The 144179-nt window shown below is 44.8% G+C and overlaps 2 protein-coding genes across 4 annotated transcripts in view; one reads left to right on the forward strand and one right to left on the reverse strand.

The window, feature by feature from the left end:
* The first annotated feature begins 23646 nt into the window (after positions 1-23646).
* On the forward strand, positions 23647-74791 carry LOC116466521 (sperm acrosome-associated protein 7). 3 transcript variants are annotated; one of them, XM_058437054.1, is made up of 8 exons: positions 23657-23771; positions 33183-33239; positions 38166-38255; positions 39183-39290; positions 41181-41276; positions 54967-55116; positions 72557-72637; positions 74587-74791. In XM_058437054.1, exons 1-8 carry the CDS (start codon positions 23678-23680, stop codon positions 74649-74651), a joined length of 741 nt encoding a protein of 246 aa, XP_058293037.1. In that variant the 5' UTR covers positions 23657-23677; the 3' UTR covers positions 74652-74791. The 3 variants fall into 3 exon arrangements, with proteins under 3 accessions (XP_032005095.1, XP_058293038.1, XP_058293037.1); XM_032149204.2 differs by lacking the exon at positions 54967-55116 and having other exon boundaries at positions 23647-23771; XM_058437055.1 differs by lacking the exons at positions 33183-33239; positions 38166-38255; positions 39183-39290 and having other exon boundaries at positions 23649-23771.
* A 50249-nt stretch (positions 74792-125040) lies between these two features.
* TUBGCP3 (tubulin gamma complex component 3) overlaps positions 125041-144179 on the reverse strand; it is a 96582-nt gene continuing 77443 nt past the window's right edge. Inside the window, exons 18-22 of the mRNA XM_032151344.2 lie at positions 142969-143057; positions 142352-142483; positions 137442-137582; positions 129143-129259; positions 125041-126211 (exon numbers count right to left, since the gene is read on the reverse strand). Of these exons, the coding sequence (XP_032007235.1) occupies positions 126053-126211; positions 129143-129259; positions 137442-137582; positions 142352-142483; positions 142969-143057 (638 nt within the window). The 3' untranslated portion in view covers positions 125041-126052. The remainder of the gene's footprint in view (positions 126212-129142; positions 129260-137441; positions 137583-142351; positions 142484-142968; positions 143058-144179) is intronic.

A 144179-nucleotide genomic window follows, 5' to 3' on the forward strand; every position in this document is an offset into this window, starting at 1 on the left:
AAATAAATAAATAATCCCTTTGATAAAGCAGGAAGGCGCTCTACAGCGTTCTCACTCTGCCACTGAAAAGCTGCTAGCTTAATAAAGCCATCAAAGTTTTCGCATTCTGACCCCACAAAGGCAGTGAATAGCTAGAACTTCGACTTTTAATCTAAGCTGCAGCATTTAAAGAACAAGGAGCTCTTGAAGGCCTCGAAGCCCAGCACCCCCGGCCGCTCTCGTCCTTGGGGCTACGCGCCCGCCAGAGGTTCATGATCACAGCACGAGGACGACTTGCTTTTTGAAAGGAGGCCTCAATCTTGTCGCTTAACCCCCAGAACATTCATTATTTTCAGCCAAAGGATAACAAAAGTTATTTCAGAAATTTTTTTCAGCCTTATCTCTGGAGCACACTTCACCTCCTAACTTCCATTGACTTCGTCTCTCCCAGACACTCAGGAGGAGCTGGAGGACCTGGCCCAGCGATCGGAGCCTCACTGGGAAACAAGGCACTGTCTGCTGAGTCTCAGCAGAAAAACATCTTAAAATGCTTTCAGATGTCAAATCGGTGGGCAGCAGGATTAAGAATGAGGGGGCAGGAAAGAATGGCAAGGGTGGCGAGGAAACAAGGCCTTCGGTGACAGGTGGATGGGACGGCGAGCTTAGAAAACATCAGCAGCTGCTAGAAGTCTCCCCGGAGGTGATGATTCCCAGGCCCACCGGAAGGCGGCACGAGGGTGCATTGTGAGCTGCGAGCAACCGAGGATCCGGGACCCTGGGACCTCCCTGGATGTGCACCCAGGAGCTGAGCCACCCAGAAAACACCCAGCCCGGACACCCAGGGAAGGCCGGACTCAGCAAAGGAGCCCCCCAGCCCCATCGAGGTGGGGTCCTGGAAAGTGGGGCCCCAAGAGAACTGCGTGGGGGGAAATGGTGGCGAATGGAGACTGGGCCCTGGCCCAAGAGCCCCAGAGACTGTGCCAGGCCTGCAGCCTCAGAGGAGCTTTGGGGAAGCAACTTTCACTCTCTGAGCTGCCAAAAAGGAGTCCAGTGATGTGACCGTGACCTCTGAGCCGCTGGACCCACCATTGGCCCTCTGTGGCCACCCCACGCCCCACCTGCCAACAGGGCCCCCACCCATGGCTAACCAGGGACAATCCTCTTGCGTCACCTTTAGGGACTCTCCAAGCTCAGCTTCCTCCGACCCGGCCTCCCTCCCTGGGGCCAGTGCAGAATTGTGGAGGGGCAGGGGGTGCTGAGTGCCCGCACCCCTGTCTCACCTCCATCTCCCCGAGGGGTTGCAGGCTCCTCACTAGCCGGGAGGGTTCAGATCCATCAGACGGGCCTGGCACGGGGTGAAGCTGTGAGGGCAGAAGCCAGAGTCCAGGGGCACAGGGTGACCCAACACCCAGCACTCGACGCAGAGCGCCACTCACCTGATCCTCCCCGCTTCCGGGGACCGCACTTTACAGACGAGGAAACGGAGGCTCTGGAGCTTAGGTGGCCTCTGAGGGCACAGGGATGCTGGGACCACCCCCTGCACCCCAAGGCAGGGCACTCTCCTGCCTCTCATGTGCAGGCAGACCCTGTGTGTGTGATTGTCCCAGCACCGCCATGCAGGAGCTCAAGCCCAGAGCAAGGCCTCAGGGGAGGGAAGGGAGACGGAAGGGGGAGGGCCAGCTGTCCGGTCATGGGGGTCACGTGTGGTGGGGCCCTCAGAAGCCGCAGGTGTTTTTATTCAAATCAAATCAATGTTGTATTTAAATTAACTTTAATCAGGTGTGTCATTCAAGGCTAAGCCGGCGATGGGGGAAGGGGGCGTCTGTGGAAAGGTCCAGGTGGAAGTGAGAAAGGGAAGCGGGCACCAGGCCCGTGGCCCCGGCTGGAACACCAGGTGTGAGCGGGGCCCACTGGGGGCTCTGCCTGCTGGAGACGGCCACTCACCCCTTTGGCCTCCATCTCAGTCCGTTTAGGCTGCTGTCACAGAATGCTATAAACTGGGTGGCTTGGAACAAAAATGTATTTCTCACAGTTTTGGAGGCTGCAAGTCTGACACAAAGGCGCCGGTGGATTTGGCGTCTGGAGAGAGCTTCCTGGTTTGTGGACGGGGCCTTCTCACTGGTTCCTCACATGGTGGAACGGGTGAGGGAACTCTCTGGGCCTCTTTTGTAAGGGCACAGATCACATTAGTGGGGACCCACCTTCATGACCATCTGAACTGATCCCTTCCCAAAGGCCCCACCTCCCAACACCGTCACCATGGGGCTGAGGATTTCGATACAGGAGTTTCCTGGGAGACATGAACTAAGAGCATGGTGCCCCCCCCCCACGCCCGCTGCGGCCCCCTGGGGGTCTCCTCCTCCCATCCTCAGCTTGCTCTATGCCCCTTGCCCTCCTGGAGCCCCTCCTGCCTCCTCTCCCTTTCTCTACTCTGCACGCACAGGCAGAGAAGAGCTAGCAGTGTGGAGATGGGGCGGGCACCCACGCAGGGGCACAGGAGCCCACCCCAAGCTGGGCACAGCAACGCCATGGTCCTGCAGAGCAGGCAGCCCTGGGAGGGTTCATGAGGGCCTAGCACACAGGGCACCTTAGAGCCTCCCCTAATGTGAAGTCCTTCCGTGAAGCTCACAGAGCAGGGAAATACATGTGAAAACAAAACCAAACTTGGATGAGACATCACCTCCAAGGTGAAACAAATTTGGAAAACTTTCCAATGAAAGTACCTTGAAGAGACTTTAGGTTTGTATTACTTTAGATATTGCATGATTACGCTGGTATCTCACCCCCAGGAGGGAGCAGCGGGGCCCCCTCCTGCTCCAGCAACGGCCTTTCTCCATCGCCGTCTCATTTCCGAGCCAGGCAACGGATGACCAGGGGCAGAGCGTCCCTGCTATGGGGGCCAGATCGGGGTTCACCTCCACTCCTAAACTGAGGAAACGACACCTTTTTTAAGGTCAAAATTAATTTTTAAATTGCATCAAATTATCTCAAATAAAAACATGTAGGGACATGCACATGGCCCCCTGGCTGTTTCTCAGTGCGTGTTAGAGAAGGAGGGCGTTTTCAGCCCAGCCACTGGGACGCCTGTTTCCTGCGGTCTCCAGAACGGTGCCTCCGTGTGCTGCATGGACAGAGACCCAGAGTGTGTTACCTGCTCACACCCCAAACGCCAGGCTTCTTATGCTGAAACGATGGCTCTGGCCTGTGCCCTGCTAAGCACTTGGCACGACTTCCATCTCGGAATAAAATTAGTCCTTGATTCTTCATCCCCATGGAAATTGCATGGCTCCAGCCTCTCCACTTTCTTAATGGTTTCTTCACTACAAAGGCTCAATTGAATGACCCTGTCAGCCATCTCCAAGGTTTGGAATTAAATGTACCTAAGTGTAAATCAATAGAAAGGGAATCAAAAACTAAAAGGCTGGATTATTTTTGCAGATCTCTTTGTGCAAAACAAGTTTGCATTGAACCCAGGACCACCTGCGACCCCAGAGAAGCTCCACCCTTAGCTTCCGGTACATGAATATAATGGAGGAGCTTTGATGAGCAAAGATTAATCACAAGATCTATTAAAATGGAATTATGATTTTGACCCACTCACCTCCAAGAGCTGCTGGACAGCAACATTAGAAAATTCGGAACTGTACGTGTTCCATTTTAAACTGCAAGAGATGCTGCACTCACAAGCATCTCCTCAGCCCCTCCTCATTCCAGACTCAGGTGACCCCAGTCCTTCATGCAGACATGGATTGTGAATGCATTGCATTCTCAAACAGTGGGATATGCAAGAAAGATCCACAGGCATATGTAGAACCCAGTGGAAGGCAGCTCTCGGCGCCACCAGCACCTCCCCCCTCCCTCTAAGGACAGTAGCTCCAAAAACTCTGGAGGTTCCTCTGGTTTCATACCTCTGGCAGGGACCAGCCACCTTTGCCAGTCTGTGCATGTGCTAAACCTCAGACTTGCCAACCCACTACTTTGTCTACAAAACCAGTTTTTAATTTCCTCTTAGACACCAATGCCTGGTAAATTATTAGCACATCGTTTCTTCCAAGAGTGTTTCATGTTTCAATGGTAGCCCCCATAACACAACACAAGGAAGAACTTTCTGACAGTAAAAATGCAGCCACCTGAGCTAATCAGAAGGCTTCTTTGTGCCTCAGGTTGTAAGGAGCTGCACCTGGATGGATACCTCTGGTTGGTTCTGTGGACCACTGCCAAATTTCCAGTGGTCAGCAGGAGCCCATAAAAGATGGCAGAACTAATATTCTGTTCCAAACATTCACAAATCAAAGTGCCAAAGCTGTAGGCTTTTATTCATTCTGCACTGCTGTAGGAAATATGAGTTTTGCCTTCAGCTTCAGTAAAGCTGAAGCCTGCGTGAGTGGGCGCTGGATGCTTAATTTCAGGGTTGAAGGAAACAGTAGCTCAGAAATTGTTTCAAGGCTACAGGTGGGCTGTTCAGAAAGTCAGCAAGTGAGAAAAAGTTTTCATTCATCCATCAAAAAATTTAAGAGTAGTCAGAGTGAACCTTTTTTGCTAAGTTGACCTTATCTGTAAAACATGTGAATGATAGAGATCTTTGAACATTAAAAAAACAACAACAAAAACAAACAAAAAACTGACACGTTCTACATCTTATCTGGAACCTCGGAGTTCTGGAATGCACCTGTCTAAATGAAGGCTAGAAAAGAGCTTGGGAGATGTGGGAGAGCGAAAGAAAGTAAATGGAGAATTTGGGGTCAAAAAGAAAAAAGTGTGTGTGTGTGTCTTGTGGGTGTGTCATGGTTTTGTGTATGTAAGTGTGTGTATGTGTATATGTATGTGGTGTGTGTATATTTTCTGTTTGTGGTGTGTGTATGTGTATGTGGGATGTGTATGCATGTTGTATGTGTGTGGTGAGTGTGTATGCATGTGTATGTGTGATTATGTATGTGTGTAGGATGTGCATGTGTGCGTGTTGTGTATAGTGAGTGTACATGCATATGTGCAATGTATATATGTGTGTATGTGTGTAGAATATGCATGTGTGTATTGTGTGTGTGGTGAGTGTGGATCTGTGTGTGTGATGTGTGTATGTATGTGGAATGTGCATGTGTGTTGTGGGGGAGTATACACACATGCATAAGTGTTGTGTGTGTATGTGTGTATGTGTATAGAATGTGCATGTGTGTTGTGGGGGAGTGTACATGCATGCATATGTGTGATGTGTGTATGTGTGGGTATGTGTGTATATGTGTGTTGACTGGGCATGTGGGTGTTGTGAGTGTACATGAGTCCATATGTGTTGTGTGTGTGTGTGTGTAGAATGTGCATGTGTCTTGGGGGAGTGTACATGCATGTGTCTGTGTGATGTGTGATGTATGTATGTATAGTGTGTATGTAGGGGAGGATGTTTATGTGTTGTGTGTGGTGTGTATATGCATGTGTATGTGTGATGTATGTGTGGGTGTATATGTGTGTATGTGTGTAGGATGTGCATGTGTGTTGGGGGAATGTGTGTGATGTGTGACGTGTGTGTGTGTGTGTGTGTGTAGTCCGTATGTTGGGGATGATGTTTATGTGTTGTGTGTGGTGTATATGCATGTGTATGTGTGACCTGTGTATGTGTGTAGGATGTGCATGTGTGTTGAGGGAATGTGTATGTGTGATGTGTGACGTGTGTGTGTGTAGTGTGTATGTAGGGGAGGATGTTTATGTGTTGTGTGTGGTGAGTATACGCATGTGTATGTGTGACCTGTGTATGTGTGTAGGATGTGCATGTGTGTTGTGGGGGGAGTGTATATGCATGTGTATGTGTGATGTGTGATGTGTGTGTAGTGTGTATGTAGGGGAGGCTGTTTATGTGTTGTGTGTGGTGTGTATATGCATGTGTATATGTACACGTGATGTGTATATGCATGTGTGTTGTGGTGTGTATGTGTGTATGGTCTGTGTGTGTCTATAACAAATAACCAAATGACTGGATCTCTATGTTTTGAAACAGAGCCCCTTAATTCTGTTTGGAAAATGATGTTCTTTCTGTGGACATCAGGATTTCTGTGCCCCAGGAAGAGTGATGGGTCTGCCACAACCTGATATTTCTCCAAGAATAATTTCAGGTTAAAAAACATCCATAGTAAGGTGAAGGTCTCAGCAAATGTGAAATAACATCTCACTGCCAGTTCCCACGTCCCAGGCAAAAATTCCTTTAAGTTAATTATACATTATCTGAACCAGTGTGTACATGTTCAGTCTCTTCATATCTGTACACATCTTCTAGCACTTTTGTTCTGATTTCTAAAGAACCTTGACTAAGTCACTTTAGCAAGAAGCTAATCCCGCACTGTAGGGCTAAGTATAAAACAAGTGACATTCTCAAATGGGTGACAGAAACGTGCAGGCGAGGGATCATTAAGTGCTCATTAGCCACGTGCCGTCACGTTAACCATGGGGTGTCGCACCAATTTTCTCTTCTTTGTCATGAGCCAGCACTATCCCCCTTTCATGGAGCAAACCACCAGGACGAATGGTGCCCACACCTCCCGCCTTCCACTCTGCTTGTCACACAGTGGTCCCTGAGCTGCACTTCCATGGCCACAGTCTTAGAAGTCCACGCAGAAGAGGCTGTTACCTGGGCCTGTTGGTAACAGTGGTGAGTAATTGAAATGGTCAAGTACCAGAAAAAATATATTTTTTCAGACTATTCAATATATACAACTGTTAGAGCCATGTGTGAACATAGTCATTTTATTTCAACTCATGATTTTAGAATCTTAAAGATGGCCATGTAACCCAGACATTTAGGATTCCCAGGTTTGTTTTTATTTCATTTTCATTTTTTAATAATTTCCATTTTATTTTAGATTTGGGGGTACAATGTGCAAGATTGTCACATGGGTATATGTGTGATGCACACAGACTGAGGATAGTACCCAACGGTTACTTTTTCAGCCCTTGCCCCACTTTCTGCCTCCCACTTCTAGTCCTCCCCAGTGTCTATTGTTGCCATCCTTATGTCTATGAGTACCCAAAGTTTAGCTCCCACTCATAAGTGAGAACACGTGGTACTCGATTTCCCGTTCCTGCATTAATTTGCTTAGGGTGATGACTCATAGCTGCATCCATGTTGCTGCAAAGACGTGATTTTGTATTTTTATGGCTGCATAGTATTCCATTATGTACATGTACCACATTTTCTTTATCCAGTCCACCACTGATGGGCATCTAGGTTGATTCCATGTCTTTGCCATGGTGAATAATGGTGCGATGCACGCATACACATGTTTCTTTGGTAGAATGATTGTTTTCCCTTGGATATATACCCAGTAATGGGATTGCTGGGTCAAATGGTAGTTCTGTTCTAAGTTAAGAAACGTCCAAACTGCCTTCCACAGTGGCTGAACAATTTATATTTCCACCAACAGTGCGTGAGCATTCCCTTTTCTCTGCATCCTCACCAACCTGTGGGGGGTTTTTTGTTTGTTTTTGTTGTTGTTGATTTTTGCTTTACTAATGGCCATTCTCAGGTCCACCCACACGAAAAATGGCCCTAAAATAAATCGGTTGAAGAAATTAGATCCCAAACATTCTTGATTTTTTCCTAGGTGAATTTTGAAGTCTTCATCAGTCTATCCATATTAAAAGGAGATGTCAGAAGCCAAAATAAAAGAATTATGGACTGACAGGACAACTGGATTAAAATAAGCATCAGTTTCATTAAAAAGGGCTAACTTGAAAATAAATCTTTTGAAGACAGATTTTTTACTCCAGCTCTCTAAAGTGACCTTGATGGACAGTGGAAGAAATCACACCATGGAATTCCTTGAATAAATTTATTGACTTTAAAAATAATAATAATCATAATAATGGCCATTCTGACTGGTATGCAATGGCATCTCATTGTGGTTTTGACTTGCATTTCTCCGATGATCAGTGATATTGAGCATTTTTTCACATGTTTATGGACCATTGGCGTGTCTTCTTTTGAGAAATGTCTATTCATATCTTTGTCCCACTTTTTTAATGGAGTTATTTGGTTTTTGCTTGTTTAATTCATTAAGTTTCTCATAGATTCTGGATATTAGACCTCTGTTGGATGAATAATTTGCAAATATTTTCTCCTGTTCTGTAGGCTATTTACACTGTTGATAATTTCTTTTTCTATGAAGAGGCTCTTCAGTTTAATTAGGTCTCACTTCTCAATTTTTGTTTCTGTTGCAATTGCTTTTGAGGACCTAGTCATAAATTATTTACCAAGGCCAATGTCCAGAATGGCGTTTCCTAGGTTTTTTTCTAGGATTCTTATGGTTTGTGGTCTTATATTTAAGTCTTTAATCTGTCTTGCATTGACTTTTGTATATAGTGAAAGGTAGGGGTCCAGTTGCACTCTTCTGCATGTAGATAGCCAGCTATCCTAGGACCATTTATTGAATGGGGTGTCCTTTCCCTGTTGCTTATTTTTGTCAACTTTGTTGAAGATCAGGTGGCTCTAGGTGTGCAGCTTTATTTCTGGGTTATCACTTCATTGTTTTGGTCCATATATCTGTTTTTGTACCAGTACTATGCTGTTTTGGTTACTGTAGCTTTATAGCATAGTTTGAAGCCAGGTTATGTGATGTTTCCAGCTTTGTTCTTTTTGCTTAGGATTGCTTTGGATGTTTGGGCTCTTTTTTTGTTCCATGTGAATTCTAGAATAGTTTTTTTTTCTAATTCTGTGAAAAATGACATTGCTAGTTTGATACGAATAGTGTTGAATCTGCACATTGCTTTGGGCATCATGGCCATTTTAATGATACTGATTCTTCCAAGCCATAAGCATATTTTTCCATTTGTTTGTGTTATCTATGATTTCCTTCAGCAGCATTTTATAGTTATCTTTGTGGAGATCCTTCACCTCCTTGGTCAGATGTATTCCTCAGTATTTTATTTCTTGTGGCTAATGTGAATGGGATTATGTTCTTAATTTGCTCTCAGTTCAAATGTTACTGGAAATGCTACTAAATTTTGTATATTGACTTTGTATCCTGAAACTTTTTACTGAGGCCATGTATGAGTTCTGGAGCCTTTTGACAGTCTTTGGGGTTTTCCAGGTATCAAATCGCATTAGTGAGGAGAGATAATTTGACTTCCCCTTTCCCTATTAGAATGCCTTTTATTTCTCTCTCTTGCCTGATTTCTCTGGTCAGGACTTCCGGGATTCCCAGTTTTAATTCTTAGTCACTCTTAGTTCCAACAGTTGTAGCACCGACAACTGTGAATTTATGACTATACTCCACAAAGAATGTCTAGGCATTTAACCATGCTGTCTTCATTCAGTAGCTATCGGGAATAACAGCTGTTAGACTTGAGCAAACGTATTGGTGGGAACATGGCTAGGAAACATCTTTAAAATTTCTTTAACCCTGTTTCCCTGTTTGTCCTGCCAGCTAATGATATTCTTTGAAAGAAAAGCTGAATTTAAACTCTGCTAACAGAGGCCTAACTCCATAGCAATGTGTTTTACTTTAAATATTAGGTCTTGGTAAACATTTCTAGCACAGTTTTACATCGAACTCATGATTAACACTTTTCTCCTAGTTTTCCAATTAATAATTCTATGTAAGCAAATTGTTTTCTTTCACTGTGATGTGACTCCATCCTCATACAATATATTTTATATTTGATTTTGCCAAAATTATTTCTTAAAGCAACATTGGATTCTTTATTTGAATTCAAGAAACTAATACAAAATGGAGCCTGAATATATGGAACGGGTCTCAGTGAACACACTTGCCTGGATTTTCCAGGCCAGTCTTGGCCAGCCTGGGAAACTCTGCCATTTTGTGCTACTGGTTTCACAGCCAATCATGGCCAATATACTGGATTTTATCACATATAGAAATCTACAGTTAATCTGATTCCATGTAACCTGATCCTCTCAGCAAACATACTCCATAAGAAGACAAGAAAAAGGAAGAAAAAGGAAGGGAAGGGAAGGGAAGGGAAGGGAAGATGGATAGATGGATGGATGGTTGGATGGATGGATGGAGGGATGGATGGATGGATGGTATAGAAAGCTTTTAGGAGATTTTCTTTCTCAGGTAAATTTTTGCTTTCCCAGAGGAGACAGCATTCCCCCTTGGCATTTCGCTTTTGTCACCAACACTTAGAATTTCTAGTAGAGGGACCTCTGGAATGCAGAGCTATTATGGACCATTGAGGTCAAGGTTGATGCATCCAAGAAGGTGCCCTGCATTTTCTTGCTAGTCTTCAAAGGCTCCTCCTGTGGACCCTTCCTGGGCAGGAAGTGCCATTGGCCACGATCCTGCTGTGACCCTCCATTCTGCGTCCAGGTTCTTTCTGCCTTTCAAAGCATCGGCATAATGTCTCTACAATTAATCTGTAAAGCAGCAGAACTTTGTGATTCTGACACAGTTAATCGTTCCCAGTATCTCTATTTAAAGCTTTCTAAAGACAAAAGTAAAGAAGACAATTATACAGATTGCAGAGACCAGAGTAAGATGAGCTTGGAGAGAAAGAGAAACTCAGAGAGCCAACAACAATATAACATAAACAGCTCAGCAAATAATAGTGCAATTTCCCAGCTAATAGAATGGTTTAACACCTGAATACATTCATATGCCTGATTAAGCACTAACAACATACACCCATAAAGGAAGATTATAAGTTGTAATATGCCTTTGCAAGAAGCAGCATATTAACCACTATTTGTATACTTCTCCAATTACATTCCTTTAATTCTTTCATTTAGAAAACAGTTTACATTATAATAGCCAGCATCACTTCTGTTTTTAAAACAATTGGTTATATGTATATTGCCAAATTACGGGTCTACGGGATATTTTCATGAGAGAAAACAATTGCCAACATGCCTGGAAAAGGATCTTTAACTGGGGAGTCTGGTGACATATGGATGCATGGCCATTCCTTCTCACTATGCCAACGCTTCCCAATGGGTTGAACAGCCCATTTTTTCTTCTCAAGTTTTCTGTGAGCAGAGGTTTGTCTTGCAGACATGAAACCTGGACAGTGTGGGCCTTTCCAGCTCCCTCCTTGCTCCCTGTGTGCTCCGTCCAGGAGCCCAGCCCTCCCAGGCCACCGCACCCACTGGGGTCTGCATGCTGGTTTGTCGCCAGCTATTCTGTGCCAAAGGCCTCCAACACATCTTCCCTACCCAAATCCCAGCACACTGCTGGTCCCACCCAGCTCAGTATCTGGCCTGCACAGGGTCACCCCTGGGGCCCAAACATATCAGAAACCAAGATGCAATCAGCAACAGCAACAGAGCCTTGGAGACAAAAGCCAAACAGCGAAAAGCACCACTGTTCGGACCAGAGCAAGCCAGGCACTGCCTCCTTGTGACGAGAACAGGAAACTCCAGGTGGAGGCAGGAGAAGCCTGAGCGGTGTCGGGGCTCAGAAGGCCACACCCCAGAGCCTGGCTGGGACCTGCTGAGAGGCCCAAGGAGCTGTCTCCGAATCAGGGCCCCCTGGCCTGGACGCCAGCTCCCCCAGGTGCTGGGAGGGGCTCTCTCTGGAATTCCTTGTCTGCCTACCAAAGCAGCTTCAATGCAGTTGTCTTACATCTCCCTCCCTGGGAATCTCATCAATGGCCAGGAAAGCTCAACCATCTGGGAAGGGAGGGAACAGGGGTTCCCCACACCCGGACTTCTGTTCCTCCAAGGGCAACTTCAAGGGAGGTTTTGGGGGACTTGATCCGCATAGTGAGGTGACCTTTATTCCCATGCAGCTCCATCCCCCACCTTCCTGCCTCCACCTCTTGGAGCCATTCGCTTTTCCCTGATAATTTATTGTCCCTCAGAAGAACTTCCCACCCTCGCCAACCCCCCGCTCCCCTGTGGAAAAGGACACATCAGCCTCTGCACTGTGCAACACATTTGGGAAATCACTGCAATTTCCCCCAGGCACAGTCATGAACTGCATGTGCATTTTCTCTGATCAATTCCCCTTTTATCAGTTGATTTTGGACCAAACCTTCAGAGGGCAGGTAAAGGGGAAGTGAGCACACAGAGAGGCGGGCACAGCCAGGGAGCCACCCTGGGCAGGTGCAGCCTAAGCTTTGGCTCTAAGTGGAGAAGCTGAGCCTGAGAAGTGAGCTCTGGCAGGGCAGGTTGAGTCAGCATGGACCTAGGGAGGGTCCTGCCCCATCGCCACACACCAGCAATGCTGCTACCAGGGAGGCCACAGAGGGGAGGCTGAGCCCAAAGAGGGTTGAAGGGTTGTGCTTTGAAAGCCAAGTTCGAGATCAGGGACCATTGGCACTGAGGGATCCCAGGGCTTCACAGACCTGCTCAAAGGAACACAATTTTTCCCAATGTCCTAGGAAAGTATGACAGCAGAGGGAGGGGCTTAGCCCCAGTCTAACGGCTTAGAAAGAATGCCAAGACAATAAACAAGCAAGCCACCCTTCCATGCATTAACTTACTGCTATCAACTGGATTCTGTGGCCCCAAACACGTGTGTTGACACACTAACCCCCAATGAGATGATATTTGGAGCTGGTACTTTAGGAGCTAATTAGGTTTAGATGAGGTCAGGAAGGTGGGCTCACCATGATGGGATTCCTGTCTCCGTAAGAAGAGGAACAGGTCCTCTCTCTGCCATGTGAGGACACAGCAAGGGGGCTGCTGTCTGCACATCAGAGAGAGAGCCCTCACCAGGAACTGAATCTCCCAGCACCTTGATCTTGCACTTCCAGCCTCCAGAATTATAGGAAATCAATGTCTATTGATTAAGACACACAGTCTGTGGTATTTTGTCCCACAGCCTGTGATGACTGAGACACTCACTTAACACCATAAACGGGTGTGGTAAGAACACAGCACGAAGGACCCAGCTCCACCCTCCCTGCTCCCACACCTGTGTCCTCCCACTTGGGGCTGGTGCCCAGCTCCACCCCTTAGCCCTGGCTGAGCCCCATGCACTGTGGTTTGTAAGCAAACAACACTCCATCAAAAGCTGGGAGGTACTTACGCCCAAGTCCTGATGGCCCCTGCTCCTTTTCCACCATGGTCATGAGAATGTGCCCTAGCCAGCCTGTGGGGAGAGGCACACGGTCTGCATCTCCACAACCCCAGCTGAGAGCCAACTGCCGTAAGTGAATGAGAATAGCTGAGTGAGCCCAGCCGAGACCTGAAGAACTGCCCAGCTCAGCCTGGCCAACATTGCTGGCCACAGACTTAAGCCACTGAGTTTTGGGGTGGTTTGCCATGCAGCATTATGGTGAAAACAAATGGCTTAGACCTGTGGGAGCTATCAGCTCAGAGGCTCAGAGGGGTATTTGACATGTCTGAGGTCATCAGCTAGTATGCCACTGACTAGGAATTAAATCGAGCTGGTGTGACCATGCTGAGCACTTAACCTAGTGCACACTGCCTCCCAGAGCCTAAACTGCCATGGACACATGTCCTGCAAGCATGCGCTCATAGAGTTGCATGGATTGGACTAGAGGAAAATACAAGCTGCCTCTGCTTCCCTGCTATTCCCACTGAGGACAACAGAAAGCCCCGAACGCTGCCCACAAGACAAATAGAAGAAGTCTTAGAGAGGTGGAGGGAAGGAGGCAGACCCATTGGGGAACTTGGATCAAGGAATTGCCCAGGAGGGAGTTCCCTGGGTTTTCCTTTTGCCTCTTGTCTCCGAAGTGGGTGCTGGAGAAGCTGGAAGCGCAGAGACAGCCATGGATTCAGACCAAAAAAGACTCTGGAAAAGCCTACCCTCTGCAGCCACAAGGCCAAGGAAGTAGCAGCCCTGCAGGACAAGGTAACTTCTCTCCTCCAGCCAAATACTACAGAGCTGTGGCCCTGTCCCCACTCCTCCAGCAGAAGTCAAGTGGGGAGCCTGGACTTCTGCCATCAGCACACTGTCATGAGATGCCCCAAACCCCTCTTTGGGTGGCACGGGAACAGGCTGATGGAGGGGGGCTTGGACTTCCACCCCCACCTGGTGGTAACAAGGCCCATTCCCCTCCCCACCAGGATGGTGACAAGGGAGGCAGCAGGAAGTGGGAACTCTCATCATCCCCCAGCAGTCATGAGGCCACCACCCCTGTAGCTTCACCTGGGGCCATGTGGGACCAGTAACAAGGCACTCCTGCTCCACCTGCTGCCAGCCATGCAGAGGAGCCCCACCATGCCAGTATCAATGAGGGCAGAGAGGGAAGCTGTACTTCCACTCCCAGCATGACAGTGACACGATGGCACCTGCCCTCACCCAGGGTCAGAGAAACCTGCTAAATGGCAAGATGTAGGTAAAATGCAGAGTCTCACAATATGACACACAAACTGCCCAGGTTTCCATCAAAAATCACTTGTCATATCAAGAACTAGGAAAATCTCAAATGGAACAAGAAAAGACAACTAACAGAGGCCAACACCAAAATAACACAGACATGAGAATTATCTGACAAGGGTGTTAAAGCAGTGATCATAAAAATGCTTCAACAAACATTTACAAACACTCTTGAAACAAATGAAGAACTAGAAAGTCTCAACAAATTAAAGGTTTCAGCAAATAGTAGAAAATAAAAAAAGAACCAAATGGATATTTTAAGTCTAAAAATATAATATCTGAAATTCTAAAAATCACTAGATGGGATCAATAGCAGCATAAAAAGACAGAAAATAATCAGTGATGCAAAGACAAAATAATATAAATTTCTCAATGTAATCCACTATATTAGCATGCTAAAGAAAAAAGAATTACATGATCATATACATACATGCAGGAAAAAAAATGACAATTCTTTCCAAAATGATACACAGGTTTAACACAATTTTCATCAAATTCCAGCTTTTCTTTTGCAGATATAGACAAGATTATCCTAATATGTAACATGGAAAGCCAAAGGAAGAGGAGTAAACAGTTTTGAAAAATAATACTAAAGTGGAAGCAATTGCCCTTCCTATTTCCCAGACTTTCATGTCGCTTCAGCAGTCAGGACAATGTGGCACTGGAGAGGCATAAACACGCAGATTAACCGAATAGCAGAGAGAGCCCAGAAATAGCCCCACACACGCATGGCCAGCTGGTTTTTAACAAAAAGCCGAAAGCAAGTCAACGGAAGAAAAACAGAGCACCAATTTAAATGTAAGTCTTATCACAGAAACATCCAGAATAATTTTTTTTGAGACAGTTTTGTTCTTGTCACCCAGGCTGGAGTGAAATGGCTCATCTTGGCTCACTGCAACCTCCACCTCCCAGGTTTAAGCGATTCTCGTGCCTCGGCCTCCAGAGTAGCTGGGATTACAGGTGTGTGCCACCACACCCAGTAAATTTTTGTATGTTTAGTAGAGATGAGGTTTCACCATGTTGGCCAGGCTGATCTCGAACTCCTGACCTCGGTGATCTACCCGTCTCAGCCTCCCAAAGTGCTGGGATTACAGGTGTGAGAATAATTTTTGACCAGTCCAGAATAATTTTTGACCAAATGTCTGGGTACCATGGCCCAGCCAAGCTGACATAAATTTAGTCATCGCAGAGCCCAATGGAATCACAAGGTCTTTATAAATCAAGAGAAAGGCAGAAGACAGAATTGGAGATGGGGAGACTTTGCTGCTGGAGAAATGTGGGCGGCCTCCGGATGGTGGAGGAGACAAGGAGCCAGATTTCCCGGATCCCCCAGAGGAAATGCAGCCACACAGCACCTGGCTTTAGCCTCGAGGCCCAATTTGGACTTCTGGCTTTCAGAACTGGTAAAATAATGAATCAATGTGGTTCTGAGGCACTGAATTTGCAGGAGTTTATTAGAGAAGCAATAAGAAACTAGTTCAGGTGTGAACAGACATGTTCCCGAGAGGGTGCACAGGTGGCAAGCACGCAAGAAGACGTGAGCATCGCCAGCTGTTGGGGAAATGCAAATTAAGGTCACAAGAGATTGCCACTACACTCCTATTAAACAACTAAAATGCAAATACAGCCACTAGCACATACAGGCAAGGACAGTGAGAAGCTGGATTTCGCATATGTTGCTGGTGGCCATGCAAAATGAAACAGGGACTCTGGAAATAGTTGGGCACTTTCCTGAAAAACTGAACCTACACATGCCACATGACCCAGCAATTACACTGCTAGGCATGCACGCCAGGGGAGTGAAAACTTACGTCCACACAAAACCCATACACAGTGGTCTATATTAGCTTTATTTGAAACAGCCTCAAACTGGAAAGGACCAAAGAGTTCTTCAATATAAGAACAGATAAGCAAAGCGTGGTGCAGCTGTGCCACGGAGTGCCTGCTGCTCAGCCATGAAAAGGAACTGTTGATGCAGCCAGTGACTTGGATCAATGTCGAGGGCATTATGCAGAATGAAAGAAAAGCCCATCTCAGAGAAATCACCCTTCTGTATAATATTCTCACACGACAAAATTACATACAAGGAAAACAGATGAGTGCTGGCTGGGGGAGGACGTAGGGGGCAGTGTGATGGAGATCTCATGGATGTAGAATAGTCCTGTGTCTCAAATGCAGCTGTGGTTGTGCAAATCTATACATGATAAAATCACAGAACCACACAAATGCATTTCACCAATAGAGGCAGTCCCTGATGTATATTCACCTTACAACTGTTTGACTTTATGACAAAACAAAAGCCATCCACATTCAGTAAGAAACTGCACTGTGAGTTTTGACCCTTTCCTCGGCTAGTGATACGTGCTCTGATATTCCCTTGCCCTGCGGGGCAGCAAGGTGCAGCCCCCAGTCAACCAGGGAATCACGAAAGTCAACAGCCCACTCTGTGTGTTGCTAGAGATTTTTGGATACTCTGTTTTGTGTTTTCACATCCCATCATGTCTACAAAATGCCCACCTGTGTACAGTATTCAACACTTTAGTATAAAACAGGCTTGATGTTAGATAATTCACCCAACCGTGGGCTAATATAAGTGTTCTGAGTAAGTTAGGCTAGGAATCTCTGGTTAATCTGTTATATTTAAATATATGTAATTATTTAAGCATATGTACTTATTACTTATTTATATGTAATTATTAAATATATTATATATTTAAATATATACTTATATATAAATAAGATATACTTATAAAGATATACTTATATAAATATATACTTATATATAAATAAGATATAAATATATATTTTTAGTGTGCAACAAAAAAACAGAAGGAACTATGACATATTAATCTATTTTGCCCATTTACACTTACATGGTTTTGTTACTGTACTAAGTTATGTAGAATGTAAACATGGGGTAAACTCAGCAAAGAACATGCAGGACCTTCTTGTACATTTCTTTGCAACTTCCTGTGACTCTGTCATCACTTCATAATCAAAAGGCTTTTAAAAGAATATGAATAATTAACCAGATGTGGTGGTGCGTGCCTGTGGTTCCAGCTACTCAGGAGGCTGAGGCAGGAGGATCTCTTTAATCCATCAAGGCTACAGTGAGCTGTGATCGCACCACTGCACTCTAGCCTGGGTGACAGAGTGAGACCCTGTATAAGAAAAAAACAAAAAGAGCATGAAGAAAGTTATCCAAATCCTACAAAACTGTAACTTGAAACTTGGGTCCTTTCTGAAAGAATAAAGGTTTAAAAAACTAGACTTGATAACATGAGCATTGGAATCTGGAACCACTTTGGGCCATAAAAGACTGATTCTGGTGAAGTTTGGCTCCAGGGTTGCACAGATTGAGGTACCACCCCACCCGACCCCACCCCCAAACAAGGAAACGGAGTGTAGCCCTCAGTCCGTGGCATGGACCTTGGTTCACTTCATTTAACAAAATCCCAGCAGAGGAAAGACAGGCCCAGCTATTCCTGCAGAGACTGTCCCGCTCCACACACATACTTGTTCCTCCTTCCCACCACTCATCCCAGCACCACCAAACTCAACCCTCAAACTCTTGCTTAGAGCAGGGTGTACAGGAGAATGAGGAGGAAACAAACTGGGCCTTAAAAAGTTGGAGGATGGACAAGTAGTCGCTCACCACCTTCCAGAGCAACTAGAACATCTGGGAACTTTCCAAACACAAGCGAGAGGAGAAGAAATACACGGCAATTCTGCAAGCATACCAGAACAGATCTCTATAAAATAAAAGAAGAACATCAAGCAAAAGACACATCAAAATAACAACACAAAAGAAAACCAACTTTAAAGGCAGAAAGCTATGGAATAACCGGTGAGCTATAGAAAAGCTCAAAGGTGGCCGGGCGCGGTGGCTCACGCTTGTAATCCCAGCACTTTGGGAGGCCGAGGCGGGCGGATCACGAGGTCAGGAGATCGAGACCACGGTGAAACCCCGTCTCTACTAAAAATACAAAAAATTAGCCGGGCGTGGTGGTGGGCGCCTGTAGTCCCAGCTACTCAGAGAGGCTGAGGCAGGAGAATGGCGTGAACCCGGGAGGCGGAGCTTGCAGTGAGCCGAGACTGCGCCACTGCACTCCAGCCTGGGCGACAGAGCAAGACTCCGTCTCAAAAAAATAAAAATAAAAAAAATAAAAGCTCAAAGGTGAGATTTTACACACACAAAATAGAATTGGATGAAAATGAAGTTACTGAAACACATTGAGGACCTAAAATGTTATAAACAGCAATGATATAATGACAGAAACAGCAAGAAACAAAATAAATACCTCTAGAAATTATTACCACAGATAAAAACACAGTGAATACAGATTTTTTTTTTGAAGACAAAAGGGTTACAGCAATTAAGGAAAAGCTAATGGTTAAGGAAGACAGATGGAGAAGGTCCAGTGTAAGGAAACAGGTGCCTGGGGGTGGAGAACCAGAGAGATGGATTGATGACATATTCAAAGACATGAGATTGAAAAGTGCCTGGAGTGAATATAGATTGGGTCTGCAGATCAAAAGGACATACCTTCTTCCTGGCGAGTTTAACAGAGAACAGAAACGCCAAGGCAAATCCTAATTCAGCTGCTTAATTTCAAGATAAAGAAAGAATAATTCGGGTCTTCACACAGCCAGAGCAGATCGTCTGCAAGAGGGGGTCCATCTCAGGTGGCCCACAGAGCGCTCCACATAGCACTCAGGATCTGCAACGGGAAAACTGTAACAACTTTTAGGGAAGGAGGGCTGACCCGTGAATCTTGTTCCCCCTCAAGTCACTGTTAGATTCTAAAGCCAACAACCTAAGTTCTCAGGTCTGAAGACGTCCTGGGATAGAACATCTCTGAGCTCTTCTTGGGGGAAATAAGAAGTTCATGGCCAATTAGCATTGAATCAAAAGAAAACACACACACAGTTGGGAGAAGGGAAGTGAGAGGAAGGGAGAGTGAAGCCGTCCTCGTATTTCAGATCAGGAAGTTGGCTGTTCCTGTGTAAAAGTGAAACTTGAACATGTTTAAAAAACAATGCATTGACTCCAAATACCTAAGTTTTTCCCCCAGAGCCTCCCCTCCTCTCCTGAGAAAGAGCTCTGAACAATGGCTCATAGTGAGGAAATACTGGACATTCATCAATTCCTTCAGTTGTGCTTCAGGTTTTTTTCCCTCCATTAAATATGAGTAAATTTGAAGAATTACTTTTGTTGCAGGAGTGAGGTGGTGTGTTCCCACCTTTATTACCTGATGTCTGTCCACCCCACAGGTGTTTGCGCCCACAGGAGAGCTCCTCACACCATGTCTATCTCTCCACCCACTCACCAGCCTGTGCACGTAAACATCAATGAAGAGGTGTCTGCCACGATGTTAACCTGATATTCATGGTGGTCATGGCTGTGGGGCAACCGGGGTCATTTTTAAATTTTCACCCTTTTATAGTTTCATTGCTTAAGTTCTCTATGGTGAGTATGTATTACTACAGTATTTATAAAAACAAAAACACTATTTTTCAAAAATTAAAAACATCAAAGGCAAATATTCTAAGATGCTAACAGTGTTAATTTTGGACAATGCAACTAAGTATGTTTGCATTTTTCTTGTTTTGTTTTGTTTTCTGAGATGGGGTCTCACTCTGTTGCCCGGGCTAGAGTGCAGTGGCACAATCACAGTTCACTACAGTCTCTGTCTCCCCAAGGTCAGGTGATCCTCCTACCTCAGCCTTCTAAGTAGCTGAGACTACAGGTGCATGCCACCACACCCAGCTAATTTTTGTATTTTTAGTAGACACAGGGTTTCACCATATTGGTCAGGCTGGTCTCGAACTCCTGACCTCAGGTGACCCACCTGCCTCAGCCTCCTACAGTGCTGGGATTACAGGCATGAACCACCTCACCCAGCTTTTTTTAAATGTTTTTATGAAATGGAGTCTCAATCTGTTACCCAGTCTAGAGTGCAGTGACACAATCACGGCTCACTACAGCCTCTGCCTCCCCAGGGTCAGGTGATCCTCCTACCTTAGCCTTCCGAGTAGCTGGGACTGCAGACATTTACCACCATGCCCGGCTAATTTTTGTATTCTTTGTAGAGATGACGTTTTGCTCTGTTGCCCAGGCTGGTCTCAAACTCCTAGGCTCAAGAGATCCACCCACCTTGGCCTCACAAAGTGCTGGGATAACAGGTATGAGCCACTGGACCCGGCCTTGCATTTTTCTTTTAATTTTTAAAATTTTTACATTTCCAAAAATTAAAACAATAAGGAAAGCCTGTTTATTTAAAAAGAGCCATAAAGAGTTCTTTCCTCTTTCCCCTGGAAAATGAAGGAAACAAATCTCTATTGGCATATGACAGAGACAATCTCAACTGAAATGCAACCATGGAGAAAAAAAACTTCTAGGAGTCATATGCTGCTGCTATGACAGTTATGCAAATGAATTAAAGTCCCCATTCAAAGAAACTGGTATAAATAGATTAATTTGTTAAATTCCCTTCTGGTTTTAATGTTGCATGCAAATACAAATGCAAAGGGAATTATGTGTAAAATTGTTGCTAAAAGACAGCAAAGAATAAGAAAAATAAATTTGCCATCAACCTCCCAAGGGTTGGTGAGAGATTCTTCAAACTAGAATCTCATAAAGCAACTGATTAAAAACACATACCAGACACTCTAGCCTCTTCTTTCCAATTAGCTAAGCAAATCTATGAAACGAGGGGGGCAGAGCTCTGTGAACTAAGCCAGTCTGACTACCATATATATGTGTGTGTGTATATATATATATTTTTTTTATTTTAGACAGAGTCTCGCTCTGTCGCCCAGGCTGGAGTGCAGTAGTACGATCTCCACTCACTGCAAGCTCCACCTCCCAGGTTCGCGCCATTCTCCTGCCTCAGCCTCCCGAGTAGCTGGGACTACTGGCGCCCGCCACCACGCCCAGCTAATTTTTCTGTACTTTTAGTAGAGACGGGGTTTCACCATGTTAGCCAGGATGATCTTGATCTCCTGACCTCATGATCCGCCCACCTCAGCCTCCCAAAGTGCTGAGATTACAGGCGTGAGCCACTGCGCCCGGCCTCTGACTACCATATTTTAATGCTCAAATCTGTCCCTCCACTCCTGCATCTGGGCTTAGTTTGACTCATTTGGCCAATGAGACATTAGCAAATACGGTGTAAGAAAAGGCTTGTTTGTATCGAGGCTTACTCTCCTTTCTGCTGTGACCAAGCCCAGGCTGCCTGCTAGAGGCCGAGAGACCACATGGAGGGAAGCCTCAGCCATCCCAAGCCCCAGCATCCTAGCTGAGGCCCCAGACATGTCCATGAGGCCACACTAGGCCAGCACTCCTCAGAGCCAACCCACGAAGTTGTGAGCAATCACACATGGGCTGTATTAAGTCACTGAGCTTCGGGCAGCCTTGACAATGACTCCTTCCTTGACCAAGCCAGCCAGGCTCCTCTGACCCCTATTCTCGGCGAGGCCTCGCCCCCAGCCCTGATCAAATTCCTCGTCCTCCGCCCTGAGGTGGAAGTCCCTGGCCTGCCTTAGCCAGACATCCCTCCTTGGTGCAGTGCGTGTCATTTGACAGGCAGCGGTGCAGGGTTCTGCTGTCATGGGAGCTCTGGCTGCTGTCCGTTTGTACATTCAGCCTCTTAGGCCCATGCTGCTGGCCCCAAAATGACACTCTGAGTAGCAAGAGCCTGGGTTATAGAAGCGAGCATCTCACTTTGACCATTCATTAACTCAGAGTGGGACTTGCAACCCACTGGGTTTCCGCAAATGTCAACCATGCTTAGTGTGTCTTTATGGACACACTGAAAATCTGCAATATCCTCCCCATGCCTTGAGGTAGATTGGCTACCACTGCATCTATCAAGAGGAAAACCTGAGCAAAAAGGTGCTGTGGGTTCCCATACCAGCAATAAAAATTAAAGAGCCAGAGATCCATGGTGGGCCAGCCATCCTAGGGGTCCTGACCAGGCCTCGGGGGGCATTGTTAGTCCTGTGCGTCCAGGACCCCAGTGATATGGTTTGGCTCTGTGTCCTCACCCAAGCATCATCTTGAATTATAATCCTCATAATCCCACGTGTTGAGGGAGGAACTTGGTGGGAGGCGATCTGATCATGGGAGTGGATTCCCACATGCTGTTCTCATGATAAGAAGTGAGTTCTCACTAGAGCTGATGGTTTCATAAGTGTTTGACAGCTCCTCCTTCATGTACTCTCTCTCTCTCCTGCCGCCTCGTGAAGAAAGTGCCTGCTTCCCCTTCCGTCATGATTGTAAGTTTCCTGAGGCCTCCCCAGCCATGCGGAACTGTGAGTCAATTAAATCTCTTTTCTTTATAAATTACCCAGTCTCAGGGAAGTTCTATATAGCAATGTGGGAACAGATAAACACACCAGCCCTCTCCACCACGGAGCTGGGATCTGAGGGCTGTTTATCCGGGACCCCACCACCGGCCGAGTCTAGACCAGATGCCCCGCTCTGAGCCCTGGACATAGGAGTCAGTCCGGGGTAAGATAGGATCCAGCGGAGTCAACCAGAGTGACTCCTTTGGGCTTTTGTCACTGCGCTGATGGAGAAAGCTCTAGAAAGTCTAGGAGATCGAGCTGGGAGGATGATAACATGGAAATGCAACCATGTTCTCCTCTTGTGATGAAAGTCTCACTGCCAGGGAGAGATTGGGGCAGATGCTGAGAAAGAAGGTTTGGGGGAAAGGATGCTGAAACCTGGGTCATCTGTCTCCTGTTCTTCAATACCCTGGAACTTTGAGGGTGGGAGAGAGTGGAAGGGGACATGGGGCCACAGTCCTCTGTTCTTCAAGGCTCTGTTCCTCAAGGGGCCTTTTAGAGGTGATTAGACCGTCTGGGTCTGTCGGTTCTGGCACTTGCTCTGTAATTCAACGACCTCTCCAGCATCCTTCAAATACGCTTCTTTCAATGGGAGCAGATTTTGTTGGCTTTTGGCCACTGGCCCTTAAGTCCTGATTAATATCTACCCCTTGAGTCCTCAGGGTGCTCAGGACAGAAGAAGTCACCAGAACAGGCAATAAGAAAGAGTGGAGAGGATCTCTGTTACCTTAAGACCCTAATGAGCCTCCTCCCTGCTTCCCAGTCACAGACTCTGGACAGAAACCCTGCCCCCCCCACCCAGGCAAGATGCCAGCTCCCTTCCTGGTCCTGATGTCACAAGTCCCTGGACATGACCTCCCCACCAGGGCAGGACCCCAGCTCCCTTCCTGGTCATGATGTCACAGGTCCCTGGACATGACCTCCCCACCAGGGCAGGACCCCAGCTCCCTTCCTGGTCACGATGTCACAAGTCCTGACATTCCACAGTGTCCTGGAGACCAAGGATGGGAAACTGCTGACCTTCAGAACGTCCTTCTCTTTCAGCTGGAGGGAGCATGGCAGTGAGCCAAGGAGATGGGACCCTCTGCTTTGTCCTCCTGCTGTGCTGCTGGCAAGAAACTGAGCTCCAGCCGAGAACCATGATTCCAGGTAGGGCCCCACAGGGATGGCTCAGCAGAAAGAGAACTGAACCAGGTGGGGAGCGGTGGCCTCTTCTGCCATGGCTTCCTCTTATTCCCAACCTACATGAATTTACCATTTATTCCTTGGGGAATGACTGTAGCTGAAAAGTCTATCTTTGAAGACCTTTTAAAATCTAGACATCCATAGGAAAGTTGCAAATGTTACTTATTTTAACTTTTTATTATGGAAAATTTCTAACTGGGAAGAATATCATGAACCTTCATGTATTCACCCTCAGGTTCAATTATTGTGCATATTTTGTTTTTTTCTACACACACACACACACACACACACACACACCCCATACCACATACACACACTTTTCTTGTTTGGGGAGTATTTTAGCACTCTCCCAGATGTCTTACGACCTCATGGAAAACATTTTCTTGCCAAGAGATAAAAGCATTATCTACAATGTCGTAATCACTAACACAATTACCAAAAGCCTTTATTGCAGCTCATACCCTTAAAAAATATTTGTGATGCTTGTTAAAGATGGGCAGGCAGATTTTATTCAAAGGGGGCTACTACCATGGTGTCTCATAATAGCGGAGAGTGGGCTCAACTCCAAATACAGGGAAAGTGGAGATTTGTAGCCAAGGATCAGGGTGGGTCAGTGGATGAACGTTGCTAAGAGGTAGGAGAATTCTTTGCTAAACTGATTCAGCAAAGGTCAAGAGGCCTTTTATAAACAAAAATGAAGCATTTATATTTTTTGTCCAACCTGATTACTCTAGAATTTGGATAATAAGATTTTCAGGACCATATAATTGTTTGCATATGTTTAATAAAAATTGATTCTCCTTGCAACAGGACACAAAGGTCTGCTATCTTTGAAGACCTTTTAAAATCTAGACGTCCATGGGAGAGTTGTATGTTACTTATTTTAAGTTTTTATTATGGAAAATTTCTAACTTGGAAGAATATCATGAACCTCCATGTATTCACCCTCAAGTTCAATTATTGTGCATATTGTGTTCAGCCAAACAGGAGGCCAGGCGTGAAAGGAAGCCAAGGCGATAAAATAATCAAAGATGGAGGGTGAGGAATTTGATCAGATATCAAGGGTGACCAGGCCAAGACTAGGGGATTTCCACTGAAAGACTTCACAGGATTCCTACTAAACATGGGGAAAAGCAGACAAAGACAGAAGCTAGGGTCAAGGCCTAGTCAAAGAGAAGACTCAGAGGAGCCTGGCATGAGGTAAGTCAAGGGGCGAGGCTTTCTCGTTCCCTCCTCTTGTTCAAGAAAGAAGAGACATTCCTTTTCCCTTTGAACAAGATAAGTCCATTTTTCATCTGATGGAGGATATTTGCTGGATGGTACAAGTAGTCAGGAATTTAATGAACGGAATGTAGTGAACGGAATGTCTACGAGAAAGGGAAGAAAAACAAAGATTTATAGTTGGAAACGCAGTTTCTGAATCCAGAGGGCAGTCTGTTGAGAAGATTTCCGGATTTTGGGCTCGAGGCATCTTCAGCCGATGGGGCAAGGATGGATTTCCTAGTTTGCAGGGGGTGTGTCCTTGGTGACATCATGACCATCAGAGCCACAGTCATGGTTATGCTGGGGGCAGAGCGTGGATGTGTCCAGCTTCAGCCTTTCCAGATGGTCCCACAGGAGGCCTGAGTTGTCAGGCTTTAGTACTCAGTAACACCCAGTCAGGAGGGCAGAAGAAAGACTGGAAATGTTAGCCTGGGGACATTGAAGGACTCTAGAAGACTTCAGGATCCAGTCCAGTTTACAGGTGGATAACAAAGTAGAAAGCAAGGTGGAGTTTATCAAAAGATTAGAAAAAGTAGAATACACAGGGTTATAACTCACAAGGGCATGCTACCATTTTTCATTAAAACATAAAATATGGCTCTATAGTCACCCCGTTTTTTTGATCAAGATAACCAAAGTAATGCTATTCTTGTCTCAAAAATATATCACATCTTACAAGATTTGGTCTGATTATTTACATAAGTGCAGCAAGAATGGTAATGGACCACATAAATTGAGTTTTCTTTGCTGGAGCTTTTTACAAGGAATCTCAGATTCGATTTTTTAAAAGCTTTTTGAGGCTAGGAAGCCCAGCCAAAAACTCACCTTCAGACTTCACGTGTGGTACCTAAAGACTTGGGTGAATTTCTCTCTTCTGAAGGTCTCGAGGTTCCCAAAGTTCCTGGATCTGCCAGAAAATGACCTTCTTCACTCACCTGTGGAATGGGGACCCGGTGAGCCAGGTAGCAGGTCAGTTTCTCCAGCTCCATCAAATCAACCGCAGTTTTTAAAAACTGTCTGGTCACATCTGATTCTGTGTATCAATCTCAAATATGACATTCCAGTCAAAGCCTTGGTAATATGACCAATGTTTCCAATCGTGTCCTGTTGCAAGGAGAATCAATTTTTATTAAACTTACGCAAACAATTACATCGTCCTGAAAATCATTGTAGCTGAATTCCAGAGTGGGACAAAAAATATAAATGCTTCATTTTTGTTTAGGGAAGTGTAATTATCAAATTGTTGTCCGTTATGCATAGCCTAAGAGAAACCAGAAGCAGAGAGTTCTTTACATCTGGAAAACAAAACATTAAAAAACCAGAAACATTTCCAAGAAAATTCAGAAAAATTATAATCGCCCCACATTGAGTCCCACATCATTAATTCTTGTTCTGTGATCTTGGGTTAGCAGGTTTACAAACCCGTCAATTTCTCCCTCAGTTCTGGAAAAGTCCAGTCTAATAGTGCAATCTTAGAGGCATCAGAAACCTTACTCCAGAGTACTTGGCAAGAGTCTTACCTAAAAGTCTCCTTGAAGACAAAGAATTTTTGGACTGTAGCTGATTGCAAAAGCTTTCAAAAAAGCATCAGAGTAAAACAATAATTGTCTTGAATGACAAAAGACATAAAATGCATAAAATGGCCATGGTTAAAAATCTGATGAGAGTTCATTAGGCTGCAATTGACAAGCAAATTTGGTTGTTTCTGTGACATACAATATTACAAGACAATAATGGAAATTAGGACTCATAACTTTATACCAGGACATATCATGGACAGTAAGGACAGTGAAAATTTCTAGGAATTTTATACCATTTCTGAAACACTTATAACATATATGCATACAAATATAAAGAAGGTTAAACATCCCTTATTTGACAATGCTTTTTAAGAATTTAATGTATCAAATAAAGCTAATTAGTTTAACATCTTTCCTTTCACCAAGTGAGAGAACAAACCCTTTGAGATTTTCTAGTGGCCGTCTGGGAAATCTCAAAATTAGTTTGAGGCCAAAATTCTTCATTTAGAACTTGGCTTGGATGAAGTTGTCAAAAATTACAAAAGGTTTGAATATTTGGTTAAATGGGATCATAAGTTACTACGAAATGGTAGTTATCCGTTTAAGTTAAATGACAGTAAAGAATTTTTAAAGAAAATATAGGAAGTAGCATGGTTTTTAAAACAATTTAGCTCTTTTAATATTGAGGAGACTCAGTTTTCTTAAGTAATCAAAAACATGATAAAGAAAATATGAAATACAGGAAATATTTGATAAGACACAGAATCTTTGTTTCCTAGTAAGACTACTCAACAGGTAAGAGACAAGTACCTCTTACAATGTCTTATTAAGAACAGACCAGGCCTGGCGTGGTGGCTCATGCCTGTAATCCCAGCACCTTGGGAGGCCAACGTGGGCGGATAATCTGAGGTCAGTATTTCAAGATCAGTCTGACCAACACGGTGAAACCCCATCTCTACAAAATTAGCCAGACGTGGTGGTGCATGCCTGTAATCCCAGCTACTTGGGAGGCTGAGGCAGGAGAATCACTTGGACCCAGGAAGTGGAGGTTGCAGTGAGCCAAGATCACGCCATTGCACTCCAGCCTAGGCAACAAGAGCAAAACTCCCGTCTCAAAAAAAAAAAGACCAATAATTCAAGAAAACTTTGGCCTTTTAGCAGAGAGAGAAAATCAAACTCCAGTATTGCATTGCTGCACTATTGATACTAAAGCTCATCTATAAAATCTTATAATAAAATTCATTTACTCTTAGTGTATCTTGACCACATAAGATTTTTCTCTCTCTCTTTTTTCTCAGGGACTCGTTACATCTTTCCATACTAATTTACGCATTTTGTCCGGTTTTTTCTCTTCCTGAAAAAACAAAGTTTAAACCACTTTAGGACAAAATTACTCACTTTTTTCTTCAACAAAAACACATTCTTCATATCACATACGCTTTCTTATCAAAAACAGATCTTACTTTCCTTTATACTTTGCACAGGAAGTTGTTTTTCTTCACCCTCATTATTTCCAGTAGTTTTAATTACACATGTTGAGTATGTTGATTACAATGTTCAACAGAGAAAACTAGGAGTAGACAGTTGTGAGTTGTGTCACATATAGCATTCTGTAACAAAGTAGCAAATTGTATGACTATACCATCTTACAATTTTTAGAGATACGTTTATCTACAGCATAATTTTTCAAGGTGGCAAAAAAAACTTTTGTTAACAGACTGAAATACATTTAGTCTCTCCATACCATATAAAATAAGAAGTCAAAAATACATAAACTTGTGCTTAGTAACGAGTGTTTCAATAGCTTATCCTATTTAAAAATTATTAATGAAACTCTTGTTTTACTGAACTGATCATAACGCCAGGGTTATGAGTCACCAAAAAGATGTTTAGAAACTGTTTTGAAAAGGCAAACACAGGTTGGGTGCAGTGGCTCATACCTCTAATCCCAGCACTTTGAGAGGTTAAAGCTGGTAGATCACTTCAGCCCAGGAATTTAAAACCAGCCTGGGAAATATGGTGAAACCCCATCTCTACAAAAAAAAAAAAAATGCAGAAATTAGCAGGATGTGGTGGCACATGTCTATAGTTCTGGCTGCTTGGGAGGCTCAGATGGGAGGATCACCTGAGCCCGGGAGGTCGAGGCTGCAGTGAGTCATGATCACGCCCCTGCACTCCAGCCTGGCTGACAGAATGAGACCCTGTCCCCCCCACAAAAAAAAAAAATGCAGACACACTATTGTAACTGCCCAAGGGGTTTACTTGCCCCCCTGCCCAGGCAGAGCCAATTCATCAAGACAGGGAACTGCAATAGAGAAAGAGTAATTCACGCAGAGCCAGCTGTGCGGGAGACCAGAGTTTTATTATTACTCAAATCAGTCTCCCCAAGCATTCGGGAAACAGAGTTTTTACGGATAACTTGGTGGGTGGGGGGAAGCCAGTGAGCCAGGAGTGCTGATTGGTCAGGGATGAAATCACAGCGAGTCAAAGCTGTCTTTTTGCACTGAGTCAGTTCCTGGGTGGGGGCCACAAGATCAGATGAGCCACTTTATCCATCTGTGTGGTGCCACCTGATCCATCAAGGGCAGTCTGCAAAATATCTCAAGCACTGATCTTAGGAGCAGTTTAGGGAGGGTCAGAATCTTGTAGCCTCCAGCTGCATGGCTCCTAAACCGTAATTTCTAATCTTGTGGCTAATGTTAGTCCTACGAAGGCAGTCTAGTCCCCAAGCAAGAAGAAGTTTGCTTTGGGAAAGGGCTGTTACCGTCTTTGTTTATACTATAAACTATAAACCTTCTCCCATGGTTAGTTCAGCCTACACCCAGGAATAAACAAGGACATCTTGGAGGTTAAAAGCAAGATGGAGCCGTTAAATCTCTTTCACTCTCTCAATCATAATTTTACAAAGGTGGTTTCACTATGACACCAAATAAAGCTACCATCGTCTCCAGTTATTTCCCTGTTAACTATTTTTAAGTTTATTTGGCTAGTAACCCAAGTAGAATAAAATTATGTCTGCGTTATATCTATAGCTGACAACTCCAAAGACATACTGTCTTTATTTAACAAACAATCTCAAACTAGCTTTATATATCAACCATCCTAGTAATGCAAACTTGAAAAACATTTGGGTTAGCTCCTCTGTTTCTGGGAGTCCTGGGAATATTTAATCAAGCACGTCTTTTTTCTCTAAGCCAATTTGAATAGAACTCCTTTAAGGAATTTTATAATTACTTTGGCATTACCATCCAGAGGTAGAAAAATATCACATATATGTAACATAGGTACGTACATGAAAGACACATGAAAACAGTGATTGTGTGGCTTCGTTCTTAAATTTTAGCCATGAGTCTGGCAACACAGTAACACAAAACTCACTGGTTTATCTCCACTCTATATTTTCATCTGAATTATGTTTCCGATAAAAACGGGATATGTTGAGGTTACCCATCAATAAGGGCTCAAGATTTTTCTTTCTTAACTAGCATTTATGAAGGGGAGTTTCAAGCCTTTCTTTTCCCCTGATATTATTTAATCTTACAGAGGCTGTGACTGAGGCAGCCATCTGGATGTGTCAAAGCCTTCAATGAGTAGATAAAATGTCCCATCTGTTTCCAGATGGTCTTTTTCCTTTTCAGCCTCAGATCAGGTAGTTGATCTGGGGTTGTCTGGGTCCATAAAGCTCCAGGGACTGTTGGTAGTCAAGGGGCTGAGTGGGAAGAGAAGGGTGTAACGGGGGTGGGGGGAGGAGTGGAGGCCCAGGGGGACACATCCAATGGTGCAAGGGGGCTAACGGAGATTAGATGGTGCAAAGAGAACTCGGGTGCAGAGACTACATCTAGGAGAGAACTCTGGGAGCCAGTTTGGGGAGATCTGGGCCATGGCCACTCTGTATGGTCCTCGCAAAGTCACGGCAAAAAGGAGAGGAGCAGAGCCAGTGCCGCAGTGAAGAGGGTCAGGAAAGTTTTAGAAGAGGTTTCAGTAAACAGAAGAACCTTGCCCATGTGCAGTTGAGCTCCATGCCTTTTCATGGGTACGTGTTCAAAAAGTGGCAGTGTTAGCAAGGCAGTGTTAGCACGATCCAAGAGCAGCATTTTTGGCCCTCTGTATTAGTCAGTTCTTGCACTGCTATAAAGACATACCTGAGACTGGGTAATTTATGAAGAAAAGAGGTTTAATTGGTTCACTGTTCTGTGAACTGTACAGACTTCTGCTTCTGGGGAGGCCTCAGGAAACTTACAATCATGGCAGAAGGCAAAGGAGAAGCAAGTACATCTTACACGGCCAGCAGGAGAAACAGAGAGAGTAGGCAGGTGCTACACACTTGTAAACAACCAAATCTCAGGAAAACTTACTATCATGAGAACAGCAAGGGGGACGTCAGCCCCCATGATTCAGTCACCTCCCACCAGGCTCCTCCTCCAACACTGGGAATTGCAATTCAACCTCAGATTTGAGTGGGGACATAAATCCAAACCATATCAGCCTCTGACATCCAAAGGTGAAGTAGAGGACAGGAAACCCTCACTGCATGTCCTACATGGACTGGCCAGAGCCATTCCATGGTCAGTGGTCTCTCATCAGGAAGGAGTGCTGGGGGCACTGCACTGTTTAAACCACAAAAGGGAGGAGAGTCTGGTCACAGACTTGGATGATTGGCTCAAGGAGACGAAGGAATGGGTCCTTCGTTTCTTGTTTTCCAGAGCTGGCTTCTTCTTCCTCCTTAGGAAAGCATTCTGGTCACAGTTGTGTAAGGAATACGTAAGAGAGAAAAAAGGTCAGAGTTTAGTCCTTACCTCCCAAGATCTGATTTCCTCATCCAGACAGTTGAAACAGGTGACCAAGGTCTTCCCCAGCTTGAAGACCAGTTAAGGGATCATTTCGAAATCACTTTCTCACGAGGAACATTGGGTTTCCTTACTCAGAAATTGAGTTGACCACGTTATGTGGCTTTCTTGAGATGTTGGACCTTGAGGGAGAGAGGAGACAGTCAACGTGGTCCTAGTGATGGAGAAGGGTGCAGTGCTGTTTTCCCCAAATTAACCAGAATGAAATCTCAGAACTCCACAAGGAACCTTTTCACAGAGGCCAGAGTGTGCACGATGTAAATATCGAGAAAGAGCAGTGGATTCTCACGATTACACGGCGTGCGGCACCTTAAAACCGTGAGGCTGAAGTCAGAGGTGACACAGGAAGAATATGGCAAAGCCACTCCACTTGACAATGCACTTTAAAAACCGCACGGATGTTATAAAACACAAATATTTTACTGCACATGCTTACTGGCTGACTTGCACAATACTTCCATTATAATTATGGGACAGACACAAAATGAAAAGAATATTTTTAACAAAGCACTTGCACGATGCAGCTGTACCCATTCTTAATGATCATTAATGTCTCATCCAAAGAGAACTGTACTTTGTTTGTTTCGTTTACCGAAGGTCAGCATACTGGGAAGCAATTGTCATCACATCTCAGACCTTTTTGCATATTTCCCCCCATTGTTCTGAGCCTGCATGTGCGCAGACGAGTCGATTGGTATGCAGATTGTCTGTCATTAAAGCCATTTGGAAATCAGCTTTGTCATTGGTTTAGTGTTGGAACTTCAGATCCTAGAAGCCACCACTGGAAAGCTCTGTGCACTCAGAAAGGGAAGGTGTGTGGCCCTGCTGAACCCAACCTCGGGGCTGGAGGAAGAGGCTGACATTGACCTTGAGCCTAAGCAATGCCCCAGGACGCTGAGACGCCACACCTCCAATAAAGAAAAACCGTGAATGGCAGAAGTGGGGAACTACTGGGTGGGAGCTTCCAAGGAGAAAGCAGTGCTCAGAACCACCATTCACTGTTGGGGTCACTCAGCACAGTCAGTTCCTGTCAGTCAGGCAGCCGAGGCCACAGGTCAGGAGGCCACGGGGCCTGTGGACAACCCACATCCCAGACCTCGGTATTTCACCCACATGACTCCACCTCTTATCTGCAAATGGGACCACCCTGAAATCACTTTGCTTATGAAGGAGGAGAAAGAGGGGTGGCCCATCTCTCTGAGTCCTGCCCCTCCTGAAACAGAGCCATGAAGCCAGGGCTTCATGATGCAGCCATAGCATTGCACACTGTTTCCCATTTCCCTAGAACATGTTTCTAAGCCTCCAGGTGCATGCATTGCAGGCGCCTTTCATGAAGGAGGTCAAAGTGTTGCTTTCGCAAGAGGAATGTGCCCTCTTACTCTGCTCACCTCAAAGCAGCTGGCTGAGCCCAGTCATCCTTGGGACTAGGACGTTGTCTTGACCTCTCATGGGGTGATTCCAGGGACCAGGAGGGCAGGCTTACCTCAGAGCTCCTGGGCAATTGTCCTCCATCCTCACAGCCACCCCGGAGGCAGCTGTTTCTCTGCATTTTCCGGACAAGAAACCCAAGTCCCAGAGAACTTTCCTGGGGCCATCTCTCATCACCCACAGGACAGACTGGAACTTGGGCAGGGCTCCTTCCTCTAGAGGGGGCTGGTGGGCACCCACAAAATCATATCCATTAAGATAAAAATATGCAAATTCAATGAATATTGTTAAACTATAGGGCTTTTATTTCCTCCTAGGTTCACCTACTGAAATACCATTCAGTTCAAAACGTGAGGATATGTCTGAATTATTAGGTAAGGAAGACCCTCCTATCGATCTCTGGCCTGTATGTGAAGTGGGCTGGATGGTTGTCTGTGGCTGTTTCCCAGATAACCTGGTACAAGCTGCAGACAGTGGAGGGAACTGATTGGTTTGGGGCTAGAATCATATTCCAATGGCCCATAGCTTTATTGCTGACATCTAAGAGTCAAACTCTCAAGAAATTAAGGAAGACAGAATTTTAGACCATTACACCTAAAAAGTGCCTGGGAGTGAGGTCCAAGGACCCTCAGCGTCTGCATCACGTGGTTTGGGGAGCTTGTTAGAAATGCCCAGCGGTAAGCCCGGCCCAGCCCCCCAGCGTGAGCACCGCAATCAACCTGATGCCACTGATTCCGGTGCACCTGAGAGGCCCCATGGCTGAGCCGTCCCCTCCTCCACCGCCTCAGCCCTGCCAGCCCCCTGGAAAGATGGTGCAAACTACGGACCCCCTGGCCTCACCCCGGGGATGCAGACCGTGCTAGTTTGGCTGAGCCTGGTGCCTCTGTGCTTCTCTAGAGCTCTGCAGGTGATGCTAAAATACAGCCGCCTGAGAACCGCTGCCCTGGGCCAGGGCCATCCAATAGAAACACAGTACAAGTCGCAGTTATGGTTTTCATCATCTAGTGGCCACATTAAAAAGACACAGATGAGGCCAAAGCGGGCAGATCACGAGGTCAAGAGACGGAGACCATCCTGGCCAACATGGTGAAACCCTGTCTCTACTAAAAATACAAAAATTAGCTGGGCGTGGTGATGTGTGCCTGTAGCCCCAACCACTTGAGAGGCTGAGACAGGAGAATCCCTTGAACCCTGGAGGCAGAGGTTGCAGTAAGCTGAGATCGCAGCATTGCCCTCCTGCCTGGCAACAGAGTGAGACTCTGTCTCAAAACAAAACAAAACAAAACAAAAAGACACAGATGAAACTCATTGTAATAACATTTTATTTCAACATGTGATCAGTGTCAAATTTTTAATGAGATGTTTCAGTTTTTCCATCACGCTGGATCTCCACAGTTCCATATGTCCTTTGCACTTCACAGCCATTTCCACGTGGACAGCCACGCTCCAGTGTGTGAACGTGTGGCCAGTGCCCACAGTTCTGCTCTGACCTCTCGTTTTACATGTAGGGAAACTGAGGCCTAGAACACTGGGACTCAGAGCACGCGGTCCTGACCCCCACTCACATCGATGCCCTTGGGAAGCAGTCACCTCCCAGGACCTCTCTGCCAGCGTTGCCTGTGGAGTGGGGTCAGGAGTAGAGGGTGGGGCCACCTTCCACCCGGCAGGGCCCAGGACTGCGGCTGCAGAGCCTGCACGGCCTCGAAGGCCTGGAACAGGGGCTCCTGTGGGAACGCAGGGGCCTTCAGATGCTGGGCCCTTTCCAGGAGCTGCCACTGTCAGAAGTCAGGCTTTGCTCCCTTTCCACATCTGGGTGGGAGAGGCCTGGGAAAAGCTCTGCCTGCCTGTGTGTTTGATGGGTTACGTGGATGGATGAGTGAGCGCTCCAGTGAATGAATAGATGTTCCCATTCTCGCTCCTGCCGCCCTGTCCACTTTCCGGGTACTCAAGGGAACTGCCCCAGGCAGGAGTTAGGCTCCCCAAGGTCAGGGAATGGCTGTGACTAGACTCACTTTCCTGGTGAATCTGGCGGTTGCCAGATTCTGAGAGTTTTAGTCCTGAGACCAGCACCTGCTCCAGCCAGTGTCTCAGCCACCCGCGGAGAAACAGCAGCCTCAGAAAAGGATTCAGGAAGAGGAAAGAGTGGCTGGCGTTTCTGATATTTCTCCTGGGTCCTGACCAACTAAACCTAGAAGGAGGCAGCAGCTCTTACCCCCATCCACACCTCCAAATTTCTTCTAGGTAGAAAGCTGAAAGCGTTGACAGTGAGAATTCAAATCCCTGTGGAGGTCAGCGAAGCCCACCCAGGCAGGCCAGGCCAAGACTGTCTGTCCAGAGCTTGCCGGCAGGGGAGTCGCTACCATCACGTACAATTTCAGAGCCTCCGAGTCAGGCAGGGGATGGGGCCTCACTAGAGCAAGGGAAGCCCAGGTCCTATGCAGGCTGCCGCTGGGTGTGCCGGGGGCGGCTCATCAGACGGGCGGCGAGGGGTTGGTGAGGGAGCGTGTGTGGCTTTCTCTGGTCGGCTCCAAGTTGGAAGCGAGGACAAAAGCCAGAGTTGCTGTCGGTGATGGATGCGTTCCTGGCCCTCTGGGACCGGCTGGTCCAGGGGTTGCGCTTCGGCTGCCTGAGTTGTTGCTAGAGGAGGTCTGACTTCCGGCAGTTTGGCTGCGGAGCAGGTCAGCCCCCTGGACTGGCTGCTGCAGGTGTGGTTGGCTCTGTTTTTGTTTTTGTTTTTTGGGTTTTTTTGAGATGGAGTCTCACACTCTTGCCACCCAGGCTGGCGTGCAGTGGCGAGATCTCAGCTCACTGCAAACTCCACCTCCTGGGTTCAAGCGATTCTCCTGCCTCAGCCTCCCGAGTTGCTGGGATTACAGATGTGCACCACCTCACCCAGCTAATTTTTGCGTTTTTAGTAGAGACAGGGTTTCACCATATTGGCCAGGCTGGTCTCAAACTCCTAACCTCAGGTGATCCGCCCACCTCGGCCTCCCAGAGCGCTGGGATTACGGGAGTGAGCCACTGCGCCCAGCCTGGTCAGCTGTTTTGATGGATGGTCTGGTCATTGTATTTCAGCCTCTTCTCTCTCAAAAAATTCAACCATCAGCAGTTAGACTTGGTTTTAAAACAAAGAGCTTTCTAACCTTGTTCTACCTGCTGGCTTCATCTCTACCTAAAGCGTTTTTCTAGCCCTGACCAATCTCCCCATGGGTGGGGAGGCCCGTGGAAAGGTCAAGGCGGGCTTTGGCCACGGGCTGCTCACCGTGGGGTGGCTCGGCCCCCCGCCACTCTTTGGCCCCCAAAGAGGCGTGTGCTTTGGCTCTCCAAGCAGGAGTGTGCCTCCCCACAGCTGGGCCACCATCCACCCACCTCAGGGAATCCCAGGGTGTCTGCAGCTCGAGGAGTCTGGATCCCCAGGAGGCCACTCCCGGGTTCAGGCATGGAGTGGACTGGGTCACACTGGGCCGGGTCAGGGACTGTGGGTGCGGTTGTTAGAGACGGAGAGTTGCAGAGACAGCCCATCTGCCATGGACAGGAGTGACTCCCAGTAACAACGGGGTAACTGAAGCCAGAGTTGGCCAGGAAGTTCAGACAGTGCCCCAGGAGGGCTCACTTCTTAGGGCTGGTCAGCTGAATCCTGTCCTCTGCCTGCCCCCATTTGCCCTGGGAGCCCATCTGCCCTTGGTGGAAGCTCTGGTACTGCTGACCTGCTGTGCCCGGTCACGGCTGTAGAATCCTGCCTCCTGGACATGGCTGGCTGGAGTGGGGCGGAGACCAGGGACTGAGGCTGGGCCATTCTTGGCCCCCCAGTGCCTGTGCAGTGTCTGGTTCAGAAGAGTGCACAGTAAATGCTTACCATTCAAATGCATATCCACACTTCTCCAAGACCCCTATCTCACTGGACACCATGACTGTTTAGGAACTTGGAATTCCTAAAATTGGTGCTTCTGTCCAATCACTGGCCCCAGCAGACAGAGCCTGAGTGGCAGCGCCCAGCCCCTTGGCTGGGATCCTGGGGCACCCGCAGCTAAGAGGCAGGTGGCACGCAGCTCTGGTCCGGCAGTTTCACAACACAAGGCCATGTCCCTGAGGTTGTCCTGGCCTCTCCTCAAGCTCGTGCCTCATGATCAAGGATGGTGTCCACAGTGCCAGGCACCTCGTCCACTCCCAGGGCAGGAGGCGGGGGTGCAGGCCTGGACACTGGTTCCCCTTTTATCAGGAGGAGCAAACTCCTCGCAGAGCTGGTAGACTCCTCCTACCTTACAGGGCTGTAGCCCACCGGGCCGCAGGGGGCCTCACTGGGGGCGCACATTGCCAAAACCCAGCTCTGTGAGCGAGGAAGAGGGAGAGCACAGCTGCTGGGCGAGACACCGAGAGCCCAGGACGAAGCATTTTTCTCGGGGGTACTGGTGGCATCTTCATTTCCAGTGGCATTTTCAGCCTCTTCCCCTTTACCCTCGAATTCCGCATGAGCTGGTCCTGGGGTGACCAGATGCCCGCTTTGCCTGGGGCTGAGGAGCTCCTCGTTGAGAGACTTTCCAGGCTAAACCCAGAGGGCCCCAGCAAACCAGGACCCACTGCCCAGCCCAGCGCTGCAGCCTGGCCTGGTGACTGTGCTGCAGAGACAGCGGTGACTCTCAGTTGCCGCAGCAGCTGGCCATGGCCCAGGCTCCATGCCGAGCGCCTTCTGCATACACTGCTTTACTGGACCCTCAGGAAAGCCCACAGGCAAATACACACCCCTGTTTTACAGACAGGAAACCGAAGCTCAGGGCCGGGAGGACGCTTGTCCAAGATCACATTCTGGTGGGAGCAGAGCTCGTGTGTTTTTTCTGGGTCTGTCAGACATGAAGCTCAGGGCTCTCATGGTAAAAGCTCCCTAGGAGGACCCATAGGGACGTAAAAGAAGAAAATGAGGCTGCGTTGACACAGAGATCAGGAGCGACGCTCACTCACACACGGAGGGCAGCTTTGGGAGACCCTCAGAGATGGGACAGAGGGACCCAGGGCAGGAAGGAGACTTAGGACCACGTGTGGGCCAAGCATCCAGCCTTGTACCTTTGGGGGGCAATGTTCAGTGTCCAAAACATCCAAATGGTCTAGTTTTTCTTAAATTGTTGAGGGAGGCAGCGGCCTGCCCACCCAGAGAAGGTTCTTTCGAAAGTCAAGTCCCACATCCCCTGGGTTCCCGGAGTTCCTGTTTCCCATTCACTGTGTGTACAGATGGCCTTAGGGGACAGGAGCACAAGGGCCAGCCCTGCGGGGCGGACTCTAACATGTTCTTGTGTGCTTCTCCCAAGATGAAATTCTAGTCCAGGAGATTTTGGATCTGAATAAAACAACACCGACCAAAATGCCAAGTACAGAATCAACATTATCAACAACAATACGTAAGGAAAAAAGCAAGCACACCCCTTTCTAACCCTCTCATTGCCCTTATTCCTGGAGGTCTGTGGTATGGAATACATGACCCTATTATTTGAGCATTAAGACCAGCTACTTCTGGGGCAAGGGCACATGGAGATGTGAATATGGCGTCTAAAACCATTTCTACAGCTTCCCGAGACAGAGGAAGTCAACCCTAGACTGGCGGGGATGATTCCCTTTACTCTGGGATCTCTGGAGTGCACGTTCAGGCACGTTCTCGCCCTTGGGAACCACTGCAGGAACGCAGGGCACAAGAACACGAGAACCCTGCACCAACCAGCACTTTACAGTTCCTCCCACACATGCCCACACTCTCCCTTCACGCTCACCTACGGCTTCTGAGAGAGCAGGGCAGTTATCATTACCCCATTTGACAGAAGGTAAAACCAAGGTCTAGCAAATGACTTGCCCAAGGCCACACAGTGAGGCATGAACCAACACAAAGAACGGCCGTCCCCAAGTGCAGCTTCACATGGTCAAAGGCATATGCAAGGAAATAGAACAGCACATTCAGAACCAAGCCAGAGTACTGAATCAACAGTTGCCAAGGAGAGAACTGGGAATCAGAAATCCCCACACAGTGCATGAAAATGTATTCAGCAGCAGGAAAGTTCAGCACTCTCTTGAAATCTTGCATCCAGAATGTAAATTCCAGTTCCTAGGATTGGTTCACCGGCCATCTGCCAAGGTCCACACTGTTGGTTCAAGGGAGTCAGAGGACACCTGACTCTGTTTACACCTTCACTTGCCAACGCACATTTCCAAATAGAGCTTGCAAATCGTATTAGCATCCCATCCCTGCATTTTAAAATAAAGCATGGGCCAAAAATGTTTATACCTGTGTAATCAAGAAAACTTTTCCCCATTTTTTTCCATGTTCTTCATTGAAGATGCTGGTATTGATGAGAATTATCAAGCTGGTGGTTCTGAGAATTATCATGAATTATTAGAGAATTTACAATCCTCTCCTGGCATTGAGGACAAAATTTCCAATGATGGTAAATGCAACCCAGTAATTACCCCTTCCCAAGTCCAGGTGTAACGGGAGAGGTAGGAGGCAGGCAGACGCAGGCGGACACATCTCCTTCCTGGAGGATAAACCCTTGGTGGGAGAATGTGCCTGCTGCCCCTGGTTAGGCAGATCTCCCAGTCTCTGTCGGGGCTGAGGGACCCCCAGCTTCCCCACCCCCTGCTGTGGGGCCGACCCTGGAACAAACACAGCCCAGGGAAGCACAGCAGAAATGTCTTATGGGCAGGCAGATGCCAAGACAGGGAGGCAGGTGCTGCCACAATGCCTGGCCCCCTCTCCCAAAGCTTCAGCTAAGTCACTTCTCCTTCCCAGGGCAGGTGCAGAGAGAGCCAGAGTGCCCCCAGGGGGTTCCCCCAGAAGTAGGGAAAAGCCTCCCTCCAACAGATGAGTCTGCTGGGAAAAAATCAGTGTGCAAAGGCTCAGAGGATAAGATACTTGGACCCCACGGAGGGGCAAAATACCTCCTCTTTACCCTGGAGATTCAAAACCAGAAAGGGCACATGTATATACCCAGGTATATGAGTCTGTTCTCACACTGCTATAACAAACTGCCTGAGGCTGAGTAATTTATAAAGAAAAGAGGTTTAATTTGTTCATCTTTCTGCAGACTGTGCATGAGGCATGGCTGGAAGCCCTAGGAAACTTACAATCATGGCAGAAGACCATAGGGGAAGCAAGTACATCTTCACATGGAGACAGGACAGAGAGAGTGAAGGGGGAGGTACCACACACTTATAAACAACCGGACCTCGTGAGAACTCACTATCATGAGAACAGCAAGGAGGAACTCTGCCCCCATGATCCAATCATCTCCCACCAGGTCCCTCCCCTAACACTGGGGATTACATTTCGACATGAGATTTGCCTGGGGACACAGAGCCAAACCATATCACCAGGACACACATGTAGGACATCTGTGGTGTTCCCCACACACAGGACCAGGTCACAGCTCCAGTATCTGATGGTGTGCCAAGAGCCAAGCATTTCTGTAGGGGCCCGGAATCTGCATCTCAATCCATTACCTCAAACAGTCCCCCCAAAAAGACAGACTCTGGAGTTGGGAAAGACTGAACTAGATTTTTTCAGGGCTTAAACAAGAATAAGATTTTATTTAAAATTAATATGAATACCTCCGAATTTGTCTGCCTGATTGTCAGTGTGGTGTTTGCCGACTGGCGAGTTTCTCTTTCTGCCATTGCTTCTCCATTTATTAATTGGGATTCTGCTTTAAGAAAGAGCTGCCCCTCCTCCCCTGTTTATGTATTCGGTTGCTTATTACTGTCTACATGGGCTACTAGGGATTTACTATAGTCTGCGGGTTATAAAACACTGACACCATTACTGATTGTGAGACAAGAACTGGGTACTCGCTAAGTTCAATGGCACAGCATTGCTTCCAGGCCCGCTCTACAGACAGAGCTAGGAAACACATCTGTGCAAATCATGGATCCGTGCAAATCCTCCTTTCCTGCCCACGTTCCTTTCTTCCTACAGTTCTGCAGCCATTATCTTTTGTATGTACCTTTCCATTGTCTGCAATATTTTGCCATTTCAAACACAGCTGCAGTGAGCAGCCTGCAGCACAGGTATTTTCATATTGTCGGGAGTTATCTCCAGGGTCAATTCTTAGCATTGGGATGTTGGGTCAAAGGACGTGTGGAGGAGTGAATAAGTAGTTTTAATAGTCAGATGAGGCCTGTCTCTGTATTCACATATTGAGTTTCCAAAACATATTTTCAAATAAAACTTGAAAATGATATTAGCATTTCAACTTAGCATGTTTAAATGAATGACCAAAATGCTTATCAGTGTGTAATCAAGAACATTTTCCCCATTTTTTCCGTATTTGTCATTAAAGAAGCCAGTGCTAATGCATATCTCCATGGTGATCCTTCGGGGAATTATCGTGGGCCACAGGTGTCTCCTGGCAGTGAGAAGAGTGTTTCTGGTAAAGGTAAATATGCCCTGCTCACACTGAGAGCTCTATGGGAGAGACGGAGGCACGTGTGTGTGAGGTGACCGTCTCCCTCCAGCTTCGCCAATATGCCTTGTTACGCCATTAGGTTCCCACCAACATCACGGTGAGAAGCGGTATTTCAGTATTGCTTTTGTTTGCAATTGTCTCATTATGAGTGAGTTTAAACATCTCATATGTTTAAGGGCCATTTTTATACCACTTTTGTAAATGTTGCATTCATTACAATTTCCCATTTTCCTTTAGGTTTTTGGTCTTTTAGCCTCATTTCTTAAAGCTGTTTATATTTTAAGAACAAACTTTTAGAGAGAGAGAGAGGTGATAGACAGATAGATGATAGATGATAATTGTTGGGGTTTGTTAGCTCACTTTTGACTACGTTTATAATTTTTCATGGAAAAAAATGTCAATTTTTGTGTAGCCAAAATTATCAATCTCTGGCTGCCTTTAGCTTTTGACTTTCTGAGTTAGAAAGTCCCCACACTGAGACTAAAGAAGAATTTGTTTTCCTCCAGTATCTATAGGACTTCATCTGCTACGTTAGCTCTTGGATCCATTTGGAGTTTACCTCTGAGCATGATGTGAGGTGTTCCTAATTTTATCTTTTTACGAATGGCTACCAGTTATCCCTGAACCGTTTTTTAAAAGTCCATCTTTGTCCCATGATTTGCAAGGCCACATGTATTATACACTAAGTTTTTCTGTGTGTGACTGTCCTGTCTGGGCCATGCAGCACAGTCCTCTACTAAGGGGCCAGCACCACAGCGTGGTGAATACACTATTCAGAGTGTATTTCAGCCTCTGGGACACACTTCCCTCTTTTAGTTCTTCTTTTTAGCTTTTCTTTTTCCATGTTTCCCTGATTATATTTTTGGTAACATATCTAATTTCCTTTCCTTGAGTTTACGTTTTTATTGGGATTGCATTACATTTGTAAAGTAATTTAGAAAATAACTGGCACTTTACCATGTTGAGTGGATCTATCTAAGAATAAGTAATGTCTTTCTGTTTGTTCAACGTCATTTCCTGTCTTTCAGGAATATTTTTAAGTCTTCCATGTATAGGTGTTATACTGTCATGATAAGCTTATTCCTAAGTATTCAGTCTACTTTCTTGCTATTAGAAGCAGGATGTTACCTATCATTGTGTACTTTAACTAGTCTTTTATATGAATGCCTTTATTTCTATAGGTTAATTTTATCCTGCTATCTTACTGAATTGTTTTCTTGTTTGAGTTAGCTTTATCATTGATTATCTAGGGTTTTCCAGATATACTATATTATCATCTGTTAAATAGAAATTGTTTTCTTCTTCTTTACCAATTTTTATGCATCTCATTGATGTCTCTTGCCTAATTCCATTGACTGATATATACAGGATAATGTTTAATAGTAGTGGAGTGAGTGGGCATTCTTGCCTTGTTCATGGCCTTCGTAGACATGCCTATAGTGTTTATCCAGTAAGTAGGATTCTGGCTTTGGAACAGAGGCACACACATTTTAACATGTAAGGAAAGCATCCGTCAACCATTTTACATTTTGTCAAAGTCTTTTTTATCACTTTTGGAGCCAATAGTTTTTTTTCTTTAGATCTATTAAATATAGTGAATGATATTAATGAGTTTCCTAATACTGAACCAACCTTGCATTTCTAAAATAAATTTCATTTGGTCATGTTGATTATATTCTTAGAATGGTATTAGATTCAACTTGCCAATATTTTATTTCACATTTTTGCATCCAAATACACAAATGACACTAGTCTATGGTGGGGATTTTTACTTATCTTTACCAGGTTGAAAAACTGATGGTATAATAAAAAATCTATAATAAAAATTAGAAATTTTTCTTTCCTTTTTGGTTCTTTAGAGCATCAGAAGCATTTTGTGTTTTAAAATTTATGAGAAATCCCTGTGAAACCACCTCTTCCTGGGGCTTTTTCTGGGGGAGTTCCTTAATAACTTTATTTCTTCCAGGAAAAGTGATTCTTTAGGTTTCTTAATCAATGGGGTCAATTTAGCCATCTATATTTCCCTCGAAAGTTATCCACTTCTTCTAGGTTTTCAAATGTATTTGAATAGAGATCTTTAAATCATCTCCTGATTTTAAAAAATTTACTTGTTTCCACTGTTATTTCCCCTTTGTGATTTCTTGTTTTGTAAATTTATGCTTAAACATTTTCTTCTTGATCAACTAAGCCAGTGGTCTGTCTAGTTTATCATTTTTTCTGAAATCCAGGGATTTTTTAAATTTCCATAGGTTTTTGGGAAACAGGTGGTGTTTGGTTACATGTGTAAGTTCTTTAGCGGTGATTTCTCAGATTTTGGTGCACCCACCATCCGAACACTGTACCCAATTTGTAGTCTTTTATCCCTAACTCCCCTCCCACACTTTCCCCCAAGTTCCCAAAGTCCACTGTGTCATTCTTATGTCTTTGCATCCTCATAGCTTAGCTCCCACTTATGAGTGAGAACATACGATGTTTGGTTTTCCATTACTGAGTTACTGCACTTAGAATAATGGTCTCCAGTTCCATCCAGGTTGCTATGAATGCCATTATTTCATTTCTTTTTATACCTGAGTAGTATTCCATAGCATATATACACCACAATTTCTTTATCCACTCATTGATTTATGGGCATTTGGGCTGATTCCATATTTTTGCAGTTACAAATTGTGCTGTGATAAGCATATATGTCCAAGTGTCTTTTTCGTATAATAACTTCTTTTGCTCTGGGTAGATACGCAGTAGTGGGATTGCTGGATCAAATGGTAGATCTACTTTTAGTTCTTTAAGGAATCTCCACACTGTTTTCCATAGTGGTTTTACTACTTTACATTCCCACCAGCATTGTAGAAGTGTTCCCTTTGTACCACATCCACATCACCATCTATTATTTTTTGATTTTTTGATTATGGCCACTCTTGCAGGAGTGAGGTGGTATAGCACTGTGGTTTTGATTTGTATTTCCCTGATCATTAGTGATGCTCAGCATTTTTTCAACTGTTTGTTGGCCATTTGTATATCTTCTTTTGAGAATTGTTTATTCATGTCCTCAGCCCACTTTTTGATGGGATTGTTTGAGTTTTTCTTGCTGACTTTTTCATTGTAGATTCTGGATATTAGTCCTTTATCAAATGTATAGATTGTGAAGATTTTCTCTTGTGGATTGTCTGTTAACTGCTGATTATTTCTTTTGCTGTGCAGAATCTTTTTTGTTTCATTAAGTCCCGTCTATCTTTGTTTTTGTTGTATTTGCATTTGGGTTCTTGGTCATGAAGTCTTTGCCTAAGCAAATATCTAGAAGGTTTTTTTCCAACGTTATCTTCTAGAATTTTTATGGTTTCAGGTCTTAAATTTAAGTCTTTTATCCATCTTGAGTTGATTTTTGTATAAGATGAGAGACAAGAATCTAGTTTCATTCTTCTACATGTGGCTTGTCAATTATCCCAGCACCATTCGTTGAATAGGGTGTCCTTTCTCCACTTTACGTTTTTGTTTGCTTTGTTGAAGATCAGTTGGCTGTAAGGACTTGGCTTTATTTCTGGGTTCTTTATTCTGTTCTTTGGTCTATGTGCCTATTTTTATATTAGTACCATGCTGTTTGGGTGACTATAGCCTTACAGTATAAAGTCAGACAATGTGATGCCTCCAGATTTGTTCTTTTTGCTTAGTTTTGCTTTGGCTATGCAAGCTCCTTTTTCATTCCATATGAATTTTAAGACAAAATCCAGTGTTTTGATATACTAATTAGCTCCATTGTATTCCCTTCTTTACCTCATTAATTTCTGCCTTTGTCACTAATATTACCTTCTTTATTTTCTCTTATAGTTCACTGTCTTGCTCTTTTTCTAGTTTTAGACCTGAGTAATTCTTTTATTGTTTTCCTTTTACCAATAAGTGTTTAGTGCTATGTTTCTTTACATGTATTCCATAGATTCTCATGTATACTGTTTTCATTATTATTTTCCAGAAATTTATCATTTTAGTTTGTATTTCCCTTTTAACCAAAAGTCTTCCAATTCCCAGATAGTAGGGCATTTTGTCTTTGTTTTCCATAATAATTTCTAGTTTTATTGCCCTGTGATCAGAAAGTACTGTTTGTAATGGTTTTACTTTACAAAATTCGCTCATGGTTACATAAATATACTCAATTTTTGTGAATATTCTATAAGCACTTGAGAAACAGGCGTATTCTCCAGTGTCAAGATTTAACAGGAATCTGGTGTGTGTTTATAACAACCACCTTTTGATTATGTTGTTTAGGTCTCCTCTTACATTTTACACCTATTCAACCTGTCTTTTGTTAAGAATAGTGTATAAGTTCTCTATTATAAATATTTTTCTGTCTGTGTCTCCTTGCATTTTCTGTAGTTTTTGCTTTATGAGTGTGATTCCTGTGTTATTTAGTGCATAGATTTTTATAAATATTATATCTTCATTGTGAATTCCAACTTTTAGCATTGAAAAGATACTTTCTTTGTCGTGTTAATGTTTTGAGGATTGGATATTTCTTTCTTTGCCATAAAGACCACTATCTCTCTGCTTTCATATTAAATAATAAGATATATTTTGTCCATTCTTTATTTTTTAGTTTACCACTTAAACTTTTATTTTTATTCATTTGCTTTTTTCTTCAATTGTTTAAATTGTGCTAAAATACCCACAACATAATTTGCCATGGTAACCATTTTTAACTGTACAGTTCCATGATGTTAAACACATTCATAATGCTGTCCAACCATCACCACTATCTGTCTCCAGAATTATTTCTATCACCCCAAATTGAAACTTTGTACCATTAAGGAATAACCCCCCTTTCTGCCTCCCTCCAGGCTCTGGCAGCCACCATTCTACTTTCTGTTTCTATGAATTTGACTAGTCAAGTGCCTCATATAAGTAGAATCACATAGTATTTGTCCTTCTGTGATTGGTTTATTTCAATTAGCATAATGTCTTCAAGGTTCATCCTTGTCTTAGCATGTGTCAGAATTTTCTCTCTTTTTAAGGCCAAGTAATTTGGAAATTACATATCTGATGAGAGATTAATATTAAGAATATATTTTAAAAACTCCTAAAACCCAACAACAAATAACTCTAACTAAAAATTGGCAAAGGACTTGAATAGAGATTTTTTCCAAGAAGATATACATGGCCAATAAGTCCATGAAAAGATGTTCAATATCACCAATCATTAGGGAAATACAAATCAACACTACAATGAGATATGACCTCAGACTCATTAGGATGGGTAACATTAACGGATGAGTTAAGCCCATTTACCGTATGGATGTGACTGATAATTCATCACAACTCTATCAAAATATCATAAAAGTATGTAGATTGTGTTACATTTGCTATGTTTCTTCGGGAGGTAAATATTCCGTGCTCTTAGGATATCCAGGAATTGAACTCAGCTCTGCACCAAGTGGACCTAATAGACATCTACAGAACTCTCCACCCCAAATCAACAGAATATACATTCTTCTCAGCACCACATCACACTTATTCCAAAATTGACCACATAGTTGGAAGTAAAGCACTCCTCAGCAAATGTAAAAGAACAGAAACTATAACAAACTGTCTCTCAGACCACAGTGCAATCAAACTAGAACTCAGGATTAAGAAACTCGCTCAAAACCACTCAACTACATGGAAACTGAATAACCCGCTCCTGAATGACTACTGGGTACATAACAAAATGAAGGCAGAAATAAAGATATTCTTTGAAACCAATAAGAAAAAAGACACAACATATCAGAATATCTGGGACACATTTAAAGCAGTGTGTAGAGGGAAATTTATGGCACTAAATGCCCACAAGAGAAAGCAGGAAAGATCTAAAATTGACACCCTAACATCACAATTAAAAGAACTAGAGAAGCAAGAGCAAACACATTCAAAAGCTAGCAGAAGGCAAGAAATAACTAAGACCAGAGCACAACTGAAGGAGATAGAGACACAAAAAACCCTTAAAAAAATCAATGAATCCAGGAGCTGGTTTTTTGAAAAGATCAACAAAATTGATAGACTGCTAGCAAGACTAATAAAGAAGAAAAGAGAGAAGAATCAAATAGACGCAATAAAAAATGTTAAAGGGGATATCACCACCGATCCCACAGAAATACAAACTACCATCAGAGAATACTATAAACACCCCTATGCAAATAAACTAGAAAATCTAGAAGAAATGGGTAAATTCCTGGACACATACTCTCCCAAGACTAAACCAGGAAGAAGTTGAATCCCTGAATAGACCAACAATAGGCTCTGAAATTGAGGCAATAATTAATAGCCTACCAACCAAAAAAAGTCCAGGACCAGATGGATTCACAGCTGAATTCTACCAGAGGTACAAGGAGGAGCTGGTACCATTCCTTCTGAAAGTATTCCAATCAATAGAAAAAGAGGGAATCCTCCCTAACTCATTTTATGAGGCCAGCATCATCCTGATACCAAAGCCTGACAGAGACACAACAAAAAAAAGGGAATTTTAGACCAATATTCCTGATGAATATTGATGCAAAAATCCTCAATAACATACCAGCAAACCAAATCCAGCAGCACATCAAAAAGCTTATCCACCATGATCAAGTGGGCTTCATCCCTGGGATGCAAGGCTGGTTCAACATATGCAAATCAATAAATGTAATCCAGCATATAAACAGAAACAAAGACAAAAACCACATGATTATCTCCATAGATGCGGAAAAGGCCTTTGACAAAATTCAACAGCCATTCATGCTAAAAACTCTCAATAAATTAGGTATTGATGGGATGTATCTCAAAATAATAAGAGATATTTATGAAAAACCCACAGCCAATATCATACTGAATGGGCAAAAACTGGAAGCATTCCCTCTGAAAACTGGCACAAGACAGGGATGCCCTCTCTCACCACTCCTATTCAACATAGTGTTGGAAATTCTGGCCATGGCAATCAGGCAGGAGAAAGAAATAAAGGGTATTCAATTAGGGAAAGAGGAAGTCAAATTGTCCCTGTTTGCAGATGACATGATTGTATATTTAGAAAACCCCATCGTCTCAGCCTAAAATCTCCTTAAGCTGATAAGCAACTTCAGCAAAGTCTATGTGCAAAATCAATGTGCAAAAATCACAAGCATTCTTATACACCAATAGCAGACAAACAGAGCCAAATCATGAGTGAACTCCCATTCACAATTGCTTCAAAGAGAATAAAATACCTAGGAATCCAACTTACAAGGGATGTGAAGGACCTTTTCAAGGAGAACTCCAAACCACTGCTCAACGAAATAAAAGAGGACACAAACAAATGGAACAGCATTCCATGCTCATGGATAGGAAGAATCAATATTGTGAAAATGGCCATACTGCCCAAGGTAATTTATAGATTCAATGCCATCCCCATCAAGCTACCAATGACTTTCTTCACAGAATTGGAAAAAACTACTTTAAAGTTCATATGGAACCAAAAAAGGGCCCTCATTACCAAGACAATACTAAGCCAAAAGAACAAAGCTGGCAGCATCATGCTACCTGACTTCAAACTATACTACAAGGCTATAGTAACCAAAACAGCATGGTACTGGTACCAAAACAGAGATATAGACCAATGGAACAGAACAGAGTCCTCAGAAGTAATACCACACACCTACAACCATCTGATCTTTGACAAACCTGACAAAACAAGTAGTGGGGAAAGGATTCCCTATTTAATAAATGGTGCTGGGAAAACTGGCTAGCCATATGTGGAAAGCTGAAATTGGATCCCTTCCTTACACCTTATACAAAAATTAATTCAAGGTGGATTAAAGACTTAAATGTTAGACCTAAAACCATAAAAACCCTAGAAGAAAACCTAGGCAATACCACTCAGGACATAGGCATGGGCGAGGACTTCATGTCTAAAACACCAAAAGCAATGGCAGCAAAAGCCAAAACTGACAAATGGGATCTAATTAAACTAAACAGCTTCTGCACAGCAAAAGAAACTACCATCAGAGTGAACAGGCAACCTACAGAATGGGAGAAAATTTTTACAATCTACTCATCTGACAAAGGGCTAATATCCAGAATCTACAAAGAACTCAAACAAATTTACAAGAAAAAAATGAACAACCCATCAAAAAGTGGGTGAAGGATATGAACAGACACTTCTCAAAAGAAGACATTTATGCAGCCAACAGACACATGAAAAAACGCTAATCATCACTGGCCATCAGAGAAATGCAAATCAAAACCACAATGAGATACCATCTCACACCAGTTAGAATAGTGATCATTAAAATGTCAGGAAACAACAGGTGCTGGAGAGGATGTGGAGAAATAGGAACACTTTAACACTGTTAGTGAGACTGTAAACTAGTTCAACCGTTGTGGAAGACAGTGTGGCGATTCCTCAAGGATCTAGAAGTAGAAATACCATTTGACCCAGCCATCCCATTACTCGGTATATACCCAAAGGGTTGTAAATCATGCTGCTATAAAGACACATGCACACGTACATTTATTGTGGCACTATTCACAATAGCGAAGACTTGGAAGCAACCCAAATGTCCATCAATGATAGACTGGATTAAGAAAATGTGGCACATAAACACCATGGAATACTATGCAGCCATAAAAAAGATGAGTTCATGTCCTTTGTAGGGACATAGATGAAACTGGAAACCATCATTCTGAGCAAACTATCGCAAGGACAAAAAACCAAACACCACATGTTCTCACTCATAGGTGGGAATTGAACAATGAGAACACTTGGACACAGGAAGGGAAACATCACACACTGGGGCCTGTCATGGGGTGGGGGGAGGGGGGAGGGATAGCATTAGGAGATATACCTAATGTAAATGACGAGTTAATGGGTGCAGCACACCAACATGGCACATGTATACACATGTAACAAACCTGCACATTGTGCACATGTACCCTAGAACTTAAAGTATAATTAAAAATATTGTTCTTTAAATTATAAAAGTTGTTTGTTGTTGGGTTTTAGGAGTTTTTATATATTCTGAATATTAATCTCTGATCAGATATATAATTTGCAAATTACGTGGCCTTAAAAAGAAATAAAATTCTGACACATGGTAAAACAGTGATGACCGTTGCAGATATTATGCTAAGTGAAATAAACCAATCACAGAAGGACAAATACTGTGTGATTCCACTTACATGATGCACCTGAGTAGTCCAATTCAGACTATTAAAAAAATAGTGAGTACTGGGGAGGATGCAGAGAAATTAGAATTCTTGTGCACTGTTGGTGGGAATGTAAAATGGTGCAGCCCCTGCAGAATACAGTATAAAAAATAGAATTACTGTATGACTCAGCAATTACACTTCTGGGAATACACCAAAAATAACTGAAAGCAGGGTTTTGAAGAGGCATTTATACCCCCATGCTCATAGCATTATTCACAATAGCAAAAGCATAGAAGCAATCCAGTGTCCACTGACAAATACATGGATAAGCAAAATGTGATCTGTCCATTTCTTTATTTTTAACCACTCAACATCACTTAAGTATACAGCATATACTTGGATCTTACGTTCTAAGGAAAACTGAAAAAAAAAAATTAAAGGATGAGTTAAGCTCATTCACATTATCAATGTGACTGATAATTCATAACGACCCTGTTAAAATATCATAAAATTATGTAGATTGTGTTACTTTGCTATGGTTTTTTTAGGAAGTAAATATTCCTGTTCTTTAAATTATAAAAAATATTTTGGGTATTTAAGAAAGTTTATATTTTTGTTCTAGTAATCACCTTTGTACTTACAACTTTTTAAATGTCCCTAATTCCTTTTTTTTCTTATTACACCACATACTATCTGTTTTTTCAGTTTTTAATTCATATATACTAGTTGCACATATTTACAGGGCACATTTAACATTTTGCTACATGCATACAATGTGTAATGATCAAATCTGGGTAACTGAGATGTCCACCACCTCAATCATTTATCATTTCTTTGGGTTGAGAACATTCCACATCTTCTCTTCTAGTACTTTTGAAATATATAATAAAATATTGTTAACTGTAATCACCCTACTGTGCTGCTAAATGCTAGGACTTATTCCTTCTTTCTAACTCTATTTTTGTTCCCATTAACCAATTTCTCTCTATTTCCTTCTCCCCTTTCACCTTGCCAGCCTCTGGTAACCACCATTGTACTCTCTACCTCCATGAGAACAATTTTTTTAGCTCCAACATATGAGTGAGAGCATGTGATATTAGGCTCTCTGTGCCTTTCACTTGACCTAATGTCCTCCAGTTCCACCTGTGTTGCTGCAATTGACAGGATTTTGCTTTTTTATGACTGAATAGTATTCCACGTGTATGTGTACCATATTTTCTTTATGCATTTATCTACTGATGGACACTTACGTTGATACCATGTTTGATCTATTGTAAATAGAACTGCAATGGCCATGAGAGTGTAGAGATTTCTTTGATGTACTGATTTGCTCTCTTTTAGACATATACCCATCACATCAGTGGGCTTGCTAGATCATATGGTAGTTCTGTTTTTAGTTGTTGTTTGAGGAACCTCTATACTTTTTTCCACAGTGGCTGAACTAGTTTACACTCCCACCAACAATGTACAAGGATTCCCCCTTGTTCCCCATCCTTGCCAGCATCTGACATTGCCTGTGTTTTTGAAAAGTTATTTTAACTGGGATGAGATGATATCTCATTGTGGTTTTGATTTGCATTTCCCTGGTGATTAATGCTTTTCACATATCTGTTGGCCACTTGTATGGCTTCTTTTGAGAATGTCAGTTCAGATCTTTTGCCAACTTTTGAATTAGTTTTTTTTTTTTTTTTTGCTATAGGGTTGTTTGAGTTCCTTATATATTCTGGTTATTAATTTCTTGTCAGATGGATAGTTTGCAAATATTTTCTCCTATTCTTTAAGTTGTCTCTTCACCTTATTGATTGTTTCATTAGTTGTGTAGGAGCTTTTCGCTTGATATAATCCTAATTGGCTATTTTTGCTTTTGTTGCCTGTGCTTTTAAGGTCCTACTCAAAACATATTTGCCCAGACAGATGTTCTAAAGTGTTTTCCTAATGTTTACTTCTAATGTTTGCATAGTTTCAGGCCTTACATTTAAGTCTTTAATCCATTTTGAGTTGATTTTTATATATGGGTGAGAGATAGGGGTCAAGTTTCATTCTTCTGCATATGAATGTCCAGTTTTCCCACAACCACTTATTAAGGAGACTATCCTTTTTCAAATGTATGTTCTTAGTGCCTTTGTTGAAAATAAATTGGCTGTAAATGCATAGATTTATTTCTAGATTCCCTATTCTGTCTCCTTGGTCTATGTGTCTGGCTTTAGTGTATTTATTACAGATTTTTGCTTTGTGGTTACCAGGAAACCTAAAAAACACATCCTATAACAAGTTATTTTAAACTGATAACAAATTAACTTTGATCATAAAGAAAATAAACGAGCAAAGAAAAAACTAAAAATCCCTACACTTTAACTCATTTCCTCCTACATTTTCACCTTTTGTTGTCTCAATTTAAGTCTTTTTATATTGCCTATCTCTTTAAAAATTATTATTATTTTTAATAGATTTGCCTTTGCATCTTTATACTCAAGATATGAGTGGTTTGCACACCACAACTGCAGTATTAGAGTGTTCTGAATTTTCCTGTCTTCTGACTTTTACCATTGAGTTTCACACCTTCGGATAATTTCTTGTTGCACATTAGTACCTTTTTCTTCCAGATTGAAGACTTCTTTTCAGCCTTTCTTGTAAGACAGATCTGGCGGGCATGAATTCTCTTGGCTTTTGTTTGTCTGGGAAAGTATTTCTTTTTCAGGTTTGAAGGATAGCTTTGCTGAGTAGAGCATTCTTGGTTGGAAGAGTTTTTTGTTGTTTTTTTTTTCCTTTAGCACTTTAAATATGTCATCCAACTCCCTCCTGACCTATAAAGTTTCCACTGAGAAGTCTGCTGCCAGACATATCAGAGCTTCTTTAGATGTTATTTGATTATTTTATCTTGCTTCTTTTATAATTCTTTCTTTGTCCTTTACATTTGAGAGCTTGATTATTAGATAAATTGGGGTAGTTTTACTTGGGTTGGATATTCCTGGTGATCTTTGATCTTCTTGTACCTCAGTATTCCTATCTTTCTCTAGGTTTGGAAAGGTCTCTGTAATCACTTCTTTGAATAAACTTTCTACTCCTATCTTTTTCTCTACTACTTCTTTAAGGCCATGACTCCACAGATTTGCCCTTTCTTGATTTCATAAGTGTTCTGCATTCTTTTTTATTTTCCCCTCTGACTGTATATTTTTCAATGGCCTAAGTATTAGTCCCTTTTGTGTTGCCATAAAGGGATACCTGAGGCTGGGTAGTTTATAAAGAAAAGAGGTTTATTTGGCTCACAGTTATGCAGGCTGTACAGGAAGCATGGTGCCTGCATCTGCCTCTAGTTGGGGCCTCAGGGAACTTTGCCTCATGGCAGAAGGCAAGGGGAGCCAGTGTGTTGTGTAATCAGAGAGGGAACAAGAGGGAGTGATGGGGGGAGTTCCATGCTCTTGAACAGCCAGCTCCTGTGTGAACCAAAAGTTCAAGAACTCATTACTGTGGGGAAGGCACCAAGCTGTTTATGAGGGATCCACCCTCATGACCCAAACACCTCCCAGTAGGCCCCACGTCCAACACTGAGGATCACATTTCAACATGAGATTTGGAGGGGACGAATATTCAAACTATATCAGCCTGTATTCAAGCCTGATTCTCCTGCCTGATCAGTTCTGCTATTGAGACACTCTGATGAATTTTTCAGTTTTTAATTATGTTTTTCAGCCCCAGGATTTCTGTTTATTAGTGTTATTATTGTTATTATTTCAATCTTTTGTTAAATTAATCTGATAAGTTTCTGAATGGCTTTTCTGTGTCTTTTTTTTTTTTTTTTTTGAGACGTGGTCTCATTCTGTCACTCAGGCTGTAGTGCAATGGTGTGATCTCAGCTCACTGCAACCTCTGCCTCCCAGATTCAAACAGTTCTCCTGCCTCAGCCTCCCAAGTATCTGGGATTACAGGCACATGCCACCATGCCCAGATAATTTTCGTATTTTTAGTGGAAATGGGGTTTCACCATGTTGGCCAGGCTGGTCTTGAACTCCTGACGTCAAGTGATCTGCCCATCTTGGCTTCCCAAAGTGCTGGGATTACAGGTGTGAGCCACCACACCCAACCTTTTCTGTGTCTTATTGAAGTTTTCCTCAAAATAGCTATATTTTTGTAGAATTCTCGGTCTTAAAGTCACACATCTTCATATCTCTAGGGTTGGCTAATGGTGCCTTATTTCATCTATTTGACGGAGTCATATTTTTCTGAATGTTCTTAATGCTTCTGGATGTTCATTGCTGCCTGGGCATTGAAAAGTTAAATATTTATTCCAGTCATCACATGGGCTTTGTTTGTACCCATCCTTTAGAGGACGTATCATTGATTCAAAGGAGACTGACTGACTGTTGAGTTCCCTAAGCCTGTGGTCACTGCAGCCATTTTTGCACTACAGAGCATCCTAAGTCCAGTTACACTGCAAGTCTCTTGCAACCTCCTAGATACCCAGCTCTGATGCAGTTGGGGAAAATCAGGGAGAATTCTCTGGGCTCCCAAAGTCCCTCACTCACTTCCCTCTGTTTCCCCATAGCAGATGGAGTATCTCTCCACACTGAGCTGCCTGGAGTTGGAAGAGGAGTGATACAGGCACTCTCATGGCTGCCACAGCTAGCACCAATGCTGGGTCTCACCCAAAGTCCCACAGCTGCCCAGACAAGCACAGTACTGGAGCTCATCCAAGGTCTGCAGCTGCTACTGCCTAACTGCCATTGATGTTTATTCGAGGCTCAAGGTCACTTTAGTCAGCCAGTGGTGAAGCCAGCCAGGACTCAGTACCATCATACCAGGGTGGTATTATGGTCTTCCAGCCTGGGGTCAGCCTAGAAATGTTGTCTGGGAGTAATAGCCTGGAATCAGGAGCTTCAGGGTTCTTCTCAGTGTGGTTTTGCTGTGGCAGGGTTTGTGCTAGGTTCCAATGCAAAGGCCCCTGTACTCTTTTCTCTCCTTCTCCGCAGAAGGAGTCTCGCTCTAAGCTATAGTGCCCGGAGTTGAGAGAGTTGTGATGTGGGCACTCCTATGGCCCCTGCATCTGGTGTTAAATTGGGTTGCATCCCAAGCCTTCTGCCTCCCAGACCAGTGCAGTACCACAGGGTTCACCCAAGGACTGTGGTCACTATAGCCCTGCTGGCACTGAAATTTATTTGGGACCTATGGCCACTTTAGGTAACCAGCAGTGAAGTAGGGCAGGACTCAGGTTCATCCTGCAGGGCAGCGATTCTCCTCTGGCCTGGGGTGGGTCTAAATGCTCCCTCTGTGGGCACTGGCCTGGAATCAAGGACCACGGAATTCTGCCAGGTGCTGTGTTCCACTGTGGTGAGGCCAGCATTGAGCTCCAATGCAAGGTCCCACACTCACTTCCCTCCCTCCTTGAAGCACACAGATTCTCTCTCTGCACTGTGCTGCTTGGTGTTGGGGCAGGGTGGTGTAGGCAATACTATACTGTCCTTCCTACCTTCTTCAATGTCTTTTCTTGTTATTATGCTAAAATTAGGTACTATGATCACTCATCTGATTTTTCAGTTCTTGTGAAGGTGCCTTCTTGCATGCATAGTTGTTCAATTTTATGTTCCTACAGGGTTCAGTCGCTGGAGGGTAATATTTAGCTATCTTGCTCCACTTTCTGGATTGTCGGTTGTTGTTGTTGTTACAGACTGTCAGTGTCACCTGGGCTGGAGTGCAGTGGCATGATCTCAGCTCACTGCAACCTATACCTCCTGGGTTCAGGAGATTCCCCTGCCTCAGTCTCCCAAGTAGCTGGGATTATAGGCACCTGCCACCATGCCTGGCTAATTTTTGTGTTTTTAGTAGAGAATGGGTTTCACCATGTTGGCCAGGCTGGTCTCGAACTCCTGACATCAAGGGATCCACCCGCCTTGGCCTCTCAAAGTGCTGGGATTACAGGCGTGAGCCACCATGCCCAGCCCCTGGTTTGTCAGTTTTTAATGGTGTACTTGAACTATTAATCATTGCCTAATTGATTCAATTAGGCATCAACATCAAAGAGTTTCTATTTTCCTCTTCATCTCCCTTATCACCTCCTATAGTTTAATCACTTCTATTTTGTCAATACATATAGCATTTGCATATTAGTTTTCCAGTCTCACCTATGTTTCAATCATTTACATATATGATTATGAGTTTTGTGTGTGTGTGTGTATGTGTGTATCCACCTTCACCATCATTGTTCTTGTTGAAGTTGTCCAGTTATCTTTTGGTTTGATGAAGCTCATCCTGTAGCAGATTACTGAAGAATGTGCTATGGACACACAAATCTCTAGACTCTTGTATGTTTAAATTGATGTTTGATGGACACGTAGATGGATATAAAATCCTTGGTTTACACTTTTTTTTCATTGAGTTGATAGAAAATGCTGCTTCATTGTTGCCTTGCTTTTTTGTTTGTTTTATCTTTGAAATCTAATGTTTTTACTAGGATACATCTTGGTATTAATTTTCCCAGATACAAAATGGATCCTTTCAAAATTAGACTTACCTATTATTTTTCTATAAAGTTATCTTAATTATAACTTTAAATATTAGTCCTATTTCATAGTTAATGCTGCTGTTGTTTTCTTCAATTACACCAATTATACAGATGTTATTTCTTCTTTGCCTGCCTGTATTATATTTTTCTATTATTTCCTCATTGATGTTTTTTACTTATTTCTTTATCTCACTACATTTTCTTGTTTTTCTGACTTACTTTTCTACCTTTTATTAAGTTTCCATTTAAGTTATATCAGTATTGAAAAATACTGATCCTTTAGTGAATATTTTGATTGCTTTGATATAAGAAAAATAAGTGTATCCTCTGATATTTTTGGTTCTTTTTAATCTTACAGGACCATACATGTTCCCCTTTTGCTACTTTTGTCCTTTGTCATTCAATTTCTAAAAGGAGCCTACTCCTTATTTTTTTTGGTCTTTTCTCTTTCCCAGGTGTTATGTATTTTGAAGACTGATACATAAAATTCACATGTGCTTTTTAAGTTCTTTCTCTGTAGCCCTTTCTCTGATCTACCCAGGACCCATATTTAGTATTTTCAGTCTTGCAGTGGACTTGCTTATTCTGATAGGGTTTTCAGATCAATGTTAGGCTTTTTCTAGCTCGCTTTTCTCACTGTTTTATCTCAACCTGCCATTGCTCATCAATAAATGTTGCACGGAGTGGATGTAGGGCAAGAACAGAGATTCTTCACTATAACTTTGAAATTTTTATTCTTTATTTTTTACTTACTGTTATTTTGATATTTTAGTATTTTATAGTTAGGTTATGCCTGAGTGTCTAGTTTTGTGTAATCTTGTTTTTCTTTCCTGTTTTTCTGTGTCATTTTTTGAGGAAATATTGGGAGACACAGGCCTAGGCAGCTGCCATAGTCCTTAGTCACATGGAAATCAAATCAAAGGACTTGGAAGATTCAATTTACTTATTTGTGTTTGCCAATGTTGAAAACTATATAAGTTGCAAATCTTTAGAAATTCTAGATAAAACATAATAAACATTTTTAAATGTCTATTATGATCTGACAGGAAAGCAAAGGAAATCTTCAGGGCTAGAAAACCAAGAGAGAATTAAAATCCAGAGCAGTAAGTTACAGATCTAATTGCAGAACAATCCTCAACTGTAATTTTCCCTTATGAAAAGAAATTTGGCTGTTAGAGTTTATTTGCAGAAGATGAGGCCTAGGGAAGAAAAGTGTTGCAAATGAAATCCCTGAATAATGCTACGACTGCTAACAAGACTACACCCTCAGTAAAAGGATACTGTAGATAAAAAACCATCTACCAGCACAGGGAAATGGAAATATGTCTGTGCAAGCCTGCACCACATGGGGACTTCAAGTTCTGTGTGTTCTGGAATAGCTAATCTGTGAAATCAGCATGATAGGAATTCTCATCTGGTGACACTCCGGGTCAGAGGACGCTTGGCAGAAGCAAATACAAACTTGATGTAAAGAATGATTCCCTTAACTTGGGCTACACAGGATTTTCACAGACAATTGCTCTGCCAAAGGTGAGCTTATAATTCAAAACACAAACTTATGGGGAGCAATACGCCATGGATAAAAAGCAGCAGGCAAAATAATAGCATTACTAGACTTCAAGAATTTCAGATAATTGAACAATCTGATAGAGCATTTGACATAAGTATGTTTCAGGTTCTCTACCTCCACTTAGAACGCTGTAAAAAAAAAATGTTACTGTCTAGCCAGGTGCAGTGGTGGGTGCTTGTAATTCCAGCTACTTGGGAGGCTGAGGCAGGAGAATCACTTGAACCCAGGAGGCAGAGGTTGCAGTGAGCTGAGATCATGCCATGCCACTGCACTCCAGCCTGGTGACAAGAGTGAGACTCCATTTAAAAAAAAAAAAAAAAAAAAAACAATGCTACGCTACTCTCACCCTAGTAATAAAAATTGGGATCACCTACAAAACCATGGCTTTCCTTGAGCCCATAAGAATATTCCAGTAGAGGGTAGTTAAGTAGGCAGAATTCAAAAGAGAGGCAACCCTACCCAAACAGAGTTGGAACACATGAGCTTTCTCATTTTTGGCCAAGCAGGAGAAAAACAGGTCACCACCACACAAGTGGGTAAGAAGTAACCACTGAAGTTTTTAATAGCCAAGTGTGGGATATCATATGCATTTGAAAAATCCAGAGGCCCCACGCACATGGGGGCTTGCACTCACAAGGTCTTCTCCACAGGTCTCTGTAAGATGCTCACAGGAAGGACTGGGGCACAGCACGGCACAGAGGCATGTAGGGAATGTGGGGCGCAGAGGCATGTAGGGAATCATCACCCACAGCTGGGGACAGACAGGTGACCTCTCCCACTTTCTCAGTAGCTCTGAAGCTATAAAAGCCTCCTGCGGAGGGGCAGCAAAGCCTCTTATTCCCAAAGCACAAGCAAAGATCTATGACTTCTGGGGATAGGAGTAAAAGCAAAACTTTTCTGCCTCTAGAAGAAAGATGTTAAACTATCTTGGGGCCAGGATCCTTCACCATTACTAACAGAGAGCTGTTACCATGGGAAGGGACAAGAAATACTACCCAAGACCAACCACTGTAAAAGGCAAAGTTTGGCTACGGAGAGAAGTGACTTGGGTGCTGATCAAACATCTCAGATTGCCTGAGAGTAAGGCTGGATAAGGACAAGTGAGAAATCCCCTGCCCATCACAGGCCTAGCAGGGAGTAACCAGTGAAGGGAGTATATCCCCTGAGGGAAGGAAAGAACTGAGAGAGAAACCTGCTGTGTCGTGCAGGTGTTCAGGGAAGGCTGAAGGCTAAAGGGAAATAGAAACACTAGGAAAGTCCCTGGCCCCTCAGCTCCTACTGTGAACACAAGGCAACAGCAGCACACTTCTGGAGGAATTTGATTCTTCGGTGCATTGAAGATGTCAATAGCAACAACTAATTCCAAGCCAGACCTATCTCTGACCAAACTGGCTCAACCCCCATGCTAATGGCATGACAGAAGAAGAGGTGTGCCCATTTTAAGGCACAATACAATTTACATCAATCTCTACTGTGCTTCAATACATGATGTCTGACATTCAATAAAAAATTACAATACACAAAAGGAAGAAAGAAAAATATCCATTCTAAAGTAATAAACAACAGAACCAGACACAGAAATGTCCCAGATGTTGGAACTATCAGACAATGATAACTATGATTACTATGTTAAATAATCTAGTGGAAAATGTGGAAAACATGTATTAAAAGATGAGGAATTTCAGCAAAGATATGGAAATTATAAGAAGAGTCCAATTGAAATACTAGAAATAAAATACATAATATCTTAAATTAAGAATTTATTCCATGAACTCATCAGTAGACTGTGCACAGCTAGGAAAAAGTTAGCTATCTTGAAAATAGGTCAATAGAAATAAAAACTGAAACATAAATGAAAAAAAGAATGAAAAAACACCATATTACCAAAGAGTTATGGGTAAATACCTCATTTCCTCACATACATATCATTGAAATCACAGAAAGATAAACAGACGAGAGAGAGCAGTATAGAGGGAGAAATCATGGCTGAAAATGCCCAAAAATAATAAAAGGTATCAAACTACAGATCCAAGTATCTCAGAGAACACCAAGCAGGATACGTTTAAACACAGAGACACACACACGTTCTAGGTATATCATATTTAAGTTGAATTTTTTTTTTTTGAGATGGAGTTTCGCTCTGTCGCCCAGGCTGGAGTGCAGTGGCACAATCTCGGCTCACTGCAAGCTCCGCCTCCTGGGTTCACGCCATTCTCCTGCCTCAGCCTCTCTGAGTAGCTGGGACCACAGGTGCCCGCCACCACGCCCAGCTAATTTTTTTGTATCTTTAGTAGAGACAGAGTTTCACCATGGTCTCAATCTCCTGACCTTGTGATCCGCCTGCCTCGACCTCCCAAAGTGCTGGGATTACAAGCCTGAGCCACCACGCCCGGCCTTGAAATTTTAAAAAGAGAGTATTTTGAAGGCAGCTAGAAGGGAGAAAAGAAACACTTTACATAGAAAAAAAACCAAGATAGGAATCACAGCAAACTTCATATCAGAAACTATATAATCTAGAGGACAGTGGAATGACATCTTTAAATGACTGAAAGAAAAAATTGCCATCCCAGAATTCTATTCTCAGAGAAAATATCTTTTACATATGAAGACAAAAATAAGGATTATTTCAGACAAAGATAACACATCTTAGCAGATCTGCAAAGTTAGAAATGTTAAATGGCATTCTCCAGGCCAAAATGTGGATTGTACAAAGAAATAAAAAGTACCAGAAATACTAAAAATGAAGTAAATATGAAAGACATTTTGGTACTGTTAGTTGAGATCACTTGAAATACAATTGAATCTCCAAAGGAAAAAGAAAGAAAGAAACATGCCAAAGAAAATGTATGTCAACAAAGCAAAAAGGAGGGCAACTGGAAGTATGCCACTTGAAGGTTCTCACACTTTACATGAGGTGATAAATTACTATTTAAAGTTAGACTGCAATAAGTTAAAGATACATATTTGTAAAGCCTAGATCCAACACTAAAAATATTTAAGGTGTGAATAACAAATCAATAGAGGAAGTAAATGAATATTTTAAAAATACCCAATTAATTCAAAGAAGACAAGGGGAAAAAGAAATAAAGAACAGATAAGGCAAATATAAAACAGCAAGCAAGTTGGCAGTTTTTAATCCAAAAACATCAATAATTACCTTAAGTCTAAATGTTTTACACTAGGGGTTGTCAAACTATAGGCCAAGGGCCAAATATAAATATACGAATATAAATCATTCTATTATAAAGACACATGCTTGTGTATGTTCATTGCAGCACTACTCACAATAACAAAGACATGAAATCAACCTAGATGCCAATCTTTGAGAGACTGGATAAAGAAAATGTGGTGCATATACACCATGGAGTACTATACAGCCATTAAAAAGAATGAAATTATGTCCTTTGCAGTTACATGAATGGAGCTGGAGGCTATTATTTTTAGCAAACTAACACAGGAACAGAAAACCAAATACCACATGTTCTCACTTGTAAGTGGAAGCTAAATGATGAGAACACATGGACACATAGAGGGGAACAAAAGGCACTGGGGCCTACTTGAGGGTGGAGAATGGGAGGAGGGAGAGGATCAGGAAAAATAACTAATAAGGACTAGGCTTAATTGCTGTGTGATGAAATAATCTGTACAACAAACCTGGTGACACACTTTAAAACTTGGAGAAAATAAATGTTTTTCTAGAAAACTTTAGAAAAAAAAAGAAAAAAGAAAATTGAAGTCACTATGTTACTATCAGACAAAGTTGACTTCAAAACAACATTATCAAAGATGAAAGGAAAACTAGATCATTTTAGAAGGGTCAGTTTCTTAGGAAAACACACAATAATCTCAAATATCTATGCACTCCACAGAGCTTCAAAACAAATATGAAGCCAACCCTGATAGAAACGAAAGTAAAAGCAGACAAATCTATAGCTATATTTGGAAACTTTAGCACTCTTTTTCAGTAATTGATAAAAGAAATAGAATAAGGACATAAAAGGCCAAAACAACATTTTTAGCCAAATTACTCAAATTGACCTTTTATAGAACACAATCCACCCAGCAACAGAAGAATGCATATCTTTACAAATGCTCTTGGAACATTCACCAACATCCACCATATTTTTGACCACAAAACAAACTTCAACAAGTCTAAAATAATTAAAATCATCCAAAATATGTTATCTGCACACAACAGAAATAAACCAGAAATCAATAATAGAAAATGATGTGGGGAAATCCTCCAAATATTTGCAAATTATGCAACACACTTAAGAAGTCACAAGGGAAATTCGAAAATGTTTAACCCTTTTCCCATTTAGAAAAATGAAGTGTAGCTCACTGCCAGTGCTCATTTGCTTTTTACATAAACATGCTCTTTAAGGCAGAAGCAAATCTGACTGATTTTCAATGCGAAAATAAAATAGAAAAAGTGATCTTGGAGTTAAGCAGAACTAACATCAGAATCATCTGAATCATCAGAATTGTCTATTTCAGAAAGATCGGATTTATTGAACAAATCTTCAGCCAACAACTGTTCAAGAACAATGTTAACATCACACACAGGAATGCTATATTTTCTAGGATTTTACATTTTCAGCAACTGAGAATTACTATATTTTGTAAATGGAAATACCTCTACTAAAAACAGAATGCTATAAATAGAATGATGGCTTTTGTTTCCAAAGTCGATATACTCGAGCGATTCAAAAATTAAAGGTGATATATTTCATGACAAAGGTATCTTGGGGTAGATGCTGCTGCCACAAGTACCATTGGCAAGTATTCTCGGGGCAAATGGGAAAGGGCTAATTAAATGAAAAGGAAAACACAACATGTCAAAAGTTGTGGGATGCAACTGAGGCAGTGCTCAAATGGAAATCTATAGCATTAAATGCTTACGCTAAAATAAACATGCTTAAAATTATTCATGGCATAGAAATGGAATTGAGAACAGAAAATATCAAGACACTGTGAAAAACAGGCAAAGTTGTCAAATACCAAAAAAGAACTAGGAGAAACGGAAACAAAAAGTCATTAAAATTCAAGATGAAGTGATGAGTGGAACAGCAGATCTGTCATAATTGAAAAAAAAGTAAATTGGAAGGTGAACCTGAGACATTACACAAGTTTAGCATATAGAGCTATAAAACCAGAGACCAGGAAACATAAAATGTAAGAACCAACATCCCACAGGAGGGAATGGAGAGTGAGTGAGGGGCGGTGTTTGAAGGAATGATTATCAAGGCTATCCCCATACCAGTGAAAAACATAAATCCTCAGATTCAGGAATCACAGCATGTTCTAAAGGAAGAGAAATAGAAGTGAAATTAGACATATCACTTGTAGAGCTGCAGAACTCCAAAATCTGAGACGATCTGGCAATCAACCTGAAACAAGTTAAGATTTCTAAAACAGAACGATTAGACTGTAAATGGTTATTTCCACAGAAAACAATAGAAGTCAAAAGACAGCAAATCATATCTTCAAAAGATTTTTTTAAAAGCATGGCTATCAACATAGAATTCCATACCCAGCTGAAGTATCTGCCAGTGAGAGCAAAATAGACTTTGCTGGAAAAGGCCAAGCATTTCACATTGAGAGAACTTTGGTTTAAAGAAAACGTCATGAAGGATTTGAGGCAGGAGAAGCAAGATGCGGGAGGCAGGGGCAAACAAAAGCCTGATAAATATTGGGTGAATCTGAACAAGGACCCCCCTGGGTGAGGCAGAGCAGCCCCTACCCACCCGCAGGCACCGCACATGACCAGCACTGCTCTTCCCTGTCTCCACCAGCATCTCTGCTGCCCTCCAAAGAGCCTAGGTGCATCCGTGGTGATGCTGCTTTGGGAGCGTGAAGATTCCCCTGTCACCACCGTCATTTCAATTCTGTGTTTAGCCTTCTCATCACACTGAAGCGGAGCTTCTGCTTCTTACCCAGTCATGGCTTCCCTGCAGCAGTCTGTGGACTTCCGGATGCGTCAGGAATGAGGGCTGGCCCGGGCCAGGGAGGATCTGGATGATCTACTCGAATGAGCTGTTTCTCTGATGAGAACAGAACGACAGAAGTTCCCATATAGACAACGGCATTGTGTTGAGGGCTTGGTCCTTTTCATTAAAATAAAAACCCATCCTGAAATTCAAACCCTGCTTCCATGGCACAGGGTTAAAGAAATGGAGTCTGAATCTTACAAAGTGCCTCCTCTGGGACCCTCTACTGCCAATTACTGCTTGCTTCCTCTCACCTCCTCCTCCAGCCTGAGTCATGCCTTTGAATTTTTACCAAAAGCCAAATGGAAGTGTCCAGGCAGCTCCTGATTTAGCTCAGCTCCTAAGATGACAGGAACACAAGAGGCAGGGCTGGGGGCGTGGTCTCCTGGGCTGGGAGCTGTCTATTCATGCTGTCTCAGTACCTGCTGCTCTGGGCTGCAGATATTTCTCGGTACGTCCATATCACCCCATTGGAACAAGGCTTCCTGAATGAGAGAGTGCACCCTCCATGCCGACCCTGGCACCTTGCCTTGAGTAGGTGTTTGTTGAATGAATGAATGAATGAATGAATGAATGCATAGACACTGAGGAGAATGTGAAACCTTGACCCTTATTTGAGCAGAGGACTGGAGAAGATGCTTCTGTGAGAATGTAAAGGAAAAACCCCTTGGATTCATTAACACGGAGGAAAGGTAAATCCCACAGAGTCCTAGTGACCTTACCAGCAACTCAGATGCAACCTGACAGGGCGGCCATGTGCCAAGGCGGCATGGGCAGCCGGATCCAAGGGTGAGCACAGGCTCCCCTGCAGGGTGACATAGGCCAGGAGAACATTGCAATAGAAACAGATGCGAGTCAGAGGGCATGAGTTGAAAAAAAAAGTTGAAGAAAAGATGGGGAAAACCATTTCTCCATGTTTACTGATGGCACATGACAAGGATAAATTGTCTGAAACAGAAAAGATGGACGATGAAGTTGATACAACTGGAAGGAAACATGCCTTCTCCCTGGTGGTTAGGAAATGGGATGGCCCGGCCGCTGGAGCCAAGGTAGGGAGTGCCCTGACTCTGCTCCCGGTTTTCAGGCAGCACAAGGCCACCCAGGATGGGCCATAAAGTCCATTTATTTGATTGGCGCCAACATTTGAAAAAGAAGAACAGAATAAAGACAGAATGTAAGTATGAAACTGTTTTGTTTTCACCAAGGGTGGAGGCAGAGAGAGAGAAGACAAAGAGAGAGACAGAGAGAGAGAGATGGGGAGACAAAGAAGATGTGTGTGTGAGAGAGAGAGAAGCTCTCACAGCGTAACATGATTTTTTTGTGCCCTGGTTGAGAGCTAAAGAACAGGATGGTGCAGCTCTGGGGGACACATTATCTCTGCAAGTCTCTGAGGTCTGGGAGATGCAAAGCAGCCCCTGCCTCCCCACCCACCATGGCACTGGAGGCTGGACCCACATCACGGGTCCTAGGGTGGACAGCACCAGCATTCCATCTGCCAGGAGGCTGGACCGGGATCCCCAGGGAACTTATTTGATTTCAGCATTGTATCCTTAACAAACAGTAGCCCCGTGCAGGCACATGTCACTATGTTCAGTCACTATGTTTAGTCACTACTGGTTCCCTGGGGCTGCCATACAAAGTACTTAAATGGAAATGTATAGCATTAAATGCTTGTATTGAGTTAATTTGCATATATGGTATGAGGTTATTGTTGTTTTGGTTTGATTTGGTTTGGTTTGGATTTTTGCATATTCACGTCCAATTGTTCCAACATCATTTGCTAAAAAATTCAACTTTCTCTCTTGAGTTGCCTTAGCATATTTGTCGAAAATCAGTTCATCATATATGTGCAAGTCTGTTTCTGGACTTTTTATTTTGTTTTATTGATGTAAAACCTGTTCTTCCTCATTGTCCATTTCATTGTCTTGGTTACTGTATGTCAATCACAGGTTTGAATTTTCCAACTTTGTTCTTGATTTTCAAAATCAGTCTGGCTATTCTAGTGCCTTTATCTTTCTGTATAAATTTAAGAAACAGCTTATTAATGTCTACAAAAATTCTGCTAGGATTTTAATTTGAATTGCTACAAATCTGTAGGTCAATTTGGTAAGATCTGCCATCTTAACAATTTCCAGTCTTCCTACCTATGAGCAACTCCATTTATTTAGATCTTTGCTTTCTTGCACGTTTTGTAGTTTTTAGCATAAAGATCTTGCATATATTTTATTAGGTTTATACATAAGTGTTTAGTAGTTACTGATATTATTTTAAATGACACTTTTTAAAATCCAGTTATTCATTTTTAGTATATATAGAAATATTATTGCTTTTGTATATTGACTTTATAATCCATAACCTTACTAAACTCACTCTTTAGTTCCAGCAGCATTTTTGTAGATTCTTTTGGATTTCTACGTAGAGGATTATATCACCTGGGAATCGTTTGTTCTTCCTTTCCAACATATATGCCTTTTGTTTCTTTTTCTTGCCCTGTATCACTAGTTAGGATCTCCAGTGCAATGTTGAATGTTGAATAGGAGTGATAAGCACAGACATTCTTTCATAAGAGTGAAAGCATTCAGTCATTTGCTAGGAAGGATGATGTTAGCTGCAGGGATTTTTTATACATTCCTTTTGTTGGGTTGAAGAAGTTGCCTTCCATTCCTAGTTTGCTGAGAGTTTTGTTCATGAATGGAGTTTGAATTCTGAGAAAAGCTTTTTCTGAATCTATTCTGAACGTAGCAAATATTTTTTGTATAAAATCAGACAGTAAATCTTTCAGTCTTTGAGGGCAACGTGGGCTCTGTTCCTCGACCCTGCCATGGGAGCACAAAAGCAGCGTGAATGGTGTATGAAAGAATGAGCATGGCTGTGTCCAAGGCAGCTTTATTCCCTAAAGCCGGTGCGTCCACAGTTGACCATCAGCCGCAGCTTGCAGCCCTGCATCTGTTGGGATGGTCACTTGGTTTTACTTTATTCTGTTGATGAGGAGAATCACATGTGATTGATTTTTGACCCACTTGGTCATTATATTGTTGGATTTAATTTGCTAAAATTTAGTTCAGAATTTTTGCATCTGTATCCCTGGGGGACATTGGTCTGTGGTTTGTTGGGTTTTTAATGCTTTTCTCTAGCTTTGGTTTTAAGGTAATAACGGTTTCATAGAAATGGGTTGGGAAATAGTCTCTCTTCTTGAATTTTCTAGATACATTCATATGAAATGAATATTATTTCTACCCAAAATGTTTGATAGCATTTATCAGTGAAGATATCTGGGCCTATATTTTCTTTATGGAAGGGTTTTAACTACAATCTTAATTTATTTAATAGATAGAGAGCTATTTTGTGTATTTATTTCTTTAATAAGCTTTGATAATTTGGGTCCTTATGGGAACTTTCTCATTTCACCTAAGTCGGCAAAGTTATTGGCAAAAGTTGTTCACAATAGTTTTTTTTTATTCATTTTCAGTGTCTGCAGGAACTGTAGTGATAGCAATTCTCTAGTAATTTGTATCTTTCTAAAAATCCCTCAGTCTGATTTGAGGTTCATCCATTTTATTGATCTGCTCAGAGAACCAGGTTTTTTGTTTCATTTTCCTCTATTGATTTTGGTTTTAATTACAGTGATTTCTTCTCTCAACATTATTTTCTTTCCTCTGCTTATTGTAAATTTTATTTCCCCTTTTTTCTAACTTTTTGATGTGAATACTTAGATCATAGGTTTGAGACTTCTCATCTTTTCTAATAGAAATGTTTAGTGATTTCCTCTAAGTATCACTTTTATCTCATCCCATAAATTCCAATATGTTGTGTTTTTATTTTCATCCAGTTCAAAATACTTTATTATTCACCTTTTAAATTTCTTATTTGATCCATAGGTTGTTTAGAAGTGTGCTGTTTAGGCTGGGCATGGTGGCTCACACCTGTAATCCCAGCACTTTGGAAGGCCGAGGCAGATGGATTACTTGAGGTTAGGAGTTTGAGACCAGCCTGGCCAAAATGATGAAACCCCATCTCTTCTAAAAATACAAAAATTAGCTGGGCTTGATGGTGGGCACCAGTAATCCCAGCTACATGGGAGGCTGAGGCAGGAGAATCACTTGACCTCAGGCAGCTGAAGTCACAGTGAGCCGAGATCATGCCACTGCACTCCAGTCTGGGTGACAGAGCGAGACTCCATTTCAAAAAATAAAAAAAAAATAAAAATAAAGAAGTGTTCTATTTAGTTTCAAATATTTGGAGGTTTTTTCCAGATACCATAATTTTATTGATTTATAATTTAATTATATTTTGGTCAGAAAACATATGTTATATGTCATGATTATTGTTAAATGAATTTTAAAACTTTAAATATAGCCCAGAATATAGTGTGCTTTAGCAAATATTCCAAGTGTTCCTGAAAAGTATGTGTATTATACTGTTAAGGGGTGGTCTGTTCTATAAATATCAATTAGATCAAGTATGCTAAGTAGATTCATTCAACTCTTCCATATCCTTATTAAATTTCGATCTACTTGTTCAGTTGATTATTGAGAAAGCACTGTTGAAATCTCAAACCATAATTGTGGATGTGTTCATTACTCCTTTTAGTTCCAGCAGTGTTTCCTTCATGTACTTTGAAGCTCTCTTATTTGGTGTATAAACCTGTAGGATTGTTATGTTTTCTTGGTGAGTTATCCCTGCAACATGACTCTTGGCCAGGTGCAGTGGCTCGTCCCTGTAATCCTAACACTTTGGGAGTCTGAGGCAACAGGATCACTTGAGCCCAGGAGTTCAAGACCAGCCTGGGCAACATAGCAAGACCTCATCTCTACAAAAAATAAAATATTAGCTTGCTGTTGTGACACATACCTGTAGTTTCAGCTACTCAGGAGGCTGAGGTAGGAGGATTGCTTTAGCCCAGGAGGTCATGACTGCAGTGAGCCAAGATGGTGCCACTGCACTCCAGCCTGGGTAACAAAGTAAGACCCCATCTCAAAAAAAAAAAAAAAAAAGAAAGAAATGACTCTTTTATTCCTAGTAATATTATTTGCCCCTAAATATACTTTGAGATTTAAGTAACTATTTTACCTTTCTTTTGATTGGTATTAGCATGTCATATCTTTGTCTATCATTTTACTTTTAACCCATTTGTGTCTTTAGGGGGGTTTCTTATAGACAGCATATGGTTGGCTCTTGCTTTTTTACCTAATCTGACATTCTATGCTTCTTGAACATATGGTATATAGTTTTATAAAAATATTTTTAATACTTTTGCTTTCTAATTCTACTCTCATGTGTCATTTCTGGGTCAATTTTGATTAATTTTTCTTCTCATTGTAGATGATATTTTATTGCTTATTCACATACCTGGTCATTTTTGTTTGAATGCCAGACATTGTGAATCTTACTTCATTACGTGTTGGATAGTCTTGTATTTTGAAAACTAGTATTGAGCCTGTTCTTTTACCCAGTTAAGTTACTTTAAAGCAGTTTGGTCCTTTTGAGGCTTGCTTTTATGCTATATTAGATGGGACCAAGCAGCATTTATTCTAAGTCTACTATTCCCCACTACTGAGGCAATGTAATTCTGTGTACTCAGTGTCCTGGGTATTATGAGGGTTTTTTTAAATGTTTTCTGACAGGAACCCCACTTATTTCTGGCCTGTGTGAGCTCTGGAAATTGTTCTGCCTGTTCAGTTGTGTGGTCCTTTTTCCATCCTTGAGTAGTTTTCTTACAGCCATTCACTGGCCAGTAATCAGCTGAAGGCTCGAGGCATCCCTTGCATCTCTCTCTCTCTCTCTCTTTCTGTGTGTGTGTGTGTGTGTGTATGTGTGTGTGTGTGTGTGTGTGTGTGTGTGTGTGTCTCACTCTGTCCTTTGAACTCTAGCTACTTTGACCTCTCCAAACCCCTCAGTATATTGAGATCACTGGGCTCTGCCTAAGTTCTCACTCCTAATGCTGCCCTGGAAACTCTCCAGGCAGTGCCTGAGGCAAGCATAGGGCTGCATTCAGCTGCTTTCCATCTCTCAGGGGATCACTGGTCTTTGCTGATTAATTTTTGATATATGGGAAATCACTGTTTCATATATTTTTTTCTTGTTTTTTAATTAAATTGGGAGGATAAATCTAATCCTTGTTACTCCATCCTTTCCAGACATTAAAAATTCAAATACTAGATTTTTACCCATGCGGTTCCATTGAGAATCCTGGAACTGTGAAAAGCTCTGCATTTCAACTCTGGAAGGAAAAGCAAGGACTGGGGTGATGGCCCCTGGGTTCTCCCAGCTCAGCCGCATACAACATCAGTGCCCTTAGGAAGGTGCTTTGCCTCACTGGGGCCTCATCTACACATGAACACTAAGTATTACCCACGGGCTACACCAGGTGCCCTATAGTTGAATGAAACCACACATACATAGGGAACGGGGAAATGTTAGCTTCATATACACTTCCCTGGGACTCCCAAGGGCTAGAGATTACACTCTACAAATAAGCAAACTAAAGATAAAATGTTTTATATTAAATGATGAATTACATTTGTTTCCACAAATAGCTAACCTGAATTATCTGCCAAAATTTTCTAAGGAATCTTCTCTGAAAAATACGCTGTGTGAATTCATTTTGAGTATGAAATTGGCAGCAATCTCTCTGGTGTAGGTTATCCCTGGAAAGATACACAGGAAAGTGGGTCACAGTTGTGGACTCCAGGAAACTGGTTGAGGACCAACCATTGGTAACAGCCTGATGTTTCACTGAACGTCTTTTCTAAAACTTAAAAATTGTTCCATGGGCTTGTGTCCTTATTAAACATATAAACTGAGCACCTAAGAATAATTTAGAGAAATGTTTTTAAAGCCTGAAGCAGCCTTTAAGGATGGCTGCAGCCTTTAATGAATGTTTGCAGATCCACGTTCCTCTTAATGTAAAATGGATTAAGAGGAAAATAGATCTGCAACTATGCTCTCTTCCTTGTTGCCAGAAAACCCAACTTCCCCATGTAATCTGTAACTTCCGGGAATAGGAAAAGTTTCGTGGTTCATAATATCATTCCTGACATACTGATTGTGCCTAAACTTCAGTTTAAGACTTTGGAACCTGGTAAAATCTAAGTATCCCATAGGACATATATAAATTCATGTCATAATCATTCATTTCCTGTAACATTAATGTCAACAAGAGACTCATTTACTCGCAATACCTGCTGAGCCTGGTAGGTGCTCGGCAGAGATATAAGCGGTTCTTGTTTCCAAGAAATGAGACTGAGGGGTCAGGCCAGTCAACAGTAGTCATTATTCATGCGTTCACAAAATGCAGATGTACCAAACCATATTTTTAAGGATTCCAGGTTGCACCTGCACAGAGTTTTGGGAGAACTAAAGAGAGGTCTCCTGGCGTGCTTTGAGAGTAAGAAGAGTAAATAAAGGAAGAGGATTAGGGTTCTCTGTAGGGTGCCCCCACTAGGAAAGGTGCCTCCCAGGCTGGGGGCTACTCCAAAGGGAGCCCCCCACCCAACAGCTGCAACAGCCAGGGCCAGTTTGGGGGGACTTGGAGCCGCTACTGAACTGATGTCGCCCCACACTCCCTGCACCTCTTCCTGAGCAGCGGGGACCACACAGCATAGTTACTGGTAGAAAGGTCTGGACAGGAAGAGAGGTGGGGGAAATTCAGTGTCTGTAAAACCTGTGTCCGGGTCCAAGGACCACGGCTCAAGTGACCATGAGTGTCAGATCCACAGAAGGGAGCCCTGCTCACCACCAGCAGTGGGGAGCCCTTAGGACACAGAGTGGACAGAATAATTCTATGCTAGCATCTCCTAAGAGTGTAAAGAGAAAACGCAGAGAAAGCATAAAGATGTAGGACTCCACTCATTGCTTGGGCACCAAGCCACACTTTCTGGGGCTTGCTGGAGGAAATGTTTTTGATGGCCTCGCCTGAGGCTGTGTCTCCAGAAGCCGCGGCACCTCACCTCGCTTGCTCTGTGCGTGGGCACTGCTTTGCTCAGCACTTACGGCTCCCTGAAGTTAAAAGGAAAAGTGGAATCATGCCTTAATTATTTACAAAGCATGATCATTGTACTTACTGTTTTCCCCACAGAAAAGAAGAATTCAAAGAACACTCAGTATGAAAATCTATCCATTCTGGACAGAATCCTTCAAAATACTGGAAGATCTTCAGGTAGATTGGAAATAATAGATAAGTGTCTTCTCGTTTGGGGATTTTTGGACAGGTGTGTCTCCGAGCCGCTCCAGGGAGAGCAGGCGAGCCCAGCCCCCAGGTGGACCCACCTGAGCTCCACAAGAGCCCCTGTCCGACCGTTGATGTGTGGACACCTGACCGGACAAGTCCAATTCAAGGAGTCGAGGCCCGTGTCAATGAGGGAGTGCTCTCCCTTTTCAGCCGAAGGGAGCAGGGGACCAGTCCCCCTTTTCCCAAGAACGATCAGGACTCACAAGGCTGCCACCACCCACCCACACGAGAGTCCCAACCACGTGGTGACAGGAGCCTGCTCCCCCCATGACAGGCCCAGGAAGGGCCCCCACACCCCTCTCAGGACGCCCTCCACCCTCTGGTAGCATGGGGACCCCCAGTCCAGCCCTTCTCCACTCCCTGTTCACACAGCTCCACCACAGTCCGCCTGCTAAGAGTTGGCCATGCAGATCCTGTGGCTTCTGCCCCTGGCCCCAGGCTTCTCCTCAGAGCTTTCCAGAACACCTGGGAGCCAGTCCTGGGTGAGGCTGACAGCCCTCTTGTCCTCCCGTTATCCCTGAGTCACATGGCAGCCCAGTGTGCCCAGACCCTCCCCCCATACCCTGCAGCACTTGCCCGTCCACGCAGCCTGAGACCCCCCATCTGGAGCGCGTCACACCACGAATCCCAAGCTGCTGTCTGTGAACGCCAAAGACTTTGGCAAATGAGCCATTGCTGAGCCACATGGCTGGCTTTTCATAGCCCGAGCACAGAGCCAGACATTGAGACCCTGTCGCCTTCACTCACCTCCACTGGTGCTTCCCAAGCACCCACCACGTGCCAGGCACTGTCCTAGGCTCTGGGGCTTCTCACATAAAACAGACAGCCCTGCCTGGGAGCTCACCCGCTAGAGGATGGTTAGGTGGGCCTCCCTGTCCCCTCTTAAGGCACTGGGGTTCTGACTTCCCCATCCAGCCTGTCGGCTGCTGCTCCCAGCCCCTCACTGTCCACAAGCGTGGGAAGCCGGCCAGCTCGTCCTTTGTTAAAATGCCGATGAGGACGGTCCCGGGAAGCGTCTCTGGAGACCTCCCTGCTGCACGAGTTGTCATCGAGCACAGGCCAGGAGCTTCTCTGAAGGGGGGCCCCCAGCTCCCCATGTTCAGACTTTGCCAGGCCAATGTAAGTCCCAGGACCATGAAACCCCAGGCCACAAGGTCTGCTCATGCCCCCAGCAGCAGGGACCAGGCCAACACACGCGGTGTAGAAAGGGCAGTGAGCGGTCGTTCAAGCTACGGCCAATTTCTCAGACTGTGCCGCTGTCCGGGACAACCTCTGCTGCTTTAGATACAATTTCATGATTGACCTTGTCAAGGTTCCATTTCCCTGGGATCTGACTGTTCTGCAGGGAGAATCACAAATTCTCCTATAACACAGACAGCAAAAGACAGGGGCCTCTGCACTGATGAAGCTCCCGTACGTCACCAGCACCTCTCATTGTGGCCATCGGCAACAGAAGCCCCGGAGGTGACAGTGGGGACTTCCAGAGCCCTGGCAATATTGGACAGTGAAGAACCAGGAGTCCCCAACCTCCTGGTACTGACATCCCAGGAGTGAGATCCACAGCCGGCCACCGTGAGGGGAAGAGGAGGAGGAGGACCGGCCCAGCTCCACCAAGCTTGGAGTTGTCGATGGGTTTTGAGGGAGAACGCGGGGGAAATGACACAGGACAGGGTGGCCCCGCAGGGAGAGCCAAAGGCAGCCTGACGCAGCCAGCGCCCCCTCCGTCCTCCTGCCTTGGACACATCCGCGGGGCTCTCCCCTCCCTCCACAACTGAGGGCTCGGTTCCTCCTGTCCCCTGGTGTCCCTCGATTCTGCCGGTGCCCCCATCTCCCTCACACCACACACTGCCAGGCTCAAAATCTCTCTTTCCACACAGGAAACATTTTCCGTAAAGAGCAGCAGAGGACCAGTGCACAGAGCAGGAGCCAAGGCAGTCAGTGAGGCCGCATCCCCAGAGCCCCTGCGCAGGAGACGGGCCTGCTAGAATCCCCACCCACCAGCCTCTGGAACAGGGCACTTGTGTGCACACGCCCATGTTCTCTGAACCATTCTGCATAAAGGAAAATCGTTTATTCACACGATCCCAATTGGAGTTGGTTTATTTAAGTGTTAAGCCAGAGGGTATGTGGGATTTGGGTTTTTAAAAAAAAAAAAAAAAGAAAACAAGAAACAAAAAACCATATTGAACCTGGAAATAAGAGCATCAGAATATTCTGTCTACAAATAACATAATCTCAGAGCTCATAAAGAATTCGTCCATGAGGAACAGAGACTATGAAGGCCTGAGAGTCTCTTCCCTGCTGCCATGCCTTGCAAAATACACACGCACACATATAACACATGCACACACGTAACACATGCATACACACACAACACATGCATACACAACACATGCACATACAACACATGCACGCATACAACATGCGCACACATACATGTGTGTGCATACAACACACGTGCAACATGCACACACATGCAAAGTGCATGCACATCCAACACATACACATGCAACATGTGCACACGTGAAATCCATGTGCATACAATACATACACACATGCAACACACACACACACACAACACATGCGTACACATGAAGCCTCATTGCATCGGAATGTTTGCTGAGCTTGGGAATGCTGGCTGGGGCTGTGTGTTGTGGAAGGTGAAGGTTTGCTCCAGGTGGTGTGTGTGACCTACAGTGTTACCTGGGGGTAGGGGCTGGGGGTGACCAGGACACATCTTGGGCAACTTTTCTCATCCAAACTGATTCTGACTGTGGACAGGCTGCAACCTCTGCTGGACTCATTGAGGTGACCCATCTGGAAAGATTTAGGACAAAACATGATTTTCCCATTTCTCTAGAACGGCAGCCAGGCTTGGAGAAGCTCATGGATCGCGTTTGAGAACAATCCTGGACAGACGACTTCCACACCCTTTGCACAGTCTAGCAGTGGATTGGTGTCCTTTCTATTAATAATGCCATTTTCAAAGGCAGCTGGAAACGGAAGTAGACAATGCCACTGTACTTGTAGCTGCTGGCTGTGCTCTCTTCCTAAGAGACGCAAACGTCCTATGCCCTCTTTCTGTGGTGTCTCCAAGGCAACTGCAGAGGACTGAGGGTTTGGAATCAGAGAATGCTTGTATTGGAATGGCCCTTTGAGGCCTTTCATGCAATCCCTCAATTCCAGATGAGGAAACCGAGGCAGCAAGGACACATGACTCACTAGCTACTCAGTAAGCCAGTGGCAGGGCAGGATGCAGTTATTTCTGATGCCCAATGCTATCCTGTGTCTACTAAACCACGCTGCAGCCTGTTAATACAGGGACAGCTCCGTGTAGTTCTTCTCCTTTCTTTGTGCACTTGCAGTTTTTATTTTTCTGTTTTGTGCATGGATCTCACAAAGCATTTTTAGCGAACTAGGTGGTTTGTAAGTTGTTCCCATGCACAGTGGGCCACCGAGTCCTCACAGCAAGGCCAGGAGGCAGGCGTCGCCTCCACTCCACATGAGTGGGCCTGGGGCTCAGAGGTATTCAGTGGCTCACTCACTGCCACACCGTCACGTGGCCTGTGGCAGCCCTGACACCGTGCCCCAAACCAGGCCCTTGCTGCTGGATGTTTTAATCGTCAATGGCATCATCGTTTTCCAAGTGGGGCCTTGCAGGGTTTGCCCCCCAGGAAACCGCGGCAAAGCAATGCTGACCCAGAGAAGACAAAATATAAAAAGTGTCATTGATTTGACCACTCTCTCTCCTCTGTCCTGACCACATGAGATCCCTGATTACACAGTCTTCAAAAGCTGGAAGTTTGATGTATTAGTTTGATCACATCAAAATATTCCCTCTGTCAGGGATGGCACTGAAAACAGCCACGGGAACACATTGGGTCTCCAGATTGACGATTACTGTGCAGGGCTCAAGCACGTCCCCCTTGCTGTATGGGACACACCCTTGCTGTTCCCAGGAGGCCTAAGACAGAGTTGGGAACTAAGCTGGGAGGAAAAACATCGATGTTAATATTAGCTACCCCAAGGCAAGTGATGAACTGGCTTACAGGGGTGTTAAAGACGTGACTGTGAGGTGGAAGTGACCCCCCACATGTACTAGGATGGGCATTCCAGGAAGAAAGTGTCCCAGAGGTGCCAGGGCAGGGGTGGGTGAGTGTCGGGGGGGCTCTACCACCCAGGGTGGGAATTGTGGCCAGAGTGGTCCCCTATTATATGTTATGGGTGGGAGAAAATGGTGAAACATATTAATGCATGCTGTATGATTTCAGTTTTTTGAAATTTTTTGAGATTTGATTTATGGCCAAACATACAGCCGATTTTGGTAAAAATTCCATTTGGAACTTGGGAGGATGGTGTATTCTGCAGTTTTGTGGGGGTGGGATCCCACAGAGTCAATCGGGTCAAGTTTGTTAATTGTCTGGTTAAAGTATCTCCTTACTCATTCCTCTTTGGTCATCCAGTATCGAAAGAGGTGTGTGAAAGATCCCCACTGTGAATGCGAGGGATTTATTTCTTTAGTTCTCTCTATTTTGTTTTGTATGTTTCAAAGCCATTTTGCTAGGGTCCTACAGACTAAATTGTCTTTCTGGTGAATTTAAGGCTCTATTGTTATGAAATATTCCTCTTTATCTGTAGTACTTCTTCTTGCCTTATATTCATTTTGTCTGATATTAACATAGCCACGCTAACTTTCTCTTGGTAAATGTTGGCATGGTATATCATTTTCCATCCTATTACTTTAAACTTCACTGTAATGTTATATTTAATAAATATATATATATATATATGGTAATATATAGGAGCACATTTTTAGAAATTCAGTCCTTTTGTCTTTTAATTGGAATATTTCATCCTTTTCCATGAAATACAAGCAGTGCTATAGCTGGGTTTGTATCTATGATGCGACTATTTTCTATTTGTCTCACATGCCTCATTTTTTTCTTCTTTCACTTTATTTGGATTAAGTAAGCATTTTTTTCATTCCATTTCCCCCTCTATTAGATCATTATGTATTTTAATATTGTTTTAAAGGTTATATTAGAGACTACAATATATATCCTTGACTTACTATCACATAAAATTAATACTTTTACCACTTCCTTTTCTCTTCTTTCACTTTATTTGGATTGAGCAAGTTTTTTTTCATTCAATTTTCCCCTCTAGTAGATCATGGATTATGTATTTTTAATATTATTTTAAAGGTTATATTACAGACTATTACAGTATGCATCTTGGACTTCCTAGAACCTAAAATTAGTACTTTTACCATTTCCTGAATAATGCAAGAATAGGAGAATACTTAACTCCACTTACCATTTTTTGCATTATTTTTGTCACAGATTTTAATTCTACATATATTTTAAATGCTTCAAAATATTATACTTAGTTGTATGCAGTTAATATTTGTTTTGGATTTATCCACATATTTACTCCTTGATTTGTTCTTCATTCTGTTGTGCATTTTTAATGCTTCTGGCTAGCAGTACATTCCTGCCAACTAAGGCCTACTGGGAAAATCCTCAGGTTTTTATTTGTCTGAAAATATCTTTACCTTCATGTTTTGAAGAATGTTTTCACTAGATGTAGGCTCTAGATTACCAGTTACTTTCTTTTCCATTGTCTTTTGACCTCCATCATTTCTCCTGGGGAATCTGCTGTCACTCTCTGGGTTATTACTGCTCCTTGGACAGTAATGTGTCTTTCTACCTCTGTCTAATGTTAATCATTTCTCTTTGTCTTTTCATTTCAGCATTTTTACAATGATGTTCCTAGCTGTGTTTTCATTGCATTTATCCTGTCTGGGGTTTATGGTGATATTTGAACCCATGGCTTATTTAGTAAGTTCTGAAAAATTCTGTCTTTTCAAATATTCTGTGCCTCTTTTCTCTCTCTCTTCTCTCCTCCAATTATGCATGTTCAATGTTTGTGCTGTGTCCCACATTTTTCTTATACTCTTTTTATTTTTCATTCTTTGTTCTCTTTTATTTTAATCTGAATATTTTCTCCTGACCTACATCCAGATCACTAAATCTCTCTTCAGCTTTGGATTATCATTTAATCATCATAATTAAATTTTAATTACTATGTCTTTTAATCCTGGAATTTCCATTTGGTTCTATGGATTCCACCTATCTGTGATGTTCACCATTGTGTCATCTGTTTTATGGATATATTAATCATAGTTATGTCTAATCTGTATTTGATAACTCCAATATCTGTATTATCCAGAAGTCTGTTTCTATTGCCTGGATTATTGATATGATTGGTACTTTTTTGATGGAATGCTGGACATTGTGTGATGAAAAACCAGAAACTCTGAAAGACATCTAGCTCTGGTAGCCAGTTAAAGTGAGGACAGATCATCTTAATTAAATTGTTTTAATACTAGATTTGTCTTTGTAACACCTGGTCTATTTCTAGTTTTGCTTGTTCCTATGGGAGTTCCAATTTAGAGCTCTGAGAATTTACCAGGGCCCTTCAAATGCAACTTTTATTTTTTACACTGGGAGACTGCTTGAAAGCTCTTTAGCTCCTCAGCCTCTCTGCTACCACTTTCTGCTGACCTTCTCCCCAGCAGCACAGCTGAGAACTTAGGGAATGCTTTAGGGGGACAAGCAGATTGGCTAGTTGGACTCACTACACTGAACAAGCCTTCTTTCTGGGATCTTAGCACCTGAAGCCCTGACTGTGTAAGAAGCCCTTAACTCACGTTTTTTCTTCCCAGCCCTGGGAGATTGCCGAAAGCCTCCTAGCAACTGCTTTCTGCTGTGCTGCTCAACCTGTCTGTATGCATAAGAATTAGCAAATGCCTCAAGGGGGTAATGAGCTCAGAATATAAAACTCACATCCGCAAATTTCCTTCTCTCTTAATCTTGACCACTCAAGTTCTGCCCATCTTGGGAGTTTTTCAATATACACATCTGCATTTTATCCAGGTTTTCCCATTGTTTTCAGTGAGGATGTGGCTGCTACTTATCCCAGAACCACATTTTGAGAATCTTTAATCTAGAAACAGAGTTAATCAGCTACATCCTGACATCTACAAGGAAGACAGGATTTTGCCACAAATAGGAAAAAACAGAGCTTCTGTACTTGGGGTCAGGGAGGGAACAGATCAAAACCACCTCAGAGGAAGGGGTGTGTGTGAGCAGAGGGGAGCACTGCAACATTAGGGAGCTCAGAGACGGCTCCAGAAACTAGAGATGGCAGCCGTGCCACCTCCTGTGGGTCTGGGCAGGACCAACCAACAGCCTAACACCAAGGGCAACAGCCAGCCACTTCCCAAACTCTGTACAGTTTTAGGATTGAATGTTAATTTGTTGCAGACAGACTGAGAGGGCTCTGAGCATTGTATTCCATCACCAATATCATCAATGGCTAAGAACACGCGCACCAGGAACAGAACGAGACCAGGATAATGGAAGAACACAGGTAGCAGGGTCAGGACCAGGGCAAGGCTGGTCCCCAAACCACCTTGACAAAGTGCTTTGCAGAAAGACACTGCTCGATACATCCACGGTGAGTGTGTGTGTGTGTGTGTGTGTGTGTGAGAGAGAGAGAGAGAGACAGAGAGAGAGATTTGCTGACTAAGGGCTCTATCAATGAGGAGGAATTGGAACTTCGCACTAGAATCAAGTTACACCTGTATGTTATCTGGAACATCTCTTCCATGTTCACAGCGTAAGTCACCTATTAGTGAACTACGTATAGTTCCTTCTGCAGTTTGAGTTTCTCAACCGGCTGGTCTGTTGTTAAATGCACAAACCCTCTCTCCCCATCGTGCATCAGGGCCTGGTCACCTCTGGTGCTCTGGGGGAAACTGGTGCCCGACCAAGATTGAGAGCCACACCCCAGACTCTTAGATTTCCAAAACATAAACCATGACGAAGTGCTGACGCACAGTGGTACAGCTGGCCTTTTGCCCAAGATCCTCCCAGCTCCTCACTCTGATTCCAGAGGAGGTTGCCTCCGTCCCTATGAGCCAACAGCTGTGTCCAGATGAACAGATTCCAACCCTGGGTCCTCTGAGAACCACAGTTCAGAGGCCAAGGGACCCAAAGCTTCCCCCAGCCCTGCAGTGACCACAGATAAGCAGCAGGAGAACTTGGAACAGTGCATAGTTGAGACACTCGCTTACAGGGAGCATCGCGATGCCACGCTCAGAGACAGATGACTGCAGACAGGGCATCTGCTTGCCCTCCCTGAGATTTTAACTGAATACGTGTCAGGACACCATTCTACCATTCTTTTTTTTTTTTTTTTTTTTTGAGATGGAGTCTCACTCTGTCACCCAGGCTGGAGTGTAGGGCATGATCTCGGCTCACTGCAACCTTCGCCTCCCAGGTTAGAGCAATTCTCCTGCCTAAGCCTCCCAGGTAGCTGCGATTACAGGCACGCATCACCACGCCCGGCTTATCTTTGTATTTTTAGTAGACACCAGGGTTCCCCATGTTGGCCAGGCTGGTCTCGAACTCCTGACCTCAGGTGATCCACCCACCTCGGCCTCCCAAAGTGCTGGGATTACAGGTGTGAGCCACTGTGCCCAGCCACCATTCGTTTATTCACAAAAGCACACACTCCTCTGCTGTTCAACTCCAGGAGTTTCACCACCTTTCAGAATATGCTACTTTTGAGTAGCGTCTACACAGCAAGAGCCGTAGAGGACCCGGCCATCGTCTGCGGCTTTCCTACAGAGAAGAGGGATGGACTGCCATGACCCACCCTGTCCTTAACTTGCCTGTGTCTTCACTGCTGAATCAGCTGAGCCCAAGTCCTCGGCGGCTGGAACAGACTCTTCCAGAACCGGCAGGCCAAGCCCCACGCCCCAGCGCCAGCATCCTCGCGTAGCTTTGGCTCCAAGGACTTCTGCTATCGATGCTCGGCGCCCTCCTCACCTTTATTCCAAGTGTGAGTTGCCTTTTTCTGGAGTTTATGCTGTTTGGTGAACTGCACTTTCTCAACACAGCTCTCCAGAGATGAATCTGGTTTCCACTGGAAAGCATGGCCTCTTTCTCCTGGGGACCGTGGGCCAGGAGGCCTCTGCTATTCCTGGTCTCTCTGAAAACAGCCTATGGTCCTTTTCCTTGGGCAGAGGGGTGGTTTCTGCTCTGGCGTGGTCCTCCGTCTCCTTGTGCCCCAGCCAGAGGAAATGGTCCCAGGCAGTCCCACGGCCTGACGCACCTCTGCCCAGGGAGACGCTGCTCACACGCTAGCTGGACACACCCCACGGGAAACATGCACGTTCAGGTACACTTGAGGTCATCTGTGCCGAGGCCGCTCCCTGCCCGCACCCCCCACCCCTCGTGCTCTCCTGGCGCCTTTGCTGCTGTGCACAGAAGCCCTACCGTGTGCACTGCCATAGCACAGCCCAGACCTGTCACTTACAACATGGCAAGGCCAGAGCCCCAGCGCCCCACAGGGCCACCTACAGTGGGCCTCAGGTGTGATGCAGCCGCACCGCCTTGCAGGCACACCCAGCTGGATTTCACAGCTGTGCTTGAGAGCAGGGGTCGGCAAAGGCTGTCTATCAAGGGCCAGATGAAAAGCATTTGAGGCTTTGCAGGCTCTCTGGTCCCTGTGGCAACTCAACCTCCGGATTATAGCACAAAGGCACTAGAGGCCGGGTGCGGTGGTTCACTTGAGGCCAGGAGTTCAAGACCAGCCTGGCCAACATGGTGAAACCCTGTCTCTATTAAAAATATTTTTTTAAAAAATTAGCCAGGCGTGGTGGCGGGAACCTGTAATCCCAGCTACTCGGGAGGCTGAGGCAGGAGAACCGCTGGAGCCAGGGAGGCCGAGGTTGCAATGAGCTGAGATCACGCCACTGCACTCCAGCCTGGGTGACAGAGGAAGACTCTATCTCAAAAAAAAAAAAAAAAAAGCAGCAGAGGGGATCCATGAACCACGATCTTGGCTGTGTCCCGGGAAGCTTTATTTACAAACCTAGGTGGGAGCTGCGCCCACGGGAGCTTTCTCAGCGGAGGAGAAGCCTGCCCTGCAGTCCCTCCCTGCACGGGGACCACGGTGGGCTCCTGAGCACTTTCAGTAGGTGCGACTGCAGAACTGAACTCTTCATTTTATCTGGATGAGTTTAAATGTAAACAATCTGTGTGGCTGGTGACTCCCACGCTGCCCCGCGCGGCTCTGGGAGCGCAAACCTCAGAACAGGTCCCTGCAGGCCCCACCTCTCCCACAAGCCCTTCCTCTACACGTGCCTGGGACGGGTCTCCCAGCAGCACCACCTCTTCCACCCCTGATGCCTCTTCTTAGACCAAAGGCTTGCTCCTTGCAAAAGACTAAACAGCTGCATCGTTTCCTAGGTAAGAGGCCGCATATGAAGCTTTAGAAAGCTAAACGTGGCTGGCCCAGGAAATACTGTGTTAAAACGATGGGACTTTTTAAGAGGCCACATAGACTTTAAAAATATTTGTAATAAAATGTTTTCCAGTTAAAGATCCCACACGATGATTTTCAACCCAGAAAGCACTTTTACTCCTTGATCCTGAATCACTGATAGAAGAGATTTACAAAAGGTGATTCCGATGACCCTACCAGGCAGATGGCCAGCAGACAGCCCCGAAACACCAGGAATCCATCCCCAGGGCTGGGTGGAGCAGGCAGGGCTGGCCGGGAGCGAGCAACCAGGTGCTCCCAACTTCACCCTGGCCACCCCTGCCCCGGCCAACGCAGGCTCCAGGAAGGGAGTTCCAGGGTTCGCGTCTCAAAGTCAGGGCAAGGTCTCTCAGCTCGTGAGGTGGTGGTGAGGGCTGATTTAGACGTCGAAAACAGTAGGTCTGAGGAAGTGAAGGAGATGACTAATAATAAGAACAACGGACCCCTCCGCCAGTGCTGGGGGCTGACTCGGAGCCACACGTCTCATCCACCCGAAGGCGACGGCACCGGGCAGTGAGGACACACGACCGCCACCCTGTGGTCATCACGCACCCTCCAGCCCCAAGGGCAGCCCCACGCCTGGAGTGGTGAGGGGCTCCAGGAGACAGAAGCTGTGGGACCACCCCCCCCAACACACACACACACACACACACACACACATACATCACACAGAGGGGGAGATTTTCAGGAACTGGTCAGGAACCTGAGAGAGTCGATGCTGCCATTCAAGTGCAGAGCTCTCTGCAGGCAGGATTCCCTCTTCTGTGAGGACCCCAGTCTTTTTCTTAAGACGTTCCGCAGAGTGGATGAGGCCCACCCACACCATAGCCACACGACTTTACCCAAAGTCCCCTGAATTAACATTAATTTCATAGAAAAACTAGTTCATAGCCACGTCCCAGGGGTGTCTGTCCAGATAGCTGGGTGCCATGGCCCAGCCAGGTTGACATGAGGGTTGACCATCACCTCACCCCCCCATCCTCACCCCGCTGAACACAGGGGGATTGGCGGAGAAGCCAGGATCTGTCAGTGGACAGAGCCGAGGCTGAGCCCAGAAGCTGCAGCGCCTGGGCGGGGACCTCAAGCCCTGTCCTGCACTGCCTCTCTATGGCGGGTCCGGGAATGACAGCCTCCTGCGGCCGGGAAGTTCAGGCTCAGCTGTGCACACAGCGGCCGCAGGAGGCCGCAGGGTGGCCGAGAGCTCATCCTGGACCCATGTCCCCACAGCAAAGCCCTTCATGCTGCCTTGCCCCACACAGGCTCCCGTGACCTTTCCTCCCTGGCAGATGGGGCCACAGAGGAGACCCTGAAAAGATAGCCCCCCAACTGTCCCCCATTACCAAGGCCCTGTGGCTGCACCAGAGGCCACGGGAGTGAGGGCGGTGGGGAGAGCAGACTGTGAAAGGGCTTGGGAGACATGGGGCTTGGGGGTTTGGGGTGGGGGTAAAGACTGGGGTTTGGGGTCAAGCGGGGTTCTGGGACTGTGCGTTACCACGGGATCTGTGTACACAGCGATGCACTCAGCGTACACGGGCCCTTCCCTCTGAGCCCTCGGCCCTTCATCTGCAGGATGAGTGAGCCCTAGAGAAGCGGGCAGAAGCAGAGGAGGCAGCAAATGCAGAGCATGTGGCCTGTGACTTAGCCTAGAAAGCCCCCTCGGTGACAGAGGCTGCAATCCAGAAAGCTCGCTCAAAGACAGAGGCTGCAATCTAGAAAGCTCCCTCGGCAACAGTGTCTATGGTCTAGAAAGCTCCCTCGGCAACAGCAGCTGTAATCTAGAAAGCCCGCTCAGCGACAGAGGCTACGATCTAGAAAGCCTCCTCAGCGACAGTGTCTATGATCTAGAAAGCCTCCTCAGCGACAGTGTCTATGATCTAGAAAGCCTCCTCAGCGAGTGTCTATGATCTAGAAAGCCTCCTCAGCGACAGTGTCTATGATCTAGAAAGCCTCCTCAGCGACAGTGGCTGCGACCCAGAAAGCCCTCTCAGCAACGGTGGCTATGATCCCTCACAACTCTGGCCCCTGGCTCTGCTGGTCAAGCCTTCCACAGCCCGGAAGCCTCTGCGGCCTCCCTGTTGCTGCTGAAAAGGACGCTGGTTGGAGAAGGCCCCAAGGAAGCACCGACAGATTGAGACGCGCTCGAGGATGACTGGCCGGGAGGCTAAGAGGCTGGCGCCCAGGCTGCCCCTTGACCCTGCTGCACCGGCGCCACCTCTGTGTTTGGTCCTGTCTCAAAGACCGAGGTGAACAACAGAGCAGGGTGGGGGTGAGGAGGGCTGAGGGGAACGGGTGAGGAGGACTGAGGTGAACCCACCCTTGTTGGCCATTTCCATTTCCCCATGAGGCAACATTACTTTTCAATACGGGTAAGGGCTGTGTGACCACAGAACCACAGATGTCAGACCCCTCCCACTCTGACCAGAAAGCCCCCTTCGAGGAGCCTGAGGCTGCCCTGCCTAGGTCTGCTTCACTCGTGTCCACACTCACAGCTTCCACCCGTTGCACCCCCCATGGAGGGTGCTCAAGGTCCGCTCCCCGTGCCCTGCCCCCCATGCCCACCCTCCCTGGGCTCTCACCACCCCCGGTCCTGCACAAGCTGAGCCCCTCTGCCTTCACCCTCAGGGAAGCGGGCTCCCTGTTAGGGACTTGGAGCAAGGTCAGCCCCTATTTTCCCGCTGCCCCTCAAGATTTCACAGTGAGAAGCTGGGCTGGGGACCCGCAGGTGTTCACAGAGGCTCACTGTCACTGTCTCAGCGCTGGGGTCTGTTTTGTTCAGACTCACCTCGATTCTGTACCTGGACACACTAGGGTTCATGGTCTTTTGCTGAACTAAGTTGAGCTGGATTCCAGCCGTCCAAGGAGCCTGTGATGGGAGGGGCTGGTCTCTCCCTTAGCGAGGAGTAGGGAGGAGCCAATGGGCACAGAATAGAGACACACCCTACTCAAGTCCAGTGGTCAGAGGTGGGGCAGGGGGCCCCGTGGTCAGAGTGACGAAGGTGCTGTGTCCTGGGGAGGCTCAGCCCCTGCCAGCATCCCACCCCCTCCAAGCAGCAGCTTCCCGGCGTTCCTGGATTCCCTCTTGCCTTTAACTCCCACCTGCACGATCCAGTTCTCCCACACTCCATGTGTGTTCCTACTGAACGCCGACGGGGACAACTGCAGAAAGCCCAGGAGCCTTTAGGTTGGGTTTGCCTGCTCTTTTCTGACACCCAAGGGCAACAATAACATTTGCTTTTGAGGGAAGCTGCCATTTTTAATCAGCTGAACAGTGACCCAGAACAACAGGCTGAGTACTGCAAAGAAAAGTTTAACAGAATAAATGTGGGGTCAGGCACGGAGTCCAAGAAGAGTGGCCACCATGCAGGAGGCAGGTGTGTCTGGGGCAGGTGGGGGAGGCTCCGGGGCGAGCCCAGGAAGCCCAGTCCTCAGCGGTGGATGGGGGCTTCCATGGCCAATCCAACCCGCGTGGCTGGATTACAAAGAAGGGTGTCTAGAAGCCGCGCTGCCTCTCCCAGGCACCTCTGAGCTGCTCCCAGGAGGGGCTGCTGTGAGTTAAGGAGAACAGCAGTCAGCTGGGACTGAGAGTTATGTCCAACGAGAAACGGGGGAGTCCAGGGTGTTTCTCTTGTACTGAGACAGCAAAGGAACCACAGGGTGTGTGTGCACAAGCGACCACAGCTGCCACGAGGGCCAGGCTTGTTCTGCTGGTCCAAGGAGTCCACTGGCCACGGGAAGACATTTCAGCCCCATGCAGTGCCCAGCACAGAGAGCACCGCCTCTGCAGGGACCCAGCTGAAGGCCACACCCAAGGCCCATGACCAGCACTCCCCGGCCACCCTGCCTTCCCTCCCCACAGACACACCCCACCCTGCCTTCCCTCCCCACAGACACACCCCAGGCCCCCACTCCAGCCAGTGACTCCACCACAGCCTCCAGGGGCAGGTCCGTCCCGTCTGCCGCCTCCACCCATCCAAACCGCCCTGGTGACCGCGCAGCAGTCTCCATGCTGCGAACCTAGACACAGGCTGCGTTGTTTCCCAAAGTCCAGGGTGGCCGGCAGCCCTAAATGAGCCCAGCCATCCCTCCGCCTGGGATCTACTCCCCCCGGTAATCCCCTCCCCTTGAGCACGGACTGAACTCGTGGAATACGGAAACATGATGGAATATTGCTTCCAACCTCAGGCCACAAAACAACTGTGGCTTCCATTTCAGGGCCTTTCACGCTTTCTCTCTCTCTTATGTACTCCAAGGCAGGCAGCTGCCAGGCCGTGGCTTCCCTCTGGAAAGCCCAGGTGACAAGGAACCCGGCCACAGTCAGTGGGAGCCCAGTGTAGAAGCGGATCCTTCTGCCGCTGAGCCTTCTGATGAGACCTGGGCCTGGCCACAGCTTGCTGTCCTCAGGAGAAGCCTTGGGCGGGAGTTGCCCAGCTACAGGCCCTGGATTCCCGACCCCACAAACTGTGCCATAATGTGTGCTTTAAGCCATTGCATTTGGGATAACTTGTTACACAAAAGTAGACAAAGGGCCGCAGATCTTCCTGAGCCCATGAGGAAAGCTCACTAATGAGGGCTCGCTGCGTCTGGAGCAGCTCGCGTCCTGCCGTTCCGGCAGCAGCAATGTGCGCAGGAGGAGGGGGGGAGTCCCAAGGGGCTCTCCTGCTCCCGCACCCCTCCCCACTGGGCGTGGCTATCCACGGAGGCCAGGTGAAAATCCACGGAGGCCGGGTGAAAATCCACATCACAGCAGCCTTGAAGGAGACATGCGGCTCCAGGGGGCTGAGAAGCAGGAGTGGGGATGATCAAATCAGATTCGGGAGCATCTCATCGCCCCTGGTGGGGCCACCCTGTTTCCAGCCTGGACCCCTGCCTGACCACCCCCGGGAGCCGAGTGCTCAGCAGCGATGGCCACAACCTAGGAGCAGAGAGCTCAGCCCCGCCCCCGCTGCACTGCGGCCAAGAGTTTGCAGGTGATTTGTAAACAACAGTAAGGTATGAACTAAGAACGTGAACCAGCAGTCAGGGTTTGAGGCAGAGAAGGGAAGCCACTCTAGGTGTCTTCAGCAGGAAAGGAGGTAATGCTGGTGTCTCTGAAAGCGACTGGAAAGTTGAAGCAGGTTCTCACTTGGCTGTGGCCCCCAGAAACTACTTGCAGGATAATGTAGAGCCCACCCACCACGGGGGCCACCATTCCTGGGGCTGCCATTGACTTCTGGATTCACCTGAGCCAGCTGGGGACCAGGAGCAGAAGCCAGGAGCCCGCGGGGTCGCGGCTGCCATCCAACTGCGTCTGGGGTTTGAAGAACGGACATCACGCAGAAATACTCACATCTCAACCGTGCTTTCCAGCAAACACGGCACAATGGCGACAAGATGCGCTCCTCTTCGCCTGCCTTTCGGGTTGCCTTTGGGTGCCTCTCATTGGTGGACTCTGCCTGGCTTCCAGAACCCGGCTGCCAAGCACCTCGGAAATGAGTTGTTTTGTTCTCTGTCTTCTCCAACCACAGGGAGAATGGAAGGAAGGTTGAATAAGCCAACCCCGTGCATGCCCCACAGAAGGTAGAATTTAAACCGCTGGACGGCTTCAAGGCAGTTCTGCCCGTAGCCTGGATGTGCTTCTTCATGATGAAGACGACTTTGGAACTCCAGCCCTGAGACCCCAGGGACGTGGTGGCAACACATGGGCACCATGCTTCCAGGGGCGAGGCCTCTCCACCACCGGCTTAGCCACAGCACAGCTCAGCTGGGTCTGCCAGCTGCCACCGACTCACCACTGGGAGGCAATTCTCCGTGGGTGGCACATTTTCTATACACCCCATGTAGCAAGACACTGGCCTCCCCTTTGTTCAGGGCTACCTGTTCAAGGATACCTGAAAACAAATACAGCCTTGGAAGGCAGAGGCGGTGCCTTCCTCCGTGGCGGAAGACTCAGGGTGCTCTCCTCTAACCCCGACTCACCGTGTGTGTGGCAGCACTGGTCCCTTCACGTGGCTGAGTAGACATGGGGCCCTGCGGGTTCCCAGCCACTGTCACTGCCGTAACAAGCTGTCCTCCCTCCCTGACCTCAGAGCCCCAGATCTCCTCCCAGCACCCATGTAGCTGGGCAGGTTAGCTTACAGGTAGGGTGACATTCCAGAGCTGCCTCAGTCCTCGACACCCCAAAAGGGCCATCTGGAATGAGAGGCAGTGGTCACAGACCGGCATGGAGACCAGGAGAACGGCTCTCCCTCTTGACCCAAGTCAGGAGCATCCGGCCACCCACAGACAGGGAGACTGGGCTCCTTTCAGGTTCAGGAGCCCATCCTGCTCCTGAAGCTCATGGTTCAAACCTTGTTTCCTGCTTTGTAAACACTTAGGAGTCATTGATTTAAAAGTGTCCAGACCTCAAAATGCCACACGTCTTTTTGTTTAACTCATAAAAAAATACTGACTATAAATGAGTCCAGACTCGTGTCTTGATGTTCAAAGCCTCCTGCATTCTGTCCCAACCCGCCTTTGCCACCACCAGGGTCTCCTCCAGTACTGGGGGCGTGTCTCATCCTCCCACCTCCACACGTCACTGTTCCTGAGACTGCCTTTCTCGCTCCTTCCACCGGGCCAGCCCCAACCAGGGTAGACCCAGCCTCCGGCCCCTGGGAACCCCTGCTCGGAGGCTCCGTCACATTTTGCGGTGCTGTCACCGTGTACACTTTGTCATCGCAACTGCACACACCTCCGAGCTCTCCCAGCCACCGTGCACACTTCATCATCACGGCCGCACACACCTCCCAGCTCTCCCAGCAGCCTCGGGTCCCTCACAGCAGGCCTGGGGTTTCTTCATCCTGCACCCCTGCAAGTCTAGGACAGGGGCCCGGATTTGAAGCATGGATAGTCCTGTGAACTTTGGATAAGTTACTAAATGTTTACAAACCTCAGGGTGTTCAAATATGCACAAATAAAATTATGAAAATGAAAATTTGTAAATTAAACAATCGATATTTGTTGCTTTGTTGATGAAGGATGGTTGGCTTCCACAAATGCAACCCAGGCAGTTCTTCAGCAAAGGCGGCCGTCTGGAAGGTGCATTCGCCTTTCCACCGTCTCCAGGCTCGGCTTCCAGCCGGGCGTCCGGCCTGCCTAGCTTTCCACAGCCCTCACTGAACACATCGTCTCCAAAAGTGCAAACCCAATGAGCCTGAGCTAATCACAGTGCTCTAGAGAAGGGACCTGTCTTCTTCCAGCTCCTCGGTTGACTTAGATTCTGCTAACAGGAGCCTTGTTTTTGCAAGATATAGGTCCAGTCTCGAGCCGTCCCACTCCACAGGGCTCGGCCCCTGAACGCTGCCTGGGGCCTCCGCACACGGAGATTTCTCTTTCCTTTCACCAACACCGGAAAGATCAACCATAGCAGATTTTTTCATCTGAAAGGATTTTTTTAAAGTAACTATTTAAAAATGGTGTTTCCTTTGGCCATGTGTATTGTAAATGCTGGCTCCTCCCCGCAGAGGCCTCTGTGAGAACTGAACTATAGATACAGCGGGGCAGGGAGGAGGGCAACCGCAGTTTCCAGCGCCCAGGGCCGCCTAATTCTGCCTCGCTGCATTAACACTTGACGAGCATATTGACATACTAAGCTTTGCGATCCTCTTTCTATTTTTAAACCCTTGATTTACGCCTTTCAGTTGGATCTTATTCAACTAAAAATGTACTGTGTGTTCAGCTGAAAAAGAGTAAACATTTTCCACGGCTATGGCAATATGTTTGCACAGACCTCAATTACAAAATTAACAGGGCAGATTTGGTTGTCTTTGTTGAGCCGAAGAGATTACAATGAAAACCTCTAATGAAAGGAGACATGAGAAATAAGACCTAAAGACAATACTAAACAAGAACGGCTCGTTTATTCACTAAATTTGATTTACTAGACAGCTGTGTTGCTTCCGTTTCAGAATTCAACAAGTAAGAACGTCATTTCTGAACTGCAGCAAAACCCAAACTCCCGGGTTAGAGCCAAGGGTGTGTGGGTCGGGGGTGGACGGGGATGGGTGGAGGGCATGGGGAGAGATGGTGACGGCGTGGAGCCTCTCTGGGCCAATCGGCACGATCTGCGCTCTGGAGTCACCTGCGCGCCAGCCAATGACAGTAAGAATCCTGTCCAAGGGGTGACTCCGTGTCCCGGGACCGAAGGAGGCGGAAGGTGGGTGGTGGGGACTGGCTGCGCCCGGCCTGGAGGGAAGAGGTGCTCGGACCCAGGCTGGCCCGGCTGCCTCAGGGGCTGAGTGACCAGCAGAGCCCTCAGACCTGTGCCACGCCGCCCTGGGACGGGGACAGGTGCCCTGAGGCCAGGCACAGAAGGGCAGGTGTCACTTTCTTCCCCTGGCCCGAAAGTCCCCTGCCCACCTGGACAGCATCAGGAGGCTGGCAGGGGACTGGTGCCACGGATGGGCCCTGGCTGACGATGGAGGTGGGCACGTCAACCTGCAGAGGCTCTCCTTGGCCCACACTCAGTTGGCTCCTGAGCCCTTTCTAATGAGGCCTGACCTGGGGCTTCCCACTCTGTCCTCGTGCGGGGGCGCCGCTCCACTGGGTAAAATCCTGGGCACGTCGGTGTCATGGGAGCCCTGCCGGCCGTCAGCCGTGGTCCTATCGAATCTGTAGGAGCCCCTCACCCTGATGCTTCCTGTTCACGGTGTTCCATCCCCGGCCCTCCCTCGTCCACGGTTACACATCCTGTCCCCTCCCTCCCCATCCTCACGGCGGGAGGAGCTGCGTCCACTCTCCCTATCCCATGGCCCTGCTGCTGTCATCCTGAAACCTATCACCAGGGCCCCCGGAATGGAGCCAGCCTGGCCGCCTCCAGCTCGCGTTTGGTGAGTTTTTTTGTTTGTTCTCGAGCGTGATGTACAGAGAAGAGGGTGGGAGGATGTGGCCACGGGGCGGGAAGTGCAGGGCGACACCCGAGGGCTGCCAGCTGCCCCCGAGCCCCCAGCCCCTCGCCTGGCCATCCCAGACCACCCCCAGACCCCATGCTGGCCCCTGAGAGGCCATGCCTGGCCGGCCAGCCGCCCCCCAGAAACACCACGCAGCTACACACTGGCCGGCGAGGGCCCCACACACGGAGCCGGGAGAACGAGCCGGCAGAAGCACACTGTGTGCTGGGAAACCAGCACCTCTCACTGCTCTCCAATGCTGGGCACACACACTCCTGGCAGCAGATGGAAGGGTGGCTTCCGGGCCCTCAGACCCAGAACGGGCACCACGCTGGGGCTCAGCCATCCCAGCGGTGGCATCACAAAGAGTGGTCCTGCTCTCCCACAGTCCTTGCCCGGGTGAGGGCTGCCAAGACAGGGCCATCGGGGAAGCCGCTGCCGGCTCACTTGCAGCTTCCTTCCGGAGGCCTGGATGCGGTTCTGCAGGAAGAGGGTGGAGAGAGTGCTTCGGGGGCTCTGGAGCCCACCGCACAGCCCCGGCCACCTTGGAACCACACCGGCCACTCCGCTTCAGGTCTCTGGAACACCAAAGGAAGGTGGAGACCGGCCCCCGTCAGGACTAGGAAGCAGGGGGCTTCCCAGAGCCTCCACCGAGCTTGAGGCCAGGCAGGCTTTGCCACACCCCACCACAGCCCACAACACACCCATGACCCCCAGCAGCGTCCTGACCCCAGGCTGTCAGCCCACATGCAGGCGTTGGGTGCACATCAGTGAGGGAAGGAAGGAACACAAGGCCAACGCCAATCACAAAACTGCCCCGAGAAAACAGAAGCCGCTCCCTCCATTCAGGGAGTTCCATGCCCAGGATGTGGCACCGGAGAAGGACCACCCAGACGCCGGGACCCCTGAACTTCTCCCCAGCACTGACAGCTGCAAGCCTGGCCACACTCGCAGCACGGAGCCCCGCCTGATGCCACGGTCACTTGACTTTTCACAATCACAGCAGCGTGACGCCTACAGCCTAATGTTGCCGTGTAGGGCACTGACTTCTTAGAAACAATCTTCAGGGGACGTCGCCAGGTGATGGCAGGAATCCTCAGTGAGATGGTGAGGCCACCAGGGCTGCCGTGTCCGCAGATGTGGTGCCGCCTCTGAGGGCCTCCAACGGTGCACGTGAGCCACAGTCACCACCACAGGTGCGCCGACGACTGCCACAGAAACAGCCGCGGCACCGTGAGGGCCGTCCTGCACCACAACCAGGACACAGCGATAAAGATGTCGCATCCATCTACCGCTTAATTCCGTGCCAGCTTTCATTTACCACCTGAATCATGGTTCACATTTTTAAAGGTTGGGGGAGAAGACACAGCTTGTCCCAGAAGTCATGCTTGGGTGTCCAGAGGCCTGAGTGCCGCTCTAATCCCAAGTGATCAGAAGGTGGTATCAGGAGGGATAATAGCAGGAAGCAGCAGGCACAAGCAGGGTCGCCAGAGGGACAGGGATGGTCTGTAAAGGTGGGAACAAAGCAGTCAGTAGGGACAAAGGAGTTGGGTCACGAGTGCAGGAACTGGGGGCTCTGGGCAGGGTAGGGAGGGGACTGGGCCTGGCTGCTGGGCCCCTTGTGCTGTGGGCGGGAGGGACTGTGTGGAGCCAGACATCCCTGGGGCGCCTGGTTCCCGACCGACTGTGGTTCCCAAGGGCAACCACACAGCTAAGCTGGGCACGTCTACCTGGAGCTCGGGCCCCTGGAGTGAGGGTTCAGTCCACCACCCCCAGCAGAGGCCATGCTGAGGGACAACGGGAGCCCCATTAGGGCCGGACCCCCTTCCACCACCCACCCCCACGATCTTCCTTCAGGAAGAAAGTCCTGGAGCCATGGAGGCTTCCTCCTCTCCCACAGCATAAGCTGGGTCCTCAGCCAATGTGCAGGGTGCAACTCAGACCCTCCTTGGAGGACGCCTGTCACTGCCAGAAACCTGCGGGCTGCAGCCTCCAGCGGCCAAGGGGAGGGGCCGGCTGCACTGTCCCTGCTGGACGTGCCTGGAGAGCAGTCCTTGCCATCCGACCACCTCTGGTCATGACCTGCTGAGGAAGGGCTCACCCTCCACCCACAACGAACCCACATTTCTGAGCCCCCGAGATCCTGACACCAAAGTGAAGCCTTGCGTGAGGACACGGGCGACAAGGCATCAGTGCGGCCAGGCGCAGCCCCAGCCTCTCGGAAGCGAGGCGAGCCTCCGTCCCCCTCCAGAGGGAATTAATAAAGCCACCTGCAGATTATTATGGAAAATAGATTACCTCCTGCAGTGATGATTTAAAATAAACCCCACTGACACAGGACAGATGGAGCTGGCCCTGAAACGGTGGGTCGGGGGGACCTGGCATCCGCAGGCCCAGCCCAGACCGGATCCTAGGGGGACTCAAGGAGACGCGTCCGGAATGGCACAGCTCAGAGGCAAAGAAGAGGAATTTAACTTTGGGGACTAACTCATCTCATCTTGATTCCTCATGTATCTATTTCTAAACTAAACAAAAGCAAACAAAAGATGCTCTCCCAGGGATCCAGTGTTGGAACTCGCCTTTGTGCTAAGGGGACAGCCAGGCCCACTGAGGCGGGGGGGTACAGGGGCCGCCTGAGGGCCCCAGGAAGCCTCCTCGCCTGCAGCCCAGACCCTCCTCTGGAGCTCAGCCGCTCGACCCCCACTGGCTCAACCCACTTCAGCACCACTCCCCTCCATCCAGCTTCTCTCCCCATCTAAACCGCACAGACGCTTCCCAGAGGTCAGCCTCATCTGCCCAGATGGGTTTCACGGCCCAAAGCTGAGGCCACACCCAGACCTTCCTCAGGTCCTGAATCCCAGGAAGAAAATTATACAAAAAGCAGACAGAGGCACAAACAGGACCTCTGAATCTCCTTGTGCCCGTAAGGAGAAGAAATCAACACCATGAGCGGCTCACCTCCTGTCCCATCCCAACCCCACCACCTCCTGCCCCATCCCAACCCCACCACCTCCTGTCCCATCCCAACCCCACCACCTCCTATCCCATCCCAACCCCACCACCTCCTGTCCCATCCCAACCCCACCACCAATCGAAAGGGCCCCAATGGGGTCCACGGATGCCACACAACGCTGGTCTCCATCACACATTAGGAAAAGGAGACCACGGTGAGGTGAGGCAGACAGGAGCTGACCTGGGGGAGCACAGCAAGCTCCTGGAAATGGGCACTCGGCTCCCAGCACCCCAGGCAGGCAGCCCAGACAGTGAAGTCAGGTCGGCAAGCTCAGCCCAGAATGCAGCTTACATGCAACTAAAACGCCCAGTGGGTTCAGCCCATCTCCATTCCGAAGCTTGAGCCAAAGGATTAACTATCTGAAGTCAGATTGTCACAGCCGAGCAGGGAGCAGGGATTTTGAGGGGTACACTCAGGGCTGTACCCTTACCGAGGCACGCCTTCCCGGCTTCTATGTGAAGAGGAGGTCTTCCTATAAAGCCCGCCATGGGGAGAACTAGCACAGTGGCCCTTCCAGGGAATGCCACAGCTTTAAAACTGACCAGTTAGATTCCGTCTGAAGGAGAAAGTCTCCATGTCTGATTCTGCAAACAACTTCCAGCTGTCTCTCAAACGAGATGCACAAGTCTGAATGATCACAGCGGGAACCCTGGAGCCTGTAGGTACGTGGGATTCGGCTCAGTAAACATCTGCTGAGCACCCACTTTATGCCAGCCTGGTTTAGCAACAGGAAACACGGAAGTAACTCCAAGTTCTTGTCCTCAAGGAAGCAGCAGTCTCACGTAAGGACAGGTGTGTAAGCAGACAAATGATAAGACATGACAATGCGGGCATCTCAGAGATGTGGGTGGAGCCCCGGTTGCTGCTACTGCAGGCGAGTCACTGCATGGGGTGACTGTGGACACCTTGCCTGCAAGAACCCAGACCAAAAGGGGCAAAAAAGTCAAGGCTGAGTTGGCCGCATAGAACAGGGCTACCCAAGAAAGCAATCCGTTTCTCAATTGTGTGAAAGAGACCAGGGGCAGGCAGGCCATGCACGCATGAGGGCTCCTCCCATTACAGTGCCCCCCTCTCTGAGAGTGGCCTCCTGTGGTCAAGAAGGCTGCCTAAGCTCCAGCCTCACGACTACATTCCCAGCAGCTGGAAGGATGAAGATGAGAAGAGCGTGAGACTAGAGACCCACTAGAGAAATTCTTTCACACAGTGTCTAGTTACCGCTCATTGAGAGTCATGCAGCAATACTTAGATGTGAAACAGATTAGAAAACCAGGCTTTCATTGGGGCTCATTGCTGCCCCAAATCAACCCAGAGTTCTGCTACAAAAAGAGGAAGGAGGACAGCGAATGGGGTGGGAAACAGCCCCCTCGACTGCAGATCCGTGAGGGCCGGGGGTCCCAGGCTTCTCCCTGACACCCTGAACTTCATCAACAAGGAAGGCAAGGGAAAGACAAAGAGGGGAGGGGCCTGGGAAGGCACGGGGACGGGACGGGGAGCAGGAGAGGAAGGGGCATTCCTCGAAGTCCACGCGTCTTGTCTGCTTCAGAGGGAATGAGTGCTGTGCAAGGAACTGTGCGAGCCACAGACGCAAGCCACATAGAACTGTAAATGTTCTAGGAGCCGCATTTTTAGAAAATGAAAATAAATAGGAGAAATTTGTTTTACTATTTTATTTAACCCAATATATCTAAACATTGCCATTTCAATAAGTAATCAGTAGAAAAAACAGATTAATAAGATATTTACTTTTACACCCACGGCACATCTCTACCTGGAGTGGCCATGGCCATGTGGCGAGCACCAGCTTCACTGGGCCAGGCAGCCTGAAGCCACCAGAAACCCCCGTCTGGGGCACCCAGGAGCAGGCACCGAGACAGTCACGAGGGCGTTTTTAAGACAGAGTTCCCCAAACCACACCCATAAATACACAACTGTTTGCCACCTACACATTAACACCACTCTGGTTATGGGGACTTTGTATGCAGAAAATAAATTTGGGAATGAACACACAGGTGGCCTTGGTCGGGCAGGGCCAGCCAGCAGCTGGTCCTCAGCAGCCTGTGCCTGCCCCAGGCCAGCCCTCCCAGGTAAGGGCCACAGCAGGGCCCCGAGGCTGTGCAGAGAGTGCTCCCTTTCCTGTCCCTTCTGTTCAACACGGGCTCTTCAGCCGCTGGCCGGCAGGTGCGGGTTTGAACGGTCCATGCGACCATTCTTGCCGAAGTCCGGCTGCATGGCTTCAAAGCTCCAGGGGGATGGCGGTGCTACATCCCTTCCAGAGGCACCTTTCGGAAACGCAGACTCTCCAACTCCACCCGGACCTGCTGGGCCGGAAGCTCTGGGCGGGGCTGGAGCATCTGAGTTTAACAAGCCCCCCAGGTCCTGGGGCTGACTCAGGCTTGAAAGGATGGTCTTCAGCTTTGGTGTTTATTTTTCTAGCAGTGACACATGATGGATGCTGCTCTTCTCAACTTCCTGCTGTCTTCCTGCCGACCCTTGACTGTCTCCGCTCGAGGGGCTTCCAGGACAGATGCGAAGGAAAGAGAGGCTCCCCGGGACACCTCCAAGCCAGCTCTAATATATATTAGAAAACACATTATTAGAAATGCTGCCTTTGGGACTTATTCATAAATTATCTGCAGCCTCCCCCAAAAGCATCTCTACAACAGTGCTTTTGACAGCACACCGAAGAATGGATCTTCCAAAAGATTAACCTCTGAACTTCCTGAAACGAGAACTATGTTTTGAAATTCGGAATGTGAATCCCAGTGAGCATGCACACTTATTTGAAAGTTGTGTACGGGAACTATTACTATGTTACACACATCACATAACAAAAAGATATTTTTGAAGGATGAGGTAAGAATTATATAAAAGAAAATTTTCTGTGTAATTTTGGAATCATCAATCATTTCCTGCTCTCACTAAAATATGGTACAAATAATAATGATTTTAGAGAGTGCCATGCTTTGATTTGCTTAATTATTTCTGAAACATTTGATTTACTTTTTTTTTACTATTTTAACTTTTAAGTATTAAAAGTTAATATTCAGGAGTACATGTGCAGGTTAATGTTCAAGGGTACGTGTCAGGTTTGATATATAAGAAAACTCGTGACTCGGGGGTTTGGTGTACAGATTATTTTGTCATCCGCATACTACCCAATAGCTGTTTTTTGTTTGTTTTTTTCTGCTCCTCTCCTTCCTCCACCCTCCACCATCAAGTAGGCCCCAGTGCCTTTTGTTCCCCTCTTTCTGTTCATTGTTCTCCTCATTTAGCTCCCACTTATAAGTGAGAACATGCAGTATTTGGTTTTCTGTTCCTGTGTTAGTTTGCTGAGGATAATGCCCTCCAGTTCCATCCATGTTCCTGCAAAGGGCATGATCTCATTCCTTTTTATGGCTGCATAGAATTTCATGGTTTATATGTACCACATTTTCTTTATCCAGTCTCTCATTGATGGGTATTTAAGTTGACTGCATGTCTTTGCTATTGTGAGTAGTGCTGCAATGAACATGCATGTGCATGTGTCTTTATGTTAGAGCGATTTATATTCCTTTGGGTATACACCTAGTAATGGGATTGCTGGGTCGAATGGTAGTTCTTTTTTTAGTTCTTTGAGGAATCACCACATTGCATTCCACAATGGCCAAACTAATTTACACTCTCACCAACAATGTATAAGTGTCCCCTTTTCTCCACACCCACGCCAGCATGCTATTTTTTTGCCTTTTTAATAATAGCCATCCTGACTGGTATGAGATGGCAACTCATTGTGGTTTTGATTTGCATTTCTCTGATGATTTTTCATATGCTTGTTGACCAAGTATATGTCTTCTTTTGAAAAGTGTCTGTTCATGTCCTTTGCCCACTTTTTAATGGAGTTATTTGGTTTTTGCTTGTACTTTAGTTTAAGTCCCTTGTAGAATTTAGATAATAGATGTTTATCAGATGCATAGTTTGTAAATATGTTCTCCCATTCCATAGGTTTTCTGCTTACTCTGTTGGTAATTTCTTTTCACTTTAGTTTAATTAGGTCCCATTTGTTTACTTTTGCTTTTGTGCAATTGCTTTTGGCTTTTTTGTTATGAAATCCTTGCCAGTTTCTATGTCCAAAATGGTATATCCTAGGTTACCTTCAGGGTTTTTATAGTTTCAGGTTTTACATTTAGGTCTTTAATCCATCTTGAGTTGATTTTTGTATATGGTGTAAAGAAGGGGTCCAACTTCGATCTTCTGCATATGATTAGCCAGTTCTCCCAACACCATATATTGAAGAGGGATTCCTTTCCTCCTTGCTTGTTTTTGTTAACTTTTTCAAAGATCAGATGGTTGTTGGTGTGTGGTTTTCTTTCTGGGCTCTCTATTCTGTTCCATTGGTCTATGTGTCTGTTTTTGTGCCAGTTCCATGCTGTTTTGGTTACTGTAACCTTGTAGTATAGTTTGAAGTCAGATAATGTGGTTCCTCCAGTTTGGTTCTTTTTGCTTAGGATTGCCTTGGCTGTTTAGGCTCTTTTTTGGCTTCAATAGGAACTTTAGGATAGATTTTCTAGTTCTGTGAAGAATGTCATTGGTAGTTTGATGGGAATAGCATTGAATCTGTACATTGCTTTGAGCAGTATGGCCACTTCAATGATATTGATTCTTCCTATCCAAGAGCATGGGATGTTTTTTCATTTGTTTGTGTCCTCTCTGATTTCTTGGAGCAGTGTTTTGTAGTTCTTCTTGTAGGGATCTTTCACCTCCCTGGTTAGCTAAAGTCTTCCTAGGTATTTTATTCTTTCTGTGGCAATTGTGAATGGGATTATGCCCCTGATTTGGTTCTTGGCTTGGATGCTGTTAGGAAACACTTGGTTTAACACTTTGCAGTGCAACTATCTGAAGTGACATTTAAGTTTGGTTAATTTTGATACTCAGTTTTAATGACTATGACATCTGAAAAATGATTCTTCAAAATGTTTCCTCACAGGGATACATTCATCACAATGGAGAAGCACATCATTACTATACTTCTAAAGTGCTGTGTATTATTCAATCCCAGTGACCAACTCTGCCCAGGTTTTTGTTAAAATTTGGGCAGTACGTTTCTATACTCCACGATGACAATCAGCTGTTCCTCCAGGCTAATTAGGATGTATTGAATTTCAATAATTTTAACAAATAGGGCCAATCAACTGGAATCCCTTTCTTGGTATATTTTTAAACAAGTTTTAAAACTATTTTTTCAAGTTTCTTAAGGATTTAAATCAAACTTAAAAAAAAGTGACACATCACTCTTAGCCACAAAACCACATAATAAAACCACATTTTTGAACATTCATTTCAAAAATGTTTTCTCCACAGACGCATTTCTTTTGAAAGGTAGCTGCTTCATTCATTGTCAAAACATTATTGGCGAGGTTCTACCTTGAAGGGGTTGAGCATTTTAATATTTTTGAAATTATTTGATCAGTAGCATACTATGGATAGCCATTTATCATCACAGGGAATACTGGCAAATTTGGAGCATTTATTCTTTTGTAAAATGAAATGTGTAACTATTGGCATCTCTTTACAGTGCTTGGCCATGAGCTGACCTTCAAAACTCTGTGCTTCACAGAGGAGCATCAGGACACCGTCCCATCTCCTCACGAGATCCTCTGAGGATCCTGCCAGCTTAAAGAAGACACTGATGCCCTGTTCCCACTCAGGTCGCAGATGGCACGGGAAATGTGGCTCCCTCCTTAAAGCGAGAAAAACTTAGATAACCTAAAAATTGTCATCTTTTAAAAGCTCATCGGAGAGCTGAAACTGGACAGAAGCCCAGTGAGCTGAATCCACGGATCGGCAGCCTCCCCATAATAGAAGTGCCCACAGCTGCCATCAGCCACGGGCCAGCCATGGGGGAGGCAGAAGCTTCCAGGGACACAAATAAGAAGACAACAGATAAGCTTCTGACAAATGTGCAAAGGCTGAATGTGGGATGGCATGAGCGTTAGAGTGCCTGTGAGTCTGGACACAGGAGAACCCACCCCCACCTCCAGGGATTTTTCATGGTCCTTCTCCAGGTGCCCTTAAGAAGGACGGGGTACATGGCGCAAGGCTGAGAGATGCCCTCCAAAACATGGGGACGAAGGGCCTACCGAGGAGCAAGGGTGCAGCAGAACGGGGACAAGCCCTTGATACACCCCATGTCTTCTGTACCCCAGGCCTGCAGAGAGACTGGGAAGCAGGGGGCCCCACCTCTCAGGCGCAGGCGCATGAAGCCTGCAGAGAGACTGGGAAGCAGGGGGCCCCACCTCTCAGGCGCAGGCGCATGAAGCCTGCAGAGAGACTGGGAAGCAGGGCGCCCCACCTCTCGGGCGCAGGCACATGAGGCCTGCAGAGAGACAGGGAAGCAGAGGGCCCCACCTCTCGGGCGCAGACGCATGAGGCCTGCAGAGAGACAGGGAAGCAGAGGGCCCCACCTCTCGGGCGCAGATGCATGAGGCCTGCAGAGAGACAGGGAAGCAGAGGGCCCCACCTCTTGGGCGCAGGCACATGAGGCTCGCAGAGAGACAGGGAAGCAGGGCGCCCCACCTCTCGGGCACAGGCACACGAAGCCTGCTGCAGTCTAAGGGCAGGGACCACGGCTGAGTGAAGCCCCAGAGGCACCCCAGGGCTTGCACTGAGTACAAAGCAGAGGGCTTTTACCACAGGGAGGGGGAGAGGGGTGGAGAGTTCCCCCAGGTGCAGATGCCAGGAGCCAGATGACACCCAAGGAAAGGCAGAGGAGCTAAGATGGAACCCACAGGCACCTGAGCCCAAGAAAAGGAGAGTTCTGATTTGGCCTTCAAATCACATGAAGTATGTGGTGAACAGAATCTTACTAAATTAACAGTAAAGCCCAAACCCAGCTCAGCTACAGAATAGGCTGACCAAACCCACCGCAGTACAGACTGGCAAGAAGAGGCTGCAGCCTGGGTGTGGGTGGCATATGCATGCCAACAAACAGGCTTCCAGCAGTCAACCAGACACGACAGGACACATCAGAAAGCAGGAAAATGCCACCCATCATCAAGAGAGGAAACAGCCAACAGAACCAAACCTAGAAATCACTCAGATACTGGAATTTCAGACAAAAACCTTAAAACAACAATGATAAATATGTTACAAAATCAAGGGGAAAAAAGGTGACAGCAGACATATGCAAATACTAGAAGTGAAAATGTTGTATCAGGTCAGAGCTCTCTTTATGGGCACCTCTGCAGACTGTATAGCACGGGAAAGAATCAGTGACCTTGAAGACATGAATAGAAATTACCCAAGCTGATCAAAAGGGACAAACAGAGTGAGGGGGGAAAAAAAACAGAGCATTGGAGGCCTGTGGGTGAAGAATAATAGCCAGTGTACATGTTACTGGAGTTCCAGAAGGAGAGGAGAAAGAGAATGGGACATAGAACTATCTGAAAAAATAATGGGCAAGGACATTGAAAAAAATAAGAGAACCACAAATGCAAGAAGCTTGGCAAACTCCAAGGAGGAAACGACGAAGAAAGCACTCCAAGGCACATCGTGGTCAGATTGCCGAAGGCCACCCAGAAAGTGCAAGTCTTGAAAACAGCCAGAGGCAAAAAGACATGGCACACACAGCAAGACGAGACCACTACCAACTTCCCATCAGAAACAAAGGAGGCCAGAAGATGAGAAAACATCATCTTTAATGTGATGAAAGCATCCACATAGATTTCCAGATCTAGCAAAAATATTCTTTAGAACAAAGACATCCTCAGATAGGTGAAGGCTGAATGACTTTATCTCCAGAATAGCATTATCCAAAACGCTGAGAAGTCCTTTAGTCTGATGAGAAATTATACCTGATAGACATGATAAACACTAACACAATTTTGTATCATGTTAAATACAAAATAACTTAAAAATATTTGTATGTATGTGTGTGTGTATATATATATATATATATATATATATATATATGTTCTCTATTTCTCTGTATTTTCATTTTCTCCCAAACATATATATGTGTGTTGAATAGGCTATTGTTTAAAGTAAAAATAATTAAAAAGTAATTTGCTGTTTACAATATCTGTAGAAGTAAAATAAAGACAAAATGTACAAAGGGATTATGCTATTGAAAAATTTCTTACACTATTTATGAAGTAGTAGATTTTTTTGAAGATGGAGGTTGACAGAGATGTACATTTTAATATCTGGAGCAACCACTAAAAAAAAAAGGACGATGCAAAAACACCAAATCAATGGAGGAAATAAGATTCAATACCAACCGAAATTACACAATTCACCCTGGCAGGGGAAAAGGCACAGATAAAGAAAGGGCAGAAGAGATGATTTATATGTAGAAAATATGGAGAAATATGGTAGAATCAAACCCAAATATATTGATATTGTATGTAAGTAGACTAAATACACAAGTTTAAAGGTAGATATTATAAAACTAATAAAAATAAAAGAAAGACCAACTATATATTGTTTATAGAAAACACAGTTTAATCCTAAGGACACAAAGAAGTTAAAAGTAAAATGTTGGAAAAAGATATACCCTGTACACACTAAGTGAAAGTCAAGCCTCCGTAGCTTTATTAATACCAAAGCAAACCTTAAATCCAACAGTTTAAGAGAAAGGGAGGGATGGCTTATAATGATAAAAGGGTCGATTCATCAAGAAGACATAATATTCTTAAATGTGTGCATCTAATGATAAAGCTCTCTAACACTTAAAGCAAAAACTGTCTGAAGATGGACTTGGAGCGGGACCCAGGTCTTGGGTGCCATTCTCCACTAACAGGACCCAGGGCTCTGGAGAAATGGTGGATCCCAGGGCAGGGGCAGGGAAGGCACCAGAGAAGCCTGGAATATTGTGTTTCGTCACAAGTAAGGCAGGACTCAAGCAGCCACAGCGTCATGGGGAGAGGGCATGGAAGCTGGCTGGAGGGGCTCCTGCAGGCCAAATATGGGAGAATTTCAGCATGAAAAAAAACTAGTGAAGGTAACAGATTATATCTCATTGAATAAAATGGAAAACCATGAATCAACCCTGATAAAAATAAATACATAGGCTAGGCGCGGTGGCTCATGCCTGTAATCCCAACACTTTGAGAGGTCAAGGTGGGTGGATCACTTGAGCCCAGGAGTTTGAGACCAGCCTGGCCAACAAGGTGAAACCTCATCTCTACTAAAAATACAAGAATTAGCTGGGCATGATGGCGTGCCCCTGTAATCCCAGCTATTTGGGAGGCTGAGGCAGGAGAATTGCTTGAACCCGGGAGGTGGAGGTTGCTGTGAGCCAAGATCGCACCACTGCACTCCAGCCTGGGCAGCAGAGTGAGACTCTGTCTCCATAAATAAATAAATAATCTGAAGGGCTGATGAGGAATGGAATATTTACATATTCTCATAATCCACCCCCCAAGGCTGTTAGTTCCAAAGAGGGAAAGACTGAGCTCAGAGTGGACACATCTGGCAGGCGCCTCACTGGGTAGTTGTAGCTGAGCTCAGGCACCACCCAACAGCAGGGCACAGGAAGGACACCGCGTGACTTCGGCAGTTTTGCTGCCACAGGTGCATTATTTGAATGTCATGGTGAGGAGACACTGGACAAATCCAAACTGAGGGAAACGTTACAACATAACTGTCTATCTTCTTCAAAAGTTTCAGGGCCAGAGAAGCCAAGGCAAGACTGCTAACTTCCAGGCTGAACGAGAACCAGGCACCTGCTGACTCATGGGGGCATGATCTGGACCGAGCCACTCGCCATCTAATCGCAATCTAAGACCTTGCTGGGGACAGAGGGCAGAAGCGGAGTGAGGTCTGGCGGACGGGGAAGCAGTCGATCCGTGTTCAACTCCCGGTTCTGTTGCTGTGTCGTGGTTACCTAGGAGAACGTCGTTGTTTGTAGGAAAAACAAACTGAAAAACATGGGGGTGACGGGGTGACAGGTCTGCAACTTATCATCAAATCCTTCAAGAAAAAGTTATTTTACTGTACTTGCCACTTTTCTGTAAGTTTGAGATTGTTTCAAAGTGAGGGAGCTTTTAAAAATTAAACTGGCAAGCCATAAACAGGGAGGAAGTATTTGCAATTCGTATCTGACAGAAGGCTTGCAGCCAGAATCTACAACGATCACCTACAATCCAGTGAAAACGAAAAACAGTCCAATAACAGACACACTTGAGAGGCACTTCACAAAGGAGACGAGCAAACAGCCAGCAAGCTCAGGAAAGGCGTTCAGAGCCACAGCCACCGGGTGGGCGTGGGGGACGTGAGACACCGCCTCACGTCCCTGAAATGGCCAGAATGAAAAAGGCTGGTAACTCCAAATGCTGGTGAGGACGTGCAGCCGCCAGAACCCACGGGCTGCTGGTGAGAATGCAGAAAAGTGTGAGCTCTTTCCACACCCACTTGCCAGTTGCTTATAAAGTTAAACCTAAGGCTTAGCACATAATCCAGAAATTCCACTTCAAGCATTTATCCAAGAGATGTTCAAACGTGTGCACCCACAACTTGCACACAAATGTTCATGGCATCTTTATTAATAACATATTAAAAAATAGCCAGAGGCTGGAAACAGCCTTGGCGTCCGGCGAAAGGAGTGGATAAGCTGTAGTACCTTCACACGTGGCATGCGCGTTACCCGCCCACAAGAACCCGCGAGCAGAGACACGCGGCACCAGGAGGACTCTGAAGAGCAGAGCGCCAGGCACGGAGGGCACGTGTGGCAGGCGGGAAGTTCAGGGATAGGCAGAGCTCACCTGTGCTGCTAGACACCAGCTCCACGGTGGCTCGGGCCGGGGGACAAAGGGAGCTTTCTCGGGCGCGGGGAAGTGGGTGGCAGGGGAGCCTGCATCTGTCAGAGCAGCCGAACCGCGCATTCTCATACCTCAGTTTTCACAAGTGTAAATGTCAGAGCAGGCTGGCACACAGACATGCACACAGGCACACAGTGCCCCATTCATGTGCACACACATGTGAACATGCACACACACACCGAAGGAAGCCTGGTGAGTCAGGCACAGAGAAAGGGCCACACTGAAGCGTGCAGAAAGCACGGTGGAGCGAGGCCCTGCTAACTCGGAGGCCACGGGACCCCACCCTCCCTCGGGACCCCTCCCGGCATGTGTGCCTCCCGTCCCTCTGACACACGGGCTGCACCAGAGATCACCAGGCTGAAGACAGGCAGCCCTGAGTCTCCCCGTCCGGAAGCTCTGGACTGCACCTTGTGGGTGCTGAGGCACCCAGAGGCCTCCTGGCCCCCCTAAAGCACGTGGCTTTGACATTAGGCACTGTCTCTTAGGGGCCACATCAGGACCCAAGGTGAAATGGCTCCGAGGACAACATTGCACCACTGTTCAGAGCTGCTTCCACCCGGGTGTCCAACTCAACTCAGCCCCTAGACACCCAGGCGTGCGGTGCAGACTTCACCCCAGAAACACCGGACACCCCTGCTTGGTCTCAGAAGTGGCGCCTCCTCCCAGCTTCTCCATGCACAGCCCCACGTGGAAGCGGGGGCTCCTCTCCCCAGGACCCCAGCCACAGGGTGCAAGGGAAGCGCTTTTCCTCTCCAGCCTGCGGGTGGGGCGGCCCACACCAGGAAGGCGCAGAAACTGAAACAGGCGCTGGCTTGGCCTGGAGGCCCCCAGGGTGCCCAGGCCTCCTCCCCCAGGACACCAGCCCAGCGCCACCCACACGCCGCGGGTGGATGGGACTCTGGACACGCGGTCTACACCCCCCACCCTGGGCTTCCCGGGGTCTCTCGGTGTCGCGGGAGCTAGCCCCGCTGTGCCAGAGGAATGCGGCCTGAGGCTCTGTCGGAAACAATGATCTCAGCTCCAGGCAAGCTGCTGTGCGACATCTCCTCGCTGCATTCTTATTAAAACCTTAAGCCCGGCGTAAAGGCAGAGAAATAAAAATTTATTTCTCTTCTTTATGAGACACCTGGCAACACGTCCACAGAACAATATCCATAATCACTTAGCCAAATTTCCATCCCATTTTACTCAATTTTCTAGGTAGCAGAGGTATATTTTGGGAGCGCACAGATCTTTGTGCAATTTTCACTTCCCTTCCTCTTCCCCTTCCGTCACATCCTCCCCCAGGAGCCCCAGGCGGGGATTGGGTTCGCGCCAACCTGGCTTCCGGAACAGGGTTCATGCTTAGGCAACCCAACCACTCTCGGGCGCTGGCTGGGGAGGGGCCGAGACCTCCAGCAGAGGAGGAAGGGGCGCTGGAAGCTGCCAGGCCCTACGTGGGCCACCTCGGTGGGGTCCGGACAGCGCCGTGCAGGACACCACGCCGGCAAGAGGAGCTGGACCGCAGCCCTCCCCTGTTCGCGGCTGGGCGCCCCAAGCAGGTCGCAGCCCCACCTGGGTGGCCTCTCTGGCTGGACCGGGAGAGGAGCTTTGGTGCCTGGTGCCTTACACTGCATCTGAAGGAGGGTGACTCAGGTCCACTTCACTCCCTGAACCTTGGTCTCCCTAGATGAAAACAGAAAAATATCTTAAAAACGCTCTAGAGTGGCTGTCAGAGCTAGAGGTAAGCCGTAGGAAGTGCCTGGTGCTAGGCATTGATAACGATTTTGGAAATTGTCCCCTACTGCAGAGAGGCCACAATAACCAAACGCACCTCAGAGGTAATGACACCTCTGTATTCTTGGGAAACCCCTACAGGCAGCAGATCTCCATTCCAGGTGAGGCTGTTGACCCTTCGGGACCCCCAGACACTGTGGGTGCCTTCAGGATGTGCAGGTGTTTGGCCGTTGATCCAACAAATGCTCAGATCCCACACCGGCGTCTGTGCCAGACTCCACAGAGAACAGGGGACACGGCTAGGGGCGAGGGTCTAAGTCAGGACGCCAGGCTCCTTGCAAATCTCCAATTTAATGCACCTGGTGACTTGTGAACAGGCTCTCCAAGGCTTCAAATGTGTCCTTAAAGATCCCAAAACTGACTGTGCTACACGGGGGACAATTAGGGAACAGCTTGTGGTGTTTTTCAACACTGGGGAGGTGAACGGCTGAAAATGCGCAGTGATGAAAGCACGTGGCTGGTTCTTCAGCGCAGCTCGGGGGACACCACGTGGCCCGAGGCACATCTGTCACTCTCAGGTGTGGTGGCTCAGGGCTCCCGCCAGTGACGCTCCCCCAACACCCGCAGTAAAGCCCTCTAAAGCAGCTTTCACTCCTAGCTTTTCTGAACCTATATATTAGTTCTCTAATTTTTATTTGGCTTACAAAAGCAATTCATCATAAACAATAAAATTTTTAAAGTACAAAGAAGAAAACAAAAATCCTGACTAATTCTATAATCAGAGAGAATTCTTGCTATTTTGGGGCACATTTTCTAGTCTTTCTATCTTGATTGGTCAATTCAAAGGTAAATATACTTACATATAATAAAATTCATATATTTTATATGTAACTTTACATATATAAAGTATACATACTTTTAAGAGTCCCTCTTTACTGAAAGAGATATGTAGCACACTTCCTGTATGAGGTCTGTTTATTTAGCCATTTTATATTGCCCCCATCACACTGCATATCACTATAGAGAAGGTCCCTGAGGTCGGATTTTTGACCTCACCACAATGCAAAGGGATGAGCAGGAAGTAGGAACTGTCCTCTCACAATATTGGACAGCCCCCAGGCAGCCACGCATTTTTTCTGTAGTGATGAGGTCTGACTGTGTTGCCCAGGCTGGTCTCAAACTCTTGGACTCAAGCCGTCCTCCCACTTCGGCCTCCCAAAGTGCTGAGATTACAGGTGTGAGCCACCGCGTCGGATTGGGCCACACATTTTCAACTTAGGTATGTTTATTGGACGAAGCCCCAAGGTAAGTCAAGAAGCAGCTGTATTCTTCCACAGCTTTGGTTTTACTAATTCCCTTTGATTTCTATATGGTGGTGCAGGTGTTTATTAAGCAAACCTCAGTTGCTGGATATGGGAAATTTCTGGCTTGACCCCTGAGGATCCTGAACATTCAGTCCATGTGGTCAAGGCCTTGGATGGACATACGAGCTGCATGGCTGGGAGGCAAGTGACCCATGAGGACGCAGGGGCCAGTCCCTCCAGGCTGGGTCCCACATGCACCACCCAGAACGTGGGTCAGGTGACTCAGGTACAGCTGAAGCATCTCTCCAGCGCCTCCTGCAAGGACAGTGCCACTCCTCAGGTCTCTGTGCACCAGTTAAGAAAGGCTTCTCCATAGCACTGCATCCCCCAACTCAACCTCTCCTACCAGGGCAAGGTTCCCTCTGAACCACGGGTTACACCTGTGCCTGGGAACCCATACGTCTTGTGCCCAGGAGCCACCACCCTGGCAGGAGCACGGGAAGAGGCAGGGTGGCAGACATGCTGGGACAGGAAGTAGCACACATGGGACCCAGACAATCCCAGCTGGTGCCTCCTGGAACTTCCTTGTCTCATTTTCGTGCAGCAAGCCTGGCCTGAAAGGGGTGAATTACCAAAGATTCAGACTCCCGCACCCTAAGAGTGAAAGTTCAGGTTACACCACAAGGTAAGCCATCAACACCAGTCAAAAGATCCCCGAGGGTGAGGAGAATTTAACATGAACAGAGCGGGAGGGGAAGACCAGTTCCACCCCCATACACAGTGGCCAGGGCTGCCAACCATCCCACACACCCTCTTTAGAGTCTCCCCTCGGGAAGAGAGGCCCACGGGAACATAAAAGAGCTGCTCCCCAGATGTGTCTGGAGAAATAGGTCTGTGTGGCCATGAAAATGGCTGAGACCTTCATCTGTGGGAATGTGATCTGGGTCCACAGCTGTTATGCCCAGGAACACGCAGAGGCCTCCCAACCCCCATGCAGACAGAGGCCATGCTCTCCACGGGCTGCCCCCAGCTCACGCCCATCCTGGAAGACACGAGACTCCTCTGACAGACAACTTGAGCTCAAGGATCCCCACTGGCTTTGCCAAACATCCTCAGAACTGCACTGCAGTCTCAGACCCTTGTGCCAATCTTCCTCTCCCTCTCCCTTCTTCATGAGGATATGAGCTCAGTCACGGCCTGCTGGGTTTCCCAACCCCCACCGAACCCCTCCCCATTTCCCCTGCAGGTGTGTTCCCTAACAAATCTAATTCCATCTTGCTACCTCCTTCTTGGGAGAGCCAGACTAGGTACACAGAAAATCCAATGAACAAAACAGATAAGCTCCTAGAATTAAAGATAATTGCAAAGATAATTTAGCAAGAATTTTGGATATAAAATCAACATATAAAAAATTAATTGGCCAGGCATGGTGGATTCCGCCTGTAATCCAAGCACTCTGAGAGGCTGATATGTGCAGATCACCTGAGCTCAGGAGTTTGAGACCAGCTTGGGTAACATGGTGAAACCCCATCTCTACAAAAAATACAAAAAATTAGCTGGGCATGGTGACATGCCTGTGGTCCCAGCTACTGGGAAGCTGAGGTGGGAGGATCGCCTGAGCCTGGGTGGCAAAGGTTGCAGTGAGCCGAGATCATATCACAGCACTCCAGCTCGGGTGACAGGGTGAGACATCATCTCAAAAAAATACATGATAAAATGTAATTGTATTTCTGTGCATCAGCAACAAGTAGAAAATTATACCTTAACGATACCATTTACAATGTTGTTAAGAAAATAAAATCCCTAAGAATAAATTTAACAAAAGTTGTGCAAACCCATCATGTAGAAATTTATAGAATCTTGAGAGACACTAAGAAAGACCTAGGCAAACATGGAGAGATATACTATGTTCACAGATCAGTAGAATAAGTATTATAATGTCATCTTTCTCCAATTCAATTTATATTAGTCTATTCTTGCACAGCTATAAAGAAATACCTGAGACTGGGTAATTCATAAAGAAAAGAGGTTTAATTGGCTCATGGTTCCTTAGGCTGTACAGGAAGCATAGCAGCATCTGCTTCTGGGGAGGCCTCAGGGAGCTTTTACTCATCGTGGAAGGCAAAGCAGGAGCAGGCGTCTTACATGGCAGGAGCAGGACCAAGAGATGGGGGAGGTGCCACACACTTAAACAACCAGATCTTGTGAGAACTCACTCACTACCAGGAGAATAGTACCAAGGGGATGGTGATAATCCATTCATGAAGGATCCACCCCCATGATCCAATCATCTCCCACCAGGCCTCACCTCCAACACTGACCATTACAACTGAACATGAGATTTGAGTGAGGACACAGATCCAAACCATATCAGATGCCTTACAATCCTAACCAAAATACCTATTTTGTTGGCGAGGAGGGGGCAGGTAGAACTAGATTCTAAAATTTATATGAAAGAGAAAAGGTCAGATATAGCCATTCTTGAAGAATAAGAACCATAGAAATTAAGACAGTCTTGTAGTGGTGTGGTGGTGTGGGGCAAGACAATTTGATCAATGGGACAAAACACACATATACAGATTCATGCTTTATGACAGAAACAGTACTTTAGATACAGCTTTTCAATTACTGGTGCTTGGAAACTGGATACACTTACGAAAAATGAATGAAAATGGGTTCCTGCCTCATACCATATGTTAAAATTAATCCCATGTAGATTAAAAACAAAATTTAAAGATAAAACTATAGGTTGAGCATTTCAAATTGGAAAATCCAAAATCTGAAACTTTTTGAGCACCAACATGATGCTCAAATGCACTGTACATTGAAGCATTTCAGATTTCAGATTTTTGAATTAGGGATGCTGAACAGGTAAATATAATGCTAATATTCCAAAATCTGAAAAAAAAAATCCAAAATCTGAAACATTTCTGGCCCCAAGCATATTGAATGAGGATACTCAACCTGTACTAACGTTTTAGAATAAAATATAGAAGGCTATCTTCCATGATTTCAGTGATGGGAAGTATATATGTAGGGCATCAAACTACCTGACTTGAAGCTGTACTACAAGGTTACAATAACCAAAACAGCAGGGTAATGGTTTGAAAACTAAAACAAAAACATAGACCAATAGAACAGGATAAAGAACCCAGAAATAAGGCTGCACATCTACAACCATGGGATCTTTGACAAGGTCAATCATAAGATGCAACAGATTCCCTATTCAATAAATGGCGCTGGGATAACTGGATAGCCATATGCAGAAGATTGAAGCCGGACCCCTTCCTTTCACCATATACAAAAATCAAATCAGGGTTAATTGAAGACTTACATGTAAGACTTAAAACTATAAAAAATCTAGAAGAAAATCTAGGAAATAACATTGTGGACATGGATCATGGCAAAGAATTTATAGTTAAGCTCCCAAAAGCAATTGCAACAAACATAAAAGTTGGCAAATGGGACCTAATTAAACTAAGTTTCTGCACAGCAAAAGAAACTATCAACAGAGTAAACAGAAAATCTACAAAATGGGTTAAAATATCAGCAGACTATGCATCTGACAAAGTTCTAACACCCAGAATCTATACGGAATTTAAACAACTCAACAAGTTAAAAACAAACAACTACATTAAAAAATGGATAAAGGACATGAAAAGGCACTTCTCAAAAGAAGACATACATGCAGCCAATAAACATATAAATATATGTTCACCATTAATCATCAGAGAAATGCAAATCAAAACCACAATGAGATAATATCTCACACCAGTAATTATGGTTATTATTAAAAAGTCAAAAAACAACAGATGTTGGTGAGGTTTCAGAGAAAAGGGAACACTGATACACTGTTGGTGGGAATGTAAATTAGTTCAGCCACTGTGGAAAGCAGTTTGGAGATTTCTCAAAGAACTTAAAACACAACTACCATTCAACCCAGTGATCCCACTATTGGGTATATGCCCAAAGGAAAATAAATCGTCCCACCAAAAAAGCAAAACAAACAAAAACACATGCACTCATGTGTTTACTGCAGCATGACCATAATAGCAAAGACACAGAATCAACCTGGATGCCCATCGATAGTGGACTGGATACAGAAAATATGGTACATGTAGACAATGGAATATTATGCAGCCAAAAAAAGAATAAAATCATGTCCTTTACAGCAACATGGATGTAGCTGAAGACATGGATGTAGCTGAAGACCACTATCTTAAGCAAATTAACAAAAGAAACTGAAAACCAAATACCGTATGTTCTCACCTATAAGCGAGAGCTAAACACTGAACACACAGGGACACAAAGATGGGAATAATAGACACGGGGGGCTACTTGAGGTGGGACGGTAGGAGGTGGGGGTGGGCTGATAAACTACCTATCAGCTACTATGCTCACTTACCACCTGGGTGATGGGATCATTTGATTCTAAAACTTCTGCGACACACAATCTACCCATGTAACAAACCTGAACATGCACCCCCTGAACTAAAATAAAAGTCAAAAATAAACTAAAAAGCAAAAATACCCATTTGCTAACCATAACATTTTTTAAAAACATAAATATAGATAGATCTATATTGAAACTTAAAATGTCTGTTCAAGAAAGGACAACACAAAGAAAGTTAAAATCTTGCTAGAAATTGAAAGATATGTGGAATATATGTAACCAACAAAAGATCGGTATACAAAATACATAAGTAACCCCTACAAATCAATAACAACCCTCCAAAAAGTGGAAAACACTTGAACCATAAATTCAAAAATAAAAATTTCAAGTGGCCAGTGAATATATAAAAACATGTCCAACCTCATTAGTATTTAATAAGTAAAAATTAAAGCCACAATGAGATACCATCATGCAGTAGCCAGATTAGCAGAACTTTTAAAGCCTAGCAATGCCAAATGTTCCAGAATGCTGCGCAATGGTAACTTTCAGGAACTGGTGGTAGGAATGTAACTTGGCACTTTATAAAATAGCGTGGCACTGTGCAGTAAAGTTGACGATATCCTATGACTTAGCAATTCTACCCGTGGGGATTTACCCTAGAAAAACTCTTGCATATATGTCCAAGAGATGTTCACACCACAACATTTGTAAAGGCAAACATTGCCAATAATCCACATATCCATTAACAGTAGAATGGCTGAAGAAGTTATGATATGTTAAAAAAAAAAAAAAGAATAGTACATATCAGTGAGTGAATGTCAGTTATAGCTGACATGATATCAACGTGATACCTTCAAATTATAGGTATCAGTATGACCTCACTTATGAAATATGAAAGATGGCACTAACATAAAATTCAAGTGTAGGCAAAATGAATCCATTATTGTGAGGAGTATATGCACAGGTGGTAAAATTATAAGGAAAAGCAAGAGAGTGATTGCCACAAAAGATAAGATGATTTACCTGCACAAAGAGCAGGAAATATAATCAGAAAGAGCCAAGAGGCTTTCAGGTTACTAGAAATGTCCTGTATTTTAAACTAGGAGGTTGTAACATGGCTGCTGGCTTTATGATTAAACTTTAAACTATGTATGTGTGGAGAAATTATATAAAGTCCATATAATCAAAAGCTGCTTCTTTTAAAAAACCAATAAATCCGAAAAACCAGCACTCCAATAAAATAACTCTTGTCAAAATTATCTTGCCAAACACAATGACCAATTTTCTATCATCATCTAATTCTGTCTTTCCACAATATTCAAAAGAGCTGATGTTGTGTTCCTTGCAACTCCGTTCTCTTGGCTCCTCAGACTCTCCAACTCTCTTGCTCAACCTCTAAAAATTCAAGGTCGGTCCTGAACTTTCTTATCTGTACTTTCTTTCAAGGAAATCTCATACCATCAAGTACTATTTCTATGCTGACGATGCCCACACATGGAGCTCTAGCCCTGACCTCTCCTCCGCTTAGTTAGCATCTCTTAGGGCATTCTGTGCTGTAAACTCCAACCACCTCAGCTTCCCAGGACAACCAGCTCCATCTCACCTCAGAGAAATTGCCGCACCTGCCTGGGCCCTGTTCCCTGTGCTACAGACTGTCAGCTTCATCCAGGTGGTAAGTCAGGGCAACTGCAGGACTCACTTTGGTTTCTCCAGTCTCTTAGGTCTCTGTCCTCCGCTGTCAGGTGTATATGAGACCCACTGTTATATTTTGTCTTGTTTCTTTGGGACTTTTGTTTGTACCAGGCAGGAGGGTAAATCTGGTCACTATTATTCCATTTGAGCCAGAAGTCGAAGTCTTCCTTCTCTAATAATTTTAAAAGTGCAAATTAACAATGGTACATCATAGATATAATATTTGTTGAATTAACTACCTAATTTTAAAATGAGTACTAAGAAGGGTCTTGTCTCAGCAGTAAAGAAAAACAAATACAAGATGGTAGATTTAAACCCAACCAAGTGAATAATCACATTAAATGTAAAGTCTAGAAATTCCAATTAAAAAGTAGAGATCGCCAGATTAGATAAAACACACACACACACACACACACACACACCAACTGTATGCTATCTACAAGATGCCCATTTTAAATATCAAATCACAAATAAGACTAAAAGTAAAAGAATGAAAAAACTATATATCATGCTAATACAAATCAAAAGAAAGCTGGAGTGGCTATAAAACAAAGTATATTTTAAAGCAAAGCAGGAATAGAAAGTCTCTTTATAATGACAAACAGGACAATTCATCAAGAGAACATAACAATTCTAAATACCTAAGAGCCTAATAATAACAGAGATTCAAAATGCATCAAGTAAAAATGAGAGAAGTGCAAAGAGAAATAGGCAAATTCCTAATTACAGTCAGAGATTTCAACAACACTCTCTCAATAATTGACAGTAAAAGTAGACACAAGTCAGTAAGGGTGCAGAAGACCTCAACGGTTAATATGATTAATCTCAACCAACTTACACTGATTGACTTCACAGGACACTCCACCACCAAACAGCAGAATGAGATTCTTTTATTCTGCGCTCACAGAACATTTACCAAGATAAACCTTCCTCAGGGTCATAAAACAAATCTCAATAAATGTGAAAGAATTTACACAAAGTATGTTCTCTGACCACCATGAGATTACATCATAAGTCAGTAACAGAAAGATATCTGGAAAATCCATAAATATTTGAAAGCCAAATAACAAACTTCTAAACAACCCACCAGTCAAAGAAGAAAACAGAAGAGAAATTAGCAAGTATTCTGAAATGAATACAAATGAAAGCACAGCTTATTAAAATTTGTGAACCAGACGTGGTGGCTCATACCTGTAATCCTAATACTTTGGGAGGCCAAGGCAGGTGGATCACCTGAGGTCAGGAGTTTGACACCAGCCTGGCCAACATGGCAAAACCCCATCTCTACTAAAAATACAAAAATTAGTCAGGCATGGTGGCGGGTGCCTGTAATCTCAGCTATTCAGGAGGCTAAGGCAGGAGAATCGCTTGAACCCGAGAAGTGGAGATTGCAGTGAGCCGAGATCACACCATGTCACTCCAGCCTGGGTGAAAGAGTGAGACTCCGTCTCAAAACAAAAAAAAACAACTAATTGTGGAATGCAGCAGAAAGATTTCAGTCACCTTACCCTCCATCTCCATCTCAAGAAAAAGAGAAAAACTCGGAGTTGGTATAAGAAAGGAAATAACAAAGATGAGAGCAGAAATCCACGAGCTATAAAGCAGAAAACAATACAGAAAAATCAATGACAACAAGAGCCGCTGCTTTGAGATGAGGAAAAGTGATTAATCTGTATCCAGGCCAATCAAGGAGAAAAGTCACAATTTACTAATACCAGAAATGAGGTTACAGTAATGCCATTACAGTTTCTACAGATATTAAATGAATAAGAAAATACCACAAACAACACTGTGCCCATTGATTTGACAACTTAGATGAAATGGACCAATTCCCTGAAAGATACAGCTACCATAATTCACGAACAATTCAGAACCATTTGAGCAACAAAATAAAGGATTGGACTGTAATGCAAAATAGACAATAAATCTCCATACATCCACAATGAGATAACAAATGCTTGAATCAATACACGGGGGAAAGACACCGTCTCCCATGCAGAATTTCAAATAATGTATGTAGATATTCTACTCTCAAGAAGCTCCTGGCCCTTCAAGTTCGGGCTGCACAGTGGCCCCCTCCTAAAGAGAACAATAGGAAAAGGAGGAGAAAAGCAGCGAGTCTGCAGTGGAGAAAACACGACCTCAGCCAGGCAGGGGTCAAGGTCAACACCAACAGTGAGGAGTCACGCTTGACAAGATGTGATGAGAATGGCACTTTGCCCTGGTCTTCCTCCCAAAAACCTATACTCTCCAGTCTAATCATGAGAAAAATATCAGACAAAACCCAACTGAGGGATATTCTATAGAATACCGAACAGTAATCCTCAAAATTGTTGGCGTCATCAAAAACGAAAATCTGAGAAATGTCAAAGCGTAAAGGAGCCTAAGGAGATAAAACAACCAAATGTAACGTGGTGTCCTGGATGGAATCCGGGAAGGGAGAAAGGTCATGTTGAAAAAGCACCATCTGGCCAGGTGTGGTGGCTCACGCCTGTAGTCCCAACAGTTTAGGTGGCCGAGGCGGGCAGATCACCTCAGGTCAGGAGTTTGAGACCAGCCTGGCCAACATGGTGAAACCCTCTCTACTAAAAATACAAAAATTAGCCAGGCATGGTGGTGCACGCCTGTAATCCCAGCTACTTGGGAAGCTGAGGCAGAAGAATTGCTTGAACCTGGGAGGCAGAGGTTGCGTGAGCTGAGATTGCACCACTGCATTCCAGCCTGGGCGACAGAGCAAAGCGAAACAAAGGAAGAAAGGAAGGGAGGGAGGGAGGGAGGGAGAAGGAAGGAAGGGAGGGAGGGACAGAGGGAGGGAGGGACGGAGGGAGGGGAAAGCACAATCTGACAGAAATATAACATGAGCAACATATGTAGTTTAAATTTTCTAGCAGCTATGTTAAAAAAGTAAAAACAGGTAAAACTAATCTTAATAATTATTTTACCAAATATATACAAATAGTATCACTTCAACATGTAATCAGCATGAAAAAAATATTGAAATAGTTTACATTTTTTCCATATTAAATATCTGAAATTTAGGATGCATTTTACACTTACCCTATATCCCAGTTGAGACTAGCCACATTTCAAGTGCCTGGCAGCCACCTGTGATGAACAGGGCAGAGCTAAATAAATAGCCTCAATCTAAAGTCAGCAATTGAAATTACGATAATCACAGTGAGGACTCTGCATTAACTGTAGGCTAATACATAGACATTGCTTCCTCTGAAGAGTTCCATTTCATGGTTAAATGACAGCAAAGGCTAGGCGCAGTGGCTCATGCCTGTAATCCTAGCCATTTGGGAGGTCAAGGCGGGCGGATCACCTGAGGTCAGGAGTTTGAGACCAGCCTGGCCAACATAGTGAAACCTGGTCTCTACTAAAAATACAAAAATTAGACGGGCGTGGTGACGGGAGCCTGTAGTCCCAGCTACTCAGGAGGCTAAGGCACGAGAATCTCTTGCACCCAGAAGGCGGAGGTTGCAATGAGCTGAGATCAGGCCACTGCACTCCAGCCTGGATGACAGAGTGGGACTCCATCTAAAAAAAAAAAAAGCAAAAAAGCAGCAGCTTACTCCAGGAGACTCTGTCCACACCACAGACTTCGATGAAAGTCCCTATACTGATGCGCATAGAACCTAGTAAATGCTCAATTTAAAAAAAAAGATGAGCCATAGACTGGAAGGAAACATTTGCAAGTCACCCATCTAATAAAACACTTTTATCCAGACATATTTTTAAAACTCTCAAAACTCAATAACAATAAAAATGGGCAAAACATTTTGACAGGTAAGGTTTCACAGCAAATAAGCACATGAAATGATGCTCAATAATGTCAGACATTAGGAACACCGATGCCATTTACAAATCAGATCGATTAAATCCACAGTGAAATGCCACTACACACCTCTAAGAACGCCTAAAATTAAGAGTGCTGACCACACTAAGAATGAAGAAGGACTGGAGCCCTGGGAATCTCACACACTTATGCTGAGAATGTCAAATGGTTTGACCATTTTGGCAGTCTCTTAAAAAATTAAATGTAAACCTATCACATGATCTAGCCATTCCTCTCCTAAGAATTTACTCAAGAAAAATGAAAGCATTTATCCATATGACTTGTGCACAAATGTTCACAGCAGCTTTGTTTATAATGTACTAGTGAACACTGGGAAACAACCCAAAGAGGCCCCCACAGAACGGATGAGCCCACTGTGATGCAGCCACAGCAGGGGCTACTCGGAAAGAAAGCAGAGCTAACTTCTCATGTAGCAACAACATGAAATAAACCTGGACATAATTAGGGTTACTGAAAACACCCAACACAGACAAATCAGATGTAACAGAATTCTACAAAATGCGAGCCATCTACGACAGAAAGCAGGGCAGTGGCTGCCTGGGGATGGGACCACGATGAGAGGGGTGGGGAAGGGGCTACACAAGAACGCTGCCTCCAGGGCTGTAGTGTTGGACTCCTGCTGCCCACGCCCATCAACACACATCAGATTAGTCTTGAATTGTGTTAATATTAACATAATAATATATTCCGTGTCACAACAACCTAACCAGTGAGGCTACAACTGAGCATATTTCTTTGTGTTTTATATGTTTTCGTGTGTTTTGTATTTTTCCTAAATTCCTCATTGATATGCTTGGAATTATTAGTAGTCATTATATTCATTTACAAGGGCCTGCTATAATTAAGAATATAGATTTTGTGGTCAATGTTGTAATTAGATTTTCTAAGTCTGTCATGTGTCTTGACTATTGTAATGTTGATTTTCACTGGGAAACAGTTTTCCATTTTATGTAGTTAAATCTTTCATCATCTTCCTTTATAGTTTTCATCCTTGGTGTCACATTAAAAGTCAGAAACCCTGAGACTATACAAATATTGCATTTTTTTCTAGTAATTATGCTTTTAATCATTCATATTTACCCTATCTGAATTTAATCTATCTGAATTTTTCTTCTGAGTTAAAGTCTTTAAATTTTCTCCAACTGGTTTGTGCCTGAAACAATTTACCCCAAAGTATTTGTTGAATAATCAGACACTTGACATATTTCTGTAGTGAACCTACTAAAGACCTGCAAACACTGGCAATTAGTCATTTTATTCCACTCCATGGATGTTTCTTTCTGTTCCTATACCACACTGCTTTACACACTGTAGCTTTATACTATATTTTGATACATGTTTGGCAAATTTCCCTTTTTCTTTTTCTAAAAGAAAAAATTTGAAGGAAAAAAATCAAACTTCCTGGAAATTTTGAAATGTTAACTATATCCAGAATTAAGAAAATTAACAGAAATTACATACTAGTTAGGTATTAATAACATTGAAAATAGACTATGTATGTAAAAACCTGTGATAGTAACCAAAGTTATATGCAGAGGATAACTCACAGTTGGAAATGCTTATTAAACAATGACACAATAAATTCTATACACATTCAATTCATGAAACATTAAACCAAATTTAGATATTAAATGTAAAATAGTAATTTATGGCCAGGCATAGTGGCTCACACCTGTAACCCCAGCACTTTGGGAGGCCGAGGCGAGCAGATCACCTGAGGTCAAGAGTTTGAGACCAGCCTAGCCAGTATGGTGAAACCCCATCTCTACTAAAAATACAAAATTAGCCAGGCGTGGTGACACACACCTGTAGTCCCAGCTACTTGGGAGGCTGAGGCAGAAGAAACACTTGAATCCGGGAGGCACAGGTTGCAGTGAGCCGAGATCGTGCCACTGCACTCCAGTCTGGGCAACAAAAGCAAAACTCTGTCTCAGGGGGAAAAAAAGTAATTTATAAATAAAGCAAAAGAAAAAAAGTGTATCAGGCCGGGCACGGTGGCTCACGCTTGCAATCCCAGCACTTTGGGAGGCTGAGGTGGGTGGATCACGAGGTCAGGAGATCGAGACCACGGTGAAACCCCGTCTCTACTAAAAATACAAAAAAATTAGCCGGGCGTGGTGGCGGGCGCCTGTAGTCCCAGCTACTCGGAGAGGCTGAGGCAGGAGAATGGCGTGAACCCAGGAGGCGGAGCTTGCAGTGAGCCGAGATCGCGCCACTGCACTCCAGCCTGGGCGACAGAGCGAGACTCCGTCTCAAAAAAAAAAGAAAAGAAAAAAGAAAAAAAGTGTATCTATAATAAAATAAGTAACACCCACCCCCCAAAAAAAGATAATTCTTGAAAGACATAAACTATAAACACAATTTGGTAAATGTGACCAGCAAGGAAAAAGAGAGCCATGAATAGAAAATATTAAGAAAGGACTATAACTCAAAAATGAGTATTCGAAAAATTTTCAAGGAATCTATGTAAAAATGAATGCCAACAAATTTGAAAACCTAAATGAAAATGCATACATTACCTCAGAATTAGGATATCAGGATGGTGTGGACCATAGTAGAAAGTGGAGACATTCCTTATAATCTGCACACCAAAGATGCCGAGCAATTAATATGCTGCTAAAACTGCAAGTCATTAGTACAAATACTTGTCCAAGACGGTGATTTTTCTGACAATTGGCAAAATTTTAAGAACCACATCATGAGCTCATCTGACCTGCCATTCTTCCTCTTTCCACCAAGTCACATTCCAACAGAACCGTGCACAGTCCAGTCCAGGTTCACCAAATACAGAAAGAACCTGGCCCCATCTACCATTTACACACTGAATTGCATTCTTTTGATCATTATTTCCATACCAAAGAATATGGCAGGCCTCAGAGGTATCATGGGTCTGGTTGCAGACCACAAGAAAGCGAGTATCACAATAAAATGAGTCACACAAATTTTTTGGTTTCCAAGTGAGTGCATCCAAAAATTATGTTTATACTATAGTCTATTAAGTGTGCAACAGACAATGTCTAAAAAACCAATGTGCATACTTAAACAATACTTTATTGCTGAAGTATGCTAATGACCATCTGAGCCTTCAGCACGTTGTCATCTTTTTGCTGGTGGAAGGTCTTGCCTAGATGTGGATGCCTCCTGGCTGATCAGGGTGGTAGTTGCTGAAGGTTAGAGTGGCGGTGGCAGTTTTTTAAGAAAGACAACAATGAAGTTTGCCACATCAATCCACTCTTCCTTTTACAAAAGATTCCTCTGTAGCATGTGATACTGTTGGATAGCATTTTACCCACACAGAACTTCTTTCAACACTGGAGACAATCCTCTCAAACCCTGCCACTGCTTTATCAACTGCGTTTATGGAATATTCTAAATCCTTTGTTGTCATTTCAGCAACGTCCACAGCATCTTCACCACGAGTGGATTCCATCTCAAGAAACCACTTTCTTTGCTCATCCATAGGCAAAGATAATGGATAGATGAATGTTGCAACTAGATAGCTACATGAATAGGGAGCAACTCCTCATCCATTTAAGTTGGATCGTAAGATTGCAGTAGTTCAGTCACATCTTCAGGCTCCGCTTCTAATTCTACTTCTCTTACTAGCCCCACAACATCTGCAGTTCCTTCCTCCCTGATGTCTTGACCTCTCGAAGTCATCCATGATGATTGGAATTATCTTCTTCCAAACTCCTGTTTATGCTGACATTTTTACCTCCTCCCATGAATCGTGTTCATAATGGCATCTAGAATGGTGAATCCTTTCCAGGTTTTCAGTTTACTTTTCCAAGATCCAGCAAAGGAAGCACTATTTATGGCAGCTATAGCCTTACAAACTCTATTTCCTAAATCATAAGGCTTGAAAGTTGAAATTACTCCTTGATCCTGTGGAACGGATGTTGTGTTCGCACGTATGAAAACAACATGTATCTCCTTGTACATCTCCGTCAGAGCTCGTGGACAACCAGGTACACTATCAATGAGCAGTAATATTTTGAAAATAACCTTTTTTTCTGAGCAATCGATCTCGAGGGGGGTTTAAAATATTCAGTAAACCAGGCTGTAAATAGATGTGTTGTCATCCAGGCTTTGTTCTTCCATTTATAGAGCATAGGCAGAGTAGATTTAGCATCCCTCTTCAGTGCCCTAAGATTTTCAGAATGGCCAGTGAGCATTGGCTTTAACTTAACATCACCAGCTGCATTAATTAGCCCCTAGTAAGACAATCAACCTCTCCTTTGAAGCTAGGCACTGACTTCTGCTAACTATGAAAGTCCTAGATAGCATCTTCTTCCCATAGAAAGCCCTTTCATCTACAGTGAAAATGTGTTAGTGTGGCCACCTTCATCAATGATCTAAGTTATCTCAGCTAGATCTTCTGGATGACTTGCTGCAGCTTCTCCATCAGCACTTGCTGCTTCACCTTGCACTTCTGTGTTATGGAGATGGCGTCTTTCCTTCAACCTCATGAATCAACCTCTGCTAGCTTCCAACTTTTCTTCTGCAGCTTCCTCACCTCTCTCAGCCTTCACAGAATTGAAGTTAGAGCCTTGCTCTGGATTAGGCTTTAGCTTAAGTGAATGTTGTGCTGATTTGATCTTCTATCCAGACCACTACAACTTTCTGCATATCAGCAATAAGGTTGTTTTGCTTTCCTATCTTTCTGTGTTCACTGGAGTAGCACTTTTAATTTCCTTCAAGAACTTCTCCTTTGCATTCACATGACCAACTGGTGGAAGAGGCCTTTCGACCTGTCGGCTTTCAACATGCCTTCCTTGCTGCGCTTAGTCATTTCTAGCATTTGATTTACAGTGGGAGACGTGTGACTCCACCTTTCACTTGAACACTTAGAGGCCACCGTAGGGTTAACTGGCCTAATTTCTATGTTGCCGTGTCTAGGAATAGGGAGGGCTGAGAAGAAGGAGAGAGGCTGGGGAATGGTCACGCAGTGGGGTGCTCAGAACACATGCATCGTTTATGGATGAAGGTTGCCCCTTACATATGCCTCAGCTGCACCACACATCTCTTCCACATATGCCTCATAACGTGATTCAAACATGCCTATGGCTATTTGATAAAAGTACTCTTTTCCTTCAACAAAGTTGTGTCCTTCTGTCCTACATTTTAATGTCTGGAGGCACATTTTTCCACAGGGACTTGAGAATCATGATGCCATGAACACTGCAGTTGACAGCCAGGCAAGAAAGGCAAGAATATTCCCCTCTCCAGTCGAACCTACCCATGCAGCAGGATATGAGAGCGGCCAGCCCTTCTAAAGAAGGGTATCTGTGCCCTCGGCCGCCGTCACTGAACTTCCTGGTGGGTAAGAGGTGTCCTCGCAGACGGAGCCAGGTGGCCTGCTTGAGCTGCCCAGGACCCTACAGACACAGCATCACAAATCGTTAAAACCGGCATGACAGGTAAGAGTGGTTTAGCATTTTCTGGATAAAGACGTGACCCTTCCAGAGCTTGGTGCGGTCGCCCACACTGTGGGTTCTCCTTTCCGCACAACCCCAGTGTGGAGCCCCCAAGTCACCCATGCTTGGCTGATGCTGGGTTTTGGGGCCCTGGTTCCCTAAGGGGCCTGACTGTGCATCCACAATGACGAGGAGTGGGTCTCACGCAGCTCCTCAGAGGCCTCACCCCACCCCAGCTCTCACCCTCCAGACCCGCAGACACCCCACAGGGCCGCACCTCCTGGAAGCCCTCCATAGTCCACAAATCTGACCTAAGTCCTGATGACTCCTACACTCCAATGGAGTCGTAATCCCTAAAATCGAGGTGGGCCTTTGCTAGGGTGGTTTCTACCAAGGCTTAATCCCTGGAACAACTCTCTGAATAAAATAAAAGCTGGCTGCATGGTCAATCACCTTGGTAAACCTCTCTCGGAGATACACAATACGCCATAATTTCTAGGAAAACTTGCAGTGGAGAAACCTGTTTCAAATTTCTGATTTTATGAACTTTAAAACTAAAATTACATTGAATTTCTGGCCTTTGCCATGAATTCATTTCTGCATGGCCAGGATTCCTGACGACCCCTTTAGTTTTAAAGGGAATCCACACCTAAAGGAGTCAGAGGTGGATTCAGATAACTAAAGCACCGCTCCTGAGACCTCAGTGGTGGCACTGCCTTTGCTTCTGCACCAAAGTCACAAAAAGTCTACTTTCTTGGTTTCACTGATTAAATAATTCATATGCTGTACTACATTAAATCAAATCCTATCAACCCTCAACCCCCAAATCCAGCAAGTAAACTGTCCCTTCATAAACTATTCAAGAAATAACGAATGCATCTGAAAGATAATTGCTTTTAATTTTCTAAATTTTCACTTATGCAACATAAAGGCAGATTTATATGACCTGATAATGACATTTTTACAAAAAACAATCCCCCCCGCCCCAACATCTTGGTCAGTAGTATATAAATATTTACAATGAAAAAATAGGCAAGGAAAAAGGAAATCATTATCCATATCGATTTCTTTCCAGTGCTTATCAGGAACTTTGAAAATAAAATACTCCATTAACTTTCTTGTCATTCCTATTTACACGCTGCTTTAGCTGATGCACTCACGGTATTTGGGTTGCACTGTATAGGAGTATTTTTGTTCTCTATCACTCCTACTTTTTTCTATACTATTTTAAAAATCTGAAATAGTAAATTAAATATAAAAATGTAGACTCTGAAAGGAGAGAAAATAAGAATAAATATGTGTAAAGGTAATGCATTAAGATACAAAGGATCTCACAGAGGTTAATATTTTACAACACTAAAAAAAAATAAAATGCTCTATATATTTTCTTAGTTGGGACATTTTGTTTCAATTTAATTTTTGGTTAACAAAAATTATCTCTAAAAAGGATGTTAAAAAAATAGCAATGACATTACCATCTTAACTAATGAATATCCTCTCACCCTAATTTTTTCTAAAAGAAATGGATTTTTTAAAGTGACAAATATAAATTATAACAGAAAGCTTAAGAAGCCTCAGCAAATTATGGTATCTTTTGGCGACGAAGACTTTTAGAGACAAATGTGAACAGTGCAGCCTGCCTACTTGACTCAGTGATTTACAAATGCATTTGACTCCGACGTGTGAAACACGACGTGACTTCTCCCACACGCCGCTCCACTGAAACATGGCGCACTCGTGGGCGGAAGGGCAGGACACCTGCAGCATGCAGTTCCTGGAGGACGTCGATGGGAATTTCGTGTCTAGCAGTGCAACGAACATCACCCGCAGCTCCCTGGGAGGACAGCGAGCTTCACGTGTGGGAGCTGCGCCGCCCCCTGGTACCCAGAGACACGCGGAGCCTGGGCTCCCTGGCTTTGTAATGCTCGTTAAAGTCCAGCCTGAAGCTAAGAAACCGAAGACTCTCGTCAGAGCTGGTCGTCAGTAACACCAAAAACTGCTGCACGATACCCTAAAAAGAAGCAAAAGGAGTAAAACATTGTTTCAGAAAAGGACAACCCACAAATGTATTCCCCGGACCTTAATCCCCTTTGGGTTGGGTTTGTTTTTCCTTCCAGATCAACAGACCCTTAGTAAATGCCCACCAGGGCAGGTGTCCAGGGAGCAAGAGCTGCTGGGACCCTGGAGTGCACACGGCCAGTGCACCTGCATTAGGAATGGGCGCCCTTTTACAAGGACAAATAAGCGATGAATACATTTTATTTGAAAACAACTAACCAACAGGTTTTTTCACTTGGTTCTTAAGTTCCACAAGAATAAGCAAAACAGCAAAGTAACAGATGTTAGAACATTCTATTCTATTTTGAATGCAAAACTCAGTGCCACACATTTCATCTTTCACATGACTCATGAAAGAGGATTTCGTCCTAGAGCCCTTGCTGGAGAACAAATTGAGAGCATCGGTCGGGTCTTTGGGTCTAGCTGCTGTATGTGAGGCTGCAGCCGTCCTCTTCATGCGCACTGGCATCGCTATCATCCTGTTATTGAGGGGCGTTTGTAAAGATGTGACAGAAGTTTCCCCTAACTCTGATAAGACGAAAGGACTGGCTACTTCTATTTTAGGCTGAAAGACTTGCGTACCGAGTACAGGCCCATCCCCGCCCAGTGCTGGAGCCTGCTCCGTGCCACAGGGAGCTGATCTGTTCACAGGAACTGCTGGCCTGGAAAGGCCTCATCTGCAGAGAAAAGTCACTGAGGCACCGCGTCCTCCCAAGCCCTGCCCAAGTCTTCACCAGCTGTCGCTGCCCCTTCCCAGCTTCTGGTCAGAAACACGAATGCCGAAGCTCACAGGCAGGCCTGGGCACAGGCTCTGGTGTGTTGATAAGGTAAATTCACCTCTGAGCAGGCAAACACTGTGTGTGTGTGTGTGTGTGTGTGTGTGTGTGTGTGTGTGTGTGTGTGTCTGTGTGTGTGTGTGTGTCTGTGTGTGTCTGTGTGTGTATCAATGCCTTTTTAAGTGAGGGGAGAAGAACACTCCTAAGAAGTTATATTGCCAAAATATAGACAGTGACTTCCTATTTTGTGATGATGCGATGAAACTGAAATACAACGATCTGTGAAACTGACTAAAAGGAAATCTAAGAATATTTCTTCCACAGGTTTGAGACTGGATGTTCTTTCACAGTCAATGGCAATAACACCCTGCTGTCTCCAGCACCGCCACAGAGAGCAGAGACGGATTTCTGCTGTTACAGAAAAGAATCTTCTTTGTAAATCATTACCATTCAGATTTAAGACTGTAATTTGAGTAAAACTGGGATTACACTGATTAAGATTACTTTTAAAAATGTATTAACTCCCTCAGGGAAATGTGTAACCATAAACAAGAACATTGTTGTCTCTCTCAGAAATAAGCACACAGACAAATCTTTAAAATTACACATTGCTCCTTTGTAGCTATACAAAGGATTTGTATGTCTGATTTTAGCGAGTCACATGGACCTAACCATTAGGTGTCCATTTTTAAGAAACAGGAATACATACTGTACAAATAACATGAGTTCAAGAAGGCATCGTGTCAAAACACCATCCAATAGGGATGCCTGTTCACGGAACATGACTGGCCAGTCACTACCCCCTTTTATGAAACTTTGACAAGAATGCAAAAGTAGGCCAAGGTCAGAGTAAGACCATTTGTAAAAGGGACAACGTTCCTCCTTAGTTATCTTGAAGAAAAATAAATATTTAAAAAGTATGAGGGCCGGGCATGGTGGCTCATGCCTGTAATCCCAGCACTTTGGGAGGCTGAGGCGGGTGGATCACTTGAGGTCAGGACAAGACCAGCCTGGCCAACATGGTGAAACCCTGTCTCTAAGAAAAATACAACAATTAGCTGGGTGTGGGGGCACGTGCCTGTAATCCCAGCTACTCGGGAGGCTGAGGCAGTAGAATCATTTGAACCCAGGAGGCGGGGGTTGCAGTGAGCCAAGATCACACCACTGCACTGCAGCCTGGGTGACAGAGCAAGACTTGGTCTCAAAAAAAAAAAAAAACAGTTGAGGACCTGGGAAGCAAACTAGATGCCCACAGAACAGAGTGAGTGAGGTCTCACTTTCAATTTGGAACCACATGAAGGCACCAGCGCACAAACCCACGATGTTGGAAGGCTGGAGGCTTGATGCTCCATGATTAGTGATCCGCGACTGAACAGAAATATTTTTCATGAAATCTTTTCATCTCTACTATCACTAAGATCACATTGAGAAATGGAGGAAATGAGAAACTGGACCCATACATGGAGGCAAAAGCAGAGGTACAGACATGCAGAGCAGCTGTCCCCAGCCTTCCGGGGTCTACACCATGTCTGCTGGCTGGCCGGCCCCTCACCCAGGCTGGGCAGCTGCCTCAGGGACAGTACCCATTGGGAGTCACTGAAAAACCCAAATAAAGGCTGCAGAGAAACCTGCAGGTCCCCACAATCCCACCACAGGGAAGTACAGGGGCCACCCCCGGGTCCCCACACCCACCACAGGGAAGCACAGGGGCCACCCCCAGGTCCCCACATCCCACCACAGGGGAGCGCAGGGGCCACCCCCAGGTCCCCACACCCATGACAGGGGAGCACAGGGGCCACCCCTGGGTACCCACACCCACCACAGGGAAGCACAGGGGCCACCCCCGGGTCCCCGCATCCCACCACAGGGGAGCACAGGGGCCACCCTTTGGCCAGGGTTCTCACTGGTGGCACACTGGCACTACCCGGAGCCCAGGCATACCTGGGTCCCCAGAGAGTCACAGGGTCCACCATGGGTGCTACTCACACCTACACAAATAAGTGTCAGACTGACAGGGCTGACTCCGCTCTCATCACTGTGAAAGCAACTGTCAGGTGCAGAACATGGGCAGAGTGGTGTGAAGAGCCACTCTGTATCCTCATACACACCTGGTAGAAATGGGTCAATATTCGCAACTGTGAGCACATTTTTGGTATAGATTCTTTAAATTCTCCAATCCTCTTATTTTCCTCCTCTTCCTCTGCTGCCGTCACTCCCCAGTGGCCCTGAAGAATCAAAAGTACCAAATGTAAGTAAAATCACGGTAGAAGACAGATTACAGAGCAGAGCTGATGACAGGTATGTGGGGAGCGGGAGGTGTCTGCTTTTTATGCCTCTCCGTACTGTTCAGCACTTTCGCAATAATTTTCTGATGCCAGACTGCTCTCTAGCTTACTGTTTCCAGTTAACAACGTATGTTGAAAATATTTCATATGAACACGTTTGAGCACAGAGAACTGCCTCTGTTTTTAATATCACATTGTATAACATATAACTATGTATATAATTCATCTCATTTAGTGTGATAAACAGCCTTCTATCCTTCCCTCACGCTGTACACATTTTTATATAACAAAGACAGTATGTGTGAAAGTGGAACCAGCTGGCTCAAAGTGTCAGCACCCTTTAAACTATTATCTTGACCTTAGTGAGAATGTTTCTAGTTCTCTAACCATGATGTATTTTTTGGTACTGGAGATACACCCATTTATTTCTATTTTTAATATCATTTTCAATCAATGATGAATTTGACTAAATGTCTTCTCAGACAGCATATATAGGAATTATGTTTTTTTTTATTTTTTTGAGATGGAGTTTTGCTCTCCCAGGCTGGAGTGCAATGGCGCGATCTCGGCTCACTGCAACCTCGGCCTCCTGGGTTCAAGTGATTCTTCTGCCTCAGCCTCCCGAGTAGCTGGGATTACAGGCATGAACCACCACACCCGGCTAATTTTGTATTTTTAGTGGAGACAGGGTTTCACCATGTTGGCCAGGCTTGTCTCGAACTCCTGACCTCAGGTGATCTGCCCGCCTCAGCCTCCCAAAGTGCTGGGATTACAGGCGGGAGCCACCGCTCCTGGCCATGATTTAATTCGCTTGTCAAATATGGTGAATTATGTTACTGGATTTCCCAAGCCTACGCATTCCTGAAATAAATCCTAGTCTTCATAAATTATGCTTTTAAATCTAGCCTTCTTTCAATTATATTTTATGTGAGATCTCTCCATCAGTATTTACAACCCAGATTTGTTTTTTCTCAGATAGGGCATCAGCTTCATGATGCTTCTTACACAATTTAGAAACTCTCCTTTTCTGACTTGGAACGATTCACAGAGCACAAAGCTGACAATCGGTGCGTTTGGGAGGCTTTCTCAGCACGGCTGACCTGACTTTTTGGTGGGAGCTCTTCGAGGGCTTTGTTTCTTCTTTAGTATTTGTTCTGCTTACAATTTCCTTTCTCTCACGGGGCCAATTTCGGAACCCTATGGAGAATGAGTTCCTTCAAGCAGATTTTTTTCCACAGATCTGAGCGAAAGAGTAAGTTCTTTCTCACTTGTTTTGTAGGTTTGTGGCTTCTCCTCCCACCACCTCTCAGATTCTTTCATGGCTTATTCAATTTCCCTCCACTCCTTGGCCTCCCAAAAGGTCCAGCTCTTGGACTTTATTAACTTGTTTTCAGATTCACTAATTTTCGCTCTCATCTTTACTAATTACGTCCTCTGGCTTTTTCTTTAGGTTTCATTCCTGCTTTTCCAACTTTTTGAGTGGGATGTTTATTTACTTTCATTCTCTCCAATTTTTTAATATAGGCAGAGTTATGAATTTTCATATTTCCTTATTTATGTGCATTTTATCTTTCATAGTCTGTAAGAAGCTGAATTATTCTTCTAATATCCATGTGCTTTGACCCATTTCTGCTTGCTTGCTGGTGGTGTTCTAACTGAGTACTGATACGGCACAACCTGGGCCTTGCAGGAAACCCACACGGCGTGGTCCTCACTGTGCCCTGCACCTCCCATCACTCCAATGCTCCCTTCCTGCTGTGTTTACTGTTTTGTGCTCTGAACCACAACCTGCTTTCCTTTGAAGAATTTAATTTGCTTTATATGCCTTGTTCGTGTCCACTGTTTTCTTTATAAATTATCTACATCACTCGTTCTACACCAGAACTTCCCAATTTGTCTTCTTTCCTCCCCTCAACCCTTTTGTAGAGAACGGGGTCTTGCTATACTGCCCAGGCAGCTCTCCAACTCCTGGGCTCAAGCTATGCTTCCACCTCTGCCTCCCTAAGAGCTGGGATTACAGGCATGAGCCACCGCACCCGGCCAGAACTTCCCAGTTTGTAGGTCTGCCCGGATAATGACCTTCAGCCCTCAGCTACAAGCCATCCAGCACCCCCACCCAGGGGCATCAAGCAAACACCATCCTCTATTGAGGAGCTTTCTCTTTCATTATGTGGGTTTAACCCAAGTCCCCTGACTGATGTGACGTACATCCGCTCCTAGTTCTGTCTTCATATTTATACTATGCTTTCCGGTTTATTTGAGGGTGGTAATCTTCTACTATATCGCCTGTATTTCTTCTAACAGCCAGGCAGTGACACTGTGTCCCAGTGGTTACCTTTATACCTTCACTTCATAAAACATACCATCTTTTTCTTTGGATGGTATCAATACTCTAATCTGGGCAATAATAATTACTGTCCTCCTTCCTTTTGCCATCTGATTTTAGAAAACATTCTATTCATATCTCTAACATCTTTTAACCTATGTATACCTATTTTACTCCATTTATGAGCTTTAAACAATATCTTTTGATGCTTGGTTACAAAAGATAAAGAAATAGCAATATTTACACTACTTCCCATCTTTTCCCCACCAACTTTTGTCTTGTATTTCTTTACACAAATTTTTAAAATATACTATTTTATTGTAGTATAACACATATAAAAAAGTGTAAAAACTCATACATGAACAGCTTAATAAGTTATCACAAGATGAATATGCACATGTCACCCCCATGCAGATGCAGAGCGAGGGCAACTCAGCACCCAGATGTTCCTGTGGCCCCTTCCAATCACCACCTCTCCCCCCAGAGGAGCCCTGGCTATGGGAATGGGGCCTGGTGTGCCTGAGACACCCTGGCTATGGGAACAGGGCCTGGTGTCCCTGAGATGCTCTAGCTATAGGAATGGGGCCTAGTGTGCCTGAGATGCTCTGGCTATGGGAACGGGACCTGGTGTGCCTAAGACACTCTGGCTATGGGAACGGGGCCTGGTGTGCCTAAGACACTCTGGCTATGGGAACGGGGCCTGGTGTCCCTGAGACGCTCTAGCTATGGGAACGGGGCCTGGTGTACCTGAGATGCTTTGGCTATGGGAACATGGCCTGGTGTCCCTGAGACACTCTAGCTATGGGAACGGGGCCTGGTGTGCCTGAGACGCTCTAGCTTTGGGAACGCGGCCTGGTGTGCCTGAGATGTTCTGGCTTTGGGAACATGGCCTGGTGTGCCTGAGACACTCTAGCTATGGGAACGGGGTCTGGTGTGCCTGAGACACTCTAGCTATGGGAACGGGGCCTGGTATGCCTGAAACGCACTTCCATTGGGCACTACACATAGGAGACAGAATGCTGGGTCAGAGTAGTCCTGAGTTCGGCACTGGTCCCTGCCTAACAGTATTCCAAAGTGGTTATTTCAGTTTATCCAGAACCAGCAGCGTAAGAGTCTTCTCACATCCTCACCAACATTTGTTGGTGTATGCCTTTAAAATTTTAACATTAAACATCTGAACTTAGTATAGTAAAACAGTATATTTTGAGCTGTTTAAAATTAGCCAATGCTGCCTACTTAGGCCCAGGCCCCACGGCTCTCAGCACCACATGCCACGGAGCAACAGTCTCTACCTGTGGGCTTCTGGACCTTACCCTGTTCCAATTACTTGTCTTTCCTTGAGCCCACACCACTCTTTTAACTACTGTGATCTTATTCGATAACACGGACATACAGGTACTCGACTATAAACTTATATCCACGGTGGCTGGACTAATCCACGTGCCCTCAGCAGTGTGTGAGGGTTCCCTTTTCTTCACATCCTCGCCAGCATTTGTTCTTGCCTGACTTTTGGATAAAAGCCATTTTCACTGGGGTGGGATGATAGCTCATTGTAGTTTTGATCTGCATTTCTTTGATAATCCATGAGTTGAGCACCTTTTCATAAGCCTGTTTGCCATTCGCATTGTCTTCTTTCGAGAAATGTCAATTCAGATCCTTTTCCTTTTTTAACTGAATTACTAGATTTTTTCCTGTTGAGCTGTTTGGGCTCCTTATATATTCTGGTTATCGATCCCTCACCAATGGGTAGTTTGCAGATATTTTCTCCCGGTCTCCGGGCTGCCTCTTCACTTTGTTGATTGTTTCCTTTGGGTGCAGAAGCTTGTTCACTTGATGTGACCCCATCTGTCCATTTTTGCTTTGGCTGCCAATGCTTGTAGAGTATTACTCAAGACATCTTTGCCCAGACCAATGTCCTAGAGTTTCCCCCAATGTTTTCCTTTAGTATTTCCATAATGTGAGGTCTTAGATTTAAGTCTTTAATCCATTTCGATTTGATTTTTGTACATGGCAAGAGACAAGGGTCTAGTTTCTACACAACCAGACTTTTGTAACAATAACAAAATGCCAGCTTTCTTTCCTTCTCTCTGTACGTCCTCTAAGTTCGTAGCCCTGGCTGGGACCATCAGTGCAGGAGCGTGTATGTCTCACTCTGTCTCACGGATGTGCTTCCAATATTTCACCCCCGAGAATGATGTCTTATTATAAAATTATTCATGCAAACCTTTTTAACGGGTTTTACTTGGTATTAAATGATTTTCTCCATCTATTGAGGTGATCATATAATTTTTCCCCTTCAGTTTATAAACATGAATTACAATATTTTTATTAGAATGATAACAGGGAGGGTTCTATTCTTGGAATAAGCTGAAACTTGTTTGTAACACATTATCGTTTTGATCTATCAGTGTGATAACACTATGGATTTCCCAATCCATGTTTACAAGGGAGACTAGGACACAGAGAGCAACAAAAGCTAAACTACCCAAATGCTTTGTTTTGGCATCAGGTTACTATCTTAGATAACTATATTCAATTCTGTTTTATAAGTGAAAGCAATCCCTAAAAATTAAAAGCCAAAATGAAACCACTTAACCTAACTGTGCAGTGAGTTGGTGGAAGAGCCTTATGGGAGCAGTTATTTCAAGGACATTACCATATGGAATTTGAATGCATCTATTTAGTGGAAAAAACTTTGGCAAAAAAATTTTAAAAATTACTAGAACAATAGAAGAAATATTTTTTCCCTCAAAAAAAAAAACTGCAAAAAAAGTAAAACTATTTTCAAAACGATACTGTTCCCATATCAGTGGCAGCATCAGTATTCTCATTCTGAGACAGTCACATGTATGGGTGCATGCATGGATGCATTATCATAAGACGGCAAATAATTAAGTACGATCATGTTAGAAACCAATGTTTTCAACACTGAAGATACATTGATAAAAAAACGAAACAAGTAAAAGTCCTTAAATCCTACATCTGAATTGGAAATATCACCATAAATTGATATTTATAGTGTGTGAGAAGAAAAGTGGAAAGAAACAGAAGAGCCATGAGGAGGAGGAGAAGGGCCCTTTGGAATCCCCCACCCAACGGCAGCACAAGAACATGATGGCAGCAGGGGCGCAGCAGGCGGGCGCCGCTTGGGTCCCAGCACACACCCAGGGCTCTGTCATCTTTCCAGGGGGCGACTTGTGTGATCTCCTCAGAACTTTCAGGGGACCTCAGGTCGAAATGATGGCTTTGAAGATTATCTTGCCTTTTAAACTTAAATAACTTCCCAGATACGGTTTTAGCTTTTGTGTCTCTTCCTACATCCTTAAGTCTGAATGGAATATCCTGAATCAGCGTGGACTTGGCCTATGCATCTGTCCCACTCACTGTGACGGCTATAACTGCCCAAGAGAACCTTCCACTCCCACATGGCCAGCGGACACGCTATTAGCACAGGGTTAAAATCCGAAGGAGTGGCCGGGCGCGGTGGCTCATGCCTGTAATCCCAGCACTTTGGGAGGCCGAGGCGGGCGGATCACGAGGTCAGGAGATCGAGACCATCCTGGCTAACACAGTGAAACCCCGTCTCTACTAAAAATACCAAAAATTAGCCAGGCGTGGTGGCGGGCATCTGTAGTCCCAGCTACTTGGGAGGCTGAGGCAGGAGAATGGCATGAACCTGGGAGGCAGATCTTGCAGTGAGCCGAGATCGCGCCACTGCACTCCAGCCTTGGCGACAGAATGAGACTCCCTCTCAAAAAAAAACACAAAAGACCGAAGGAGTGATTTTGGTCGATTTTTAGACAGTTTAGTAATTCTCTAGAAGGGAAGCTTCTTGGGGCACGTGGGCAGTTTTACAAATGGCAGTGGCCAGCATGCATTGAATGCGTACTAAATAAGCGTCATACATCATCATACATAGAGAAGTGACTCTGTGAGGTCATATTCCTTATCACCCATTTTACAAATAAGGAAACGACATCTTGGAGAGGTGAGCCACCCAAAGGCGCAAAGCCAGTAAGTTATAGAGTTAGGTAGAATCGTGAGTACGTCCGAATTTAAGTTATCCATAGGGTTGCCTGGACAAGGCCCAGGAGCTTCTGTGTGCCAACTCTACAACACTTCAGAATTACCAAAATCCGCTTTGAATAATGAGAGCCCTTAGCGATACAAATGTTTCCAAAATAAAAGAAATAACTTGTGCTCCCAGTGGTTGAGGACTCTCTAAGCTACATATGGTCCTCTAACACAGGTTTGAAGAGAAACAATACTCAAAAGTAAAAGTAACCAAACTGTATTGACTGAATAATGTCTTTGACAATCCCAAGAGTTAGTACCATCATATGACATTAAAGACAGACACATGCTGAGAAATGCATCGTTAGGTGATTTTGTCCCTATGTGAACATCGCTGAGTGCCTTACAGAAACCTCACTGGTACAGCCGACTACACCCTGGCTATATGGCACAGCCTATGCTCCTAGGCTACAAACCTGGGCAGCGTGTGACTGTACTAAATGCTGTAGGCAACTGTAACACAATGGTAAGTATTGTGTATCTAACATATCTAACGTAGAAAAGGTACAGTGAAAATACGGCATTATAATTTTATGGGACCACTGTCATATATGCAGTCTGTCAATTGACCAAAACGTCATGTGGCACATGACTGTATCTTGAAAAAGTAAAGATTAAACAGATTATAGTAAATAAAAGAAATCCCATAAACAGCCAAACTTGCTTAACAAAGCTGAAAATAACCATAAGTACAGAAATTTGGTTCATGTAATATACATGCACACACACACACATGCATGTACCTGTAAACACATATATGCAATGCACACACACACATAAACACAAACACATGCATATATACCTATACATATTATATATACACATATACTTGCATTACAGGTATATAAACATACATATACGGTCTCCAACTTAAGATCGTTTGACTTAAGTTTTTTTTACTTTAACGATGGGTTTATTGGGGTTCAGGTTGAGTATCCTTTATCTGAAATGCTTGGGACCAGAGGTATTTTGAATTTCAGATTTTGCAGTATTTGCATATACATAACAAGATATCTTGGAGAGGGGACGGGACGCGAGTCTACACATGAAATTCATTTATGCTTCATACACACCTTAAATACATAGTAGCCTGAAGGTAACTTTATATATTTTTTATAATTTTCTGCAGGAAACAAAGTTTGTGTACAATAAGCCATCAGAAAGCAAAGGAGTCAGGTGTGGAATTTCCCACTTGTGACGTCATGTCAGTGATGAAAAAGTTTCAGGTTTAGGAGCATTTCGTATTTCGTATTTCAGATTAGGGATGCTCCATCTGTATTAAATGCACTTTCAATGTATAACGTGCTTATTGGGACATAAGACTGCTGTAAGTTGAGGAGCATCTGTAGATGCACACGTTTGCAAGATGCAGCGTGGTGCATGATCCACAAGCTTCAAACACCAGAGCGATGCAGAGTGGAGACAGCTGTGGAGATTCCGACAGGTGATGTCGGCATTGTGGCACTTAGTAATGAAAACGGGCAGGAGACTGGTAATTCTTATGAATGCTGCTGTTTTTATTTATTTTGTGAAACAGGATGATGCCAGTGAGGGTGGCCCCTCCCTCTTTACAACTGTCAGTGATTTCTTGGGACTTCAAACGCAGTATAGGCACATCTCAACCTGTCTGACAAGAAAGTTATTTGTTGGCATTTGAGATTATCGTGTGTGGCAAGGAGTTCATTATTCAAATAGATAAATTCACAAGTGTAAAGACCATACCTCAATTTCACGCTGTTTCTTTTTCTCTTCAAACTGTAATCGTCTCTGCAATTCTTCCAGAGCAGCTCTGTATATTGCATCTTGAGCATTCTGAAGTTCAATAATTTGATCAAACACAGCTCTAAGTTGATTTAAAAGTGCCTGAAAGAGATGACAATGTTTTATGAATAGAGCCTCAACAAGCTAAGTTTCTTAAACAAAACATTGATATTTAGTGAAAAGATATTATAGAACAAGGTATCAACTAAAATTCCTAAAGTGTTCATTAGCTGTTCATTCATTCCCTCACCACACATTTCCTGAACCCTCCTGCTGAGCAGCGCTGTGCTGGGCACCAGCAAAACGTGACCATCCTGCACCTGCACCCACAACAAGAGCAACTGTGACTGCCCAAGTCCCACGGTGGGCCAGGAGCTCTCTATAAATCATCTCCAATCCTCACAAGTTTACAAAAATGAAGTTCTGCCCAAAGTTCAAAGCTAGATAGCAGGTAGTAATGAGTAGAACTATTCCAAGACCTAAGAAAGAATAGGAAAGCATCTCCATTTTTTTTTTAGATATAGCAAAAGCAGGTAATCAAAAATATGAGAAAGAAAATACTTAGTAAAATATAAAAAGCAAATTCAGCAAGGTTTTTAAAAAGTGTATCATATTTTACACCAGGAATAAAAGGATACCTTAACATGAGGAAAAAACTCCTAATGTTTTAAACAAATATCAATGTCACAGCAGGTATCTCCCGTTCATTGCTTATAACTACTGCACAGTAATCTTCAGTAAACAACTACTGTACTTCATTAATCTTTCTCCTATTGTGGCATGGAAGGACACAATGAAACCTACAGCACAAAATCATTTACATAAATTAAAAATGTATACACAGAAAGTACCATCTATATACCCAAGGCCACAGAGCAACACATTAAAGCTGATGCAAACAGCAGGGAAGGGGGTAGAGGAGGGTGGAATTGGGGTACTGGCAGGGGAGGGGATAAAATTAAACCCAACAAAATATGAGTGGCTTTTCATGGACCACTGATGGCAGTGTGCTATGACCGAAAAGAAAGGTTAACTCTACCCTCTGCCATCTTAGGTTTGAAAAAACACACTAACAGTCTGAGGGTGGAGCAGGGGGTAATTTCAATAGTGCAGAAGAAAACTGTGATAAAATTCAACACCCACTCATAATTTAAATAAGGCATCTAAGCAAACTAGGACTAGGGCAGAACCCTCTTAGTTTGACAAAGGTCCTATCAGATGTCTTTGCAAACAAAACAGCCAATAATGAAGCAACAAAGCAACACTTTAACGTCAGGAATAAGACTGGGATTCCCTTTGTGCTTAGAGTCAGCCTAGCTAACACTCTGAAGCGTGAAAAAGAAGCAAAGGCAGACTGTGTGAAATGAAAGAAACAAAACTGGTTTTACTTATAAAAAAATATGTGCCAAGAAAATATTAGACTAGAAAAATTAGAGATCGAAGTAACAAGATCAATACCATTTCAGACCAGCCAAATTTCTCAAATGTAGCAATAATGTAACAAAAGATTTGCAAGAAGTTTATAGGAGAAAAATGACACAACTGTACTTGAGAAGCATAAAAGAAACCGAGATAACAGGAGAGGTTCCAAGCCCGTGGTTGGGAAGACATAACACAGTTGATTTGGGGAGAAACTAAGATGCTGAGTTAACTCTATTTTTAACACAACTTTACAGTTAATGAAGACATTTGCAAAGCCACTTCTCATCAACTGTTCTGCAAAAATATTTTCCGTTATGAAAGGATGGCGATGCTTCAGTTCAAAATTCATTTGCTAAGTCACAGCAGCACCGTTCAGAGTTGAACTCATGTCTGATCTCAAGTGAGACAAAGCTGAAATGAGTATTTGCTGAATGGGTTTTGGAACAAACTGACGCAGGAGAACTTGGTATTTGGCAGTGAACAGCCCACGCTCTCTTTCACTTACTACAATGCACTTACGCAACCAGGTCTTCAAATTACATGGCAACAAAAACAATGTGGACTGATATGGCAAATGATAGAAGGTTGTGATCAAGGGATGATGTTCCTAACATAAAACCACCACGTGATTAACGCAGTAAACTCATCTTCCATCTTCCAAGTTCTCATCCTAGAAGCTGTTCTGTCCTTCTGACAGGGTCTTAAATAAGCAACATAAAAGATAGAGACGGTTTAATCTGTTGTTTTTAGTAAAGATTTATCTAATTTGTTTCTTTATGTAGTCTAATAAAGAATAATTTATTATGTTTGGAAGAGTTAGTCTATCTACAAGGTGACCCACTGACACTGACTTCAAGCTCAGGAGGCCAGGCAGGGCTCTGCTGGCAATCTGTCCACATAGGGTACCTGCAGGAGGCCGTTTTTTGGAAACATCAGTGGTACCGATTCACTCTGCAATTCACAATTTCTCTCAACAATGTGCAAACAAAAAACACAAAAACATGCACAGCCTCCAGCTTCAAGATTATATGTATCATAATCGCCTTGGTTTTCTTAGTGAGTGACATAATAAAAATGTTATACTTAAAATTGCTTATGTCAATAATAGATTGTTTTAATCTGCTTTACATACTGGGTTTTTTTTTTTTTTTTTTAAAAAAAAAAAAAAAAAATCATTTTAAACAAATCATCAAATTAAGAGTTAAGCCATCAGCAAAGGCAAGTTCAGAAATGACCATGAAGTCTCTGGCATGACTCCTTCAATGATGTCAGGTGGGACCAACGCACACATGAACACCCCACTTCCCACTTTCACAAGAGCACTGTGCTACGGATGGGAAGATTTTCTCCCCCGGATAGGGTTCTTAGCAGTGGAAATTGTCTAGGGGCAAAAGCTATGACAACTTATCTTATACAGAATGTTCATATCTGTAAGTGGGCTAAGTCTCCTACATTATCCGTAAGCTGTGTGGAGTGTTACTTTTTTGCCACAACTGGACTGATATCAGTATGGGTATAGTCCTCAATAGTTCAAACATTTTCTGAAACGCATGACATCTAGTGACTGTAAACACCTCTATAAAACACACACACACAGGCACAAAATGGCAACTAACACCTATCTGCCAGCCACTATGGTCAACATTATACTTGAATTATACAATTCTTACAAATCTATTGAAGAGACTAGGATCATGCCCTTTTAAAACAGAACACTGGAGTCAAAAGCTATGAAGTGAAACTCCACCCTCGGTCTACCTGGCTGCAGAGCCTGTGTCTGTCTTGCCACACGACTGCACCATGAGACAGGCCGTGCTGGCCAATGGCACATGAGTCTAGGAACAGAGAGCTATTTGTTACACTGACTTCCTAAATGTGTGCAGACGACGCTCGTCGGCATCTACTGAATACGGAGAGGCAACGGCTGGCAGGCAGCACGAAACCTTCTGTGGTTTTAGTCCGCTAACAAGACCAGGGTTAGTAATAGAGGTTTCAAGGGCCTCAAACCTCAAGAAGTATACTTCTTTTTTCTTTTTTTTTTTTTGAGACAGAGTCTCGCTCTGTCACCCAGGCTGGAGTGCAGTGGTGCAATCTCCGCTCACTGCAAGTTCTGCCTCCCGGGTTCACGCCATTCTCCTGCCTCAGCCTCCCGAGTAGCTGGGACTACAGGTGCCTGCCACCACGCCTGGCTAATGTTTTGTATTTTTAGTAGAGATGGGGTTTCACAGTGTTAGCCAGGATGGTCTCAATCTCCTAACCTTGTGATCCACCCACCTCAGCCTCCCAAAGTGCTGGGATTACAGGCATGAGCCACTGCGTCTGGCCTGTATATCTCTTTAATTATTAATTATCCTCAAAGTATTTTAAACTATTTTTCTGACATAATTTCCACATATTTATAAAAACATGTAAAACATTCCATATAGAAGCAGCTTTGATCTCAACCATTTTTTGACATGATTGATAGTTCTTTAACAATGAAATTCATGGCTGGCTAACCTACATATACTAAAGTTGAGCTGAAGTTAAGGCCCTGAAGTGGCGTGTTTTCCACAGACAGGCCCTGAGGAGAGTGCAGGCCCAGCTGGAGGCAGCCTCTGCCAGTCAGAAACGTCCGTGAAGTCTCGGATGCATTTGAAATTTGCCCCCTACTTCACAGTATATTTGCTTCGAGTGAAAGCAGTGTGGTTCCTTCTTGCCCCAGACCTCAGAATAAAAGGAGAACTCCAGGAAGATTTGCCACATGGAACGTGCAACTTTCAGAACATGGACCCTAAAGGAAAAGAATGTTTGCAAAAAATGTCATGCATGTCTCGCTCTGTTGCCCAGGCTGTGGTGCAGAGGCATGATCTCGGCTCACTGCAACCTCTGCCTCCCGGGTTCAAGAGATTCTCCTGTCTCGGCCTCCCAAGTAGCTGGGATTACAGGCACACACTACCACGACCGGCTGGTGTTTTTGTATTTTTAGTAGAGACAGGGTTTCACCATGTTGGCCAGGCTAGTCTCGAACTCCTGACCTCACGTGATCCACCTGCCTAGGCCTCCCAAAGTGCTGGGATTACAAGCGTGGGCCACTACACCCGGCCTGTTTTGTTCTTATACTGTGTTGCTTATTTTGTTCAGATATTAACCTCAACAACTCAAAAGTCATGGTTTTCTCTTTTGAATACCATAATAGAATATCATTATATCTAGAAAATGAAAAGGTATTATTATTTTCTACAATTTTTATATCCAGTTTAGAGTATATTCTTTTTTCAGCACTACTGCACTACTGTTCCAATTCTGTTCAGAAACTGTACCTTCAACATTAAACTTTTAATAAAATTATCTGAATTATTACCAATGTGGCTGCATCAGAGGATTTCTAAGATTCCCCATTTGACAGGAACCCAAGAAAAGAAGACGATTCTTTTGGTTTCTTGTTTCTACGCAGGTGGGAGTCTTACCCTCGAGTCGCCGTCCAGCAGGCAGCGGGAGATGATGGTGTCTAAGAACACCTCATGTGCAGCAATGATGTGATCCAAATCTTGGGCCTGCTGGACTTTGTTCCAAAGCTCATCCCAAGAACATTCAAGCACCTGGGAAACAACAATTTAAAGACGCTAGATAAGCTCATGTTCTTCCTAGTGTAGCATCACTCATTAAATATATACCACCTATGGGAGGCTGAGGTGGGCAGATCACCTGAGATCAGGAGTTCGAAACCAGCCTGGCCAACATGGCAAAACCCCATCTCTACTAAAAATACAAAAATCAGCTGGGAGTGATGGTGGACGCCTGTAATCCCAGCTACTCAGGAGTCTGGGGCAGGAGAATCGCTTGAACCCAGGAGGCGGAGGTTGCAGTGAGGTGAGATCGCACCATTGCACTCCAGCCTAGGCGACAGCAAGACTCCATCTCAAAAAAAAAAAAGAAAGAAAGAAAGAAAAAATTATGCATATATACACATATATATACACACACATAAATATACACATATATATACATACACACATATATATACCATGCAAAAGCCAAGACGTGACTTATTTAAACTAAAATCAACACAATGACTGAAGTGTACCTCAAATGTGATGTAATACTGCATCTGATGAATGAAATGGACCATCTCAGAGGCCAAAATGTGACACTGGTGCAGCACCCCGGAGAACTCTGCAAGGGAAGAGCTGACGTCAGAGGTGCAATGCAAGTACACTTACCGACAATGCACTGTTCTCCCTTACCCACCTGCAAGCTACCTTAAAACAAAAAATCAGTCATTTAAATTCTCGACCCCTTAACAGGAAACAACCTCTCCATAACCAATTTCTGTGCAGTTCAAGCTAAACAAAAATTTAGCTATCTAACCAAGTAGTACTATACTACTTTACCTAATAAGGGCCTAATAAGGAATATATGAAACAAAATATAATTGTATTTAAAAATTAAATACAAAACATTTATTTTCTAATAATGCAGTGCACTGAATAAATAGAAGCTCTACTTCATGGCTTTACAATTAGTTTGCCTGCTGTGCATGAAACATTTACTATTCCCTGGCTCTCTGGAGATAAAGGTGACATTTCTTTAAGGAACCGACTGTGGCCTTACCGCCTGTGAGAAAGAGGAGCCTCGAAGGAGGTCAGCGATGAGCTCAGACTCTCCTTTTATCCTTTAGGAGATCACACAGCCATCACCAGGCTGGAAGGTCACCACAGAGCACAGTTCTCTGCTCGCACTTTTAATTTTTTGTTCAAAGACTATGGCAGCATATTGTTACACTAATGTATGTGATGGCTCAAATCAGAGCTAGGCCCATCAGTGAGGTGATTACAAAAAGGCTTTATAACACGGGTCAGCTTGGACATGTTTTGTTACTGCTTCAAATGCCCTCAATGAGTTACCTCGATAACGAGATCGAGACTTGCTATGCATGCAGTTGTGTGAGACATCAGTCTTGCCTCTTCTCAAGACAGTAAAGAAGAAGTGGAACTTAAGCCTCTTTATAGAGTGTGTAAAAATAACAGTGGCAATGCATACTTTTTAAAAAATACTCTTTCTGTAAGTTAAAGATCAACTGACACCTTGCAGTTTTGCTGTCTTGGTTTAACACATGACAGCTTGGTCAGTAGAGAAAAGTGGGAGAGGAGGAGATAGAATTCTAACCCTTATAAAATGTAAATTCTTAAATAGATGATCAACTTATACAAGCATGAAATATGTATGTGAATTGTATGAACGCTGTCCGAAGGCACAGATTCCACTAACGGGCAGCATCGCCATCCGACTCTGGCA

This window comes from Hylobates moloch, unplaced genomic scaffold (assembly GCF_009828535.3).
Source record: "Hylobates moloch isolate HMO894 unplaced genomic scaffold, HMol_V3 SCAFFOLD_4, whole genome shotgun sequence".
Lineage (NCBI taxonomy): Eukaryota > Metazoa > Chordata > Mammalia > Primates > Hylobatidae > Hylobates > Hylobates moloch.

Bases quoted from the DNA above. Each gene is read 5' to 3' on its own strand.
- LOC116466521 (XM_058437054.1), top strand. From the start codon at position 23,678: ATGGCAGTGAGCCAAGGAGATGGGACCCTCTGCTTTGTCCTCCTGCTG. The intron at 33,240-38,165 runs GTAAGGAAGACC...GCTTCTCCCAAG, and splicing joins GGATATGTCTGAATTATTAG to ATGAAATTCTAGTCCAGGAG. The intron at 55,117-72,556 runs GTCTGCAGCTGC...TTTTCCCCACAG, and splicing joins AGTACTGGAGCTCATCCAAG to AAAAGAAGAATTCAAAGAAC.